At 37.7% G+C, this 144,179-nt stretch overlaps 5 protein-coding genes and 1 long non-coding RNA gene across 7 annotated transcripts in view; 4 read left to right on the forward strand and 2 right to left on the reverse strand.

Annotated features, from left to right (window-relative positions):
• The window catches only part of LOC104882569 (protein ENHANCED DISEASE RESISTANCE 2-like), a 2,397-nt gene extending 650 nt beyond the window's left edge, over window positions 1–1,747 (forward strand). The window contains exons 2-3 of the mRNA XM_010666486.2: window positions 1,415–1,510; window positions 1,613–1,747. Of these exons, the coding sequence (XP_010664788.1) occupies window positions 1,415–1,510; window positions 1,613–1,732 (216 nt within the window). The 3' untranslated portion in view covers window positions 1,733–1,747. The remainder of the gene's footprint in view (window positions 1–1,414; window positions 1,511–1,612) is intronic.
• A 3,036-nt stretch (window positions 1,748–4,783) lies between these two features.
• LOC104877451 (uncharacterized) lies at window positions 4,784–6,261 on the forward strand. Its single transcript, XM_010645694.1, has 3 exons — window positions 4,784–5,100; window positions 5,200–5,860; window positions 6,100–6,261. Exons 1-3 carry the CDS (start codon window positions 4,784–4,786, stop codon window positions 6,259–6,261), a joined length of 1,140 nt encoding a protein of 379 aa, XP_010643996.1.
• An 8,942-nt stretch (window positions 6,262–15,203) lies between these two features.
• On the reverse strand, window positions 15,204–17,337 carry LOC104882571 (uncharacterized). The gene is made up of 4 exons (XR_009464984.1): window positions 16,625–17,337; window positions 16,320–16,469; window positions 16,046–16,205; window positions 15,204–15,935 (listed from the first exon to the last, which is right to left on the reverse strand). It is a non-coding gene; the product is annotated as an uncharacterized LOC104882571 (long non-coding RNA).
• A 4,878-nt stretch (window positions 17,338–22,215) lies between these two features.
• On the forward strand, window positions 22,216–24,171 carry LOC100263727 (scopoletin glucosyltransferase). The gene has a single exon (XM_003631455.4). The coding sequence runs from the start codon at window positions 22,532–22,534 to the stop codon at window positions 24,059–24,061; it is 1,530 nt and encodes a 509-aa protein (XP_003631503.1). The 5' UTR covers window positions 22,216–22,531; the 3' UTR covers window positions 24,062–24,171.
• A 2,104-nt stretch (window positions 24,172–26,275) lies between these two features.
• LOC100243188 (probable DNA helicase MCM9) lies at window positions 26,276–113,347 on the reverse strand. 2 transcript variants are annotated; one of them, XM_002263702.4, is made up of 20 exons: window positions 113,070–113,347; window positions 112,859–112,961; window positions 112,642–112,738; window positions 111,562–111,700; window positions 105,349–105,415; window positions 104,793–104,958; window positions 75,245–75,344; window positions 58,143–58,240; window positions 57,883–57,948; window positions 57,581–57,673; window positions 55,732–55,848; window positions 47,354–47,426; window positions 46,540–46,606; window positions 32,684–32,765; window positions 31,773–31,894; window positions 31,564–31,634; window positions 27,155–27,264; window positions 27,004–27,051; window positions 26,774–26,926; window positions 26,276–26,645 (listed from the first exon to the last, which is right to left on the reverse strand). In XM_002263702.4, the coding sequence occupies exons 1-20, from the start codon at window positions 113,201–113,203 to the stop codon at window positions 26,554–26,556; spliced, it is 1,998 nt and encodes a 665-aa protein (XP_002263738.2). In that variant the 5' UTR covers window positions 113,204–113,347; the 3' UTR covers window positions 26,276–26,553. The 2 variants fall into 2 exon arrangements, with proteins under 2 accessions (XP_002263738.2, XP_019080634.1); XM_019225089.2 differs by lacking the exon at window positions 26,276–26,645 and having other exon boundaries at window positions 26,812–26,926; window positions 27,004–27,059.
• A 28,284-nt stretch (window positions 113,348–141,631) lies between these two features.
• The window catches only part of LOC100265501 (protein LPA3), an 8,529-nt gene continuing 5,981 nt past the window's right edge, over window positions 141,632–144,179 (forward strand). Inside the window, exons 1-2 of the mRNA XM_002263741.4 lie at window positions 141,632–141,763; window positions 142,133–142,312. Coding sequence (XP_002263777.1) covers window positions 141,695–141,763; window positions 142,133–142,312 — 249 coding nt within the window. The 5' untranslated portion in view covers window positions 141,632–141,694. The remainder of the gene's footprint in view (window positions 141,764–142,132; window positions 142,313–144,179) is intronic.

Genomic DNA, 144,179 nt, shown 5'->3' on the forward strand with positions numbered 1-144,179 from the left:
GATACATTGGATTCTCATTGAACTGCGCCAAGTGTCCTACATTACATCACCATATCCAAATTTTGTATTAGCATGTGACAATTTGCTTCATGTGCTAAGATGCAACGAGTGTTGATCCATTGGTTAGATGCTATTATTGATTACTTGAAATTGGTTCAAGGATCTTGATTTGGTTATAGAGTTGGACGCTCCTCGAGAGTAATGGACTATGCACGAATTATGCCCATTCCAACTGAATTGAGAGAGGGGAGCACCACGTCCAAGGGGTATGTCACCATTTATGTTTGATGCACTATATGTGAGGTTGACCTGTTTCTGTGACAAACCTAGTCATGGCCCTTGATTCAATATACCCAGGAGATTTTTGATTGGTTTAGCATGTTCTTGTGGTTAGCATGGGCCTCCCAAGTCAATAACTATCAAAGACCTCTCATTGGTTAAGTCTATGAATATGGGCTCTTAAATAAGGTGTAGACTACATGATATACATCATGTGCTCAAATCTTACAAGTTTAAATTTTTAGGATAATTAATTCACCAATATTCTATCAGAGTCTCATTTGGTGGGAGGTCATGTCTTTGAACCTCATGACATATTTATTTCCTTAATTTATTAAGCCTAAATGAGGCTATTTAATTCTTCAGTTTATTAAGCTCACACGTACGCCCGGAGTGTAAGCCTAATGGAGGCTACACTTAAAGGAGGGTGTTAAGAGTGCATGATATACACATACATTGTGGGCCTACTACAACCTTATGCTTTTAGGATAATTGGTTGTTCAACATAAAGGGTTGTAGATGGCTCATTGAAGAAGGATTTTTGTTTATCCAAAGAGTACTCTTCACCCATCTTGAGTCCTTGAGATTTCCTGTACGAGCTTAAGCCGTCCTTGGGGCACTATCATCTTTCTCCATCTGCTCTCTTTTTAGCCCTTTTTGATCTCCTCTCAAACGTTTTATAACTCACCATTTCCATCGTTACTTAGGACCTATCATAATGATGCAATATATTTATTTTAGTTAAACTAACTTTGCTTCCTCAAGCATTTCTTGGTTTTGCTTGGGTGGGTTAGTAAATATTTGAACCCAGCCCAAATTCACCATCCGGACCTTAAACATTCCCAAGTTTCAGTACAAACTATTACGTCATTGAACTGAACCTGTCCTATCTATGGATTTTCATGTTGACTCAACATAGTTCACAGCCTTAGGATGCATTAGTGGCTGGTATCCAATGGGTTTCTTGATGGCCCTTAAAAACATGCCATCTCATTTTCATGAAACCTTATATTGATGTGGGCAGTTTTTTCTCTTCATCCTCACTAGAATATTATTCCAATTCTGTTTTCTGCTTCTTTGTGCTCTTTGACATCTCTATCTTCTGGGCTTGTTCTTTCTATACTGTTTCATGCAGGCTCCATGGATGGTGCGCCGGATTGTTGGAAGCACCCCTCATTTCCTAGGAAAAGTAGTTGATTGCAATTATATCCGTGGTCCAAAGTACTTGGAGGTAAAGGCCCTTCTCAATTCTATAGTATATGATTTTACCTTCAGAAAAATTCTGAAATTCACTCAGGAATACTGTAGTTTAACATCACTCAATTTTCTGTAGATTGATGTTGATTTTGGTTCTTCAACTGTTGTTGATGGAGCTTTGGCCTTTGTAAATGGTGCAATTCCTAACTTGGTTGTTGACATGGCTTTCCTTGTACAGGTATGTTCTCTTTATTAATCCTGACCATCTTAACTGAGTGTTGATCAGGACTTCCTACATAAGTTGTTGATTATATTCAATGACATAAGCAAGGATTCACTTACAGGAGAGCTAATCATGTACTGACTGTCTAATTAGAGATGACAAAGTCTAAACCTGCCAAGTTGTTGCACAAGCCCTGGAACCTGCTTATATTATTTTAAACCAATAACTATATATATTTTATCTGATTCAAGAAACTTTTTAATTTGGATAACTTACAGGAATGTCAGTGTTTTTATAGTACTAAAATCATCACCATGTACCAACTTGGTGAGTTACAGAGAAACTTTTATGGGAAGGGATGGGGAGGCAAGAAAGACCCACTTGGTTAAATATGAGGTGGTCTGTTTGTTGAAAGTGGAGGGATGAGTAGAACATTGTTAGGAAATAGCTTTGAAGATTTGGGGGAAGAAAAGGTTAGTGAATGAAATTAGTGTTAAGGAAATTCGAGGGAAGGAGTTTTGGTGTTCACGAGAGGTAGGAGATTTGTTGGGATAGGGTTGTGGAAGGTGTGAGAAAGGGGTTTGTGTGGTTTTGCTCAGTTGTTGTTATGGCATGATCATGCATCAGGGAAGACACTGTTGAAGGAGTGATCTCCTAATCTGTTCAGAGTTACAGTTAAGTAGAGAAGTGGAAAAATACTGATTCTTAGGTTGGAGAGGAGTGGGAGAAACTGCAGTCCAAGCTTTATCAGGGTTCTTCCCAACTGGGAAATATTGAAGTGATCTGTAGTATGGTGGGGTGGAAAACTGGGGCTGAGGTGATGCAATTGAGTGGAATCTTACTGCAGATAAAAGTAGGATATCTGCTGAATCACTTTTATCAAAGCTAAGGATGAATTGGGGTACAGTTGATGCAATTGAGTGGAACCTGACTTCGAATAAAATAATTTTTTGGTAAATCACTTCTTGTGGCGATAGGGAATAGGAAATGTTGACTATCCAGGAGATTTGGGGTTTTTTGGCACATGCGACAGTGGCACTCTTCATGAGTACAGCAGTTTGGAAAATGATGTTTACCATGCCCGCTGGTGAGCAGGGGAAGAATCATTGCTAATCAGTGTTGTATGTTAAGAAGGATGGCGACTGTATTCATCTCTTTCTCTGGCACAGAGGCTTGAGACTTATGATTTGCAATCTTGATCCTTTTTGGAAGTTTCAGGTGCTCCCCACAACTTATGAGCAAGGAGCAGTCCAATCGGCATTATGAGTTTGTAGTGAGGATAGGAGGAAAGGTGGAAGACTTCACATTATAGTTGGTTTAGTGCTTATGGAAGGAGCATTGTGAAAGGACTTGTAAAGGCATTGAAACTCCAGTCTAGATTACATGTAGCTTGTGTAGGGGGACCCCTCCCCCTGAGGCCGCGTGACACACATTTCTTGGTGACACGTGGTACGTATTCTCATCCGGATTACCCAATCCGGATTTCCCCAAGAGTACACATGGCGCGCTTCTCCTATCCGGACTTCCTCAGAGAGAAGTACACGACACTCGCAAATATCACATCCGGACGACCGACATATCCTATCCGGATATGTTTGTCCGGATCATTGACTGAGTAAGCAAATCTTGCACGTTATTATAACAGCCTGCCATGGCCTACATTCCGCCACCTGCAGAGTGAAGGGATAGGAATGAAGTGACAACAAGTCACTTCCCATGATCTCTGACAGCCGCGGCGCCTCCCACGATCTCTGTCAGCCACCCTATGAGTGATGATGGCCCTGCCACCACCTAGGGGCATCATGACAAGCCAAAATATCTCCTTACCATTAAAGAGGGAAACAAAGCTTCTGGTACTTATATATATGAACCTTCACACAAAGAGGAAGGTAAGCCTACTATACCTAGTAAAAGGCCAACTAATTTATCTCTCCTATCATGGCTGACAAAACCATCGGAGGGTGCGTCCAGACGCCTTTTGCAAGTACGATTGAATCAAGAACCTATATTGGTTAAGATCGTGCGTCCATCCATTTGGCAGCTACGTGGATCGCCAGGGACGCGAGGCCTCAACATTGGCGCCGTCTGTGGGAAAATTCGTTGATTCAGTCACCGACGAAGATGGCCACACCTTCCCAAAGTCGTTCATCTGGTAAGGGAGAAGAAGATAATTATGAATGGCGCCAAGCCATCGAAAGAAGACAGTTGGCAAGCGAACGACAACTGAAAGCTCTCCTTCAGGAGACAGAAAGATTAAGAGAAGAAAACGCTGTACTACGCATCCAGGCTTCAACATCGGGGCCTCCTCATCGTCAGCATTCAAGAGGCCATGTAGCAAACTCAAGGCCAGAACCAGAGTCAATATATCCTGGGACAGCGGGAGCTATCCCAGGAACATACAACGTGAGGCCCCATGAGCCACACACGCCCATGCCTCAAGCTCCCCGTGAGGAAAGCTCGGACTCCACTCATTTTTCAACAAAAAGGCAACGCGATAGAAAATCCCAGTTGTAAAATTCAATGCGCGCGAGACTAGGCCCACAAGAGCCTGGGAGACCAAGGCTACCAACAGCCACAACCTGGGCAATGCGCCCTGACCCTATGGTCACCCCCATGGTACAGAACGTGCTCCTGCACCGTGACCCTATGGTCACCCCCATGGTGCGGAACGTTCACTCGCACCTAGCGGCACAACAAGATGGGAGAAACCTCCTAAATGGGCCACCTGTTGGCTCCATCAACAAAAGACTAGACGACATGCTCTCCACGCCTTTCTGCTATCATATCATTCATTACGAGCCCCCAAGGGGATTCCTCGTACCCAAATTCTCCACATACGATGGGTCCAGCGACCCCTTCGATCATATCATGCATTATCGACAGCTCATGACTCTCGATATGGGCAACGACGCGTTGCTATGCAAAATATTTCCCGCCAGCCTACAAGGGCAGGCCCTCTCATGGTTTCATCGCCTACCTCCCAACTCTGTTGACAATTTCAGGGAATTATCGAAGGCTTTCGTGGGACAATACTTATGCTCCGTTTGACATAAACAGAACATCAGCACTCTGCAAAACATAAAAATGCAAGATAACGAATCCTTAAGGGAGTTCGTGAAACAGTTTGGTCAAGTCGTACTTCAAGTAAAGGCTTATAGTATGGATGCTATCCTGCAGATCTTCAAGCGAGGCATCTGTCCAGGCACTCCATTTTTCGAATCACTCGCTAAAAAGCCTCCAACAACGATGGACGACTTGTTCAGACGTGCAAACAAATACTCAATGCTCGAAGATGACGTACGAGCAGCCACCCAGCAAGTCTTGGTTGCTGGACAGGCATCTAGAAGTGGCGCGGATAGAAATGCCAAACTTCCGAACAGGCCAAGGCCGTTCGATCAAAGGTAGGAAGGGCCAGGTCGCCCGGAAAGACCGCCCCTCACGCCTCTCTCCATATCATATGAGAAACTTCTCCCTATGATCCAAGGCATGTCCGACTTCAGGTGGCCTAGACCCCTCGAAACGGACCCATCCAAAAGAGATCATAGCAAAAAATGTGTCTTCCACAAGGAGCATGGTCACACAACTGAAGAATGCAGGTGCCTCCATTATTTGGTCGAAAGGCTCATAAGAGTAGGACACTTGAAGCAATACCTCCGCTCAGATGCTGGAGGTAAAAACGCTTCTCAAAACCACAACACTGGAGCCCCCAGGGCCCCAACCGCCCCCAAAGCCGTTATAAACTATATTAACGGAGGCCCATCTGACGAGGAGTATGACTCCAAACGAAAAAGACAAAAGTTGTTGCGGGCCGCATCGGTACATGAACGTATCAACTCCATCCGGCCTGGGATATCTGGAGGGGGCCCCCGCCCCATAGATGGGACAATCATTTTTCCACCAGTAGACTCCACTCGGATATTGCATCCGCACCGCGACGCCCTCATCCTGTCCCTAGAGATAGGAGACTTCGACGTGAGGCGCATCCTGGTCGACCCAGGCAGCTCAGCCGATCTTATACAAGCATCGGTCATTAGCCACATGGGACACAGTCTCACAGGCCTCGAAAACCCTGTGCGAATCCTATCCGGATTCAACGGGTCATCAACTACGTCATTGGGAGACATTGTACTGTTGGTCCAAGTTGGCCCAGTCACTCTCAACGTACGATTTTCGGTGGTACAAGATTTATCACCCTTCAATGTCATATTGGGGCGCACATGGCTACACTACATGAAAGGCATCCCCTCTACATATCACCAAATGGTAAGTTTCCTTACCAAAGATGGGCAAATTGATCTATATGGCAGCCAGTTAGCTGCTCGCCAATGCTACCAGATAGCACGAGAAGCAGGGACTAGCCAGGAGGATGCATCCCTTCCTCAGTCCAGCCTTGCACGTAGCCAATAGCAATTATTGGGTCCGGCGGACAAAGATCCCCCGGCAGCGGATCCCTTGCAAACAATCCAAATTTCAGAAGAAGGTACTCACCTTACGAATATCAGTTCCCTCCTGACATCGGAAGAAACCCAGAATATGCAGAACGCCCTCAGACAAAACCATGACGTCTTCGCATGGGCACATTCTGATATGAAAGGAATTCATCCCTCCATTACCTCTCATAGACTCAACGTCTTACCAACAGTCAAACCCATCCGGCAAAGGGTTAGGCGTTTTCACCCGGACAGGCAAAAAATTATCCGGAGTAAGATTGACAAGTTGCTAGAAGCCGGATTCATCAGAGAAGTGGATTACCCGGACTGATTAGCAAATGTAGTAGTGGTACCCAAAAAAGAAGGCAAATGGCGGGTGTGCGTTGATTACACCAACCTCAATAATGCATGTCCAAAAGACAATTTTCCTTTGCCACGGATAGATCAAATTGTCGATTCCACAACTGGGCAAGGGATGCTCTCTTTTTTGGACGCCTTCTCCGGATACCACCAAATCCCCATGTCCCCGGATGATGAAGAAAAAACAGCCTTCATAACACCACATGGTCTCTATTGCTATAAAGCCATGTCATTCGAACTCAAAAATGTTGGCGCCACTTATCAGAGACTGATGACAAAGATCTTCAAACCTCTGGTCGGCCGCACAGTAGAGGTATATATTGACGATATCGTGGTCAAAAGCAAAACCCGAGAGGAGCATGTCCTCCACTTGCAAGAAGTTTTCCACCTCTTAAGGAAGTATGGCATGAAGCTAAACCCTTCCAAATGCGCCTTTGGCGTAAGTGCTGGCCAATTCCTGGGATTTATGGTCAGCCAAAGGGGGATAGAGGTTAGCCCGAATCAAGTGAAAGCGGTCATGGACACACCACCCCCCAAGAACAAAAAGGAATTACAACGCCTCACAGGCAAGCTTGTCGCGCTTGGGCGTTTTATAACCCGATTCACTGATGAGTTGCGACCATTCTTCTTGGCAATACGAAAAGCTGGAGCCAATGGGTGGACAGACAGCTGTCAAAACGCTTTTCAAAAAATTAAACATTGCCTCATGCAACCGCCCATCCTGAGCAACCCCATCACTGGTGAAAAATTATACATGTACCTAGCTGTATCAGAGTGGGCGATCAGCGCTGTTCTATTCCGCTGCCCCTCACCCAAGGAGCAGAAACCTATCTACTATGTCAGTAGGGCATTGGCGGACGTAGAAACCAGGTATTCAAAGATGGAGCTAACGGCCTTAGCTCTTCGCAGTGCTGCCCAGAAACTCCGCCCCTACTTCCAAGCACACCCGGTGGTCGTGCTAACTGACCAGCCCCTTCGCAACATTCTGCACAAACCGGACCTAACCGGAAGAATGCTTCAATGGGCCATAGAGTTAAGCGAATATGGAATTGAGTTCCAACCCAAGCTATCCATGAAAGGCCAAGTCATGGCTGACTTCGTGCTGGAATACTCCCGAAAGCCTATCCAGCATAAGGAATCAAGTGAAAAAGAGTGGTGGACTTTGCGGGTCGATGGAGCCTCACGATCATCCGGATCCGGTGTAGGGCTCCTGCTGCAATCACCAACGGGGGAACATTTGGAGCAATCCATCCAACTAGGGTTCCCTGCCTCTAACAATGAAGCAGAATATGAGGTCATCCTATCCGGATTGGATCTCGCCCTGGCTCTATCCGTCTCCAAGCTCCGGGTTTATAGCGACTCTCAACTCGTGGTAAGACACGTTCAGAAGGAATACAAAGCTAAAGATGCGCACATGGCACGATATCTGACTAAAGTAAGGGACACTTTACAACGATTCCCCGAGTGGACAATCGAAAAAATCAGACGAACTGAAAATGGGCGCGCCGACGCCTTGGCCGGCATAGCTACCTCCCTCCCCATCAAGGAAGCAATATTGTTGCCTATATATGTGCAAGCCAGTCCTTCCGTAGCAGAAACCTCCACTTGCAACACCATCGAGGTAAACCAAGCAGATGGCCAAGAATGGACGAACGACATTATAAAATACCTTCAGACAGGCACTTTGCCCAAGGACCCAAACAGGCACACAAGATTCGGGTGCAAGCCTCCCGCTTTACCCTAATTGGGGGGCACCTGTACAAAAGGTCTTTTACAGGTCCCTACCTTCGATGCTTAAGTCATTTAGAGGCCTTGTATGTATTAGCAGAATTGCACGAGGGAGTATGTGGAAATCATTCTGGAGGATGATCTCTAGCACACAGGCCCCATTCTCAAGGATACTATTGGCCAACAATGAAGAAGGATACGGCAGCCTATGTCAAAAAATGTGACAAATGTCAAAGGCATGCCCCCATTTCGCATATGCCGTTAGAGACACTAAAACCAATTTCAGGCCCTTGGCCCTTCGCGTAGTGGGGCATGGACATAGTGGGACCCCTCCTAGTCGCACCCGCCCAGAAGAAATTCCTACTCATCGCCACGGATTACTTCAGTAAATGGGTGGAAGCTTAAGCATACGCTAGCATCAAAGACAAGGATGTCACTAAGTTCGTATGGAAAAACATCATCTGCCGCTTCGGAATCCCCCAAACCATTATAATCGACAATGGTCCACAGTTTGATAACATCGCCTTCCGAAATTTTTGTTCGGAACTGAACATCCGGAACTCATACTCCACACCGCGTTATCCTCAAAGTAATAGGCAAGCAGAAGCCACAAACAAAATGTTAATCATGGCTTTAAAGAAAAGGCTCGAGCAAGCAAAAGGAAAGTGGGTGGAGGAGCTACCCGGAGTCCTATGGGCTTACCGAACCACACCCGAACGCCCTACAGGAAACACTCCCTTTGCCCTCCCATACGGTATGGACGCAATCATTCCTACCGAAATAGGGTTACCCACTATCCGGACTGAGGCAGGAAAGCAGGATGATGCAAACGCAGAGTTAGGAAGAAGCTTGGACTAGGCAGATGAAGTAAGGGAAAACACATCCATCCGGATGGTAGACTATCAACAAAGGGCATCCGCTCATTACAATCACAAAGTAAGGCCTAGAAGCTTCAAAAATGGTACGCTGGTCCTTAGAAAAGTTTTTGAAAATACTACTAAGACAAGAGCAGGAAAATTTCAAGCCAACTGGGAAGGCCCCTATATAGTATCTAAGTCAAGTGAAAGTGGAGCTTATCATCTACAAAAGCTAGACGGAACACCATTACTCAGACCATGGAATGTGTCGAATTTAAAGCAGTATTACCAATAAATAAAAAAAAAGACAAGTGCAAATGTGAAAGAATATACGTTTTATTGATATTTGTAAAAGTTGTATACAAAGGGTCCTCCGGACTACAAAATACAGCGAGAAGATAGCAGTACAAAAATTATTACAAAAAGAAAAGCTCTCATTGAGCAGGCTTGCCGCGCAGCTTCTCCTCCTCACCCGGGGGAATTGAAGGGACATCCCGCTTGATGCCATGTTTCTTCATACAGTAGCGATAGCCGAAGAAGTACATGTCGTTTACTTGCTTCTGGTAGTCCGCTTCAAGTTCCTCCCTTTCTACAGCAAACTCAGCCTTCAGCTCTTCTTTTTGCGCTGATAAACGCAACTGAAAATCTTCTCTCTGCTTTTTCTCGATAGATACCTCCGTCCGGAGTTGCCTCACCTCACCCCTTAGAAGAGCCTTCTCATCCTCCGCCTCAAGCAGACGAGCATCCAAAGTTTCCTCCCGGCTCTTTGCCTCAACAAGCTCTACCCGGAGAGCCTCGTTATCCTCTCGAGCGGCGGATAAACTGGCTTCGACCTGCTCCAGTTTCAAGCGCATCTTCTCTTCATTATTTTTGCGCTGAGAGACGAAGGCCTTCGTATAATCAGCGGTCCGCAGTAGGTCAGAAAACAGATCGTGTTGTTGAACCATGCCGCGAAGACCGCTCACCAGTTGCAGAAAAACACACCAACAAGAAGTACATAGTTACAAACCATGCCACAAACACATTAGTATGGCAAGAAAAATCAAGAAGTAAAAACTATACCGTTTCCACCACTTCGAACATTTTTGCTAAAGGCATGACAACGTCTGAGTCGGGTGGAATCCGTTTCAGCTTTTCTTCTAACTCCGCGTAGCTAAAAGCGCTAGCAGAGATACAAACTGCATCATCAACTGGATTCCCCCCTGATGAAGCATTGGAGAGTGGCTCCTCCTCCAGTTCTGGGGCCCCATCAATCTCGACCGGCTGAGTCGCTCCGGGTGAATCCCCATCCGGGACCACCACCGGGGCAGGTGGGTTCTCTGCTGCCATCTCCGCCTCGCTCTCCTCCGGATGATCATCCTGGACGGACGAGCAACTGACTTCGATGGTTTCAAAGAACCGATCCTGAAGCCACCCGATGAGGCCAGACTTTAGGTCCCGAGTCGGACGCGACCTCCTTCTAGCTGGCCCCTTCACCGGTACAAGGGTAAGGGGGTTTGGCCCGCAAGGAGGTAAACTCTGACTCTCTGCCCCCATTTCCTTCATTGGGGATGTCGTAGGAGGCAATGCTGCAGCACAAGAAGCCTCGGCTGTGTCCCTATCCGGATGGGGAGAGCCGGGTTGATTTATTAAAGTAGCTTCTTCAGCCAGAAGAGCCAGACGGCCAGCCACTGACATTGAAGGCCCTGAGTGGTTCAGACCCGCGAGATTTCCGGGGCCGCTTGAAATAGAGGGTGGGACGGGATGTTCCGACTCTCTTATTGTTACTTCCTTCACATAAGTCGAAAGGGGAATTACCAACTCCTTCGGAGGAGTTGGAAGTTTTATTTCTTTACCCTTATTATGAAGAACCAGCTTCCTCTTATTCTTCTTTTTTGCTGGAGCTTCACCTGGAAGGGAGGCTGCGCAACATTTTTTGCCAGGAGCCTTCCGCAAAGTTCCCTCTTTCCTCCTTCCCTCCAGATCGTCAAGGAGTGCTCGGCGTTTCTAAGCGTCTGCCTTTTGCACCTCCTTGTAGAAAGTGAGGTCTTTCAAAATGTAATGCTCCCCAGGCACTACCTTCTTTGGCAGCTTCCTGGGGAGAATATTGACGATATACTCTTGGGACTCCCTGACAACGGCTAACAGGTTTCACGCAGTGAGCAGCGTCTCATGATGCCTCTAGGTGGCGGAGATCTCAAATAACTTGTTCAGCCGGGCGAACGACGCTTTTTCTACCCACTCAACTGCGCGACCCCTCTTGTCCGGACCTGCAGTATCAGCAAACAAAGATGTTAAGCCAGATGATAACCCTCCTAAGCAGTACAACAAGATGAAGGCCGGACAAAACCAGCAAACTGCCTTACTTGGAAGCACCAACGAATGATTTGGGGAAAATGGCCTATCCGGATGCCCCAAAAGACCAGCCCAGGCACCCCGGACCAACACATGTCCCTTGGCTCCTCCCTTTGTTGAATCTGGCAACTCAGTCACCAGTTGAAGGGAAGGCAGGTGGGCAGGTGGGCAGCCATGCTAAATATGTCATTCTTCCCCTTCTTCAGGGAGTAGACAAAAAGAACCTCCAGCAGGGAGAGGTCCAAGTTGAAAAGCAGACTGAGAACGCTGCATCCCATCAGCACCCGGACTATGTTGGGGTGGATGAAGGCTGGTAGGATCTGTGTGAAGTGAAGGAATTCCTTGAACAGAGACGGGAGAGGGAACCGGAGCCCAGTATTGAATTGTTCCTTTGTAAAAGTGATGGCATTGTCTTCAGCTTTCTTAGTAGACACGGCCTCTCCATCTAAAAATTCCAAGAGCACGCCATTGGGAATACAGAAACGTTCGCGGAACTCCTTCACACTCAATTTATCAATAGATTTCTCAGCACGGGCATCTTCGGACGAGCTAGATGAGGTAGCTTCCTTGTTCGCAAACATTTTTTAGCCTAGGGCTGCAATGGAGTCTACATGAAAGAAGGCCAACAGTCAATAACCCCCGAAAGAGCCCTAGAAACCGAATAACAAACTCCCAGTCGCAAAGCAACTAGCCCAACAAACCAACAACAAACCACAAAAGCAAACACAACGAAGCAAAGACAAAGATAAGCGAACGTACCGAGCGTAAACTGGAAAAATAGGGTGGAAAACCACACTGCAATCACCGTCACGACGCGAATGTTGCTAGCAGAAAACCCTAGAGCTCCCCTCAAGAGCGACGATATACAGAAGGTAGAAGATAAATGCACTAGCAGAAAAACGCATAAGGAAAAAATGCAAAAAGAAGGAACAATCTGCTATTTATAGCGAGACAAGCCTCTCGGTATTTTAAACATTCAGCTGTGCCATTATTCCAACCAACACGCTGCCTAGGAATACCCAGAGTCGACGGCTCATCATAAATGCTTTTTCTACCTCGTCGCCCCCGCTTGCCACGTGGCCCAATCAAGCAAAAAAGTCAACTTCAGTTTCCAAAAGAAATCATTTTTAACCCGCCCATTTTGCTCAGGCAAAAATCGGCAAGTTAAAAAGAGGGGCACTGTAGGGACCCCTCCTCCTGAGGCCGCGTGGCACACATTTCCTAGTGACACGTGGTACGTATTCTCATCTGGATTACCCAATCTGGATTTCCCCAAGGGTACACGTGGCGCGCTTCTCCTATCCGGACTTCCTCAGGGAGAAGTACACGACACTCGCAAATATCACATCTGGACGACCGACATATCCTATCCGGATATGTTTGTCCGAATCATTGACTGAGTAAGCAAGTCTTGCACGTTATCATAACAGCCTGCCATGGCCCACATTCCGCCACCTGCAGAGTGAAAGGACAGGAATGAAGTGACAACAAGTCACTTCCCATGATCTCTGACAGCCGCGGCACCTCCCACGATCTCTGTCAGCCGCCCTATGAGTGATGATGGCCCTGCCACCACCTAGGGGCATCATGACAAGCCAAAATATCTCCCTACCATTAAAGAGGGAAACAAAGCTTCTGATACTTATATATATGAACCTTCACACAAAGAGGAAGGTAAGTTTGTTATACCTAGTAAAAGGTCAACTGATTTATCTCTCCTACCATGGCTGACAAAACCATCGGAGGGTGCGTCCGGACACCCCATCCGGACGCCTTTTTCAGGTACAATTGAATCAAGAACCTATATTGGTTGAGATCATGCGTCCATCCATTTGGCAGCTACGTGGATCGCCAGGGACGCGAGGCCTCAACAGCTTGTGCTGCACATATATTTCTGGTTACCCAAAAATTTGGACACAATCTTGAAACCCACTCAACTTCTTTCCAGCACTACATCTAATAATCTCCTTTTAAAAACCTATAACCCTCTCAAGCTTTGTGATGCCCTGGAGCATTTGCTAATTGCTACCAACCATAGGGAAGACCCCAAGGAAAATACTCAAAAGTTTGGGCCACCGGGAGACTCTATTCTATCCCAAAAAAATTGCAGAAGAAGGCAAGCACAATGGTCCTCTCTTTGGTGGATTATGGATTCTTCCAATACTTTCAAACAACACTATGCATAAAACCGGCACCTAACCCTATGCCTTCTGATTTTTCAACCCATTCACTTTTCTTATGGATTCTTTGATAAGTAAAAGATTGGGCTTGGTTGGATATATTATTTGTTTTTTGTTTTTGAAATTAGAAACTTTTATATAAAAAAGGTAAAAACTCTTATACAAAAATAATATACTCACCATATGTCCTTAAATTTTTTTTAATCTTCTATTCTAAGAAACAAAAAACAAAAAGTGTATCCAAGCCAACACTTAGGCTATGTTTGGTTCCCGGAAAATGCTAAGGAAAGGAAAAAAATGTAGAGGAAAATGGTTTTCTTTAGTTTGGATGACATGGAAAATATGATGGAAAAAAAAATACAAAGGAAAGTATTAAAGAAAATATTGTAATATTTTCTCTATTATTTTCCTTAAAAAATAACGAGGAAAATAAGAGAAAAAGAGAAGGGAAAAGGGGGGGGGGGGGATTTTATCGGGCTCTTGTTCACCGAGGCTTCACCTCTCACTTCCTCTTCATCAATGGTCATGGCTTCTCACCGTCGTCGACCCTTTCAACGGCCACCACTATCACTCCGACCACCTTCCAGTGCTGAAAACCTACCCTTTTCAAGCACCCGAGTTCCCATGGATGAAGTGCGCTCTTCAAATCAAGTTCCCATGGATGAAATGAATTCTTCAAATCCAGTGAATGTATTCAGATCCATGTCTTCAGATCAGGTATGAATTGAACTCCAATCCACCTCATCCTGTGAAAACTCGGAACCCAAGGTAATCGTTCTCTCTTGGGTTCTCTATTTGGGTTTCTAGGTTGCTTTCGCCTTTCCCGTTTCTTAAATTTCACCAGAATTTTTCTAAACTTTCTTGGCTTGTTGCTTTCTGGATTTGATCTGATTTTTACCCTTGATGTTCTGCTATTGTTTACTGGCTTATGGTTTTTTCATAATTTGGTTGGGGGAATGGGTCTATAGTTGTGTATTGCATATATGTATCTTATTGCTGCCTCTGAGTGCTTGGTTATTGTTTTGTATCATTGTTGGTGGCATCAATTTTTGGAAGGTTTATTACATATATGCTGTAATTAGGCTTGTGTTTATTGCATATATGTTGTAATTGGGAATTTGACATAGTGTTCACACGGGAAATGCTTCATTTGATCCATATTACTTGGTTTTTTCAATGACATGTGAATGTATATTTGACAAGAGAAGACGGGTGGCTCTTCTGGCAATGGTAAGTTGATCGCTAACCAGCCACACCAGACCCTCTTTCATCATCATACTTAGTTTTTTGAATTACACTTCATTTGTTTCTCTTTAATAGCCAAATTGGTTGAATTGTCTAAAAATGAATCAAATTCCACATATGACTTGGCACAAAAATCACCTCAATTGATATCATTCCAGGGGATTCCCAAATGAGTCTCTGTATTTCTTGATTTGCTCACATTATGAGAGTAGTTATAGAACTTAAGTTGTACAGTAAGCATCAATTGTACAATAAGCATCAACTGGTAGGCTATGATCATTATGACTCTCTAGGTTGTGAAAATCTAAACAACAGCATGTAAAATATTGTCTTCGAAATCTATTTACAACCCAAATAAATAAATAAAAATTGCAAATCTTCATTGTTGTAAGTCTTATTATGAAAGAATATGAACATTACAAGGATGAAAAAACAAAGAGTTCACATACAGAGGCTATCAGAAAACAGAGTAAATGCAGGGAGCTATGTAAAATAAATTGAATTGTCTTGACTATATTGACAAACTGTAGATAACATATTGGTAAGGCAAACTGGATAATGAGGAATTCCTTACAAAATTTGTTGCTGAGACATTGCCTTCATGAATTAAAGGTTGTGCAATCCTTCCTAATCTCTCCTTGGTCACCAGTTTTGACGCAAACTCTCCCAAGCCTCCTCATTACGGTGATGAAAGCTCCATTGAACTCACCTGGGTTGTTGGCAAAATCAGTGACTATAGGCTGAGATGAAGGGTCACTGAAGAGCGCCTCATCTGAAGTGAACAAACCCTTTCCTGCCACCAAATTCTGGTAATACCTTGGTTAAAATCATTGAGAATTTAGTTGTATTGATTCTGATATACATACCTTCTCCCCTCTGGCTTGTTCCAATCACTCCATCCGCTAGGAGTTATCATATCAACAATCCTGTAATTTGAGTAAACTGCTGTTGAATATTCACCCCAAGCTCTTCTTAGGTAGATTTTTCCAGTTCCAATGATTGTGCAGTTTACAAAGGAGAATCTTGTGCCATCGTTAGGTGATTCCATACGATGAGATGCAATTGCTCCTGAAGTTGTCGTTATTGATTCGATGACACATCCCTAGTTCAACACAACTTCAAGTATCAAAATCATACAGAAATACCCAACATTTGGATTGAAGCAATAACAGTAATTTCTATTATCAAAATGATCAAGATCAACCCCTTTACCTGATAGATTGATCTTGCCCCATCAAAGATAAAGTCAATGCTTCCTTGGATGTAACACTGGTTAAAGTAGTGTGTTCCAGACAGATCCATGAGCCAAAAGGATTGTTTGACTCCTCACAAATTGTCGGGATGATAATGAAAAACAAGTTCCCCATATTTCCTGTGCATAACATACCAGCAAAATATATGATCGACAGTTGTTGGTTATATTGAAAATGGTGTACAAGATGGTGTCATGATCCAGAATGGTAAATTTGACATCTTGCCATCTTACTGGTTTGTCCAATGTTTGGTCAGGCATGGTATTAGTGATGCATATGACTTGAAAATAGTTACAATCACCTACCTGCTGAACAACAACCAAGTATAAGTGCATGTAGATGTTGGGGTGGTCTGGTGATTTTTATGAGTATCCAACCAAGTGCTAAGCCAATGATAAAAGTTAGAAGTATATTCACTAGCATGAGCCACCTATAATTTAACCAAAAATTATAGGTGAAACAGATAGAGAATAAAATGAACTTAAAGCAACAATTGATGAATGGGAAGTATTTTAAGAGTGAACAGAACTGAACTCACATTGTAGCCAAACTACTAGCTGTAACTGTATCACCCAGGTTGCTAGCTACCAGCGCAGGATAGAATATATAGAACACAAGCTACTCAGAACACATCAAATTTTGTTGTCATGGGTAGGGATGGAGAGAGTGGGACACAAGAATATATTCAAGAAGAAAAAAAAACATTTATGAGCAAGCAAGCATATACACCGCACAAAATTAAAAAATTAACCAAAAGAAAACTTCAAACATGGATCTCTTAGAGGTTTGAAGCTATAAAGCAGTGTAATGTCAACTAAATGGCTTACAAGAGTATGAAGATGCATACTGTTCATCTTCAAATTCTACTCAAATGGCAAGGGTAGTCCATGTGATGTCCAAGAATGCAATAACCTCCAACCAACACAATTTACAAAGCTAATATTCCTGTTTTGGGTGTTCCATTTCCATGATTTTCAGTTTAATTGCAGAGAATGCACCAGTACCCAAAGTCGAATGTGTGTATTACATCCTAGAATACATATAACTAGATTCTAGAATTGCAATGTATTCTGTTGCAGACCTAGAAGACCACAGTCTTCAAACTAGAAAAAGAACGGTTTTGTTGCTTCATTAAACTCCCCTCTTTAATTGTTTCGTCTATGTGAGTAAATTACATTGACCTCATCTGAGAATGGGCCTGATGAGAGGGACCTGAAATTCAAATTGAAATTTTCAAACAGAGATCTCCAAGCAATAACATTAATTATAAAAAAAAACTAATAATACTATCTTCTTAAGATTACTTTTTCTTTGACTCAAAGCAGGAATAATGCTTTCTCAAAACTTTTTCTATTATTTGTGCAGCCAAAGCAAGTTCATCCTGATAAAAATCCGAGTGACCCTTTGGCAGTTGAACGATTTCAAGTAAGTTCACTTCTTTGTCATTCATTCATCATCTTCTTCTTAATACTCTACTCTCCTTCATTCATCCCAAAACCAAGTGGAGGACCAAGTATTCTTAAGTAATCATACAAATTTCAAACTGAATATTGAACTTAGAAAGAGTTTCATTTTGTTATCATGCTTTAAACTAGACATTTCAACTCTAGTAAGGTTTGTTTTACTATTTCAAGAAGTGGTAACTTGTCATTAATTTAACTATCATAAATTATCATAATCAATCTTAAATTAAGTTAATTTAACTATCACATTTCAAGACTGAATAATGACTTTACTAACTCATTCCTCTTACTTTGCTATCACGTAGACTTATAATGAAGAGTGGCAAAGACTTAGAAGATGGGCTGCAACTTGTGTAGCTATGTATGCTACATATGCAGCAATTCTTGTTTCAATTTATCATCACTCAAACTATTTGGAGAGATCAATCTCTAATGAAGGAGATTATGAACGACATGCTTTGATGGAAAGACTTACACTAATGGATAATGAAGATTGTTATAATCAACTACGAATGGGAAAGGATGCATTCACAAGACTAGTAAACATTCTTCGGGGAATAGGTCGTCTTAGAAATAGTGCACATAGTAATGTAGAAGAACAAGTTGCCAAATTCCTTCACATTGTTGGTCATAATTTAAGGAATAGAACTATGAAATTTTATTTCAAGCGTTCTAGTGAAACTGTTAGTCGTCACTTTCATCAAGTTCTTAGAGCTATAATATCTTTAGATGATGTCTTCTTAAAGCAACCTGATGGATTAAAGTGTCCTCAAGAAATCAAGGACAATACCAAATTTTTGCCCTACTTTAAGGTAAACTTACTTATCTAATAAACATCATTAGAATATTATTTATATTTCAAAATAAACTAATAATTTTGTTTCTTTATAGGATTGCATAGGGGCGATTGATGGGTCATATTTTCGTGTAAAAGTGTCAAATGATGTTGTACAAAGGTATCGAGGGCGAAAGTACTATCCAACACAAAATGTTTTAGCAGCATGTTCCTTTGACTTGAAGTTCACATATGTTTTACTTGGTTGGGAAGGATCTGCATCAGACTCGAGAATCCTAGATAATGCATTAATGAGAGATTTTGATAAATTGATTGTTCCACAAGGTGATTATTGGTGATTAGATAATAATTTATTAGCTCAAGTGACTATTACTAGTAACAAAGATCCTTTGTCTATGCTTCTTAAGTAAATATTATTTGGCTAATGCGGGTTTTCAGCTAAAAATTAGATTTCTTACCCCATATAAAAGCACTCATTACCATTTAAAAGAGTATAGTGTTCATCAACCAAAAAATGCTTGAGAGGTTTTCAACCTTCGACACTCGTCCTTGAGAAATGCAATTGAAATAACATTTGGTATTTTGAAGGAAAGGTTTCCAATAATAGCTAGTGGGACGGAGCCACATTACCCTATTAACACACAATCTGATATTATACTAGCATGTCGTATCCTCCATATCTATCTCATGGGTGTTGATCCAAATGAAAGATTAATAGCAGAGGTCGATAGAGAGCTTTTTAGCGAAGAAGCGGAGTTTGAATCAATGGTCTTGAGTTTAGCTAAAAAATGCAAGGAATGAGAAATCTTAAGGGAGAAAATAGCCATGGATATGTGGAAAGATTACAATAGAAACCATTGATGAGTCCTTTTATTTTATGGTTCTTTTCTTATATAGTTTTTTGTGTTTCATATTAAGTACGATGATTGTATTTAGAACTATAACTCATCTAGTTAAAATCACACTTTGAATGAGTTACAATGAAGTTATTATTATATCTCCTCCTCTTGACTTTTCATTTTAAACATATATATATATATATATATATATATATATATATATATATATATATATATATATATATATATATGTATTATTATTTCAGATGGAACATAGTGAAGGCTTTGAAGTACACAAAAGTGTAAGTGAAAAAAGAAACTTGACTTGGATTGATGAAATGGATAACCTTTTGGTTAATCGATTAATGGAGCGAATGCATAAATGGCAAAAGATAGGAGGAGTCTTCACCAAGACAGCTTATGCAATGGTTGCGCAAGAAATTGGGGAAAATTTTGAATTGAGTTGTAACTTGGAGCACATAAAAAATTGAATGAAAACTTTAAAAAAAAAACTTTAATGTTGCTTAAGAAGTTTTACAAAATGGTAGTGGATTTGGTTTCAATGAATCAACTCAAATGATCGAAGCTACCACGGAAGTATAGACTACCTACACTAAGGTGAGTTAATTATTATTTTTGAGTTATTAGAAATAAAAATTTTGCATGTAATGTAGAGCTATAAATTTCTAATAGACATTATCACAATTGAACTCGAGTTTTGTTAATATTTGTTTTTTCTGATGTTAAAAGGCACACCCAGGAGCATCTCAGCTCAGATACAAACCTATTAGAAATTATGATAAGTTGTCCATTCTTCTTGGAAAAGATTGAGCAATAGGAAGTCTTGCTGCAGGTGCAAAAGAAAGACAACTTCGTTGGGCCTAGGAACAGAATTTGGATGGCACAATTCAATTAGGATCATCACAACATGGGATCAAAGATGAAACATTTGCTTATGTTGAAAATGAAGCAACAACTGAGACATCTTTCTCATCTACAAATGCATATGTTTCTGCACCAAAGTCAAACAAAGAAACAAAAAAGTGAAAAACAAAATATGCTGATATTGTAAGTGAAGAATTGAGGTCAATTAGAGTTGGAATGGATGCAGTTGTTGCGGCTCTTGATAGAAGCAACCTTCAAAATTGTACAGAAGAGCAATTGTTTGAAGAGATTGCTAAGATTGGAGGCATGAGTGATGTATCTCATAAGAAAGCATATCAAGCTCTTACCGGTGATGTGAGTGCAGCTCGAGCCTTCCTTGCTTGTCCAATTGATAGGCGTAAGCTTTGGCTGTCAGTTAAATTTGGACCTACTTTTTTTATGCCTAATTTGAGATGGAGATTATTTTTATTTTTAGTTTTACTTTTGTTTTGGGACTATACGTTAAGTTTTGATATTAAAACTCATGGATGATAGTTGACTATTAGAAATTGATCTATTATATTTTTAGACTTACGAAGACTTTTTTTATTCATCTATCTTTTCAACATGTTATTCAATTATTCCTTTGTTTGGTTAGCTAAAAAATGGAGGAAATTATGCTTTTTTCGGTTTAGACCAGCTTGTTGTTTCTTGAGTTTTCAATAATTTACAAATTGAATTTCAAATTCTGGACTTCTTTTTTCATTGAATTATCTTATTATCTATGTTTTTGCGGCTACCAAACAAAGCACAGAGTTCAGTTTGATTGTCTCAGGTGCTTAAGGTGATATGTTTTGTATAGATAATTGGGAAACTTTTGATCGTGTTTTGTTTGTTTATTTTGATGATCTGTTGCCTTGGAACACTAAGATGTCTTTTTGTAGTTTTTGTTTTTCTGTGGCAAACTTGATAATTTCTTTTCTAGTGATTTTTCTTTTAGTAATTAAAGGGTTTTTTGATATGCTGTAGCAGTTTAATCAGATCATAAATTAGTTTTGTGATTTTCTTTGGATTCTTGTTAATTCTGGAGGCCTAGGGCAGTGAGATTACGGTCTCTTTGATTCCAATTAATTTAATCAGTCTATGATTAAATTGAGCTTTGAACTTGTCTTTTTTTTAAAATAATTAAACAAGGTCTTTGTTCATTTAAATCGATTTACTTTGATTGAAAATCATGTCATGTTTTCCCTAATTTAGGCTGATGTAATTAAATCGAGATTTGAATGCTTTTTTTTTAATGGTTTACTATACATTTAAAGTAAATTAATAATGTAGGCAAAATTTTAAAACATGATAATTTCGTCGTTAAAAGTTTTAAAATATTATTATTCTTTTTTGATAAAAAAAAATTATATAATCTCAATATTTATTTTTAAAAATTGACGGATTTTTTATGAGAGGTAAAAGAAATTAAAAGAAGAAAAACATATTTTGTTTTAAACGGTAGCTTCAACATTCATGAAAAATGAAACTTGAGTGATTAGATTGGTTGGGTTGGTTTGGGCCTATATTTGGAGATTTTGAAGGAGCTCCTTAGTGAGTCTTGGCCGAATGTAAGATCGAAATATGTAAAAATAAAAAGTTACTATTTTTTATACATAAATCTTATCATTATTAATAAAAAAATAATAACAGAGACTTTTTATGAGCAATGTTTTATGTCGAAAAATTCACGTTTTTCAACAGTTTTTTTATTGAATTAATTGATTTTATTATTCAACAAATTAATAACCATTTAAAACAAATTGTTGATTTTATTTTCCTTCTATTTTTCCTTAACTTTTTTTTTTTCCCTTGAATTTTCCAAGGATAACCAAACAAGTGAAAAAAATTATATTCATTTTCTTACCTTTTTCTTTCCTTCCATTTTTCCTCTCAATTTTACTTCTCTCACATTTTTGGGGAACCAAACAGAGCCTTTGTGACTTAGTGAGCAAGTATAATGATCAGTTGATTTTTATGAGTGGATCAAGTCAGTTCTCTAAAGCATATTTCTTTCTTTTTTTTCAGGGTTGTTGTTTTATTGTCACATTCGTATCACATTTTCACTTATATGATAAAAATTAATATATATATATATATATATATATATATATATATATATACACCATATAATTAATCAAATGGCTATGTAACTTAGTGCTTCTCAACCTGTTGTGTTAACCAGCATATCTTAGTAGCGGACAAATGAGCATGGGAGGCCGGAACAGGCAAATGAGTTTAGAAAGAAGAATGGGGAGCAACAAGTTTTTGGAAAGGAGATGCTTCTTCCAAATGCCTCACCGCCTCTTTCTCACATCACACTTACCAGTCAAATTCCCTCCTACCAGTAAACCTCGCATGCTTCTCCCCTAAGTCATCCTCCTCCTTTCCCCCTGTAAAACACACTACCTCTCAATCTCATTCCAAAAATACCACCTATCATGTCTGTCCATATCATAGTGTTCCCATGTTTTGGCCAAGGCCATCTCCTCCCTTGCTTTGAGCTCTGCAAACACCTCGCCTCCCGCACCTTCAACACTACCCTCATCATCTCCTCCAATCTCTCCTCCTCCATCCCCTCCGATCTCCGCCGTATTCCTCTCATCCACATCTTTGAGATCTCATCCTCATTTCCTCCTCCTCCTCCGCCATCGTCGCCCTCCCCGGATTCCGATCCCATGAGCCACCATCATCGCCACCAGCATCAGATGGGTACGGCCATCGAATCCCTCCTCTCTTCCAGATCCACATCCCCAGACTACGTCCCACCCCTCTGTGCCATAATCGATGTGATGATGAGCTGGAGCAAAGGTATTTTTCATAAGTTTAACATCCCACTCGTTTCTTTCTTCACCTCCGGTGCCTGCTCCGCCGCCATGGAGTACGCCTCCTGGAAAGCCGGCGCCTTCAACATCAAGCCCGGCGAAGTCCTACCCCTTCCCGGCCTACCCGAAGACATGGCCTTGACTTACTCCGACCTTCAACGCGGCCCTCACGGTCCTCCTGGCGGCCCACCTGGACCCCCCGGTTCAGGTCGCCCACCTGGACCACCCGATGCAAGAGGTCCACCACGGTCGGGTCCCAAGTTCGGGGGGCCACCCAAACCAGGGCACCAGCCACCGTGGGTCGTCGAGGCAGCGGGCTCGATCGCGCTTATGATCAACACGTGTGACGACCTGGAGCGTCCGTTCATCGAGTACGTGGCCTACGAAACCGGAATCCCGGTCTGGGGTGTGGGCCCGCTTTTGCCAGATCAGTACTGGAACTCATCCGGTTCGCTCCTCCACGATCGAGACATCCGACCCAACAGGAAATCCAGCTGCACTGAGGAGGAGGTGATCCAGTGGCTAGACTCCAAGCCCCGTGGATCCGTCCTCTACGTGTCATTCGGAAGCGAGGTAGGTCCTACCATGGAGGGCTACGCCCAACTGGCGCTTGCATTAGAAGCCTCGAACCGGGCATTCATCTGGGTGATCCAACCCGGTTCAGGCCGGCCAGGTCCACCTCGACCACCGGGTTCAGACTCAAACGAAGACAGCGGATACTACCCACATGGATTGGAGGAGAAAGTAGGGAAAAGAGGTCTGATAATACGTGGGTGGGCACCACAACTGTTGATACTGAGTCACCCATCGACAGGTGGATTTCTCTCACACTGTGGATGGAACTCCACTGTGGAGGCAACAGGGCGTGGAGTGCCCTTTTTGGCTTGGCCAATCCGTGGAGACCAGTACTACGATGCGATGCTAGTGGTGAAACATCTCAAAATTGGGTACATGGTGTTTGCTAAAGATGCTTCTGAAACCATCGTAAAAGAGGCCATAGTTGACGGAATAGAGAAGGTGATGAGTGATAAAGACATGAAGAAAAGGGCGGAGATGATAAGTGGTAAGTTTGGGAATGAGTTTCCGGCGACTTCGGCTGCTGCTTTGGATGCTTTTAGGGATTTTATCAACCAAAGGGCTCCATAAGCACTTATAATTAATGTATCATCCATCCATACACTTTTTTTTTTTTTTTTAAATGTATTTACATATCATGTATCATGGAGGCCTAACGTATTAACAGTACGATTTTATAAGCTTTAGTCTCAATTTTTGCCCTTTGATGATATTACTAAAAGGAGGCCCGGTATAATAATAATAATGATAATTTATCTTTTAGTTTTTTATTTGGGTGTTCGATAAAACTTAATATTTATTATTTAATAATTTAAAGTCATTTCAATTTAAATTATATTTGAATTATTAAGTTAAAAATTATTATTTAATTTTTATTTTAAGTACTAAAATTATTTGATAAAATTAACTTAAAATTTATTTTAAATTATTAAATTGATATATTAATTTCTTATAAATTATAATTGAGGCAAATAGGATCAAAATAATAATAAAGGTCGTGGAATAATAAAAAAAATCATGAAAATAACAATGAATGTTTTAAATCCAACTCACGTACCACTTTAATAGACAAACATCCCAACCTTGGAACATGCTACAATCCCACGTGGCAAAGGACAAACATCCCAACCTTGAACATACTACAACCCCACGTGACAAAGAGCTAACATCAATATGTCAAACCTTCTCATTGATGCGAACTCTTGGAGAAAGATTAGTATGTTATTCTTAAAAAACTTTTATTTATTAAGCAATGACCCTTCCATTTGACATCATCAAAATGACTAAGGCTAACTTTTGTCCCTACTTGACAAGTGAGTCTCGCAATTAAGCTCCCTTCTACCTTTGTACTCGAGAGCCAATCTTCATTCGATTAAAGGAAACATTTGCACGCCTTTGTTATCTTTTATGAAGTATAGGGTAAAAACATAAAATAAAGATATGAATTTAAAAATAAATTAATTGTTTTCACTTATTATTTAAATTTATTTATTATCTTAAATTATATCATTAAATTATTTTATCATAAATACTTAATTTATTTAAGTTATTAAATTGATTTACGAGCAAAAGATAACTTAATGGTTAGCCCTCAAATAATTTATGACAATAGCATGCAACCGCGGATGAAACAAAGAGTCCATGCTTGAAGGGCCTAAATTCTATTTTTATTTCCAAGCAGATCCACTAAAATAAAAGTATATACGACATCTTATCATTAAGATAAATTATTAAAGATTAATTAAAATTCAACAAAAAGATTCAATACAACTTTATATTATATAATTCTGATGCTAAAAATGTGAAATGTTATAAAAAATAATCATCGAAAATTTTTAAATGTACTGTCAGTTGCAAATATTATTAAAAGTAACATGTAATTATCAAAATGGATATGACAAACTTTTAAATTTAAACAATTTCTTTATTCCACTATATCAACCAAGCTTTAATTAAACAAATTACTATTTTATTTAAAACCCAATTCATAGTAGTTTCCTTTCTATTTTTTTTAAATATAATATTTATATTTTTATACTTTAACTAAATTCAAGTAAACATGATAATAATAATTTTTTTGTAATTTATATTTTGACGATGAGCATATATATATAAAGGAAAATTATAAATACATTCACCTAAACTCTTTTCACATCTACCCTATTGGCGCGTTCACTTAAAAACTTAAAAACTTCTAAATACATCCACCCTACAATTTTAACAAACCCAAAATACCCTTTCCATTATTCTCTCTAAACCCATCTTCTTCTTCTTCCTTTATCCTTCAACTACAAACCCTGGTTACAAATCATGTTTAAAGTTTATTTAATATCATAAGCCTATTGTAACTATGGTCATAACTAACTTTTGATTAAAAAAAATAAAAAAATAAAAAACTTGTTAAAATGGTTGAAAAACAATTTAGAAGGATATATGTGTAATTTAAAAGTGAGAAATCATGAATGGCTAATGTAAATAAAGGATATCCGGTCTTAGAAGGTCTAACATAATTGAGACATTCAATCCTTTAATTCCAAACTATGTTTGGTCCTTGAGTGTTAGACATCGACTAGACATTATTGGCTTGGGGGATTTCATTAAGGGGCATTTATAAACCTCCCTAAAATAAAAGATAATGAAAAAAAAATATGTAAAAAAAATCGTAAAAAAAAAAAAGGATTACTATACAAAAAAAATAAAAATTCATGATAGACAAATAAATCATGATGACCTTTGAAAAATGGCCTTTCAACTGTTTCAAAATTGATTTCAAAATCCATTAGATTACTTGAAATCATTTTTCATTTACTTTTACTAAACAGTAGCCAAAAGTAAATTACAAACGAACCCTCCATATGGAGTGACATTTAACAAAGACACCAACACAAAGAAAAACAACTTGGGAGTTTGAACAAGCATTCTACGATGGAATTCTACAAAGCCAGACTAAGAAGCAGCTTATGATGTAATGTATTCAACTTGGATTTTACTGTGAGGTTGGTGAGGGCATAAAAATTAAACACCCACCTGCTCATGAGCCACAGCTTGTTCGACCTCCATTCTCATCCGGTTATTGATCCATGTATGCTGATTATGTCGGGAAATTCATCTATAGAACTCAGCTTCTCCAGGATCAACCTCTCTTGCTTGGCATCTATGTTATAATGTAGTTAAGATTTCACACGCTATCTCATTGAAATAAAATTAAAGTAGGCCATGTATATGAACATCATATCTCCATTAACAATCTAGCTTAACTATGGACACAGATTGTGAGGATACATTCCTGATCAGGATTCTCAGTGAAATTGGAGTGCAGGGCATTCCCGACACTGTCCACAATGGCCGAGGTGGTCATGGATGATTCAATGCAGAGAATGGCTGTGATGGCATCTAGTCTGGTGACCTCATTTCTGAACATCAGTCTTGCATGTGCTGCAACATTACCAGAGTTACCAGAGCATCATATAAGTAGGAAGGTTGTGTTGGAAAGTCCATGGAGGGAGAGATACCTTGGGCTAACCGTATCAAGCTTTCTAGCATGCGCACGGTTGTTCTTGCTGCATTACTTGAATTAGTAAAATGGATGATCTAAGCAGGTAAAAAAAAAAAAAAAACAATATGAAAACATTGAACTAATCATATGGGGTTGTTAGGTGAAACCTGCATTATGTGTTGCTGATCTTCTTTGGAGTTGATAATAACTTGAAATTACTTTCTCAGCTTCCTTTGTCAGAACCGGTTTGAAGTATCCTTTTACAAAGTGAATGTACCTGCAACACACCCTCAGAATTTAACAATCGTGGTTGAAATTCTTGCTTTGGATCTGGCATGCTCTAGAAGAAGATGAAGAATTTTGTCCATGGTACTAGCGTCAATTTCTTGGTTGCATCTGTAAGTTATAATTTACTATTTTAAGAGATTATTACTATTTAAATCAGAGAAAAACTACATAAGAAAATCTGCATTAGATAAACCCAAGGTGGGTTCAAGTAGACTAAAGGATTGATCAAAGGAAGAAACCCTTGAAACTGTCCTATAATTTAGGATTTTTCTCTTTTTAATCTCTTCTTGTACAGCTATAAATTAGTTAGGAATTTTTCTCCTTTCAGTATTCTTCTTGTAAAACTATAAATTAATTAGGTTTTTCTCCTTTTGTTCAGCAGTAAATTAGTTATTAGAAAATTTGAATTGATTTAAATTACTGTATATATCAGGAAGTCTCCTCTCCTGGGATAGGGGAGGCTAGATATATATTCTGGTGTATCTCTTGATTTTGGCTGAATACGAATAATTCAGAATTCCACATGGTATTAGAGCCAACACTAGGTTCTTGGTGTGCTAGGTGAAAACTTTGAGTGCTGCATGTCCTTATTTGATTATTTTTCTGTGGTGTTTTAATTCCTCAACCTTCATTGCCATGTTTGATTCCTCGACCTTCATTGTTGATTTCTTTCTTATTTGTTCTGTCTATGTTCATCACAGTTATGTCTTAAGTCAAACCATACTCCTACCACCAGTTCTACTGAGGTGACATTTAAAGTGTTGCTAAGCCAAACCATGGGGGAACTACAAAACCTGCTTGCCACCTTACTGAGAAGAATTATCTTCAACAGTTTCAATTGGTGTGAACCTTTCTAAAGGGCAGGGGAAAACTGTGTCATTTAATCAGCACAAGACCAAAGCCTGAAGATCCAAAATTTCAAAGTTGGGATGAAGAGGATTCCATGATCATGTCTTGGTTATGGAATTCAATGACCCCTGAAATAAGCAGAACATGTATATTTCTTACAACAGCTAAGGAGATTTGGGAAGCCATCCGACAAGCCTATTCAAAGGTATGAGATTCTACTCAAAATTTTGAAATCAAGGTGAAGATTTCCACCACAAAACAAAGAACCAAATCTGTGACCAAATATGCCAATATCATGAAGATTTTGTGGCTGGAAAGTGACAACTAACAGAACATTCAAATGAAATGTAGTGAAGATGTAATAATGCTCAAAAAACGTTGAAAGAAAACAAATTTTTGAATTTCTTACTGGGCTCAATGAGGAGTTAGGTCAAGTGCGAGTCCAAGTTCTAGGAAAAAAGAAACTTCCATCCATGAATGAAGTCATCTCCATCATTTGTGCTGAAAAAAGTTGGAAAGGTGTGATGCTCGAACAATCTTCTATTGATGGTTTTGCTATGGTTGCTGAAAGCCAAACAAATTCAACCCAAATCTTGTTGGAAAAACAGGGCATTCTAATGGTTAAAGAATCTCAACCGTAAAGAACTTTGGTGTGCCTATTGTAAGAAGCCCCAACACACCAAAGAGAAGTGGAAACTTCATGGAAAACCTTAGAACCTGAATCGGAATGGGGGAAATAAAGCATGACAGCAACACAGTAAAGCAAATATGGCAAATTGTGGAGGAGGCCCTCAAGAAAAAACTAGTTCCAACAGAGAAGAAAAATTTGGAGAACTAAACAAGGCTGAGAAAATTTTTGGGTACTCTTAGTAAACAGTTGGGTATGTGTTCTTTGCCACAGACAGGTAAGTCTTCCATTTCTCAGACTTCTAAGGGCCTCAAATTTGTCCTTCATTGACTGTTGGGTCATTGAATAAAGTTTTCTCTTCATATAGTCCTTACCTTAGAAACAAAAAGATTTCTATTGATGATGGTTCGTTTACCACGGTTGTTGGTCAAGGAAAAATTATTCTCATCCAGTCTATTGTTTTACAAGATGTGTTACATTCACCTAAACTTCTAGTTAACCTTGTGTCAATCAATAATTAACCAAAGATCTAAAATGTTGTATAACCTTTTTCCAAAATTATTGTGTTTCAGGACTGAGCTATTAAGTGCCTAAGATCAATCCTGGAATTGTCAATATAGATTTTAGGCTATTAAGTCCCTTGTGTTGATTCTAGAAACCTCGGGATCAATTTGAGGGCGCTAAAACTGGAAACTCCAACTTTCTTCCTTTGCTTTGGGTAGTTTTTTCATGCTCTTGTATCCCAAGTATGGGAGGGAGCTAGGGCTACTTATTTAGGGGATATTCTAATGCATAAAGAGATTTGGAAAAAGATACTAAGCGCATCATTAGGGCTTAGGGTTTTGAGAGTTGTAAGGTTGCAATCTCCTGACACAATAATGAAAGTTCCTTGCCCTGCTCATCCATTGTTGCAGGCTATAGCAGAACCACACAATCATTCTATGCTTATATGATTGTTGTTTGTCCTTTCTCATCAATCTTTATGCTGTTTTTGCCAGCCTCAGGTCCAAGAAGAATTTGCCCTTGTCACCGCCCAGTTCTTTGCAGCATTGTCCATACATAAAGTGATAAATGACTTATCAAGAAAGGTATCACCTATCTTTATCGAGAACATTTGTTGCTACCTCTGGTTTGACTAATATCTGGTGGTTTTCAGATCAAACCCATCTAATTTGTGGGTTGCATAATGGTAATGGATTCTTTACTTGTTTCTTGATTAGAAGGTTAAAGAAGTCTCCATCATTATAGTACTAAAGAGGACTCAGTGAACACCACATAATCAAAATTATACAAAACCAGACAAAATGGACAAAATTAACAGAAGTCTTCTGCACCAGGTCTCCCCACAGCGGAGGAACCCATCATGGCAGCCCCTTATCATATACAAAATCAAACTTCTTTGAAAACTTATTTGCTTTTGTGGCCATACAGTTTCTCTGTCAGCTCCTGCTTCCCCCCAGTATTTTATTACACTATATTCTGCCACACATGATGACAAAGTCTCAGTGATACATGTGTACCTATCGGTCCACCATTCGTATGCTATCAAGTGTCAAAACATATGTTGCCACTTGTCACAATATAAGAGTACCAATGTAATCCTTGTTTGAATGCTGCCATGCACCCCATGAATCAGTACTTATTAATCAGATACATGTCATCTGGAGTTTACTCCATTAATTAATACTAAGAACATTAAGCTACCAACTTTCTTAAAAGCTTAAAGCATTACAATATGGGCTCATAATGTGTACTAGATTAGCATGCTCCCTCACATACAACTAAGTACCCATACGGGGAGAAACAAATTAGTCGTTGCGGATTCCAAGCAAATAGATGGGGAAATAAACAAGAGGAGAGATTCCAATTGGAGACCTCTCATTAACCATAATTCCAATACCAAGGTAATCCAAAGCTAGAGGAGCATCAAATCAAGTATCCAAGCATTTGTCCATATAAACTACAGTGATAGATGTTAAGATAGCACCCAGTGTTCATCTCCTCCTAAAACTATGTTTATGGATGTCGATGCCACTATAGGTCTTTTATTGTTTGTTTGTTGTTCTTTCATAGTTATTCTCAGCGTGCAAATTGATTCTTTTGGTACTATGTCATTGTACTACACTGTCAAAGGATGTTAAGGTTTACAGAATAAGGAACACAAAGGGTGAAGATAAAACAGAAGTAAATGGAAACCTAGAATTTGCATTCTTCAATAATATCTTATACATAGATATAACATATAGCACATAACCATAACAACACTAATAGATGAAATGAGCTATCCACCTTACCCTAGTCAAGGAACATGGTAGAAATAAGCTCACTGTTGACAAATGCAGTGCCCTTAAAAATTCCAAAACTGAAAGCTAATCCATTGGTACATCAGGATGAGACAAGAGCACTGCTCACAAGTGAGACAGGAGAACAAAGCAAAGGCAAATTCCAAAAGGACTGGCATAAGGACCCATCAAGAGAATCATACATTAATAAAATGGATAGGTGATATATGATAGCACTATGGAAATATCTTCACCAAAGAAAACTGGTGATCATATCTTCCAAACCACAACAAAACATGCCACTATATTAAGTTAAACCATTAATAATGCACGCCTATATTTAGTCCGACATAGTATTGATATGAGCGCAAGTGGGCAAAGACATAATTCCAGATTATAGGGCAGTCCGTACAGATATGCTAGCAGGCCTCTCAAAGTGGTGTTAAGGAGATGTGTTTATACAAAGACCAAACATGCCAAACTAGCTTTTAGTTATGCTACAGTGCAAAACACTTACAAAAGATTTTACCTCCTAAGTAAGGGAAGCGGCCAGATATTGGCTAGATTTTCATCACGCTTGCCATTCTCTGATTCTTCAGGCTAATCAATTTCACAAAATAAATAAATCAATAAAAGTCAAAATTTAAAATTTAATTTTTTTTTTTTAAAAAAAAAACGATTTGTCAAATGCCTCATGAAGATTAGGGAGCTAATGTATTGATTTTAATGATATATTACCTCAGCAAGAATGTGAGAAGAAACAACTGCATCCCATTCTGGGTTCTTTGTATCCAAGAGGACAAGAACTATATCAAATCTGCTCAATAAGGGTCCAGACAGTGTTGTATTGACAGAGAGAGCTAAATTGGGTTAAGAAATATTTCAATATCACAAGGAAACAAAAATCATCGACTAGAAGGAGAGGCTACTTTTGGTAAAGATAGATTTAAGAACACCTAGCTAAAGTATATTTCATATTTACCTCTTTTGTTATGTTACATGGATTCAGGTGCTAGTGTGCTTGTAGGCACCCAATCCTTCAAATTCCAAAATTTTAGGATGTGGAGACTTTACTAAAAAGGATCCATTAGCAACTACTGATACATGGATACAATATAATAATGATTGAAATACTACTAATCACACTTCCCAATTAAGCCAAACTGTCTTATCCCAAAATAGTCTGGCATTCAAGCATATTTTATTTGACTTTCAATCTTCTCAGCTATAAGTTTACTGTACCAGTAATAAGTTTATATTAGCAGATTTTACTACTTTCTACATTACTATCAATTTTATGTTTAAAGTGAACTTTTTGTCCTCATATTTTATTTCCCTCTCTAATTTCCATGTTCCCAGAAAACAAGTCTCTTCAAAAGCAGCAGCAATCCTTTTAAGGCAAGGTTGCAATGATCTCTAGAGAACAAAAGAAAAAACTTCCTTGTAAGCAGGAGAGTAGTATCCAAGCTGGATTTCATGCCATGTCGACATGGGAACCTAGGTGAAGTAAAAGATGTTGAGTACCACAGTTTCTGTGAGACAAATGCAAGAACATACATTCAACAGGAAACCAAATAATATAAACAATCAAGTAACCATAATTTAAAGACGTAAATTAGAAAACTAGAAATTCTAAATCAAAATGATACATTGACCAGGATCATAATGTCCTTTAGGATTTGTTGCACCAAAGACAATTGTCCTGGTATTAAGAGTTGTCACAAGACCAGCCTGAAAAAGGAAAATTATTAGTAAGAGAATGTCATTCATGAATTATGCTTCACTACACATAAAAAGAACATGGGCACAAAATAAGTAATGGTGAACAAAGAAAAAAGCAGTTGAATTTCTATTTAAAAAGTTTAAACAAACGGAACAATAACAAAGTAAACATATGATAAAAATAACAATAGAAGGTTTTGATTAACTCACCAACTTATAAACCATTGAAGGGGAATTGGAACACTAAAGGAGATATATTGGATTTCATATAACTATAGTGTAGGTGAAACAAATCCATATACTCTCAATAGCAAACCCTTAATACATTCATTTGTGGATTCTTGCCTCTAACATACCTCCTCTCTCATCAAGAGTTCTCAACTCTACTTTCCTAGAACCTCTAAGGGCTTAAAGGTCATCCCTTAGAAGGTATTCTAAGGGATCCACATTCTGATATCTCTAAGGATGAAGCTTCTCTCTCACCAAAAATTCCTAAAAATGCCTTTATTCCGAACCTTCAACTTAGCTTCAACAAACTTCAGTTTGCCCATGAATTTATAGCCTTTCCACCAATTAACCTAAGTCTCTCTCAACTCCCTCAATCTTCAAACCTATGGTAGTGAAGCTGCATGCCTAGAAAATGTAAGGAAACCAAACTCCAAATAATTTGGTTAGAAGTCACCAGAATAGGGCAGTGCTTTGAAACAGGGCTTCCCATTGCTTCTTGTACACTGTGGGGAATTCTAAATTCCAAATGTAGGAAATAAAAATATCTTTCACAAATGGGGTTGCCCTCAGCAATGCAAGTTGGATGAAGTCAAAGACATCCTTAAGAGGGGAGGATCAACAAAACTACAGGCAATGGCAATGTTATCAAAGCCCATCATATGAAGTTAACTAAGAGGATCCAAGCTTCCCCAAAAGAGTAAGTTAAACCAAATAAGTCTTCCAATTTGATCTAGATGTTCGATCCTAGAGATAAGCTATTTGGATTATAAGGTGCTTGAACCAATAATCCTCTAAACAATCCAAGGAAAATATAACAGAAAATGAGTAAGAGCCTAACACCATCTCACATGTCTTTTGCAAGTAAAATATCTAAATAATCCAAGCCTCATAGGAGGGCAATTCACCCAATTCCTTACTTCAACCCTCTAATAGGATTCAAATAGTTTTCCTACCAATATGTTCCAGTTTGGTTTGTTAGAGAATAACAATATCCAAGACTCACTTTCGAAGGAAATCTCAAATCGCTTCCCTCTTACTCCTAGACCTCAACCCACAAATATTTTTTAATAGGCAAGAAAGAATTTATTAGAAAATTTTCCAAACAAAAGACCCACCACCTCATGCTAAATTACATACCAACTACATTGCTAGAATGCCATTGTGAAATCATCATGCCCAGGGACCATATCACTTCCCAAACCATTAAGAGCATAAAAGAACTCTTCTTCCCAAAAAGCCTCATCTCACTTCTCCACAACCAACCTTTCTAAAGCTCTAAAGAAGACCTTTTAATATTGGGCCTCCAATCCCCAAAATCTGAGAACTGATGGAAAAACTAGCAACCCATTCTTTCATTCATCCTTCTCAAATATCCAACCCTATTTATCGTTAATTTTCCAAAATCATTCCTTCTAAAGTGGTTTTGAGCCATCCTGTGGAAAATTTGAGTGTTTCTATCACCCCCCTTTAGCCATGACTCCTAAGACTTCTGTCTCCAAGAGGTCACCTTTAGGTCTGCCCAATAATAATAATACGCCATAGCACCCTTTCTAGCCTCCAAATCCTCATCTTCCAAAGGCCCAACTCTCTCCTTATTGTACTAGTAACCAGTGTTGTCAAAGGCAAAAGACAATGCCAAGGTGAGAAGACCCCTTTTAACTTGAGACAAAAGGCGAAAATTAAGGCGATTGCCTAACTATAATAAGGTGATAAATAGTATAAATATATTTACCATTTTACCTATTCTATACTCAACCAATGTAAGTATTCTTCAATAATCAATACTACTAAATTTTCATCCCCTATGATGCCTTATAAAATTAAGAAAATAGTAATAATCATTCAAAGTTTTTACCCCACATCATAAGAAAAGTCATACTATTTCGAGAAATTCATCATGTCCATATGAATATTCTACTGTTCCAAACATCCAAAAATAAAAATAAGAAACAAAATAAGATAATGAGCGTCCTAAAGAAGCTTTAAGCATCATCGTTGTAGTCATCATTGAAATTAAAATTGTCATCACTTCCATCAAGACTAGATTGGTATCCCTCCATCTCATTATCATCCTCTTCGATGTCCTCTAAATTGCTCTCTTTCTCTTCAAAATCAGGTTATGAAGTACCAGCCACTAAATCCCCCTTTAAACTTGTCTTTGATCTTGCTCAAAGTCTAGTGGAAATATTTGCATCTCCCACTCCTGCTGCACTTGTCACTGCACCCCATGTCAAGCTATCATCCCCAAAAACCAAGTCATCCTCCGAATGAATGGTGGTGTCTTCTTCACTTATTTTTCCAATCAACCACTCATTACTTTCGTCAATATCTACTAATGAGATGGGGTCAATGACATTGCATCTATCATATCGTGCTTTAAGAGCTTGGTTGTATTTAACAAACACCAAGTCATTTAGTCGTTTTTGCTCTAATTTGTTCCTCTTCTTGGTATGAATCTTTAAACATTTATTAGTAAATGTTACCACAAGCTATATTAGTTATAACAACTTAAGTTACTTAACTAATAAAATTTCTAATTTTATAAATTTATATATTATGTAATCAACAAAGTATTAAATACTTACATGCTCAAACACACTTCAATTACGTTCACAACCCGATGCACTACAAGTCAAGCTAAGAATCTTTATGGCTAGTTGTTGTAAATTTGGGGTTGTGTTGCCATATAGTTTCCACCATTCAGCTATAATGTTTCAAATGGAAACAAAAAATTAGTAGCCTAGCAAGTAATATTTGATCTAATAGCTCACAAAATAAGTAATTTAATATCTTATTTAGAAATATAAACTTTCTTTAAGCACTTTATAGTTTATACCTGGAGTTAGCGTCTTCCTTGATCTAATGGCTATTGGAATACCAAAGAGACCCTCCGCATTCTTATAAGTTGACAACTCATGAATGATCTTATCTTGCACATCAATATCAGAAACTAATCTATCTATACAAGAATATAATCTTGATGTCACTTCTTCATCAAACTCCATACAAGGGTTGTCGTAGAAAAATTCCAAGTTTAAGAAGCAACTTGTTGCCTGCAAGGGATGATGGAGTTGACATTCCCATCTCTTACCAATAATAGAGAAGATCTCCTTGTATTTATCCTCATTCTCATTAAATGACTTTTTGATAGTCTCTTTACATCTATCCATAGCTTCATATATGTACCCCATGGCTGGTTTTCTTTCATTGTCAACAAGTTGAAGAACTTTAACAAGAGGACCCATCACCTTAAGAATATAGACAACATGATTCCAAAATGAAGGCATCAAAACTACTTTTGAGACTTGTTTTCCCTTTGCTTCCTATGCCCATTTACTAGCTAACCACATGTCAGAAGTGAACATCAATCTCAAATTACGCTTTTGCATATGGATACTTTGTAGGGTAAGAAAACATGTTGCAAATCGAGTCATGCCTAACCTAACCAATTCTCTTTGCTTGGTGAACTCTCTCATCATATTTAGCACCCCCTCATGATTGTAGATGAACCCATTCAATGTGATGGCTCTAGTGAAAGTCCTCTTAATTGTAGGAAGTTTCCTAACATCCTCTAAAATGAGGTCTATGCAATGAGCTGCACAAGGTGTCCAATACAAATATGGTCATTTTGCCTCTAGGAACTTTCCTATATAAAGTTAAAATGATAAAAACCATAATAAATAAAAATGATGAATAATATCTTAAATTCATGATACAATGTTTCAATTTAAATGGCACAAATAAAACCTAAAGAACTTCATCAAATAAAATCTTGCCTACCAATACATAGTTAGATCCATTGTTAGTTATTACTTGAACAACATTCTTCTCCCCAATGCGCTCCACAAACTTGTCCAATAATTCAAATGTCTTCTCCCCAGTTTTCATGAATGAACTAGCATCAATGGACTCCATAAACATTGTTCCAATTGGGCAATTTACCAAAAAATTCATCAAGGTTTGATTTCTTCTATTTGTCCACGCATTAGACTAATAGAAACTCCATACTTCATCCATGCAACATTATGATCTTTCAATAAATTTTTTGTGTACTCCACTTCTTTCTGAAGGATTGGAACTCTTAATTCATAATAACTCGGAGGTTTCATATGTGGACCACATTGTCCAATAGCTTTAACCATCCATTTAAAACTATCTAAATTTGCACAATTAAATGATATTTTTGCTTGATAAAAGAATCGACCTATGTATTGACATACACTTTCTCTTTTCTTTTTATCAAACACATCATTTATAGAACTTTGTTTGATCTTTCCCTCTTTCCAAAGTTGAACTACTTTTTCTAGCTTTTGAGACACAAAAGCATCAATGGGACCTTTTGTTGTTGACTTCATCTTCTTATTACTTCCCATGCCACTTCTTCTATTATCAATCACATTTTTTCCATTCAAATTGACTTCTTCAAGTTCCTCTTCCTCATCAATATCAACAATGTTTTCTAAGCCATCAAATTCAAGAAAAGAACTATAGTTGTCTTTTTCATTCTTTTTATTAGTCATATACTGCTCAAGCTCTTCTCTTACTTCCTCTGGACATTTTAAACACCTTGCAACATTTCCCTTTTTTCCTATTTGATGTTGCTTTGGTATAAAAATTCCACCTTTGTCTCATTCCCACAAAATAAACATGCAACTGAATTTGTATTTTTTAATCTTTCAAAAAATTATATTTCCAAGCCGGATCTTTTTTGTTTGAACCTTTTGATGATGTGCCATTTTCTGATACCATTTCCAAAAGCTAAATTTGGTTAAAAAAAAAAAAAAGAACTAAAAATTTAAAATTTAAAATATAAGGAAAATAAGACAACAATGTAAAAAAGTTATAAAATACAAAAAACTTTTATAACAAATAATAAAATTCTCATGCAAGAAGCATGGTCCGTTGAATGATATATTTTCAATGATAAGAACTTATAAGTGGTGAAAGTGGTGGGACCCATTGAAATGATGAGTCTCGGGAAGGTGGAGTATGGCTTTCTGCAATGTGCAGTGGCAGTAGAAAATGGTTAAATCTTTACAGTGTGTGTACTATGTAGTGGCACTGTGATAGGCTTAGAAAAAATTGGTTTCAGGAAGGTATTGAGTTTCTACAATGTGCAATGGCAGTAGAAAATGGTCAAATCTCTCTATGTAGTGACACTATTACAGGCAGCTCTATAGTGTGCAGTATTGCAGTGACAACATAGAGTAAAAAATATGTATAAAAAAAAGGGCCCATGTGAGTCTTCACATCACAAGCAAAGACAAGTTTTTGCTTAGCAGAGAATAAAATAAAAAAACAAAAATCAATAGCTTTGAAGTGTGTAAAAGAAGGCAGTCTTCATTCTTCAAAACACAAGCAAAGATAATATTTTTCTTTGCAAAGAATAAAATAAAATAAAAACAAGTCAATTAAAAGGTGCAGTAGTCATAACATACTTTTTTTCTTTTAAAAAAAGTTGGCTTCATATTTCAAAACTTCAAATCGTGAAGAACAAAAAACAAAAGCCATAAGAAGAGTTATAGAGAAGAGAAAAAGGAGAAAACCTTGTCAAAGTGAACCACAAAGCTGTTGAAATCTTCTTCCTTCCACCTTGTCTTCTTCTTGCTAAAAGGTAACAAAAAACTTTCTTTTCTTCTTCCCTCTACCTCGTCTTTTTCTTAAGCCCTAAATCTTGTTATTCCTTTTTTTTTTTTGCCCTTTTATTAGGGCTTTGTTATCAACCTTTTAGCTTCTCCATACCTCAACTTTCCAAATTTTATTTTTAATATTTTATTTTTCAAGTTTTCAGCCTTATGAATAAAGGCAATCGCTATTACACCTTAAACTTTATCCTAAAGCAACGACCTAGGGGTTGCCTCGCTTAGGTCTTCAAGAGGCATTTTTTATTTTTCTCACTTTGCCTGGTGGCCTAGGCGAATCAAGTGATCGCCCTTGACAACACTGCCGATAACCAATCTGCTCCTAAGTAGCTACTATGCTAACTGCCATGTTACTGAAGACTCGTTTATGCCAAACTTTAATATCTTCTTTCAAAGCTTTCAGCTAGGTCAGATAAAGAAAACTCAATGATCCAGTCATATTGTAGCTTTTCCACCAGTTCTTCACGAAGCCCTTAAACCATCCACCTTTAGCCACATAATCTTAAAACTAAACACAGTCTTATCGATTGTAACCCCATCACTATCCAATGAAATCAATGTATCAGCATAGATTGGCCTTGGCAACACGCTCTAGACCAAACTGAAGAAATGACCCTCCCAATCTGTAATCACAAGAAAGATATCAAGAGAATGGGAATCCCTTCTTGCCCCTACACTCCATGCAAACTCTACTCCTGAAAAAGGCATATCTATTAAACTAAAATCCCTGAAAAACTTCATGAAGTGCCTCATCGCTGCTAAAATATGGATGCAATGTCCTTTTTCTTAAGGAAATCCCACTATATAAAAGTCTTTCCTAATACACCAAGGATCCTCCCACAACCCCATAATATCCCCTAGTTGTTTTTGAGAAATCCTCCTTGTCCCACTTCGAATCCAGGTGCCCCTAAAAACCCACACAGATTATCCTCAAAACTGGTAAAACGGTAGGAAAATAAAAATGCTCCATTGCTCCTACTCCCACCTCAACCATCTCAAAAGCTCTCTGATAAAAAAAAATTAAAAAAAATAAAATAACTGTTGGGGCACGAAATACATTATGGGTTAAAATCCTACTAACTTGAGCTTTTAGGAAAATTAGTTGTTCAACATGATACCAAAGCTGTAATTAATTGGAAGTCATGAGTTCGAATCCTCTCTCCATCTATTTATCTGTCTTATTATTTTATCTGAAATTTGTGATTTGTCTACATCTACTATTGTTTGTGACTCCCATAATGGGTATAGGCCACAAAGGAGGGGAGATGGTGGAGCATGACATACATTGTGGCTTAATCCTACTAACTTAAGTGTTTAGGAAAATTACTTCTTCAACAATTATACCCACTTTCCTCAAAGCTCCCCTTGCCCTTAAAGCTTCCCAAACTAAAAATCCCTGCACCCAAACATATCATCTATTTTGCTCTCTTGAAAGCATACCAAATCCAGCTTCTAAGACTGGATGATAATCTTGACCATTTTCATCTTCTACAGATTATTTAGACCCCCTATAGTCCATGACAACATCATTATTTTCATGGTGTTGAAGATCCATCTCTATCTCCTTCTGATCTACTTTCCATGTATTGCCCTTGTAATTCCCAAAACACTAATTTTTTCAATTCCCTCTGTTTCCACCTAAAGCCTCTTGCTTTTCACTTTCTAGCTTATATTAAGAATGACTTTCTGTGTTTTGCCCCTATTTTTCTAATCAAGGTCATAATTTCTTTCTCAAAACTATCAAAGGGTGTGCCCACAAATCTATTGAATCCCGCAAATTTACTATTAGACTATAGCAAGGAACCTTTTTAACCATTTCCAACCAAACTTCTAACAACTACTGCTCCTAGGAGAATCAAGGGGTAACTCAAACAAGAGAGAAATAAACGGTGATGAAAGGAGGAGAACGCTTCTCATTAGGGACCAGCTTCCTTGAATTACATGGCCCTGAACTAGATTCTCAAGAAAATCCATTGATCTGCCATCTTGCAAGATCATTCTCAAGGGACCTCATCCGCCATAGCAAGCTCTAGAGCTTATCTCCCTCACCTTCTAGAAATCCTTTTGCACTAACCCCATAGGAGAAGAAATCTGAGAAGAAAAGGTAGGAGTAGAAGACTCATCCTTGTTGAAATTCGGCATTCAAAGTTAGGGTTTTAATTTAGGAAAGTATTTTAGGAATAAAAAAGGAGAGATCATTTAGGATATTTCCTTAGGATTCAGTTTCCTATTTTTTAGGAGAGAATCAAGCTAGATAGATATTTTCTTATTCAGTCATTTGTGTATATATATGTGTATGGCGTGTACCGAATAAATCAATAAAGGAGTTCAGAAATTCTTCATGGTATCAGAGCCAGTTTTCTATAACCCTAATCCCTTCTGGCCGCCTCTTATTCAGGCCATCATTCATTCCAGCCAAACCTCTTTGGCCATCTCTCAATCCGACCATCTCTCTCTCTGGCCATCACTCATTCCGGCCAAGTCTCTCTGGTCATCTCTCATTCCGGCCATCAGTCCCTGTTCTCAGGCCTGTATCTCTAGTTTTCTTCTCTTCCCTATTTCCAGCAACCATATTCGACTGTCTTCCTCATCTCCATGACAAAATACGGAATGACATCATCACAAGTATCTAGCGTCACGGCACTAGAATCAGGGGGCAGTTCTGAAATTCCAAACCTTGGTGGCAGTGATTCCTCTCCTATTCTCATCACAGGACACAAATTAAATGGCCATAACTATTTACAGTGGTCACAATATGTGTTACTGTTTATTTGCGGTAAAGGAAAGGATGAGTACCTCACTAGAGAAGCAGTCATGCCAGAAACTACAGAACCGGGTTTCAGGAAGTGGAAGATTGAAAACAGCATGATCATGTCATGGCTTATCAATTCCATGAACAATGACATAGGTGAAAATTTCTTGTTGTTTGGGACTGCAAAGGATATATGGGATGCAGCCAAAGAAACTTACTCAAGTTCTGAAAATACTTCAGAACTTTTTCAGGTTGAATCAGCCCTACATGACTTCCGCCAAGGAGAGCAATCAGTTACTCAGTATTACAACACACTCACAAGGTATTGGCAGCAACTTGACTTATTCGAGACTCACTCATGGAAATGTTCGGATGATGCAACAACATACAGGCAGATTGTGGAACAAAAGAGACTGTTCAAGTTTTTCCTAGGACTAAACAGGGAATTGGATGATGTTAGCGGCCGAATCATGGGCATTAAACCCCTGCCAAGTCTCAGGGAGGCTTTTTCAGAGGTTAGGCGTGAAGAAAGTAGAAAGAAAGTGATGATGGGATCCAAAGAGCAACCTGCCCCAACATTGGATGCCTCTGCCCTTGCTGCTCGGTCATTTAATAGTAGTGGTGGAGATCGTCAGAAACGGGATAGGCCTTGGTGTGATTATTGTAAGAAACTAGGCTATTATAAGGAGGCTCGCTGGAAGCTTCATGGCAAACTGGCTGATTAGAAACCAAAGCCACGGTTTGACAGAGATGGTAGAGCACACGTGGCTGCCAACTCTGAGAGCACATCTGTTCCCGAGCCGAGTCCATTCAACAAAGAGCAGATGGAGATGCTATAGAAACTATTAAGCTAAGTTGGCAGTGGCAGTACTACCGGGACAGCCTTCACTGCTTATCGAGGAGGAATGAAGCCGTGGATAGTGGACACAAGTGCTTCTGATCACATGACAGGAGATGTTGCCATTCTTTAAAATTACAAGCCAAGTAATGGTCATTCATCCATCCATATTGCTGATGGTTCAAAGTCAAAAATTGTTGGGACAGGTTCCATAAAACTTACTAAAGAATTGTATCTTGACTCTGTCCTCCATGTTCCAAACTTGGATTGTAATCTTTTGTCCATTAGCAAATTGGCCCGTGATCCCGTGATCTCCAATGTGTTACTAAATTTTATCCAAACTCGTGTGTTTTTCAGGACTTGAAATCGGGGAAGATGATTGGCAGTGCTGAACTGTGTTCCGGGCTCTACCTCCTCCCATGTGGCTGATTCTCAAACCAAGTCTCTCAAGCAAGTTGCATACAGTCTCAAAGTCTGTTAGACTCTTTCAATTCTATGTCAAATTCTAAGGTCAATAAAGATAGTGAGATTATAATGTTACACTATCGCCTTGGTCATCCTAGCTTTGTTTACCTTGCAAAATTGTTTCCCAAATTATTTATCAATAAAAATCCAGCATCTTATCACTGTGAAATTTGTCAGTTTGCAAAGCATACTCAAACAGTATATCCTCAAATCTCATACAAACCTTCGACTGTTTTCTCTTTAGTACATAGTGATGTGTGGGGTCCCTCACGGATAAAAAATATTTATGGCACTCGATGGTTTGTGACATTCGTTGATGATCATACACGGGTAACATGGGTTTTCCTTATGAAAGAAAAGTCAGAGGTCGGGCACATTTTTCAAACCTTCAATCTTATGGTTCAAAATCAATTCAATTCCAAAATTCAGGTCCTCAAGTCAGATAATGCAAAGGAATACTTTACTAGTAGTCTTAGTACCTATCTTCAAAATCACGACATCATCCACATAAGTTCTTGCGTTGACACCCCACAACAAAATGGGGTGGCTGAACGCAAGAATAGACATCTCTTGGAGGTTGCCCGGTGCCTTATATTTTCCTCTAATGTTCCAAACTATTTATGGGGGGAAGCCATTCTCACAGCTACCTATTTGATTAACCGTATGCCATCTAGAGTGCTTACCTTTCAATCCCCATGTCAACTTCTCTTAAAAAAATTCCCTCATACCCGTGCAACCTCTTCTGATTTACCACTCAAAGTATTTGGTTGCACGGCATTCGTTCATGTGTATCCTCAAAATCGTAGCAAATTTGCTCCTCGAGCCAATAAGTGCATTTTCCTAGGGTATTCTCCAACCCAAAAAAGGTACAAATGCTATTCTCCAACCAACAAAAGATTTTACACCACCATGGACGTCTCTTTCTTTGAACATGTCTTCTTCTATCCCAAATCTCATGTTTAGGGGGAGAGCATGAATGAACATCAAGTTTGGAAGTCTCTTCTTGAGGCTGTACCTTTTTCTCACTCAGAGTCACCAAATCCTTCCCAATCCGCGCCCACTGAGTTGTCCACACCCATGTCGTCATTAGTCCAGCCAGCCTAGCCCACAAATGTTCCTTCTCCCGTGACCATCCAGTCTCCCACGCCTATTCAACCGATAGCCCCACAACTTGCTAATGAGAACTTACAAGTATACATCAGGAGGAGGAAAAGACATGAATTAGAGCACGGATCACAGCCAACATGTGGCCAATATATTGACTCCATTTCAAGTCTACCTGAAGAGAACATAGGTGAGGATAAGGCTGGAGAGGTGTCAATTCCCAGCATTGATGATTCTACTTTGCCGATTGCATTGAGGAAGGGTGTTAGGAGATGTACAGATCATCCAATTGGGAATTATGTTACGTATGAAGGGCTATCACCATCTTACAGAGCATTTGCTACTTCTCTTGATGATACTCAGGTTCCCAACACAATACAAGAGGCATTCAAAATTTCAGAATGGAAGAAGGCAGTACAAGATGAGATTGATGCACTTGAAAAGAATGGGACATGGACTATCACAGATTTGCCGGTTGGGAAGAGGCCCGTGGGGTGCAAGTGGATTTTCACCATAAAATACAAAGCAGATGGATCAGTCGAGAGATTCAAGGCTCGTTTGGTAGCTAGAGGGTTTACACAATCCTATGGGATAGACTATCAGGAGACTTTTGCTCCTGTTGCAAAACTGAACACTATCAGGATTCTTCTCTCATTGGCTGTCAATCAAGATTGGTGCTTGCAACAACTGGACATAAAAAATGTGTTTCTAAATGGTGACCTAGAAGAGGAAGTCTACATGGAAATACCACCTGGTTTCGAAGAAAGTAAGGCAAAGAATCAGGTTTGCAAACTCCAAAAATCCTTGTACGGCCTTAAACAATCTCCCCGAGCCTGGTTTGATAGATTCACAAAGGCAGTCTTGAAGTTGGGCTACAAACAAGGTCAGGCTGATCATACTCTATTTGTCAAGAAGTCTCATGCCGGGAAAATGGCCATATTGATAGTCTATGTCGATGATATTATTCTATCTGGGAATGATATGGAGGAATTACAGAATTTGAAGAAGTATTTGTCAGAAGAGTTTGAAGTTAAAGACCTTGGAAATTTGAAATATTTCTTTGGTATGGAAGTGGCTAGATCAAGGAAGGGAATTGTAGTCTCTCAAAGAAAATACATACTCGACCTTCTTAAGGAGACCGGTATGCTTGGATGCAAACCAATTGATACTCCTATGGATAGTCAGAAGAAACTTGGTATCGAGAAAGAGAGTACACCGGTAGACAGGGGGAGATATCAACGACTCGTCGGGCACTTGATTTATCTCTCACACACTCGGCCAGATATTGGCTTTGCAGTGAGTGCCGTAAGTCAATTCATGCACAGCCCCACTGAGGAACACATGGAAGCAGTCTACAGGATTCTTAGATATTTAAAAATGACACCAGGGAAAGGTCTATTCTTCAGAAAGACAGAGAATCGTGACACTGAAGTATACTCAGATGCGAATTGGGCAGGAAACATCATTGACAGGCGGTCCACTTCTGGATACTGTTCTTTTGTCTGGGGAAATCTTGTTACCTGGAGGAGTAAGAAGCAATCAATTGTAGCCAGAAGTAGTGCAGAAGCTGAGTACAGAGCTCTAGCACAGGGAATTTGTGAAGGGATTTGGATAAAAAGGATTCTTAGTGAACTGGGACAAACGAGTTCATCTCCGATTCTGATGATGTGTGATAATCAGGCAGCTATAAGCATAGCAAAGAATCCCGTGCATCATGACAGGACCAAGCACGTTGAGATTGACAGACACTTCATCACAGAGAAGGTGACTAATGAGATGGTTAAATTGAACTACGTTCCTACCAAGCACCAAACCGCAGACATCCTCACCAAAGCTTTACCTAGGCCTAACTTCGAAGACTTAACTTGCAAGCTGGGATTATATGATATATATTCTCCAGCTTGAAGGGGAGTGTTGAAATTCGGCATTCAAAGTTAGGGTTTTAAATTAGGAAAGTATTTTAGGAATAAAAAAGGAGAGATCATTTAGGATATTTCCTTAGGATTCAGTTTCCTATTTTTTAGGAGAGAATCAAGCTAGATAGATATTTTCTTATTCAGTCATTTGTGTATATATGTGTATGGCGTGTTCCGAATAAATCAATAAAGGAGTTCAGAAATTCTTCAATCCCCAAGCACCAAAACCTAGTAATAGACTAAGAACCTAGGGTTCAAGATACTAGTACCAAGAGAAGCTTAAAAGCATGGTGTTTTCTTAAGAAATCAATTATTTGATGTGCAAGATGTCCTCATCATTTAGCTACTAGAACCAAATAATTTTCTGTACTTCACATGCCTATTTATATGGATGTCAGTGAGATCACCTTCACCTAGGCCTTAGGGACATTTTTACAAAGAATATGAATTGCTGATGAATTTTCAGAAATTTGTGTCACCCATTTTCATTAATAATCTACCCAACTTAGAAGTTGAATCTGGAAAGGTGAAACAAATTCACCATTTCACACTCAGATGATGACTTAAATTAAGGGCAATTCAAACTATATAGCACAAGTAGTTGTAGTAAAGATATACCAAGCACAAAGTAGTAAAGATTCAAGTACAAATTTAACTTTCCTCTGTTGTTTTCAGCATCTTGTATTTCAAAATTATTTCTAATGTGCAAAAATGAAGAGGGTCCTGCTAGGTAGAAATCCAGCCTTAAAACCCTCAAAACCTTATGAACAAGTCAAATTCAAATCTAAATAGAATCTTTCAATAAATTTTCAAAATATAGTCAGAACAAGTAATTTACCTTGGCAATACTTATAGTCTGTTGCTCCATTGCTTCATGTATGGTTGCCCTATCATGTTCCCTCATACTGTCAAACAGAACATGATTTAGATTAAGAATTAAGAAAGGGGAAGACAAAATGGGAAGGTGGGGAATAACTTGAAAACAAGATGAGAGATGATAGGAGAAACAATGAAAAAAAAAATTATATAAAAGATAGAGGTTTTATATATATATATAACCTGACACCAGGTTGTTAAAATATAATATTAGGGATATTTATGCCTTATGTATGTTAGAAGTGTAATAAGTAGTTGCCTCACGTTTGTTTACTCTCATTGTTTCCTTCTATTCCTCTTTCTTTTTTTCTTTTTTTTCTCTTTTTCAAACCAGGCAATTCACCATAATACTAGCAACTATAATTAACCATCTCATTCAAATAACTAGCAACCTAATAATAGATCATTTTGGGGGAAGCAAGTCAAATTCATAGTGGATAACTATGACTTTATCACAAACCTCCATGCTAGAAAATTTCAATCGCCTAATTATGTCAACCACAGTTATTAGCAGAGTTATTTCTTTAAGGGGGTTAAAAAAAAAGGAAAAGAGAACAACACAACTACCAAAATGATAAGAATAACAAGACTCAAAGAAAGAACCATAGTCGGTTGATATATTTTTCCTTTTCCTTCTCAAAATAGGGTTCAGAAAACAAAATAGATTATGCATGTCGAGTTTGATACACGATTTGCAAAAGCAAAGAGAAAGGTTGCCCTATTTAAAGTTCATGATGGACAAAAATAGCTTTTTCATTCAATCAAAATAGCAATACCTATTGAATTCGTCTATACAACAAAGCCCACCATCTGCCAAAACAAGTGCCCCAGCTTCCAACATCCATTCCCCTAAAAATTCCTTAGAAGCGGTTAGTCTTTTTAGTTGAATTGAATTTCACATATGTGGTGATATTATGTTACAGAGAAAATTTCAAGGATGCCCAATGAAATTTTTAAAAATAAATGTTGTACATACTTATATGATGACCTACAAAGGGCTTAAAAAAACAATAGATAAAATTTCAAACTAAATCCATTTCATAAGCAGAATTTCAATCCACGATATTTTTTTGGGCTTATACTTTATTGGGTTAAATATTGATAAATTGAGTAAACATATATCCTTCAATGAGATAAATAAAGAAATAACTGATATTGGCATTCAACTTAAAGTAATACATCCAGAAATTATACTAAAAGATCTTTTATGGAAATGATTTAGCTGCATGAAACAATTATCCCATTCCATGAACCACCTAATTCATATTCCAATTACACTGATTTAGCCACCATAACATGTCTCCCTTTGTAAGAACATGTCTCCCATTTCATGAAATATTTTTTTTCTTTAAACATTGGATAGAAGATGTATGACTGAAAGCAGAAGGCAATAAAGAAAGTAACTGTTGAAACCGTAGGTTTGATTTTTAGGAGTTCGAATTTAAAAATAAAATCAGAAGATAAGGCTTGACTGAGTCCTATTATTTTGGACTGTTTAGTTTAGATAAGTCCTAGATTTTTAGGAGTTTGAATTTAAAATGAAACCAGAAGATAAGGCTTGATTGAATCCTATTATTCTAAATTGTTTAGTTTAGATAAGTCCTAATGTATTTAAATTTGTTTTTATCTCTAGTTTGAAAGAGAGAATATCGGATGATATTCTGCAAGATGGGATTGCTTCGTCTATTTAAGTTCTCGATGTAAACCAAATTTTTTTCAATAGAGTATCATTCAATTTCTCTTCCAAATTCAATATGGTATCAAATCCCAAGATCTGAACATAAACATGGTGAAAACTACAATGACTGGCGAATGTCTAGCAAGGTCTTCAAATGTCATCTCCAATTCTTCTCTTGTCAATTCTGATGGTAATGGTGGTTCTGAAAATTCCATTCACCACATTACTGTCCACAAATTAAATGGCAAGAATTATCTCCAATGGGCTTAATCGGTAATGATGTATATATGTGGGAGAGGCAAAGATGACTACATCACAGGCGCGAAAACAACCCCTATGAAGAATGATGCATCTTACAAAACCTAGTTTTCTGAGAACAATATGATTATGTCTTGGCTTACTAATTCCATGGAGACAGACGTAGGCTAGACGTTCCTATTCTACAAGACAACAAAAGAAATCTGGGATGCAACCAAGGAGACATTTTCAAACAACGGAAATGCAACAGAGGTGTTCGAAATCAAAAGTCAGCTTCTAGAATTACGGCAAGGGGACCTCAGTGGGACCCAATACTTCAGCATTCTCTCCCTATATTGGCAAAAATTGGACGTGTACAAAGAATTGGAATGGGATTGCACTAGTGACAACATCAAATATCAAAAAACTGTGGAAAAAGAAAGGATCTTCCCATTCTTGGCGGGACTCAACAAAAATCTTGATGAAGTCTGAGGAAGGATTCTTAGCACTAAGCAACTCCCATCACTGAGAGAGGTGTGTTCTGAGGTCCGACAAGAAGAGAGTTGAAAGAAGGTCATGATGAAGGATCACAACTCATCAGAGTCCTTTTCGAGCAATGACGGATCAGCCTTGGCCACCAAGGGACCGAATTCTCAACACTTTGATTCACAAAGGAGATCCAATGGGCCATGGTGTGATCATTGTAATCAAGTTGGTCACACTCGAGAAACCTGTTGGAAAATTCATAGGAAGCCGTCCAATTGGAAAAGTAACAGAACTCAGGAAAATGAACCTCAAGGTTATTGTGCCACCAATGATGAACCACCACAATCCAATAACTCAGCCAACAAAACGCCTTTAAGTTGAGAATAGATGGAGCTACTTCAGAAACTCCTCACACGTGATCCTTCGAGTACCTCCACTATAGGATCAAGTTCCATTGCCCAGAAAGGTATATGTTCCAAAGCCTTGAATGCTTTTTCAAAGTCAAACTCATGGATTATCGACTCTAGCACATCCGATCACATGACCGGTGATATAACTCTTTTTCACTCTTATCAACATTGTTCTAAGAGTTATAAAATTAAAATAGTTGATGGCTCTTACTCATGGGTGGTCAGTAAAGGGAGTGTCATTCTTCCGAATAGCTTTAGATTGCTCTCTGTTCTTCATGTTCCTAAGCTTACATGTAACCTGCTCTCTATAAGCAAAGTCACTAAAGATCTGAACTGTGTTACTAAATTCTTTCCTAATCATTGTGAATTTCAAGAAATGGAGACGGGGAAGATGATTGGTTGTGCCTGGGAGCATGAGGGTTTATATATCTTTGGAAATAAAGCTGCAAAAGGGCAAACTCAGAAGGCAAGCTGCAATGTTCTTTCATCTTTTACAAATTCCAATGACCATGAAATAATGTTTTGGCACTTTAGGCTAAGCCACCCAAGCTTTCCATATTTGAAAAAGTTGCTTCCATCGTTATTCAAAAATAAAAACTTAGAGTCATTTCATTGTGAGTTCTATCAATTGTCTAAACATTGTTGAAATTCTTATGTTTCACAACCTTATAAAAAATCTCATCCTTCTTCGCTCATACATAATGATTTATGGGGACCTTCCAATATTAGCAACGTAATAGGCTCTAAGTGGTTCATTTCATTTATTGACGATCATACACGAATATGCTGGGTGTATTTGTTAAAAGAAAATTTTGAAGCAAAAGACTGACAATGGTACTGAATACTTTAATTCAATTCTTGGACCCTATCTTCTTGAACATGGCATTATTCATCAAAGCTCATGCATGGCTACACCACAACAAAATAAAATTTCAGAAAGAAAAAATCATGATTTGTTGGAAGTTGCTTGATCCCTTATGTTCTCGACAAATGTTCCTAAATATTTTTGGGGGGAAGCCGTTCTTATTGCATCATACTTGATAAACAGAATGCCCACTAGAGTATTACAGTACCAAACTCCCATTGAAGTCCTAAAAAATTGCTACCCTAACATTCGGCTAGTGTCATCCCTTCCACCAAAAATTTTTGGTTACAGCGTTTTTATCAACACTCATGCTCAAAACAAAACGAAACTAGATCCAAGAGCCCCCAAATGTCTTTTCTTGGAATATTCTTCAACCCAAAAAGGTTATAAATGTTACTCTCCTATCACAAAAAGGTTCTATGTTCCATGGATGTAACATTCCTTGAGAATCAAGCCTATTTTCCCAAAACTCAGCTTCAGGGGGTGATTTTAAGGAATTCCAGCTCAGATCAATTTTGGGATATTGCTATTCTAGTTGATATTGCTCTTCCAGCCCAGCCCCAATTTTCGAATATGCCACCTCAACTACCCCTGTAACAGTAAGTAAGTCCAGCCCTGAAACCACTATTTTTTTTTTTGATAAGTAAGCAAGCAATAGATTAAGAAGTGGCAAAAAGCCACAAGGCATACAGGGAGTATACACAGTAGCCTAAGCCAAAAAACACAAAAAACAGACAACCTCACCAGCCCTTAAGTGGACGCTAGCCACTCCAAAAAGCCTAAGAGAGACAAGGACTCCTCACCAATGTACACCCGAGCGCAACTCTACAGATTACAAACAAAAGAATTTTTGAGCTTCTAAATAGCTAAAGAACCCCCCCCCCCCCTAAAAGCTAACATATTCCTCTCATTCCAAACCGTCCAAAAAATACACAACGGGATGGAATTCCAAATCTTTTTCCTTTTTTTCCCCACAAAAGGGTCCACTGTTTTTGGGAACACCCACGGAACCCCAAACAAGGCGAGAATGATCTCCCAGAGGACCCTGACCACTGTACAGTGTAAAAGAATATGATTTACAGTTTCTTCTTCACAACCACACAAAAAACAACGATTGGGGAGCTGCCATCCCCGTTTTTTAAGACTATCCAGGGTAAAAATCTTCCTCCAAGTGGCCTCCCAAGCAAAAAAAGCAGCTTTGGTTGGAGCCTTATCCACCCAAATGTTCTTCTTCGGGAAAGTGAAGTCATTGGGAGCGACCATCAGAATATAAGTGTCCTTAACCCCAAAGATACCACTTCCCCCACCTTTCCAAAACACCGAATCCTCTTCTGAAGATATCCTGCAATCCCTCAACAAAATCAGCAACTCCCCTATCAAATCCAACTCCCAATCATTAAAGTCTCTACAAAATCTGAGGTTCCAACCTCCTTGACCAAAGCTAGAGTCCCACACTTCATTAACTGTTGCATTCCTATGGACCGCTAAAGCAAATAACAGGGGGAAGATTTGGGACAGCGCTGCATTGCCACACCAATGATCAATCCAGAACTTAATTTTAGTCCCTTTACCCACTTTAAACTGGAAATTATCCCAACACCAGCAAGCCTCCTTCAGAATCTCCTTCCAAACCCTCACTCCATATGTCCCACAAACCTCATTAGTCCTCCACCCAAAACCCTCCTGGCCATACTTCACCAACAACACCTTCTTCCAAAGATTATCCTTTTCAGTGGCAAATCTCTAAACCCATTTTCCCAGCAAGGCCTTGTTCAGAAGGATAATCTTCCTTAAACCTAGACCACCCTTCTCCTTTTGAGCGCACACCACCTTCCAATTGATTAAGTGGACTTTCCTTTCCAAGCTTCCCCCTCCCCAAAGGAAGTCTCTTTGTAATTTTTCCATCCTTTTTGCAACAATCTTGGGCATTCGAAAAAGGGACAATTGGTAAATCGGCATGCTGGCCAGTATGCTCTTAATAAGGATGATTCTCCCGCCTTTAAAAATATATTGTCTTTTCCACAAGGTTAGTCTTCTCCTCATTCTCTCTTCCACCCCATCCCACATAGAAAGAGTCTTGTGATAGGCTCCTAAAGGCAGCCCCAAATAAACAGTGGGCAAAGACCCCACCCTACACCCTAGCTCCACTGCCATTTCCTCAATCTCTTCCACCTCTCTAACTGGAATTAATTCGTTTTTGGCCAGATTGATCCTTAAACCGGAAGCAGCCTCAAACCAAGCCAAAGTCCAACTCAAGAAAGTTAGATTCTCTTTCCTTGCTTCACAGAATATGATTGTATCATCAACAATGAGTAAATGGGACACATTTAACTCCATCCTTCCTCCCCCCCGAAGCTTACAGCCTTAAATGAACCCCCCATCCGCAGCCCTTCTTAAAAGTGCACTTAGCACTTCCATTCCCAACACAAAAAGGTAAGGAGAAAGAGGGTCTCCTTGACGCACCCCCTTGATGCTTGAAAAGAAGCCTGCAGGCACCCCATTGACGAGAACAGAGAACTTGGTAGTTGAGATGCATTGCCAAATCCACTCCATCCACCGAGACCCAAAGCCCATCTTATGCAAAACCTTCATTAAAAAACTCCAATTTATGTTGTCATATGCTTTTTCAATGTCCAATTTACAAATCAGCCCTTTCTCTTTTCGTTTTTGCCAAAAGTCAACCACCTCATTAGCTATAAGCGAGGCATCCAAAATCTGTCTACCCTTCACAAACTCGTTTTGATCCTCGGAAACCACCTTTCCTAAAACCTTCTTCAGCCTAATAGCCAGTACCTTAGCCAACAACTTGTACAGACCCCCTAGGAGGCTAATGGGCCGGAAATCCCCCAAATCCTCATCACCCCCTTTTTTTGGAATGAGGACCAGGAAAGTGGTGTTCAGGCTTTTGGCAAAGGATCTTTGATCATAAAACTCCTTGAACAACTCCAAGATTTCCTCCTTCATAAAATCCTAACATGCTTGCCAAAAGGCCACTGTGAAGCCATCTGGGCCAGGAGCTTTGTCACCATTCAGCTCCAACAGGGCAGAATGGATTTCTTCCTCAAAGAAGGGCACTTCCAAATTTTCACCTACGATGGAGATGCAGCCCCTCTATGTCCGCTCTCCAGCCTGGCTTATTCCAGCAAATTTGACCTCAGAGCTTTGGGTTTATTCCAGATGAAAAGTTGCCAAGGATATACAAACTCCCATGCCCTCAGCTGATGGCCGGTTAACTGAACCTAATCCGGATCCTCATGACCAGAATTCAAGTAACACAATAACTGATACTAATCTAGTTGTATTATATGATTTGGATGTTCCTATTGCATTTTGGAAAGGGGTTAGATCGTGTACTACACATCCCATTGCTGATTTTGTTTCCTATGAAAGATTATCTCCACAGTTTTGAGCATTTACTGCTAATCTCTCTAAAGTTGATATACCCAGGGACATTCATGAGGCATTACAACATCCAAATTGGAAAGCAGCTGTGCATGAGGAGATTAAAGCTCTTGAAAAAAATGGAACCTGGGAATTAACCAAATTGCCTTTAGGAAAATCTACTGTGGGATGCAAGTGGATTTTCAATGTGAAATATAAAGTTGATGGGAACATTGACATATATAAGGCAGGATTGGTGGCTAAGGGATTTATGCAAACGTATGGAGTGGATTATCAAGAAACTTTTGCTCCAGTTGCAAAACTTAACACTGTTCAAGTTCTACACTCCATTGCAGTCAACAATGATTGGCCTCTTTATCAGCTAGACGTAAAAAACGCATTCCTAAATGGTGGTCTCAATGAAGAAGTCTACATGGATATTCCACCAGGATTCAAAGACGCTGAAAAAAAGAACCGAGTGTGCAAGTTAAAGAAATCTTTGTATGGCTTAACGCAATCACTTAGGGCCTAATTTGACGGTTTCACTTCACCTATTAAGAAAGTTGGGTACAACCAAGGGCAATCAGATCATACAATGTTTTTCAAACATTCATCAGATGGGAAAATAGTTGTTCTTATCGTCTATGTAGACGACATAATTCTTACAGGTGATGATGAAGCAAAAATGATAAATCTGAAAAACACCCTCTCTCAAGAATTCGAAATCAAGGACTTGGGAGCTCTTAGGTACTTCCTTGGCATGGAGGTGGCTCGAACTTCAAGTGGAATATCAGTTTCTCAATGGAAATATGTCCTTGATCTTGAAAGGAAACCGGTATGCTTGGATGTAGACCAGCGGACACACCTATGGAGCAGAATGGCAAGCTTAGTGATGAAGAAGAAAGCCCTCCGGTTAACAAAGGTCAATACCAAAGACTTGTTGGGAAGTTGATCTTTTTATCCCATACTAGGCCAAACATAGCCTTTCCTGTTAGTGTGGTTAGTCAATTCATGCAAGCTCCCACTAAAGAACATCTTAGTGCAGTTCACAAAATTCTCCGATACTTGAAAATGACACCTGGAAAGGGGTTATTTTTTGGTAAAAGTACCAAACGAAGAATCGAAGTATATTCTGACGCAGATTGGGCAGGTTCCATGAAGGATAGAAGGTCCACTTCAAGCTATTGTACCTACGTATGGAGTAATTTGGTTACTTGGAGAAGTAAGAAGCAGTTTGTAATGGCTCGAAGTAGTGCGTAAGCTGAGTTTCGGGCTATTGCACTTGGTGTATGTGAAGGACTATGGCTAAAACATGTGATGGAGGAGTTGAAGATTTCAACTAAGTTTCCAATGAAAATGTTTTGTGATAATCAAGCAGCCATCAACATCTCCCATAATCTGGTTCATCATGACAGAACCAAACATGTGGAAATAGACCGATATTTCATCAAGGAGAAAGTTGAGAATGGGGAGTTTTTATTGCAGTACCCGCCTACCAAACTTCAAACTACAAACATTCTTACAAAAGCTCTACCAAGACAACATTTCGATTCTCTTATAAGCAAACTGGGAATGATCAATATCCATTCCTCAGTTTGAGGAGGAGTGTTGAAACCGTAGGTTTGATTTTTAGGAGTTTGAATTTAAAAATAAAATCAGAAGATAAGGCTTGACTGAGTCCTATTATTTTGGACTATTTAGTTTAGATAAGTCCTAGATTTTTTGGAGTTTGAATTTAAAATAAAACCAGAAGATAAGGCTTGATTGAATCCTCTTATTATGGATTGTTTAGTTTAGATGAGTCCTAGTGTGTTTAAATTTGCTTTTATCTCTAGTTTGAATTAGAAAGATTATTAGATGATATTTTGCAGGATGGGATTGCTTTGTCTATTTAAGTTCTCGATGTAAACCAAAATTTTTCAATAGAGTATCATTCAGTTTCTCTTCCAAATTCAATAGTAACCAACAAACAAATGTCCAAAAAAGTTTAAGACACAAGTAGATAAAGAAGAGAACAGAAGAGAAAAAAAACATGCCATACTGTAATGGTAGTTAAAGTTCAAACATATTAATTGAAGTACTAAGCATAATATTTACCTCCATCCCTGACTGCAGTAACAGTCAATCCAGCACTAGTGCTTCCAAACCCAGTAGTAATAACAGATCTGTTGCTCAACTTGGCAGCAAACTTCAAGAACTGAGATTTTCCAGTACCTATGTGACTTAGAAGTTATCATGCTGTTTTTGGCAGTTCAAAAAATTTATCTGCTCCCTGAAATCTCCTCTGTTAATCAAATTATGAGAAAAGAAACACAAAACAATCCTTAAGTTGATGCCTATTGAAGCCCAAAAATCAAAGTTAGGGGTGCACTCAATTTTAGGTAAGAAGTAAAAATCCCCGGCATATTGTAGGGTCATTTGAGATTAAAAGAAAACAAATTGTAAATTAATTTCTTTTTCTGGACAAGTAGTAGACAGCAAACAAAGTTGATTCAACTCAAGCTATAGACAATGTTTGAGTCCACTCAACTCAACTCTAGTTCATTATTCATGTGCTGGGGTCCAAAAGTGAAACAAACAGTACTACATTCTCTTAACTCACATGCATGCCTTGAAAATCTAATTCACCTGACAAGACATGCAAAATACATGTACTAATGCATTGCCATCATTTTCTATTTTACTATTGATAGGAATAAGAGTAAGATATCCAAGAGTTTGAGAGGCACATGTCTACTAGCATGTATCAAGAAATGGTTGTGAGCTTCTTTCATTGGAAAGAGAGTTATATATATAAAAGGACACAAAACAGGATGGGCTGTGGCAAGCACGCAGAAGGAATACAGGCAACACCCTCAAAACAAGATGGAAAAGAAAAAAAAATGGAGACTTCAAGCCCTTCCAACCTATCAATGAAATTCAAAAAACACACGCTCCCCAACAAGTCCACTGGCCAAACAAACAATAACTTGAGAATAATTTCTTTCACTTTCAACTCCGAAAGCCCACTTGGCTCAAAAACTTGGTGACTCCTCTTCCCCCGAAGACACCAGGCTTGGTACAATGAAGTTGTGATCTACATTTTCATTTTCTTCACAGATCAACAAAGCCAACTAGAAAGATATTCCTTTGACAGTCTAGACAAGATGCAAACCACCTCAAAAAGAATCAACCATAGACCAGAGGTTACAGAACTGTTGTATCAAGAGATGTTTGGTGGACTTCTCATCTCTCTTCGCATACAACACAATTCACCAGAGTTCTACCCAAACAGAGTTCCAAATTTTTATAATGCACCTATTGAAATAAAATGTTAAAAGTAGCTAAGCAGAATTTTATGACAAAAAAAAAAATGCATAACACTTTCCTTGCATCAAAGAATACACTGTCTAGATGTTCCTATATAATAGTATCCAAGTTCACTACCCTAAAGAGGCTCGATAGCAAGGGTTAGTAATTGCAATACAACATTCCTAGGAATTTTAGCATTTATGTGGTCTTACATAAAACAGAAGCCTGTCCTTATTTTAAAACACAGATCTGATCAACTCAGTTGCACAGATGCATTGCTGGAAGGGATCCAAAATTAAAGCTTAAAATCATGAGGATCTATTGGATTAGCATAGCTTAGACATGTAGTGTCATGTGAATCTTGGGAAATAGTAAGTCTTGCAAAGTGACTTAAAACCCAGAATTCTTGATGGATTGAGATTCTCTTAAATTTCTCAAGTCAGGATCTCAGTCTGAACTTCCACAATTCAACAGGAGGAAGTTTTCCAATCATATTCAAGCTTGAATCACAGTGTTTCTGATTCAAGCCTTAATGTATTTATCCATTAAAAATTATTTTAACAAAAATATACAACTTAACCTAAATTTGAAACGGCTAATGCTAAGACTAACAAAGCCTGATGGTGTCAGTAAGGAAAACCAGAGAAGAAATTACCAGGATCACCAACTAGAAGCAAATGAGACTCTCCTCGAACCTTAGTCCCAGAAGCATCAACATGTTGCACACCTCCGATAAGTGTTAATGCAACTAGATTAAAAGAAGAAAAGTTGGATGTGGTGAGTGAAGTATGAAGCAATAAAGATTATATAATTTTAAAGAAAGAAAAAAATATAATCTCAAATTTGGACCACATTAGCATGTCCTCTGTAAATAGGAGTTTAAAGGTGAAACAGTATAATGGAAATTTAATCTTCAAAATCTGTGACAATGGAACTTGACATTGGAAAGGAATATACCTGCAAGTTTCACAGTGAAGAGTCCAAAAACTTGTGGGCAAATACCCCTAAGAATGGCATTTCTCCCTGGTGCAATTGAACTGCTTGAAATTAAAAGTAGAAGATACCAAAATTCACAGAGGAACTCTATATAAAGGATGCTAAAAGAATAAAAATGAATAGCGAACACACTTTTTTAACAAGGAATTCCTTATATAGCCCAAATCTTCATATGCTGATATAGAAAAATTATGAAAATGATATGAATAACTAATTTTCACCTTTTAATGGGGTATCTTTGAAGTCTGACCAGAACTGCTTGAATTTCATAATGACCTCATCAGGGATATCCATGTCTGATCTAAGCTCATTAGTTCTCCTAAAAACAAAAAGCAAAGAAAATAATAAACAAGAGCAAGTTAAAAAATGCCATGCTCACTAATATATGATATGATAGCATTAGGTTCCAAAAGCATCAAGCATTGTTCAAGTTCTATAAGCCAAAAAAAAAAAAAAGAAAAAGAAATACACATCTGAAGGATTCTGTTTTCCCTTCTTTTTCACCTGGTTAAAAAATGATAAGATTCTGAATTTGTTGTCCCTTGCTGAATTTCAAACAGGCCAGAAAGGCAAGAAGACATAATTTAAAGTGAAAAAGGGTACCAAAATATACACCTACTAGGATACCAAGAGCCTATACAAGACCATACAATTAGGGATCGCAAAGGGGCAGGTTCAAGTTGGAGTGCACCCCCACCAAACCCCTTCCTATTGATATAAATCATCAACCCTGGTCCAAGCTCAAAACCAACACAAGGTAGGACCATGAATCCCATTCCAGGATCGGCCAGGTCGGTTTATATTGGTTGAAAAACAACTCTGATATTTGATTAAAGAATAGTACACATATAGTAGTGTCTAAGAGGCAAACACCCAATTAACAGCTGTTCTAATCACTAACTTACAGCTATCCTAATCAATAGTTGACTGTTACAATAATCCTAATTTGTACATTGATTGACTAATTCTACAAGCTAATATTAACAGCTAATATATTTAGGTCCTTTAGAGCTGATCAGGCCCTAAAATGAAGGGATTCTATTGATTTCCCACACTCCCCTCAAGCTGGTTTGAAGATATTCTTCATTCCTAGCTTGCATGTCACTGAGTTGAAGCTTGGATTAGACACTCCTTTAGTGAATATATCAGCCAAGTGCATTTTATATGAAACAAAAGAAGTGCAAATAAGACTATCATCAATTCTTTTCTTTGATGAAGTGTCTATCCACTTCAACATGTTTAGTGCAATCGTGTTAAACTGGGTTATGTGTGATGCTTATGGCTGCCTTATTGTCGCAATATAGCCTCATAGGTTCTTCAATGTCTACTTGTAATTCTTTTAGTAGAGTTTTGATCCACATGAGTTTACAAATACCTTGGGTCATAGCTTGGTATTCAGCCTCAACACTTGATCTAGCAGCTATTGGTTGTTTTTTACTCCTCCAAGTCACCATGTTGCCCCTTACAAAGGGGCAATACCCTGAAGTGATCTCCTGTCGATTATTTTTATTTTTATTTTTTTATTAGAAACAAAATATATGTATTAATAGAGAAAAGGGACATGAAAAGGATGAGAAATCCTCCCCATGAAGTACAAACCTAATCAAAAGAACTAGGTAAACCTCCACTAACCAAGGAAGGCTATACAAGAGGTACAAAAGGCCGTGTGATCGAAAGAACTAAGTAAACCTCTAACCCAAGGAGGGCTATACAAAAGGAACAAAATGCCTATACAAGTAAAAGAATCCTAACCCTCTAAACCCAAACCTACGGTGTACATAACGGGAGCCAACTAAGTTGGATTACACTCAAAGGATAGGGTTTAAAAATGTCTGTACAATAAGCCCAAAAAGTAACATAAAAATGAAGTTGATCCCACATCATCTCTGGTGTCTTCCAAATGTCCTTGAAAATCCTAGCATTTCTCTCTCTCCACACAATCCATAAGAGAGAGAGAGAGACGCAATTTTCCAAAGAGTCTTGCCTCTAATAGAATTCTCAAAACACTTGAAGGAGATTACCAACATATCACAAATACTGCTAGGCTGAACCCACTCCATCCCAGCCTATGAAAAAAATTTGTGCCACAATCCCAAAGTAATCGGATAATGTAAGAAGAGATGATCAATCTCCTGTTGGTTATAGATCCAACATAATTAGCATCAGTGTAAGCCTCTACTTACATGTGACCATTTTTAGAGAATAACAAACTCATGTCTGGAGTAGCCTTCAAATATCTTAATATCCTCATTACAACTTCCAACTGATCTTCTAAGGGAGCATGCATGAATTGACTCACAACAACAACAACATATGCAATGTCTGGCCTAGTATGAGAAAGGCATATCAAATTGCCAACAAGTCTTCAATATCTTCTTTTATCAACCAATACTCCGTCTAAGTTTATCCCCAACTTATGATTATGATCTATAGGTGTATCCAAAGGCTTACACCCGAACATTCCGATTTGTTCCAGAAGATCAAGAATTTACTTTCTCTGAGACATATATTCCTTCTTTTGATCATGCAATTTCAATGCCAAGGAAATATCTAAGACTTCCCAAGTCTTTAATTTCGAATTCCTTAGCTAATTTATCTTTCAAGTTCTGTATCTCCTCATGATCATCTCTAGTGACTATAATGTCATTCACATAGACAATAAAAATAGTTACCTCTTTCCTTGGTGAACATTTGACAAACAATGTGTAGTTTCCTTGGCTTTGCTAATATTTGAACCCCACAAGGGATTGAGCAAATCATTCAAATCAAGCCCTCGGGGACTATTTCAAGTCGAATAAAGACTTGTTCAACTTACACAACTTCTCATTCTTAAACTACCCCTCGAATCCATGAGGTACACCCATGAAGACTTCTTCTTCCAAGTTCCCATGAAGAAAAGCATTTTTTACATCAAATTATTGAAGTGACCAATCGCAATTTGTAGCAAGAGATAGTAGGATTCTGATTGAGTTCATCTTTGCAATAGGTGCAAAGGTCTCTTAGTAGTCAATCTCGTATGTTTGGGTGTACCCCTTAGAGACCAATCTTGCTTTATATCTCTCTACAAAGCCATTAGCTTTGTACTTGGTGGTAAACACCCACTTAGATCCAACCAGATGATTTCCTTTAGGCAGATCAACTATATCCCATGTATCATTCTTGTACAGAGCCTTCATTTCTTCATCTATTGCCTCCTTCCACTTACGGTCAACAAGTGCTTCTTGAATATTTTTTGGGACTAAATTTGAACTCAAGTTTGTAGCAAAGGTCTTATGGTTGTTGTTCATCTTGTGATATGACAAGAAATTCGACAAAGGATGTTCGGTACAATTCCTAACGCCTTTTTTGATGGCTATAGGAATGTCCAAATTAGTATCAACCACTTGGACAACATTGGGAGGATTTAAAATTGTAGAATCAGAAAGATTAGGAGAGATACCTTCTCCTAGGGTCAATGATCGATTGTGCTTTGGAGGATTTTGACCTTGTTCCAACCTAGTTTCTCGAGGTCTTCTTAAGTAAACAAACAACTCTAAATCCTGAGGCTTCCCTTGATTTTGTAGCTCTGATTTTTTAGGCTCCCCTTGAATTCCATTTCTCTCATCCTCCCAAGTAGGCATTGGCAAAGGTAGGGACCAATCGTGGGGCTGATCTTCCACTTCCAAGTTCTCCTCCAAAAGATTAGTCTTTTGATAATAAGGTTGGTCCTCAAAGAATTTAATATCCATTGTAACAAATTTCTTTCGAGAAGGAGGATGGTAGCATTTTTTAGTGGGAGAGTAGCCCAAGAAGATACATTTAGTAGCTCTAGGGTCAAGTTTAGATTTGCCCTTACTTGGGATATGAACAAAAATAGGGCATCCAAATCCTTTTGGAGAGAGTCCCAAACCATGATATATGGGAAAAATAATTTTTCAAGGTTTTAATGGGAATTTTGAAGTCAAGGGCTTTTGAAGGCATATGATTCATTAGGTTGCTATAAGGATAGCATCCCCCCAAAAAGTCATTGGAACATTCCTTAACGTAAGTGCTCGAGCTACTTCAAGGAGAGGTCTATTCTTTCGTTCAGCCACCCCATTTTGTTGAGGGGTATCCACACATGTAGATTGGTCAATAATACCATTTTGAGTGAAGAACGTACTTAGACTTTCATTGAAGTACTCAATTCCATTATCAGATCTAATCACTCATATTTGGACGCCAAATTGTGTTTGTATAATTTTGCAGAAGTTTTGCAAGATGAGCATAGTTTCATATTTCCCCTCTAATAGATGTGCCCAAGTAGTCCTGTTGCAATCGTCAATAAAACTAATAAACCACCTAGCCCCAGAAAGACAAGTTACCTGTGAAGGTCCCCACACATCTGTATGTATAATAGAGAAATTAACTTCACTTCTCTTATTACTTATAGGGTAGAGAACCCGATGGTGTTTTGCATTCACAAACTTCACACCTGAGCTTAGAGTTATTTAGGTTGATACAAAGTTTAGGATACAACTGTTGTAGGTAAGAGAAACTTGGATGTCCTAATCTCTCATGCATTAGCCAATAGCTTTCAAAAAGTCCTTCAGCAGCCCCCTGTATTTCAGAAAATCATTCAGCAGTCCTCTTTATTTGATAAGCCTGAACTTTTTCTCCTTCCTCAGTGTCTAGGTAGTATAGGCCATTTCTCTCCTTAGCACTGCCAATCATCTTCCCCAAAGTAAGGTCCTTGAAAACACAATAATTTGGGAAAAAAGTTCCTGAACAGTTGTCGGTTTTTGTAAGTTTGCTGATTGACAGAAGGTTACAAGACATTTTTGGAGCATGCAATACAGAAGTAAGGGTAATCTTTGGTGAAAAAGACACATTTCCTTTACCACTAAGTGGAGTAAAAGTTCCATCAGCAACCTGCACCTTATCCTGGCCAAAACAGGATATATATGACAAGAAAAAATTGGGTTCTTTGGTCATATGATCACTAACGCCTGAATCAATGATCCAAGAGTAGAATTAGATACAACAGTGGTTGTAAGAGCTTTATGGAGGAGTGTACCTGATTGTGCAAAAGCACAAGAATCGGAGGTGGGAATAACCTCTAACTTTCCCATGATCTTATACAAAAAAAGATCAAGTTGTTCCTTTGTAAAAGGCAGATTCTCATTAGCTAATACAGATTCATTAGTAGTAGTGGTGAGGTCTGATGCTGTTTCAACTTGGAAACTCTTACTAGGCTTGGAAAATTTTCAATTCTTGTTCCCTTATTGTGGCCTTCCATTCAGTCTCCAACATGTCTCTCTTGTGTGTTTAGGACTTTTGCAATAATCACACCATCTTGTATCTTTTTTCTCCTCCTTTGTTTGTGTTTGGATTGTTCTCCACAATCACATTGAGAGCAGAATTATCATGATATGGTGATTTCATCATAACACGAATTCTGGATTCTTCACTACGCACAAGGGAAACACACTTCATTCAATGAAGGAAGGGGAACTTTTCCAAGGATTCGACTCCTTACCTGATCTAGCTCCAGATTCAAGCCAGCAAGGAATTCAAAGATCCTTCGTCTTTCCAATAAGTCAGCAAGCTTTGCAACATTCTTTGGTGATTCCATTTCAATGTATTGGTAAATGTCAACATCATGCCATAATACCTTCAATGTATTATAGTATGTTGTGAATGTCAATTCTCCTTGTTTGATCATAGGAATCTTGTTCATCAATTCAAACACTTTAGCAGCATCTCCTTAGAGAGAAATAAGAAAGGCTTAGCTATTTCTGGTTGCATTGAATTCAGCAATCAGGACATTATTAAAGAGTTTCAGCTTCCCACAATTCAAAGTTACGATCTGAAGTTTCTGGCTTTGTTATTGTCCCACGTAGATACCCCATCTTCCCTCAACTTAATAGAAAGAGTTTGGCTGACTGAGACCACTCGAGGAAATTATGATCATTGAGTTTTTGGGTGGTGATTTGGAGAGTAGGATTATCAAGTTGATTGGAGACTTTAGGGCCTATGGAAGTCTGATTGGAGGTTTGTTCAGGCATGAGGAGAACTGAAAAATGGAGAAAAAAGTTTTAGAAAGGGCGAAAGAAGAAGCAAACACCAAAATTGAGAGAAGGAAGGACAGAGACAACAAGAAAAAATAAGGAAGAAAGGTAAGGCTAAGTCGCCAGAAAAAAATTGAGCCTAAGGAACTAAAGTGGCTCTGATATCATATTGGTTGAAAACCAACTCTGATACTTGATTAAAGAAAAGTACACATATATAGTAGTGTCTAAGAGGCAAACACCCAATTTACAATTGTTCTAATCACTAATTTACAGTTATCCTAGTCAATAGTTGACTGTTACAATTATCCTAACTTGTACATTGATCAACTAATTCTACTAGCTAATATTAACAACTAATATATACAATATATAGGTCCTTTAGAGTTGATCAGGCCCTAAAATCAGGGGATTCTATTGATTTCCCATGGCTTAGGAAGTTGGGTAAATAGAAAAATAATAATTAATACCAACCTTATTTGTTTTTGGATAAAAATAAAAAATAAAAAATCAATCCATTCAATGCTAATTCAAAAAAAAAAAAAAAAAAAAAAAGAGATCTATTTGTTTCATTTTTACAACCATGAAACAAGATAAAAGAAAAAAAAATTAATGAAAAATCTCTTCAACTTGTGTAAACCCAAAACCTTAGTCTCAAACAAGTAAAAAAAAAATGAAAAGAAAGAATAAAAAAAGTATCCAACCTAGTCTCCAATTACAAATGTGAGACAATGCAAAGGATGTGAACAAGCACCAAAGAGGTCTCTATAATTGGTGCTAATATTTTCTTTTCCCATGTTTTCCATCAACAAAAAGGAGAGATTTGTGAAAAAGTATAAATATTCTATTTGAGAAATGTCAAATAGAAAAGAGATGGCTTTCACTTTTTGAAGCATAAGGTGGACTATGGAGATGGCATCACATTTGTGAAGCAAGAGATAGAGATTAAAAAAAATGCCAGTAAGGGAGGACAATGAAGAGAGAATGAAGAAGGATTACAGTTGTAATGTTTGGGGGAACTTCTTATGAAGGCACATTAGTAATTTAAATAAAGTATATAGTAAATTTACTATTTCTATGGACTGGGTTGGGGGCCAGGACAGCAAAATATTGCGGTCAAAGCTGGTTCTTTAAAAATACCCAAACTTGCCCCTTTCTCCCTTACCTCTTTTAAAACTCATCCTAATAATTGCAGGTTAGGGTAAGTCCCACAAGAAACTTGCCTCATTGTCTTTCCTATTGCTCAACAAATGTAATAAAAATAAAAATAAAAATAAATAAATAAAAATGGATAGTAAGCTAGCTTGCACCCCTTACATTTCTAGATAAAACCATAGACAATATATTGACTAAAGGAATTGCATCCCATTCATCTCAAGAGATCATAAGCAAGTTGGGAATAAAGAACACTTATTTACCAACTTGATGGAGAGTGTTGAAATGTACGCACAACTTGTATAAGGATTTTCCAGCTAATAGTTGTAAATTGATTTTTTTCCATCTTAGTTTATTTAACTATTTTTTTTTTCTTTTGTTTTTGAAGAGTTTTTCTAGGCTAAAAAAAGGCATAGTTGTTAAAAACCTACAATACACTATTTATATCCCTAATTATTAAGTAATCTCAAAAGAGGCTGATTGTGGTTGTTTGTCTATGGCTTATGTGTCTCTCCATGTGTGGGTATTGGGCTACCCATGAGGGAAAGTGTTAAAAGTGTATGATATATATTGTGGGCCAAAATCCTACAAACTTAAACTTTTAGGAAAATTGGTTGTTCAATAAATTATAAAAGAGAGAAAAAAAAATCCTATATGAAAAGTTACATTCTAGTTGTCAAAGGTCATGTTGGAACTTATGTAAATTTATTCTTACAATGAATATGGGAGAATTTCCATTTGAATGATTTGAATTTTGATATTAAAAACAATAGTAATTGATGAATAAAGACTTTACTTAATATATTATTCTTGCAAATATAAAAAGTTGGAGCCTTGTAGATGACATATAAAGACATATATCAACAACACATATAAAGTACATATGCCTAATAAAATTTAAGACTAAAAATTTAAGTTTAGTTTTATGAATTTGGTGATGAACTTATAAATTAAACTCATGTTTTGTTCAGTTAGAATTTCAAAACTCTAATATTCAATGTTCTCATGTGGTATGATGTAGTTTAAAATTTTTAAATCCATCTTTCATGAAATTGGTTATATATAATTCTATATTTTATGCTTCCAATATGAATGTACATGTATGCATATTTTTTCTATTTAATTTTTCACATATAAAAAACTTATAATGCATGATGTTAGCATATTAGGTTATTTAGAATAAGTTGGCAATTTTGTTCCATTTATCCTAGTTTATAATTTTGTGTACTTTCCTATGATTTACACTCCTTTGAAGATTCAAGGTTGGTGCAAAATCAAGTCTAGATGAAACAGGTAAGTATGTATGAGTTATTTTATAAATAATGACATAAAAGATATAGAGTGGACATATGAAAATTAGAAATAAAATTAATTTGGAATGAATTTTAACTTAAGTATTAAAAAAAAGAAAAAAAAATCTTTCCAAATAATAAAATTAATTTGAAGAATGAATTTTAAATTGAGAATTTTAAAAAGAGAATCTTTCCAAATCTTTTAAGGAATTTGGAAAGGAGATTTAGAAAACAATTTAAATTAAGAATTTTAAAAGGAAATCTTTCCAAATATTTTTAAATTTAAAATATAAAATATTTCCAAATCTTCTTAAAATTCTTAAGTTTCTAAATTATTATTTTGGTAAAATATGATTTCTAAATTGATTCCAAGTCTACTAGGTTTTCTTTTATATATGCCTATTGGGAGAGTTCTCTCTAGAGAAAATGCACCTAAACTTTTAAGTCATTATTTTTTACACTTAACCCAAAACTCTAAAATATGTTTGGTTTTCCATTTGTTGGGTTGGGAAGGAGATCTACATCCTCTCAAGCGCTGAGGCAAGATACATTAGAGTACACGAGGTGCTGCATTGCAGACATTGGTTGTAGCATAAGTTTTGGAGAGCAAGTCTAAGGGTAGCATCTGCCAAGTAATTTTGCGTAGCATTTGCCAAGTAATTTTGCATACTACTTTCTCATATAGTGGATTGTTGATTCGAGGTCTCTGACCTCGTCATTTCTACACCCACATGTTGTGTGGGTAGTTTTCCACATAAAAAATCCTCTTTGTCTTGTGTTGAATGGTGTTAGGCTTTCCTAGATTGAAAAGTGGTTATTACAGGATTAAAAAGTAATTAATTTTTTGTGCCAAAAGTTCTAAACACCTATTCATCCCCGCTAGGTATTCCATAAGCAAGATTTACAAACTTTCACATGATATGATACATGATAAAACAGAGAAAAATGATACATGATATGTTATACAAGTTAACAACTATGGAAATAGGCTCTCCCCTTTTTTTGCTTTTTCGTTTCTGGTTTCCTATATAGATTGTGTATATTCCATGTAATCTTAAATAACTAATATTTAGAATAACAGTTGTATATTATTTTCCACAATTGTAAATTTGGAGAAGTGTCAATCTAATAGTTTTATATTGAATTGTTTTTTAAGATATATATTGCTTTGCTCTTCTGGAAATTGAATAAAAAATCATTAGTGTGGTTCTCCATATACTTTAACGATCAATTATTTGTAAGATAAATGCTTGCCTTAGGTTCATGCCATGCTAGAAGGACCCTCAAGTGGGGATAGATCTAGGAAACCAAAAATTACCTTGAATTTAAAGAGTACCATGGAAATTATTGGTGCAAAAGTAGTAATTACAACATCAAAATGAAGAAAAATAATAATTAACAAAATCATAGATTTATTTTATGTAGATCAATGTGCAGATCTTTATTTTCTTTTTCTTCATCAACTAAAGTTTATTTGTAATCTAGTGTTAATCTTTTGGGGGATCTCCTTGCTATTTTATCCAAGTAATAGAGAAGATATGGCAATATTTTGGTATTGATGCAACATTTAGAAAGCTGGTGACAGAAAGCTACAACAAATTTTTACTAGCCTTCTTTAATCAAAAGTATGGTTCGACTTATGTTTAAATTGATAACATTAGATCTGGTTCCAATGCTAGACTAAACGTGCTATGTTGGAAACTCAAGTTTGACATTTAACATTTTAAAAATGAACTTGGGTAAAACTTCTATCAAGGCCAAGTGGACACCACTAGAATCCTTCTAGGAGGCTTTACTACTTTACTTTGTTAGGGGGTTAAGTTCTATAGAGTTCTTATTCTTGGTTTGATTATATTGGATTGCAAAGAGGTATTTGGTGGTAGAGTTAGTAGCTGGACTTAGGTTAAGGTTGGTGCAGTTGGAAAACCCAATCTATAGGATATTAAATTAAATTTTGTTAGATATTTATTGTGGAATATAGGCCAAATGGGGATTGGGGATCGTCCGAAAGTGTTCACTAGGGAGGCTTTAATAGGCCAACTAGATCCAAATCCTAGCCTCATTCAAATGGGTGGAGTGATCATAGACCTTAGTAGTACAATTTTAAGAGTCTTTTCCAAGCCTACTGGAGAGGGTTTGGCTATTAAGGTCGGGATCCAATCTCTTAGTGAAGGGTGACTAGAAATTTGTTATTTGTTGGCCTCTTATACATTGTTGATTCATTAATTAATAGCTTAAATATTTAGGTTTAATTGTTAGCTCCATTTTACTATAAGACTTGATTTCAAACTTTTACATCTGCTTATTCTTTCAGCTGCTTATCTGTGATCCATAATCTGTGGTTTGCCTTTCCATGTGCAGATTAGGTCACATGTGAGGGAGGCTATTAGCCTCATGTACATCCTTAGCTCAACTTATAACTTAAGCTTTTAAATCAAATAGGTAATTTAACATTATTGTTAGAAGAAAGAACTGATTTTCATTGTTTATATTGAAACTTGTACACAAGTAACACAACTATATATATAGGGTTCTCTTAATTCAAAAAAAGAAGATAAAAGAGTCTCGTAAAAAATAAAATATTCCCTTAACCCAAAAGGAAATACAAACATAAAACCTTGAGAACAAAGGAGAATCACCAAAAAAAAAAAAATGCCTTGTACAATAAATAATAAAGATAAATAGGAAAAACTAATTTGTGGCAAAGCCTTTAGATCTATTCACTAATTTAAATAAATTTATAAAGTTTCACCCAACCCACGATGTTCAATGCTCCTTAAGCACTTACTCTTTTTTTCACTCGTATCCTTTTTTACATCCTTTACATAATCATCCTCACTCACTTTTTAGGAAGATCGACTTCAAGCCTCCTTCATGCAACCTACTAGCTCCCTCGAACCCTTGAAGGACTTACCTTTTTCATGAAAGGTGGGCATAATAAATTCATGAAAGATTGGGTGTTAAGAAAGGCAAGATGCAATCCTTAAAACTTGATTCCAAAAACAAAGAGAAAAAGAGTTATCACACTGAAAAATCTCTGTCACTTTGTGCGAAGGAAATCAACCATTGTGATCACAATTTTCAAGTCTTTATAGAGTTAATAAAGTGAAAAATCTCACCATATTAGATGTCATTGGTAACTTTTCTTCAATTTTTTGAAAGCTTGACTTTTGTCACAACCCCACTGATTTGAAAATTGAGAACCTTACAAGACTTATGTCCTCACTCACTCTTGTACAATTGTCTCCATCCACCAGAAATACAAGAGCTTGGCCTTTATCCTTTTCAAATTTATTCTCAATAAAATCACTCTTTTGGCATTGTATAATTAATCAGATCCAGTTTCTTTCATTCCAACTAAATTGTTATGAAAATAAAAAGGCTCATCTAAGGTCAAGGTCTTTGCTTTATTAGGGGTACACAAGAAGGTAAACATTAATGACAGACCACAGTTGAGAAGATCTTACAAATTCCTTAATCCTGATTGGTGCATCTTCTACACAAGGAGCGAAGAATCAATCAACCATATCTTTCTACATTGCCCATTAACGTTAGGGCTTTCACACAAGCTATTCAATCTAGCCAGGATGAATTAAGTTTCGCCCAAGAATATCTGTGACATGATGACCATTTCATATAAAGATTTAAGGAGTTCCATCAAAGGCAAGACCCTTTAGCAATTGCTTACATTACTATGTCTTAGATTGTGTGGCAAGAGAGAATGCTAGAATCTTTAAGGAAAAGTCCAAAACAGAATAGATGTTGTGAGATCTACCTCACTTCTATTCCTCCTTTGGGGCCTCTTGTTCCAACGTCTTTAAAGGCATTCCACTCCATGTTATTTAATTTAGTTGGCATTCGGTTTGTAAATAAAAAAGGTTGGATAACAATGAGAGGAGCTAAGTCCAAAATTGAGGAGATGTCACCTATGTATATCCTTAAGTGGACTAAACCGTGCATATAGTTCTTCTTGTATAGTGGAGGAGTTTTTTTTTGATAAGCGAGAGCAGAAAATATATTAAAGAAGGCCGAAAGGCCGCATCGCATACAGGAGGTATACAAAGCAGCCACAAGGCCAAAAAAACAGAAACAGGAACACCTCACCAGCCCTTAGGGGACCGCTAACCATTCCAAGAAGCCTAGAAGTGAAGAGGACTCCTCTCCCCTATACAACTTAGCCCAACTCCACAGACTACATACAAAAGAATTCTTAAGAGTCTGAATAGCCAAAAGACCCCCTCTAAAAGCTAACCTATTTCTTTCTTTCCACACTGTCCAAAAAATACATAACGGAATGGTCTTCCATATCTTCTTCCTTTTTTTACCCACAAAAGGGCCCCACCAACAGAACAACGCCTCTTTGACCTTCTCTGGAAACACCCACTGAACCCCAAATAAGGCAAAGGTGATATCCCAAAGGGTCCTAACCACTGTACAGTCTAAAAGAATGTGATTTACATTTTCCTCTTCACAACCACACAAAAAACAACAATTTGGAAGCTGCCACCCACGCATTTGCAGCCTATCCAACGTGAGGATTTTTTCCCAAGTAGCCTCCCACGCAAAAAAAGCCACTTTGGTTAGGACCTTATCCACCCAAATATTATAGTGGAGGAGTTTAGACATACTTTGATCAATTTCTTATATTTTGTGTGGAGGACCTCTCATCCTTCTCATGTACTATTTTCATAATTAACGCATCTTTTGTTTCTAAGAACAAAACAAACAAACAAAGAGCAAAAGATCTCTTTCTCTAAGAATGGCTCTCTCTCTCTCTCTCTCTCTCTCTCTCTCTCTCTATCCCTTTCTCTTTCTCTCATTGAGGTTTTTCTAATTGAGAATTTATATTAAAAGAAACAACAAAATCCTATTTGAGTCAAATTCTCCAAACAATTTCAATCTTGGACCAATAGAAAAAACCACTCTTAAATTAAAAGCTTGATGGCTAATCAATCAAGCCAAGGATCAGTTGATTGTCCTAAGCTAGGTGAAAGGACACTGCCAACTAATCGATTGATTATCCTTTAGGACCAATAAATCAATCAAACGTGAAATGATATATCATTTGTTCAATCGCCCATACTCCAACTACAAATTGTTTTTCAAGCCAAAATACTCTGATACTTCAATTTCAACCAAAATGCTCATGTTGACAAAATATGACATGGGTGCAAGCATGAGATCCATGTTTGACACATTTAGATTACATTGGATATAGGTTTATCTTTTTCTTTTTTAAAATGTCTTTAATTTTTTTTAAATTTCTTTAATTTTTTTTAAATAATGCCAACATAAGTTATTTGACTCTTATCTCTTTCCTAATTTCTTTTTAAATTATAATAAATCATAAGAATTATCAATTTTATTTTTAAATAATATATTAAATTCAAACTAATTTTATCCACTTAAAAAATATATTTACATAGAAATTATAGTTAAGTTGAATTATATCAATATTAAAATAATAAAAATGAATTAATATAAAATTTGAAAATAAATTAGCTTTAGTTTAAATAATTAAAAATATAAAATTTGAAAATAAATTAGCTTTAGTTTAAATAATTAAAAATATAAATTTTGAAAGTTCTCAACTAATAGAGGTTCACTCAAAATCAATTATATATAATAATAAATATCCCTATTTAATTTCCTAAAACTTCTCTTAACATCCTATTAAAATAATTTCACACTTACAATTAAAGAAAATTTTTAATAATTTTAGCATTCAATTAAAACAAAAAATATGATAATTAATAACAAATCAAAAATAAATATCAAAATTAATATATTAAAAATTTAGAGATAAATAGAAAATTTTCAAGAATGTTTAAACATTAAATTAAAATAAAAATATATGATAATGAGTGTTGTATCAGGTACCCACACCCATGATTGAGATCTTTTTCAGTCGAACCCCCATGTCTTAAGATTTTGGGATGCAAAGGATTCGACAACTAAACACGTACTCGCACCTAACACTCATACCCAAACCCATGTAACATAGCCAAAATATATACATTTGAGAAGACACTCAACCTCACACCACTTACCTTCCCAAGAGAACCTCTTCATCATCATAGTTTTGCAAGTCATATTAGTTCCTCAACATAGTAAGTGTCAGAAAGAAAGTAGGAGCTTAGACTTTGAGTTTGGATTCAAATTGCCTACATACTATCACACGACAGAAAATTAGCCAATTCTTCCTTGCTCTTGAGTTCTACAAAGCAACAACATATCTCTAGGAAGTTCAAATCTATTTGATAGAGAAGGAAGACTACTAATTATTGCAGGCAAATCTACTTAAAGAGTTGACACTTTTGCAGAAGCTAAGAGTTCGAGCAATATAAAACACCAAGAAACTACAAGATCATAGAAGGAGAATTCTCCCATAATTCCACTGTAGCTTAGGTTAGATTCACAATAAGACCTCAAAAGTTTTACCTTTTATTCAACATGGAACTAAGTGTCTTCTTGTCTTCTTGAGGCAACAAGATGACAAGGAGAAGGCAAACAAAGACGATTGAATTTTTCAAAACTACATTACAACCCCAACATTGTGCAATATTCAATCCTTTTTACATCACAAATGCATAGACAAAATAAGATGGGGTTCCAACACAAGACAGGCACAGAGTTAGACCAGTCTATAATTTTTTTTTTTTTTTGATAAGGAAAGTATTGTATTACGAAGAGGCGCTAAAATAGGGACCTAAGATGTACAGGAAAGAAAAGGAAACACTCACCCCCTAATAATTATAACAAAAGACTGTCCAAAAGGATACACAAAAAACAACCCCTCCCTCAATGGGATCCCACCCAATCAATGAAATCAATTAAGGTCGAAGGACATTCTTTTATAAACATTTTAGTCTCCGACCATAGTAAGTAAATAAAAGAAGCTTTCAGCCCTTGGATGGACAGCACATCATCTTCAAAGGCAATTTTATTTCTTGCCTTCCAAACTGTTCAAAAATGCATAAAGGGTCCGCTCTCCAAACTATCTTGCACTTTTTACCCACAATGAACCCATTCCAACCCAAGAGGGTTTCCTTAACTAAAGAAGGAAACACCCGAGACACTCCAAAAAGAGTGAAGAACATCTCCCACATAGCCCTTGTCTTTTCACAATGGAGAAGTAGACGGTTTATGGGTTCCTCATCTGCTTGACAAAAATTATATCTATTTGCCAAAGCCCATCCCCTCTTCTGAATTTAGTCCAAAGTTAAAGTTTTGCCCCACATTGCCACCCATGCAAAGAAACTTACTTTTGGTTGCACAAAAGAGTTCCAAAGGATCTTCATTGGGAAAAAAGGTGATAAGTCCAACTCTAAGGCTTTGTAAAGAGACTTTACCGAAAAATTTCCATTCTTTGTTTCCATCCACCATACCCTATCCTCCTCCTCCAAGATCACTCTCTTCCCACACAAGCGTAAAAGAAGGCCCTCCACCTCATCCATCTCCCAATCATTAAAAGGCCTCGTGAAGCGAGGACTCCAACTCCCCCCACCTTCTAAACCAAATCTAACATCCTTCACCTAAGCCTCTTTGGGATCAACTAAGGCAAATAAAGAGGGGAAAGAAACACACAAAAGTGTTGACCCACACCACTTATCCTTCCAAAAACTTACCCTCAACCATTACCCACCACAAAGGAAAATCTACTACTAATGATGTGCCAAAGCTGCTTTCCACAACCCTACACCATACCCCTCTCTTACATCCCGAGAACACCAACCACCCCATTCCTCCCCATACTTCCCCCTTATTACTTGATTCCATAAGGCCTCTCTCTCATTCGCAAAGCGCCAGCTCCATTTGCAAAGGAGAGCCTTTTTAAGCGTAGAAAGGTTGTTAACCCCCAAACCCCCCTTTCTTTTATCAAGACAAATTGCTAATCATCTTACTAAATGAGGTCTCCACTCTAGAGCCCCACCTCCTCACAGAAAATCCCTTTGAATCTGCTCTAACCTCAATCTAACCACCCTTGGTCAATGGAGAATAAACATAAAGTAAATGGGCAAGTTAGACAATGTGCTTCGAATCAAGGTGATTCTCCCACCCTTAAAGATGTATCGACGCTTCCAAATAGCCAATCTCTTATGAAATCTCTCCTCAACTCCATCCCAAGTTACCACAAACTTGAAAGGAGCACCCAACAGCATCCCTAAGTAAGTGGAAGGTAAGCTTCCCACCTTACAACCAAGCTCAGAAGCCAAATCCTCCACATTCTCCACACTTCCCACCAGGATCAACTCACTTTTATCCATGTTAACTTTCAAACTTGAGATAGCCTCAAACCACATAAGTAACCAACATAAAAAAGTCACTTGGTCCTCGTTGGCCTCACAAAAAATAGTGTATCATCAGTGAATAGCAAGTGGGAGATCTTAACCCCTTCATCCCCCTCTACCCTGCACCTGGCAGGCTGACAAAAGGCCTCCACTTACAACTCTCTTTAAGAGACAGCTAAGTGTTTCCATTGCTATCACAAACAGATAAGGCGAAAGAGGGTCCCCCTGCCTTAGACCCCTAGAGCTTTGAAAAAAGCCCAAGGGGATGCCATTGACCAAAACTGAAAAACTGGCAGTAGACACGCACCACTCTATCCACCTTATCCACTTCGCCCCAAAAGCCATCTTTTCCAGTCATCAATTACAAGAGAAGTTTGATTTCAATTCCTTGCAATATAAAATAACATCCACTTTAAGGCAACATCTCACCATCAATTCTTTTGAAGGTTATTAAATTTCTTCAATTAAAATTCCTGAGAAAATGCCTACTGGACCACAGTTTAGAATACTAAAATACTGGATGGTTGACCCAAGTAAGAGGACTCACTCTATTTACCTCACATGATTAGCAATTAATACTGGATCAAGGTCACAGCGCACATCTTTCAAATCTGAAGACCATTTTGCAGTCAAAATCCCAGTAACAATTATGTCATCTGCACCAGACAAGTAAGAGCAAATCTAACATAAGAATAAGAAATGTGCATTCAATGCATGAATTCTAGGTTTAATATTCAGAAAAAAAAAAAAAAAAAAAAAATAAGAAGAAGAAAAAGAAGAAGAAGAAACATTTTCCATGATGTATTGAGCACGGGAGGAAGTAAAAGGGCAGGACCAAAGATAAATGTTAAAATGGCAGATTTGCATTATTTGCACAAAACAGTATAAAGCCTTCTCAATAGCTTAAATCAACAACCGTCAATTCAATAGAAAGCATCAGACAGAAGCTTCTGTATATATCCTTGTGGCATAAGTTAATCAATTAAAATATTCACAAAATCTATAGAAGAAATTGGACTATAAGGATAACTGGTATGCCAGGTTTGAATAGTTCTGTTAAGAAGCATTGCACATATCCTAAGTGTGACCTTCAAGCATGGTTTCACTACTCTTATCTTTCAATCCCTGTAACTTTGGAATGTCATTGTCCAGGGACTTGAGTTCTTTAGATAAGGGGGTGGACATTCTGTAACTATTTTCTCAGAAGTCAAAACTTTAGTTGCTTGCCATAAAAGAGTGATTTTCTTGAACCATCCAGTATCAGTTAGTATACAGCAACTTGTCTGCTGATTTCCATGTTATGTGTATATGTATGGACCTAAAAGGGAAGAATATGGTTTATGGAAAGTAATATAGAAATCTACTTTCTTGTTTGATGCTCTCATGTCGAAACTTTACTAGTGTTTTAACAAACCAGAACAAGTTTTGAAATCACAGTTTGCCATGCTAAGAGTTTCCCAGTAGATGATAGATCAACAAGCCTCTAAATATATTAGTTAACTTCCTATAAACCTGTTTAGCCTTTTGGTAGCCTCTTATAATCTCTACACACAACTCTCAGTTTGTGATCTTCTTACCTCCAAATCTGTTCAACTAACAGACTATCAAGAAATAACAATAACAAGAAGTTCACAAACATCATATTGTTAATTTAGGGATGTACTTTCTTGTTTGATACTCTCATGTCCAAACTTTACTGGTGTTTTAACAAACCAGAACAAGTTTTGAAATCACAGTTTGCCATGCTAAGAGTTTGCCAGTAGCCGATAGATCAACAAGTCTCTAAATATATTAGTTAACTTCCTATAACCCTGTTTAGCCTTTTGGTAGCCTCTTATAATCTCTACACTCAACTTTCAGTTTGCGATCTTCTTAACCTCCAAGTCTGTTCAACTAACATACTATCAACCAATAACAATAACAAGAAGTCCACAAACATCTTTTTGTTGTTATATATCTATATATCTATATATAAATATATACATACATACATACATACATATATGTATATATATATATATATACACAATACACGCGCACACATATATAAATCAGATGAACCTGACTTGGGTAGTTAAATCATCTGTTGTAGAGAGCAACTAGCTTATCCTCTATAGATTGAAATGTCTCCTCTCTGGATATATTCTCCAAATAAAATTTTAGTAAACTGTAGTTTTGCCTTTTTTTCATTGGTGGACTGTAATTCAAAAAAGGTATTTTGGAGAAAATTACTATCAGTTTATTAGAGGAATAATACACATATATATACAATTGAGAGTCCTAAATTAGGAAGGTATTATCCCTAAGAATCAACCTACAAGAAAGGAAACAACTTAACAATGGTAAGTCCAGACCCCCTCAAGCTGGAGCATAGATGTTGATCATGCCCAGCTTGTTACAAAAGTACTCAACTCGAGTTCCATCCAGAGCTTTTGTAAAAATATCCCCAAGTTGCTTTCCGATCTTCACATAGCCAGTAGAGACTAGATTTTCCTCAATCTTTTCACGAATGAAGTGACAATCGACCTCAATATGTTTGGTTCTTTCATAATAGACTGGGTTCGCAGCAATATGAAGAGCGGCTTGATTGTCACACCAAAGCTTTGCTGGCATTGTGCACTTCATTCCCACTTCACATAAGAGTTGATGTATCCATATGATTTCACAAGTAGCCTGTGCCATGGCCCTATACTCAGATTCTGCACTCGAACGGGATACAACACTCTGCTTCTTACTTTTCTAAGTCACTAGATTCCCACCAAAGAACACATAATAACCTGTAGTGGATCTTCTATCAAACCTAGAACCTGCCCAATCCGCATTAGAAAAACACTCAATGCGAGTGTGTCCTCGACTACTGTATAGTATGCCTAGACCAGGAGCCTTCTTCAGATAGCACAAAATCTGCTCTAAACCTGCCCAATGCTTTACTGTAGGCACAGATGTGAACTGACTAACAACACTTACTGCATATGCAATATATGGTCGTGTCACGGTGAGATAATTCAGCTTCCTAACCACCCTCCGATACCTCTCAGGGTTGTAGAAGGGATCTCCATCATCTGGCATAAGTTGTACATTAGGAACCATCGGGGTAGTACATGGCTTTGCTTCTATCTTACCAGTCTCTTCAAGCAGATCAAGCACATACTTCCTCTGTGATAAGAACATCCCTTTCTTGCTCCTTGATACTTCTATTCCCAGGAAATACTTCAATTCACCCAAGTCCTTTGTATGAAACTTGGAATGCATGAATGCCTTAAGATCAAAGATTCCTGCATGATCATTTCCTGTAATAACTATATCATCGACATAAACCACAAGAAGTATGATACCAACAGCTGATTTCTTGTAGAAAACGGAATGATCTTTCTTGCTCTTGTTCATGTCAAATGCTTGAATCTCCTTACTAAATTTTCCAAACCAAGCACGGGGACTCTGCTTCAATCCATAGAGAGCTTTTTTCAGACAACAAACCTTCCCATACTCCCCCTGAGCAACAAACCCAGGAGGTTGCTCCATGTAGACTTCTTCTTCTAGATCACCATGAAGAAAAGCATTCCTGATGTCTAACTAATGTATCATCCATTGTTGGGAAGCAGCAATAGAAATAAATAGTCGAATTGAATTTTGTTTGGCAACTAGAGAGAAAGTATCAAAATAGTCTACTCCATATGTCTGAGCATATCCTCTAGCTACAAGCCTGGCTTTTAGTCTTGCCACAGAGCCATCAGGATTAACTTTTACCGCAAAGACCCACTTGCAGTCAACAACTTTCTTTCCTTGAGGCAAATCAACAAGTTTCCATGTATGATTTGTCAAAATATTGTGTGAATGACCGAATACCTTGGCCTTGAGTTTTGTATATTATATATAGACTTTACAAGGATGCTTTACATGGAAAGCAAATAAAAGCAAATAAATTCCAGCATGATTCTAGCCCTATACATGTAAACTATAATCTGTCAAATAATATATGCTAACTGTACAAAATAATAAATGAAAAAATAAGGAAACAATTGTGGGCTAAATTAAGGAAGGAAGTGTGGACAGCAAGTGTGGGCTAAAATAAGGAAGGAAGTGTGACAGCAAAGCTGTCCTTTGATAGCTGTCCTTTGACCAGCAAAGCTGTCCTAGTATGGACAGCAAAGCTGTCCTTTAACAAAAGCTGTCCTTTGACAGCCCCCCTCAAATTGATGCAGGTTGATCAACAAGCATCAATTTGCTACTTAGCAAGCAATGTCGATGACGAGGGAGAGCCTTGGTGAAGATATCAGCAATTTGTAAGTCGGTGGAAATATGTGGAAGAGTGATAACACGAGCTTCAAAGGCTTCACGGATAGAGTGACAGTCCACTTCAATATGCTTTGTGCGCTCATGATAGACAGGATTGGCCTTGATCTGAATAGCGCTTGTATTATCGGCATGGAGAGGTGTAGGATCGGTCTCAGAAAAATCTAACTCCGCAAGCATACCTCGAAGCCAAATGATTTCAGAACAAGCAAGAGACATCGCCCGGTACTCAGATTCCGTAGATGACTTAGAGACTCTGTCTTGCTTCTTACTTTTCCAAGATATCAATGCATCTCCTAAGAACACACACCAACCAGTGATGGAGCGACTGGTATCCGCACAACCTGCCCAATCAGCATCACTATAAGCAGCAAGGCGAGTAGAATTGCCTGCAGGGAAGAACAAGCCAAGAGTAGAAGTGCCTTGAACATAGCGTATGATCCTACGAACAGCAGCCAAATGAAGATGACAAGGAGTCTGAAGGAACTGGCTGACTTGCTGTACAGCAAAAGAAATGTCCGATCTAGTAATGGTGAGATAAACAAGGCTACCCACCAACTTCCTGTATAAACTGGGATCAGCAAGTAAGTCGCCCTCCTCTTTGCGAAGCTTGACATTTAATTCCATGGGAGTTGTTGAATATAATGTATTTATAGTATATTATCTTTCCTTGTTAATATAGGTCACATGTATGGTAGTTAGGACTCCTAGCCTTGTATATATATATCTCTCAATTGTAAGTAGACATTACATGAATGAGAATTAAGGTTTTTCTTCTTTCTCTCTCTCTCTCAACATGGTATCAGAGCTAGAGAAGAAAACCTAATTCTTTCCTGTTTCCCGTGTCATCAACTCCGGGAAACCTTCCGGTGACCGTGTTTCATTCCGGTCACCTTCCCCATCTCCCAATACTTTCCGGTCAGTCGGAACGTCGTTAGAAACCACTCACCGCCGGCGAAATTTTCCGGCGAACTTTTCCGGCGACCTATTTTTCCGACACCGACCATACCAGAAGGAGCGCCTGGAGGAGATCTCCAACTTTTGTGAAGGCACCGGCACCAAAAGAGGATCCACGCGCCGGCCACGCGCCATTTTCCGGCCGGCGACTGAATCTCACGCGCCGGCGCGTGAGGGCGCGTGAGGCCTTTTCCGGCGACGCGCCTCCTCCTCCAGCCTCGCCTGCCGCCGACCAGCATCCCTACCTACCTGGTTCTCCCATCCGAGCCCTGCACGTACCTCTTTTGGGGATTTTTGTCTCCGTCAGCCCTCCAAACAGCCTTTCCGGCGAAGTTCCGGCTACTTTCTCTCCACCCCAATCCCTGCACGTGCCTTGGGAAGTGTTCTTCTACCTTTCTGGTGGTACCACGTCGCGATCTGAGGCCGTCTCCCTTTTTCGGTGGTGCCACGCCGCAATCTGAAGCCGTATTAGGGCTCTCTTCGATCCAAATACGTGAATATGACCACCAAAAATCAGATCTTTACCTCTGTTATCTCTGGATCTCCTATGATTACCTCAGAGAAATTGGTTGGCAGTGAAAATTATCTTTCCTGGTCTGCCTCTGTTGAACTTTGGTTTATGGGTCAAGGATATGAGGATCACTTGGTTACCCAGGAGGCAGATATCCCTGAGGTTGACCGCGTACAGTGGAGGAAGATAGATGCACAGTTATGTAGTGTATTATGGCAATCGGTTGATCCCCGGATTCTTCTTCATCTTCAGGCCTATAAAACTTGTTTTAAATTTTGGACTCAGGCCAAAGGATTATACACGAATGATATCCAGCGTCTTTATAAGGTGGCTTCTGCTATTGTCCATCTCAGCCAACAGGACTTGGATCTATCTACTTATATTGGTCAGATTGCCTCTCTTAAGGAGCAGTTCTTGACTGTGATGCCTCTTACTCCTGATGTTGGGGCTCAACAAACACAGCTTGACAAGTTCTTCATGGTCCTTACTCTTATTGGCCTCCGTCCGGATCTTGAGCCTATTCGTGATCAGATTCTTGGTAGTTCATCAGTTCCGTCCTTGGATGATGTGTTTGCTCGCCTCCTCCGTATTTCGTCCACTCAGACTTTGCCATCTGATAGCGCTTCAGATTCTCCTGTGTTAGTTTCTCAAACTACCTCTCGAGGAGGACGCAGTGGTACCCGAGGTAGAGGCCAACGTCCTCATTGCACCTATTGCAATAAACTTGGCCACACTCGCGATCGTTGCTATCAGTTACATGGAAGACCTCCTCGCACTGCCCATATGGCCCAGTCCTCTGATTCTCCGCTGCCTCAGCCTCCGAGCTCCTCCGCATCTCAGACATCTCAGGCTTCTATTGCCTCTGTTGCCCAGCCTGGTAATGCCTCTGCCTGCCTTACCCACACATCTTCTCTTGGACCCTGGATTCTAGATTCTGGAGCATCTGATCACCTATCTGGTAATAAGGATCTTTTCTCCTCTATTACTACTACCTCTGATTTACCTACTGTTACCTTAGCTAATGGTTCTCAAACTGTGGCTAAAGGTATTGGTTTGGCCCTTCCTCTGCCTTCTCTACCTCTCACTTCTGTCCTTTATACTCCTGAATGTCCTTTTAATCTTATTTCCATCAGCAAAATCACTCGTACTCTTAATTGTTCTATTACCTTTTCTGATAAATTTGTGACCTTGCAGGACCGGAGTACGGGGAAGACGATTGGCATAGGACGTGAGTCTCAAGGCCTCTATCACCTCACCTCAGATTCATCTCCTGCAGTTTGCATTTCCACTGATGCTCCTCTCCTCATTCACAATCGTCTGGGCCACCCTAGTCTCTCCAAGTTCCAGAAGATGGTTCCTCGTTTTTCCACTTTGTCGTCGCTTCCGTGTGAGTCATGTTAGCTTGGGAAACATACTCGTGTCTCGTTCCCAAAGCGTTTGAATAATCGGGCAAAGTCTCCTTTTGAGCTTGTCCACACTGATGTTTGGGGTCCTTGTCGGACTGCGTCTACTTTAGGATTTCAGTATTTTGTCACTTTCATTGATGACTATTCTCGATGTACTTGGTTATTTTTAATGAAAAATCGAGCTGAGTTATTCTCTATTTTCCAGAAATTTTATACTGAAATCCAAACTCAGTTCAATATTTCTATTCGTGTGTTACGCAGTGACAATGCCAGGGAATATTTTTCAGCCCAATTTACTTCGTTTATGTCTCATCATGGGATTCTTCATCAGTCTTCTTGTGCTCATACTCCTCAACAAAATGGGGTAGCTGAACGCAAGAATCGACATCTTGTTGAGACAGCTCGTACTCTCCTCCTCCATAGTCACGTTCCTTTTCGTTTTTGGGGGGACGCTGTTCTTACCGCTTGTTATTTGATTAATCGTATGCCCTCCTCTGTCTTACACGATCAGATTCCTCACTCCCTTCTTTTCCCTGACCAACCACTTTATTTCCTTCCTCCTCGTGTCTTTGGTTGTACTTGCTTTGTTCATATTCTCACTCCTGGACAGGACAAGCTTTCCGCCAAAGCCATGAAGTGCCTCTTCTTGGGATATTCCAGACTTCAGAAGGGTTATCGTTGTTATTCCTTTGAGACTCATCGATACTTTATCTCCGCTGATGTCACCTTCTTTGAGGACTCACCATTCTTTTCCACCACTTCTGAGTCTCTTCCTGTTTCTGAAGTCTTGCCCATTCCCATTGTCTCCCCACCTGATGCTATGCCCCCTCGACCACTTCAGGTTTATCATCGTCGCCCTCGTGTCGTTGCTCCTCTCCCTTTTCCTGAGGCACCTGCTGACTCACTTCCTATCCCCTCGGCTTCACCTGCCCCGGCTCTGCCTTCTCCTAATGACTTACCCATTGCTGTTCGGAAAGGTACTCGCTCTACTCGTAATCCTCATCCTATTTACAATTTTTTGAGTTATCATCGATTATCTTCACCCTATTCTGCTTTTGTTTCTGCTATATCCTCTGTTTCTCTTCCAAAGAGCACCCATGAAGCTCTTTCCCATCCAGGCTGGCGACAGGCAATGGTGGATGAAATGGCTGCTCTGCACTCTAATGGCACTTGGGATCTTGTTGTTTTACCCTCTGGTAAATCTACAGTTGGTTGTCGTTGGGTCTATGCAGTTAAGGTTGGTCCTGATGGTCAGGTTGATCGCCTTAAGGCCCGCTTAGTTGCTAAAGGCTATACTCAAGTTTATGGTTCTGATTATGGTGACACATTCTCACCTGTTGCCAAGATTGCTTCTGTCCGCTTGCTTCTCTCCATGGCTGCTATGTGTTCTTGGCCTCTTTATCAGTTGGATATTAAAAATGCCTTCCTTCATGGTGATCTTGCCGAGGAAGTTTATATGGAGCAACCTCCTGGTTTTGTTGCTCAGGGGGAGTCTGGTTTAGTGTGCAGGTTACGCCGTTCTCTATATGGCTTGAAACAATCTCCTCGAGCATGGTTTAGCCGTTTTAGTTCTGTTGTTCAAGAGTTTGGCATGCTTCGCAGTACAGCAGACCATTCAGTTTTTTATCATCATAACTCCTTGGGGCAGTGTATTTATCTGGTTGTTTATGTGGACGACATCGTCATTACAGGCAGTGATCAGGATGGTATTCAGAAACTAAAGCAACATCTTTTTACCCACTTTCAGACCAAAGACTTGGGGAAACTCAAGTATTTCTTGGGAATTGAGATAGCTCAATCCAGTTCTGGTGTGGTCCTTTCCCAAAGGAAGTATGCTTTAGACATCCTGGAAGAAACCGGTATGTTAGACTGTAAACTTGTACCAGGACAGGGGGAGCCTTTAGGAGACCCCGGGAGATATCGACGGCTCGTAGGTAAATTGAACTATCTCACCATTACTCGTCCAGACATTTCTTTTCCTGTGAGTGTTGTTAGTCAATTCCTACAGTCACCATGTGATAGCCATTGGGATGCCGTAATCCGTATTCTTCGATATATCAAAAGTACACCAGGCCAAGGTGTATTGTACAAGAACAGAGGTCATACTCAAGTTGTTGGTTACACAGATGCAGATTGGGCTGGCTCACCCACAGATAGACGTTCCACTTCAGGGTACTGTGTTTTTATTGGAGGTAATCTAATATCTTGGAAGAGTAAGAAACAAGATGTAGTGGCCAGATCTAGCGCTGAAGCCGAGTATCGAGCTATGGCTTTGGCAACATGTGAACTCATATGGTTGAGACATCTTCTTCAGGAGTTGAGATTTGGAAAGGATGAACAGATGAAACTCATCTGTGATAACCAGGCCGCATTACATATTGCATCCAATCCAGTCTTTCATGAAAGGACCAAGCATATTGAAGTTGACTGTCATTTTATTAGAGAGAAGATCGCATCAGGATGTGTTGCTACAAGTTTTGTCAATTCAAATGATCAACTAGCAGACATCTTCACTAAATCTCTCAGAGGTCCTAGGATTAAATATATTTGTAACAAGCTTGGTGCATATGACGTATATGCTCCAGCTTGAGGGGGAGTGTTGAATATAATGTATTTATAGTATATTATCTTTCCTTGTTAATATAGGTCACATGTATGGTAGTTAGGACTCCTAGCCTTGTATATATATATCTCTCAATTGTAAGTAGACATTACATGAATGAGAATTAAGGTTTTTCTTCTTTCTCTCTCTCTCTCAACAGGAGTATCAACAGAAGTAGCCCCTTGTAGACCAGCTGTAGCCACCAAGTCACTCGCATACTTATGTTGATTGAGGGAAATACCAGAGGGACTATGATGCACCTCAAGACCAAGAAAATATGTGAGAGGTCCAAGATCTTTTATATGAAAGGACTCGGAGAGATGAGTTTTGAGCTGACCAAGTAAAGCAGAATCGGAACCAGTGATCACAATATCATCAACATAAACCAAAAGAACAACAATACCCATGTCTGATTTCCGAAGAAACAAGGAAGTGTCATACTTGCTCTGCCTGAATGAAAATTGTAATAAAGTGGTGCGGAATTTCTCAAACCAGGCCCTCGGAGCCTGTTTGAGACCATAAAGAGAGCGACGAAGCTTACACACATGTGAAGTCGGAGAGGGAAACAATCCCGGGGGTGGCTTCATATAAATACACTCTTTAAGATCCCCATGAAGAAAAGCATTTTTTACATCCATCTGATGTAATGGCCAATCACTGGAAGCAGCAAGAGCTAGAATCATACGAACAGTAGTCATTTTAGCCACAGGAGCAAAGGTCTCTTCATAATTGACACCATATTCCTGATTATTCCCAAGTGCAACAAGCCGAGCTTTGTAACGATCCAAACTTCCATCAGATCGGACCTTGACTGAGTAAACCCATTTGCAACCCAGAGGAACAATAGTGGGAGGACAGGGCTCAATGTCCCAAGTGTGATTGGCCTCTAGAGCTGCAATTTCTTCCTGCATAGCTTGTCGCCAACAATCATGCTTAGCAGCATGTGAGTAGCATGTGGGAATATCAAATTTGGACAATGCAGCAGTAAGGGCTGAAATAGAATTGCCAGAACTGGAAGAGAGAAATCCATACCTATTCGGAGGTACAGACACTCGAGAAGAGCGACGTACTGAAGGTGCTGCAACTGACTGCATCTGGAGCGTGGTAGGATCAGATATCGGGTGAGCCACCGAAAGAGACTGTGGGCGGGAGCGTCTCGTATACACAATACCTAGTTGAAAGCGAGAACTGACTGGATGAAGATCTGAGAACTGTTGCTCAAAGGAGGGAAGGACCACAATAGAAGAGGATGACACAGTAGAAGAGGATACAGGAAAGAAATGTTGATTTTCAAAGAAAATAACATTCCTAGAAATACGTGTACGATGTAATGTAGGATCATAGCAAACAAATCCCTTTTGACACATATTATATCCCAAGAAAGCACATCGAACAGATTGAGCAGATAATTTATGTCGCTCATGAGGAGGTAAATGAACAAAGCATACACAACCAAAAATACGAAGGTGATCATAACTAGGTTGCTTAGCAAATAAGCGGAAATAGGGAGACTCCATATGTAGGACTTGAGAAGGTAAACGATTAATCAAGTGAGTAGCAGTTTTTAGAGCCTCTACCCAAAACATGGATGGAACAGAAGATTCTAACAAGAGAGTACGTACCACATCTAAAAGATGACGATTTTTGCGTTCAGCAACTCCATTTTGTTGAGGAGTAGAGGGACATGAACATTGATGAATAATACCCTTAGAAGCCAAGAATGCTTGAAACTCAGTAGACAAATACTCACCACCAGAATCTGTGTGTAATGTCTTAATAGAAGTAGAAAATTGATTGTCAACATACGCTAAAAACTCAGTGAAAGTACGAAAGACCTCAGATTTAGAGCGAAGAAAGTAGACCCAAGTAAATCTGCTATGATCATCAATGAAAGTCACATAATATTTAAATTTCTCATGTGAACTAACCGGGGAAGGTCCCCAAACATCACTATGGATAAGATCAAAGCAGTGAGATGCTCTACTTGCATGCAAAGGGAAGGGAAGAGTTTTACTTTTACCAAGTTTGCAAGAATCACACTCAAGAGATAAAGAATAACGATCCTTATTACCAGGTAAATCAGAGTTCAATACATGAGATAAGATCTGAGTATTGGGATGGCCTAAACGACGATGTCACACCATACTAAGATCTGAAACATTATTACAAGCAAAAGACTTAATAGAAGAACGTGGAGAAAAATCTGGAATAGGTAAAAATAGTGGAAACAAGCGCCCCACTTTAGGTCCCTTCGCGATCGGCTTCCCCGTTACCTGGTCCTGCACAACACAACCATTACCAGAAAAATTAACAGCACAATTGTTATCAACTAATTGGCCAACAGAAATAAGATTTGTGGAAAGCTGAGGGGCAAGAAACACATCAGTGAACTTAGAAGAGGCATCGCCGATAGCAGCTATGGGCAAAGAGCTGCCATTGGCAGTCTGAATGGAAGATTGACCAGCGTAGGGCCGAACATGACACAAAGCGGTGGGATTATTAGTCATGTGATTAGAGGCCCCCGAGTCCACGTACCAGAGTTTAGTAGAATTGTTACCTTGAAACCCCATTGCTGATAATGCTGAAATTAATATCCGTTGCACCATTTCTGGGGTGCAGTAATCTGGTGCAGGAGGTGCAGGAACAGAGCATGCAGCTGAAGGAGAGTCGTGTGTTGCTACAGGAGGGACAATAACCGAAGTCTGAAATGCTTGGGCCTGACGATTCTGGGGGCGAATACGACATTCTTTGATAATGTGACCTTTCTTCTTGCAATAAGAACAAAACTTCTTAGGGCAAGTGGCAGCAATATGCCCATATTCCTTACAGCAAAAACACTGCAAGTTTTTAGAATGCATAGGTGGTCCGCGTCCTTGGGCAGCATAAGCTACAGTTGTCGTCCCGGAACTGCCATGAGATTGCTCCAAAATAGCTTGAGTACTAAGGCGTTGCTCTTCGCGAAGTAACTCACCAAAACAAATATCAAGAGAGGGAACAGGAGATCTATTCAGTAAAGAGGAGCGAACAGATTCATATTCCGGACGTAGTTTCATAAGAAACTGATCACGCCGGGTAGTCGCGTGAATAGCCTGAATAGTTGAGAGAGCGGCAATAGGAACATCCGCTGTAACCAAATCAGCATATTCATGCCAAAGAGTCAGAAATGCCGAGTAGTAGTCCTGGATGGAAAGACTACCATGTTGAAACATGGCAATCGCATGTTCTAATTGAAAGCGACGAGCATCGTTATCCTGATGATAAACTTTCTTCAAATAAGCCCACATAGATTGAGCGGAGCGATGGGGCCGCAAGTGGGTGACAATATGAGGCTCCACTGAACCAAGAAGCCAAGACATGCATCAAGCACAGCCCATGAAGGAGAAAACCCAACATCCTGAGATTTTTCAAAAGTGGATGGTTTTTCAACATCCGTGCCATCAATATGACCCCAAAGGTCTTTTCCCTTGAGAAAAAATTCAAACTGAAATGCCCAGGTAGAATAATTTGTGCCTGTAAACTTAACACACAGAGGTGCGGAATCCATAGAAAATAAATAGAACCCGAGACAAAAGGATTGACAAAAAAAAATCCCAGAAGAAAACTGACCCACGAAGTGATCAACACAGACTTGACCGAAAGACACGAGAGGCACTTCCGAAACCGAAAAGACAGAAAAGAATTTGAGGGAAGAAAAATTAGCAACCTTGCTCTGATACCATGTCAAAATATTGTGTGAATGACCGAATACCTTGGCCTTGAGTTTTGTATATTATATATAGACTTTACAAGGATGCTTTACATGGAAAGCAAATAAAAGCAAATAAATTCCAGCATGATTCTAGCCCTATACATGTAAACTATAATCTGTCAAATAATATATGCTAACTGTACAAAATAATAAATGAAGAAATAAGGAAATAATTGTGGGCTAAAATAAGGAAAGAAGGGTGGGCTAAATTAAGGAAGGAAGTGTGGACAGCAAGTGTGGGCTAAAATAAGGAAGAAAGTGTGACAGCAAAGCTGTCCTTTGATAGCTGTCCTTTGACCAGCAAAGTTGTCCTAGTGTGGACAGCAAAGCTGTCCTTTAACAAAAGCTGTCCTTTGACATGATTGTCCTCCAATGCACGGATTTCTTCAAGCATTGCATTCTTCCAACTAGGATGATTCAAGGCCTTTGTAACAGTTTTAGGTGCTGAAATAGAATCTATAGAGGCTACAAAAACACTCGAGGAAGATGACAAGTGATCATAATACACGAAGTTAGCAATGGAATAGGTAGATTTGCATTGTCGTTTACCTTTTCGAAGGCTAATGGGAAGGTCGAGATCACTAGAAGGATCAGATGACGAAGGAGCTGGTGCAGGACATGTATCTGTTGTCACTGGGCGCCGAGAGTACACCTGTACAATTGGTGGTTTGACTGGAGCAGGAGGAACATCAACAATAGTACCCAAATGAGCAAGAGACACATCAGAATCAACCATACTTGATTGCCCAACAGTTGGTCTTGAATTAACTACTTGATACACAAGCCATTCTTCTTCCTCCTCCTCACTTGCAGAACTTGTGGGTGAGGAGAAAAAGGATGTGTCTTCTGAAAACACAACATCCATTGATAATAGATACTTATTGAGATCAGTCGAGAAACATCTATAGCCCTTTTGCAGTCTTGAGTACCCCAAGAAAACACACTTTAACGCCTTAGGATCAAGTTTAGTAACAAAAGGCCTCGTATCTCTAACATAGCATGTACATCCAAAAATTCTTGGTTCAATTGATAAGAGTGATTTCTGTGGATGTATTACTTTGTACGGAATATCACCTTTAAGCACTACAGTGGGCATACGGTTGATCAGAAAACAAGTTGTGGAAACTGCATCAGCCCAAAATTGTTTCGGAACCTTCATCTGAAACATGAGTGCACAAGCCGTCTCAAGTAAATGCCTGTTTTTTCTTTCAGCAACCCCATTTTAAGAAGGAGTATCAACACAAGAGGTTTGATGAAGAAATCCATTGTGACTCATGTAGTTCTGAAATGAGTTAAGACACATATTCTTTTCCATTATCACTTCTTAATATTTTCACAGACACATCATATTAGGTTTTAATCTCAGCAGAGAATGCACAAAAATGTGAAAATACTTTTGACTGATTCTTCATAAAATAAATCCAAGCCATTCGAGAAAAATCATCTACAAAGGTAACAAAATATCGAAACCCAGTTTTAGAAGTAACAGGACAAGGACCCCAAACATCATAATGTACTAACTCAAACAAAGACTCAGCCCATTTATTAATCCTTGGGCCTAAAGAACTACGATGATGCTTCGCATGACACGACTCACAATCTAATGAAGGTAAATTATCAAACTGAGGACATAATTTCTTCAACACCGGTAGAGAAGGATGTCCTAACCGACAATGAGCTTCAACAGGAGAGGCAGTACTGACACACGCAACTGGTCGAGGTACCCACTCATCAAGAATATAGAGCCCATCAGATACATGTTCTTTACCAAATATCCGTTTCGTCATAAGATCCTGAAACACACAATGATCAGGGAAAAATGAGACACTACAATTCAGATTTTTGGTAAGTTTACTGACAGAGATTAAGTTAAAGGCCAAATTTGGTTAGTTTAACACAGAAAATAAAGTAATAGAAGATGTTGGTTTCACAGTCCCAGACCCTTTAATCTCATAGGTAGAACCATCAGCAACAATAACAGGAGGAGTAGAATGGGTTCTAAAGGTAGAGAAAGTTTTATGATTACCTATCATATGATCTGTGGCACCTGAATCAATTATCCATTTGTTCGAGGAGGAGACAAGACATGTTTTACCTGACTCTGCCAGAGCACTAACAGGAGTAGATGCTTTCAGTGCTTCCTAATACTGTGAATATTTAGCAAACTCTTCTACTGTCATTGTGACGATCTTGTCTGAGGAGTCTGAAGATGTAGCAGTATCAGATGTAGCAACATTGGCAATTTGATTTCTCTGATTCCGATTCTGCAATTTCTTGCAGTTCTTCTTGGTATGGCCAGCCTCATGGCAGTAAAAACACACAATGGCACTTGAATCATTGCCACGATTTACAAATGCCCTGTTTCCGCCCCTGTTATTCACCCTCCTTGCATTCTCTGCATTTCCTCCTTTTGCAGCAAGAACATTGTTGTGCTAAGAAGACGGGACATTCTCAGTTCGTAGAACTCTACTGAACACTTCTTGAAGGGAACCAACGTCAGAACCAGAAAGAATCTGAGATTTTGCAGTCTCAAACTCAGATGGGAGACCGAATAAGAAACTCATAACAGTCATTTGTTCCCTCTGAGTCTGTTGTACTCTAACATCCGGACTGAAAGGCATAAGTGCATTCAATTCCTCATATACCTTCTTGATGTCCATAAAGTATGCAGTGAGGGATTTAGCTCCCTTCTCAGGACAATGGAAGGCATTCCATACATCATACATCCGAGATACATTTCCTTTTCCAGAGTAAAGAAAATCTAGATAATTCATTAGCTCTTTAACAAATTCACAATGACTCAGCAGACCAACAATATCACTATTAATAGAGTTTTTAACATGCAGAAGTAACCGTGCATCATCTTGCATCCAAAGTTTTCTAGTGTTATCATTAGGAAGTTCCTCAGTCAAGTGGTCATCTTTAGCAACACTTCTCAGATAAAATTTGATCGTCTTGCTCCATTCAATATAATTAGACCCATTTAATTTGTGTTCAGTTATTTTTGACACAACAGGCACTATATCAACAACAGAATTCTTATTCTCTTCCATGGCAATAAAATTCAATCTCCAAAGTAATTTTACACCCAAATAAGAGCAGTCCAGACCAGAAATTGCAATTTGCCACAGCAAGAAGAAAGAAAGAGACAAATACCTCTTGTAGACCAAACAGAAATAGTAACAGAAACACCTAAAATCCCAAGAACAGAATATGGGAAGGTTGCTGAGAGGATGGTGGAGGGAAGCCAAGGAGAGCGCGTTAGGCTTTATGTCTGAGGCTGCAGTTGCCGTCGGTGCTGGAGGTGTTCAGGCCGTTCGGACTACACTTCAAGTACGGGCTAGGGGGAGAAGGCCCACGTAAGGTGAAGTTAGTGAAGGCGCTGTGTGGGTATGCACACAACCTGGCTAAGGAACGTGGGTGCGAGGTGGTGGCCACGGAGATGTCCAGCCGCAAACCTCTCAAATTAGGAATCCCACACTGGAAGAGGTTATCCTGTGCCAAGGACCTATTCTTGGATACAAGAGGTCGAAGTCGAACCAGTATCCCAACACCTCTTTGATCCAGATCGAAGGCGTGGTAATGCGGCAAGAGAATGGCTTTTCGAAGGCCAAGGTGAAGAAGAACGAGATCACCGCACCACACACTGGCCGGAAAACGGGACTACGACGCCAATGGAACTGGTCGGAGGTCAAAAGAAGTTGCCACGCTCTTCCACGCGCCAGTGCGTGAGTTGACGCGTCCTGCTTATCAGAGCGCATGAGCTTCACGCGTTTAGCTTTCAGTCGCTGGACTTCGAGTACCGGCCGATCCTGACACCGCGCTTTCCCCTCCAAAGGCAATGACACTACCAGGTCACTTTTATTCCGTGACCTAAGAAGAACAAACCCAAAATTTGAGCCAAAGGCTCTGATACCATGTAATTTAACAAAGGTATTTTGGAGAAAATTACTATCAGTTTATTAGAGGAATAATACACATATACATACAATTGAGAGTCCTAAATTAGGAAGGTATTATCCCTAAGAATCAACCTATAAGAAAAGAAACAACTTAACAATGGTAAGTCCAGATATATACAGCTAACATGGACTAAGGTCCACCTTCCTACCTCAGGCTTGGATTGCTTATAATATGATGACAAAATAAAGGAAAATCCTCAAACACTCCACAAACCTATGGCCAAGCACTCCAAAGCCAAATCCTCAAATATCCAACAGGCAACCCTAAATGAAATTCCCAAATCCGAACCCTAAGGCTATGTTTTGTTCTCGGAAAGTTCAAAGGAAAAAAAAAATGATAAGAAAAATTATTTTCTCATATTCAGTTTTGTGAAAAGAGAGAAAAGGGAGAATCCCTAATTTTTGTTATTGAAAAACTGTTAATAATACACATTGGACTTGGGTATATATATACATGTTAATGGGACCCACGATACAATAAGGAAAGAAAAGGAAAAAGAAATGTAAATAACCTAAATAACTGTACACTATCTAACACTCCCCCTCAAGCTAGAGCATATATATTATATGCACCAAACTTGTTACAAATGTATTTAATTCTATGACCTCTGAGAGATTTAGTAAAAATATCTGCTAGTTGATCATTTGAATTGACAAAACTAGTCGCCACACATCCTGATGCGATCTTTTCTCTAATGAAGTGACAGTTAACTTCAATGTGTTTGGTCCTTTCATGGAAGACTGGATTGGATGCAATATACAAAGCGGTTTGGTTGTCACAGATGAGCTTCATCTGTTCATCCTTTCCAAATCTCAACTCCCGAAGAAGATGTTTCAGTCATATGAGTTCACATGTTGCCAGAGTCATAGCTCGATACTCGGCTTCAGCACTAGATCTGGTCACTACATCTTGTTTCTTACTCTTCCAGGATATTAGGTTACCTCCAATAAAAACACAATACCCGGAAGTGGAACGTCTATCTGTGGGTGAGTCAGCCCAATTTGTATCTGTGTAACCAACAACCTGGGTATGACCTCTGTTCTCGTACAACACACCTTGGCCTGGTGTGCTTTTGATATATCGAAGAATGCGGATTACAGCATCCCAATGGCTATCACACGATGACTGTAGGAATTGACTAACAACACTTACAGGAAAAGAAATGTCTGGACGAGTAATGGTGAGATAGTTCAGTTTACCTACAAGTCGCCGATATCTCCCAGGATCTCCTAAAGGCTCCCCCTGTCTTAGTATAAGTTTGACATTTGGATCCATAGGAGTGTCTACCGATTTACAGTCTAACATACCGGTTTCTTCCAAGATGTCTAAAGCATACTTTCTTTGGGAAAGAACCACACCAGAACTGGATTGAGCTATCTCAATCCCTAAGAAATACTTGAGTTTCCCCAAGTCTTTAGTCTGAAAGTGGGTGAAAAAGTGTTGCTTTAGTTTTTGAATACCATTCTGATCACTGTCTGTAATGACGATATCGTCCACATAAACTACCAGATAAATACACTGCCCCGAAGAGTTATGATGATAGAAAACAGAATGGTCTGTGGTACTGAGGAACATGCCAAACTCCTGAACAACAGAACTAAAACGGCTAAACCATACTCGAGGAGATTGTTTCACCATATAGAGAACGGCGTAACCTGCACACTAAACCAGACTCCCCCTGAGCAACAAAACCAGGTGGTTGCTCCATATAAACTTCCTCAACAAGATCCCCATGAAGGAAAGCATTTTTAATATCTAACTGATAAAGAGGCCAAGAACGCATAGCAGTCATGGAGAGCAATAGACGAATAGAAGCTATCTTGGCAACAGGAGAAAAAGTGTCACCATGATCAGAACCATAAACCTGAGTATAGCCTTTAGCAACTAAGCGGGTCTTAAGGCGACCAACCTGACCATCAGGGCCAACCTTAACTGTGTAGACCCAACGACAACCAACTGTAAATTTACCAGAGGGTAAAACAACAAGATCCCAAGTGCCATTAGAGTGTAAAGCAATCATTTCATCTACCATTGCCTGTCGCCAGCCTAGATGGGAAAGAGCCTCAGGGGTGCTCTTAGGAAGAGAAACAGAAGATATAGCAAAAACAAATGCAGAATAGGGTGAAGATAATCGATGGTAACTCAAAAAATTGTAAATGGGATGAGGATTACTAGTAGATCGATTACCTTTCCGAAGAGTAATGGGTAAGTCAATAGAAGGAGGCAGAGCCGGGGCAGGAGAAGCGGAAGGAATAGGAAGTGAGTCAACAGGTACCTCGGCCAAAGAAGGAGGAACAGCGACACGATGACTGCGATGATAAACCTGAAGTGGGTGAGAAGGCACGGCATCAGGTGGGAAGATAATGGAAAGGGGTAAGACTTCAGAAACAGGAAGAGACTCAGAGGTAGAGAAGAACGGTGAGTCCTCAAAGAAAGTGACATCAGCAGAGAGAAAGTAGCGATGAGTCTCAGAGGAATAACAACGATAACCCTTTTGAAGTCTAGAATATCCCAAGAAAATGCATTTTGTGGCTTTGGCAGAAAGTTTGTCCTATCCAGGAGTGAGAATATGAACAAAGCAAGTACAACCAAAAACACGAGGAGGAAGGAAATAAAGTGGTTGGTCAGGGAAAAGAAGAGAATGAGGAATCTGATCGTGTAATACAGATGAGGGCAAACGATTAATCAAATAACATGCTGTAAGAACAGCGTTCCCCCAAAAACGAAAATGAACATTACTATGGAGAAGGAGAGTACGAGCTGTCTCAACAAGATGTCGATTCTTACGTTCAACTACCCCATTTTGTTGAGGAGTATGAGCACAAGAAGACTGATGAAGGATCCCATGTTGGGACATAAATGAAGTAAATGGCGCAGAAAAATATTCCCTAGCATTGTCACTGCGCAACACACGAATAGAAATATTGAACTGGGTTTGGATTTCAGCATAAAATTTCTGGAAAATAGAGAATAACTCAACTCGATTTTTCATTAAAAATAACCAAGTACATCGAGAATAGTCATCAATGAAAGTGACAAAATACCGAAATCCTAAAGTAGACGCGGTCCGGTAAGGACCCCAAACATCAGTGTGGACAAGTTCAAAAGGAGACTTTGCTCAATTATTCAAATGCTTTGGGAACGAGACACGAGTATGTTTCCCAAGCTGACAGGACTCACACACAAACAACGACAAAGATGAAAAACGAGGGACCATTTTTTGGAACTTGGATAGACTAGGGTGGCCCAAGCGACTGTGGATGAGGAGGGGAGCATCAGTGGAAATGCAAACTGCAGGAGTTGAAGGCGAGGTGAGGTGATAGAGGCCTTGAGACTCACGTCCTATGCCAATCGTCTTCCCCGTACTCCGGTCCTGCAAGGTCACAAATTTATCAGAGAAAGTGATAGAACAGTTAAGAGTGCGAGTTATTTTGCTGATGGAAATAAGATTAAAAGGACACTCAGGGGCATAAAGGACAGAATGGAGAGGTAGGGAAGGGAGAGGATGAGCTAAACCAAAACCTTTAGCCATAGTTTGGGAACCATTAGCTAAAGTAACAGTAGGTAAGGCAGAGGTAGTAGTAATAGAAGAGAAAGATCCTTATTACCATATATATAATCAAAAGCATCAGAATCTAGAATCCAAGGTCCAAGAGAAGATGTGTGGGTAAGACAAGCATAAGCATTCCCAGTCTGGGCAACAAAAGCAACAGAAGCTGACTTGGAGGCCTGATAGTGAAGATAGTCATCATACTCACTGTCAGTGAGGGAAATACCCTGAGATGTGGAGGAACTAGGAGGCTGACGCGGCTAAGGATCAAATGACTGGGCCACGTGGGCAGTGCGGGGAGGCTGCCCATGTAACTGATAACACCGATCACGAGTGTGGCCAAGCTTATTGCAATAGGTGCAATGAGGACGTTGGCCTCTACCTCGGTTACCACTGCGTCCTCCTCGAGAGTTAGTTTGAGAAACTAACACGAAAGAATCTGAAGTGTTATCAGATGGCAAAGTCTGAGTGGAGGAGATACGGAGGAGGCGAGCAAACACATCATCCAAGGATGGAACGGAGGAAGTGCCAAGAATCTGATCGCGAACGATCTCAAGATCTGGACGAAGGCCAATAAGCGTAAGAACCATGAAGAACTTGTCAATTGTGGGCATGGTGTCATTCTTCGTTTGTTCTTTCTTGCATCATTGCCTGTTTCTTTTTGTCTCCATTTTGCATCTTCACACCGTCTACCTGTTAGTCCAGTTTCTATCATCTCTATTCACTTCACTTCTGTTTTCCCTTGTGTGATGATGATGCGCTCTCGTCCCAGAGCTACCAGTCAGGTTTGTCACACCCTTCGTTCCGCCTGTAGGCTTTGATCCAAGATTCTTAGGTTGAAGGGGTCGGTCAAGATTGGAGGTTTGGGGTTCTTTTTGTTGGATTGTGATAGTATGGAATTCGGCCACAAAAAAAAAAAAAAAAAAAAAAAAAGGAAAAAGGAAAAAATAAAATAAAATAAAATAAAAATGAAAAAAAGGAAAAATTGTGCTTGTTTGGTATTCGTTGATATACTTGGGATCATCAGAGGTGGTTTTGGGTTTGAGAGATTTCTTTTTCCTTTAAGAGTCGGATGAGAGCATTGTACGATCCTTCTCACCATGGATCTGGGCGACACATTGGGAGTGAGGTTTGGGTTTCCTTGGCATTAGGCCCTTGGATCATTGTCTACATCACAATTCCCATCATATAGTGACTTGCTTTGATTTGGCGTTCTTAGGATGAGTTGTTCGTCGTTGTCACATATTGCTATATTTGTATCCCAGTTGGTTTCTCCATTTTCTTCTACACCCATTCATCATTCATCTTATCCCTTTTCGTCTGCTTCTATCCTCGTCGATCGTCGTTTCACTTCATGAACGATGAGTTCTTTGGTGCGTATCACCTATTGTTTATTTTTTATTTGGATGCAGGGTTGAGTCACTTTGCTCACATGGTTCTGCGATATTTGACATTGCGCACACAGGGGTTTGGCATTATCTATTGGGAGATTTGGGCCTTTGTTTCCCATCGTTTCATTCACCTTTTACCCCTGGCCTACATTACGGTCTGAGTCGTAAGACCACCCTAAGGCCATGAGATCTCGTGTTTGCTTCGATGCGGTTCATTCGGACGGCTTCGTCTACTGATTGAGTATGGGATGTTGACAGGTCTCCATTACTTCGGGGGATATCGAGGGTCACATATTGTCTTTCCATTCAGTTTACTTGCCTCAGGTCCGTGATCAGAGATAGATGATACAGAGACTTGGGACCGTTGAGGGCACCTTTGCCTGATGTTTTGACACGTTTATACTAGAGCATGCCCCCATCCTTGCATGCTGGCTTTGGGTCTTTATACAAGTACGCAGGCATTCCGTTTCGCCTAGCAATGTTATGGACATCAAAGTTTGAGTAAGCCCCGCATTCAGCTCAGTTTCTTCATATAGCAGAGTGCTTCTGGGGTATGACCCGAGATCAGATTCACGGTATTCATCGACCCAGCAGGGGTGCATACCCCATTCATTGTCTTGTTCGTTAGTTCAAATGAGTGGGTCTTCAGTGATGTATTCCAGAGTTTTCATTAAGATATATGAGTTTCAGATGTACACACTGGGGCATATCCCCTATCAGTTTTTATGGATATTGGATGTTGTGGATTAGAGTGGAGGGTTTTTTCCTTAGAAATGGATGATTGTGATATTTTCAGCTCTCTGACTTTAACCATATGTGCGGTTATGGGATTCTAACATGATATTGATATCTTAGACTGGGGCATAACTCCTTCCTTTCACCCTTGGTCACATTTGTGAGTTTGTCCTATAGGGGCATACCCCCTTCTTTCCATTTGTTAGTGGTGATTGTGATTTCTTGCTTGTCATTTATCGGCATTTTCTGGTGTTACACCAGGGCATACCCCTTTCCTTTGTCATGATGAAGGTGTTTGATTTCTGGCTTCTTCGAGTCATTTGTTGGCAGTCCCTGGACGTCATACTGGGGCATATCCCTTTGTTATCAAGGTTAGTATATCAACGGTTGCATCTTGAGTCCCCCTATTTTGCTCTGAGTTTTGTTTTAAGGCATCCCCTGTCTGTCTAGGTGTTTTGAGCCTTAGTAATGGCATCCCTACCCCCTTTTAGTTCAGTGGTTCCTCGGCATCGTGCCCGAGTTCGATCCCCTATTCCACCATTTTTCGGTACTCGCCCGGACCCTTTTCCGATACTCGCCCGGATTTCACACTTTTTTCGGTACTCACCCGGATTTCACACTTTTCCGGTACTCGCCCGGATTCCACCCTTTTCCGGTACTCGCCCGGACCCTTCTCCGGTACTCGCCCGGACTTCACCATTTTCCGGTACTCGCCTGGACCCTTCTCCGGTACTCGCCCGGATTCCACCATTTTCCGGTACTCGCCCTGATTTCACACTTTTTCTGTACTCGCCCGGATTCCACCCTTTTCCGGTACTCGCCCGGATTCCACCCTTTTCCGGTACTCGCCTGGACCCTTCTCCGGTACTCGCCCGGACCCTTCTCCGGTACTCGCCCGGACCCTTCTCTGGTACTCGCCCGGACCCTTCTCCGGTACTCGCCCGGATTTCACCATTTTCCGGTACTCTCCCGGACCCTTCTCCGGTACTCGCCCGGATTCCACCATTTTCCGGTACTCTCCCGGACCCTTCTCCGGTACTCGCCCGAACCCTTCTCCGGTACTCGCCCGGATTTCACACTTTTCCGGTACTCACCCGAACCCTTCTCCGGTACTTGCCCGGATTCCACCCTTTTCCAGTACTCGCCCAAACCCTTCTCCGGTACTCGCCCGGATTCCACCATTTTCCAGTACTCTCCCAGACCCTTCTCTGGTACTCGCCCGGACCCTTCTCCGGTACTCGCCCGGATTTCACACTTTTCCGGTACTCGCCCGGACCCTTCTCCGGTACTTGCCCGGATTCCACCCTTTTCCGGTACTCGCCCGGATTCCACCATTTTCCGGTACTCTCCCGGACCCTTCTCCGGTACTCGCCCGGATTTCACACTTTTCCGGTGCTTGCCAGGATTCCACCATTTTTCAGTACCCGTCCGGACCCTTTTCCGGTACTCGCCCGGATTTCACACTTTCCCGGTACTTGCTCGGATTCCACCATTTTCCGGTATTCACCCGAACCCTTCTCCGGTACTTGCCCGGATCAAATCCCTAATCTTTCCTGGCATCGTGATCAGGTCTCCTTTTAACTTTCTCTGGCATCGTGCCTAGATCCCATAGTCCATTCGATCAACATGACTTATTTCCCTTAGCCTTCTTTATTGTTGGGTGGGGACAAAATTGTTGGTCATTTGGGTTCTTCACTAGAGTTCATTTCACTGTTGCATTACATGCACTTCGCACTCACAATTCACTCGTTCATTCACTCTACTGAAGAGGGGCATATTTGTAGACCCTCAATTTTGTCCCTCGACACTGGCATTTATCCTTCGGGTGTCACATCCACCCATCGTTCGCATATGACACCACTAGGGCCCCTTTTGAGCTTAGTTGGTGTCCGAGCCTCGTGTGGGTTTGTCTGTGGTCCATTGTGGTGCATATGTGGTTCATTTTGGTGGGTCACCATGGCCATTTTCCTAGTCGTTCACATCACACTATAGGAAGGAAGTGGGGTCATCCCGATGTTTTAGCTTGTTGGAGTTTATAGGGGCATGTTGAGGTTCGGAGCACTCGGGCTTGTTTTGATCGTATCTCCCTCATCCAAACTCGGAATCAAGAACCGTTTCTTTTTATGGATTCCTTATTCTTTCAGGAACATTCTGTAAAATTTTCAAAATTTTTTGCAACCGGTCGGCTGGTTGGCAGCCGGTTCAGCCGGTTCATCGAGTCAGCCGGTGTAGAACACTGATTTTTGGTAATTGTTTTGATCATATCTCCCTCTTCCAAACTTGGAATCACACACCGTTTATTTTTATGGATTCCTTACTCTACTAGGAACATTCTGTCAAATTTTCAGAATTTTTTTCCATTGGTTCGACCAGTTGGCATCCGGTTCGGCCGGTTCAGCCGGTTCATTGAGTCAACTGAGGTAAAACACTAATTCTAGTAATTTTGAGGCCCAAATCCTACATGGCTCAGGCCCGTAAGCTCCAGATCGGTTTTGGGCAATGTTGTGGGTCCATTTTGGGCCTTGGTTTGGGTTCCTTGCAGCCCACCACGAATCCATATGGATTCTTGGTGGTGAAGCAAGCTGAAAACTGAAGGAGTGAGCTGGCCTCGTAAGTTTAAGAGAAGGAATGAGGGGTGTGGTTCCCATGCTGATGAAGGGGATTTCGGTGCTGAAGGGGAAGGAATCCAGGAGGCTCAAATGCTAAGAGGGGTATGAGTATAAAAGGTGAGAGGATAGGAGAGCAAAGGGAGGAGGGGACATTTTGGAGAGGGGAAATTTTGCTGGTGAGAAAAACAAAAGGTCAGTAGCATCTTCTGAGTTGAGAGCGTGGGGGAAAGCTTCAGCACTGTGGTTTTTTTTTTGAAGAGGAGAGTGACAGCATCTCAGTTTTGGAAGTCATCATCTGCATACACAGATCATATTTGGTGGAAATTCTGAGGTAAGCATGCTGAATTTTCTTTACTTACAGTTTATCTTCCTCGTCTTCATATGCTTTTTCTCCTTCCTCATCATCTTTTCTTCCCTTTGATATGAAGATTGTATTGTTTGGGTGTGGATAATAAAGGCCACACATGATTTTTGTTGATTGGTTATTAATCATTTAGGAACTTTCTGACCGAATTTGGGATTTTTTATCAACCGGCTGAACCGGTTGGGAACCGGTTCAGCACCATAGCTGGCAGCCTCTGTCAGCCATGAGGAACACCTGCCTTTCTTTGTCTGGTTCTCACTCATCCGGGCTCGGAATTGAGAACCGTTTCTTTTATTTGCTTCCTTAATCACTTAGGAACTTTCTGACCGAATTTGGGATTTTTTATCAACCGGCTGAACCGGTTGGGAACCAGTTCAACTGGGTCAGCACCATAGCTGACAGCTTCTGTCAGCCATGAGGAACACCTGTCTTTCTTTGTCTGGTTCTCACTCATCCGGGCTCGGAATTGAGAACCGTTTCTTTTGTTTGCTTCCTTAATCACTTAGGAACTTTCTGACCGAATTTGGGATTTTTTACCAACCGGCTGAACCGGTTCAGCACCATAGCTGGCAGCCTCTGTCAGCCATGAGGAACACCTGCCTTTCTTTGTCTGGTTCTCACTCATCCGAGCTCGGAATTGAGAACCGTTTCTTTTGTTTGCTTCCTTAATCACTTAGGAACTTTCTGACCGAATTTGGGATTTTTTATCAACTGGCTAAACCGGTTGGGAACAGGTTCAACCGGTTCAGCACCATAGCTGGCAGCTTCTGTCAGCCATGAGGAACACTTGCCTTTCTTTGTCTAGTTCTCACTCATCCGGGCTCGGAATTGAGAACTGTTTCTTTTGTTTGCTTCCTTAATCACTTAGGAACTTTCTGACTGAATTTGGGATTTTTTATCAACCGGCTGAACTGGTTGGGAACCGGTTCAACCGATTCAGCACCATAGCTGGCTGCCTCTGTCAGCCATGAGGAACACCTGCCTTTCTTTGTCTAGTTCTCACTCATCCGGGCTCGGGATTGAGTGTCGTTTCTTTTGTTTGAATCCTCACTCATTTAGGAGTTTTCTAGAAAAATTTGGGAATTCTTCTCAATAGGTTGTACCAGTTGAGAACTAGTTCAACCTGTTCTGCTGGAGGACTTTAGGTAGCCCTCGATTTTGGCATTTTTCGAACCCTTATCCATGGGGGCTCAAACCCATTTGCTATAAGGCACTTGTGAGCCATCTTGAAGGTTTAAGTCAGTGTTTGATTTCAGTTAGTATGGGCAATTTGGAAGTTATGGGTGGTGTAGTCTAGATGAGTCTAGTTCGATTTGTATGACATTTGGGGAGTCCCTTACCTCATTTCAACCAGCTATCTTCCTTTTTGGCACAAGCTTTGATGCTTGATTTTGAATACATGTTGCGTGACTGACTCACCCTCTGCTGCAACGCTTGGCTAGGGACCACAGGTACACATCGTTGGCTTTGGTTGTTGAATTCATATGCATGCATGGTGCTTAATCTTGAATGTTTGTTATGTGTTTATCTGTGTTTGGCTGACCTTTTATGCAGCGCTTGGCTAGGGACCACAGGTACGCACCCATTGTTTTGTTTGGTTGAATTCATATGCATGCCAAATACCAATTAGGATTGTGAGATTCATGACATCTATTTAGCCTAGGGTTTCATTTGACCTTTGACTCATGCTCTCACATACCCAATTCATTAGTAGAGACCGAGTTTCGAGCCTAGAGGGGTGCTACCTCGCATGAGGTACCTTCCCAACGGGTAACCTGATCCCCGGACCCAGAATCTAGTTTTCGTAGACCGCTTTTTCCATACTGGGGTCATTAGGGGTTTTTGTTCTTACTTAATTTTCCCCATTTTAAAAACAAAAATAAAAAGTAAGTGGCGACTCCAAACAACACCGTTCCTCAACGGGGGCGGGTTTTTCAAAACTGGAAAACACCAACTTTTTCATTTCTTTCTTTTCTTTTAAAAGCGAGTCGCGTCGGTCTGGTGGATCGGGTGAGGGTCCACAGGAACGAAATATGTTTGGATCGAAGAGAGCCCTAATACGGCTTCAGATCACGGCTAAAAGAAGAAAAACCGAGGATCCGCGGCTGTGAGAGACCAAATAGTAAAGAAAAACAAATGTGGCACCACTGGAAGGGTAGAAGAACACTTCCTAAGACACGTGCAGGGCTCGGGGTGGAGAGGAAGTCACTAGAGGTCGCCGGAAAGGCTGTTTTGAGGGCTGGCGAGACAAAAAAAAACCCCAAAAAATGCACTTGCAAGGCTCAGATGGCATAAGCACAAACGGAGGGTGGCTAGACGGCGTCAGGCGAGGCTGGAGGTGGAAGTGCGTGGCCGGAAAATGCTCCACGCGCCCTCACGCACCGGCGCGTGAGGTTTAGGCCGCCAGAGAAGAAACACGCGTGGGCGGCGCATGGCTGAGAATCTCCCTCCGGTCCTGTGAGAAAACTTGAAGATCTCTTCCTTGTGCACCTGATGGTATGGTCGATGTCGGAAAAGGACTTCGCCGGAAAAAGGTCGCCAAAAAAGTCGCCGGCGGTGAGGGTTTTCTGACAGCGATACGGTTGATCGAAAAGCTTTAGGAGATGGGAAAGGTGGTCACTGAAAGATTTCCCAGAATGGATTCACGGATAAATCGGAAATAATTAGGATTTTTTTTTTTTTTCTTCCTAGACTCTAATACCATGTGAAAAGAGAGAAAAGAGAGAATCCCTAATTTTTGTTATTGAAAAACTATTAATAATACACATTGGACTTGGGTATATATATATATGTTAGTGGGACCCACAATACAATAAGGAAAGAAAATGAAAAGGAAAAGTAAATAACCTAAATAACTGTACACTATCTAACAAGTTTTATAATGGAAAATACAAAAGAAAGTCAAATATAATTAAAATTAGGAAGAAACTTACATATTTTTAAATTATCTAATCTTTATATAGAAGACTTAAATAAGTAAAATCAGTTTAAAGTAGGATATAAAAATAATTTATTGATATTAAATTTATTTTTTATTTTCCTTCACTTTTTCATTTTTTTTTTTTACTTTTCCTTTCTATTTTCTTTCCCTTGTATTTTCCCTAAAACTTTCCCATAACCAAACATGCCCTAAATGAAAATCAAAAAATAGCAATCATATATATTCTCAGCTGATGCTATGTTTAACTTCTAATTCCAATGAATCTATGATGACATGTTGTATATGGATAGGCACATACCGTACCATCCTTTTTACCAAATTTGCATCCCCTTACATTTTATTCTCCTGAACTTTGTCCTAATGCTTCTACTGAATCACCCATGGTTGCCAATTGTGTCACTCCCAAAATCCCCACTCTCTACGCTCCTTCTCAATAATGTCTCTTGTATGAGAAATGCCCAAAAATATCCTGTGATACTAAACAGCTCTGTTAACAACGGTGGCAATGGTGCTGACAGGCACCAATTGTTCAGACAAAACCACCTTTTTGTTAACTTGATATACGAACTCCCTCATCTCGCTTCAAGTTTCATTTGATCTTCTCTTGTGAATATTCTTCTTTTTTCTCTAACCGCTCTTTTTCTATCTTTCTACTATTCATGGGTTAGGTTGTTTGGCAGCAACACTTCAAAAGTTCATGTGAAGGTTAAAAGGAACATTTGAAAGTTGGCTGTAGTATTCAATGCAAGAGCTCAGAGAAACTGGCTGTAGGATTTGAAAATAAATGGGAAATCTCTATAATAAGGCAAAACCACAAGGGAGGGAAGCACAAGTTTCCCCAAAGCACATAAAATCAAAGATATCATACATGTCTATGATCTAAACATTTATCATTTATGTTTTGCTTTAGTAAGACCACGTGAGATTCCAACTTCCAAGTTGATTTGGTATTTCTGTTAGAGAACATAATCTAATATGAATGTACCCAAAAATCTCTTTGAAAAAGAAGAAAATAGGATCTCAAACTGTCATACCTCCTGCTTTAACAATGTCAACAAGATCATCCTGCAGAATGACAGGAATTGAACGAGGAATAGCCCCAACACCCAAAACCTGCACGCTTTCTTGGATCTTAATTTCCTGATAATCATGGCGTATTATACTGTCCTCTACAAGCTGAAAGTTTGTTCCAGCACACTTCTGTTATCACAGATGACAGAGAAGTTATCAAACTCCAATACACAAATATGCAAAAGAAGCTGAAATACGATCAAAAGAGCCCCTAGCTTAGATGTGAACGATATCAAGGTAAAAGATGCAGATAAATATTACGACTTCTCCAGGAAAAGTATTGAATCACCAAACTCTTATATTCCTCAACATAACCTACCTAGGATAACGATGTTAGCTACAGATTACATGAATACTCAAACAGTTCAATGTAAAAACAAAAAACAATGAGTGCATATAACCACATAAGAGTGTTTGGGTAACTACTATCCGATTTGTCTATGTTAGCTTAAAACTTTTGAAAACATATAAGAGAGAAATAAAAACAGTGATATAAAATGATGAGAGTAAAGAACAAACCTGGGAGGGGCAAGATGATGGGAGTAGTATGGCATTTCTAGTTTCCAGCTCAGGATAAACTTTGAAGCTATAAACAAATATTATCAACACAATTGATGATCAGGTGAAAATCTTATGCAGTAAACAACTTGAATGGAACATTACATCTCCTAGAAACTATATAACAAGAACTTTTTTATCATATTCACATAGAATGAATTCAAAACAAAAGAATGTTAAGCCTAATGAAATTTTGAAAAGAAGAATGTTAAGCCCAATGAAATTTTGAAAATTTTACAAGAAAAATTTAGGATTGAATTTGAATGCATAAGTAGAGATTACAATACCATGGCTTGTGAAAGTAGCAAAGTTGGAATTTTTTGAGATACAAAAAAATGATTCAAGTTGGAATTAAATTACTTGAAATCTGGACTCTAAGTTGATGCTAATTTCAAGGTTTAATCCTACAAACAATCCAGGATGCTGAATGTCCAATTCTACTAGTGTTAAGCAACCAGCTTCTATCTCTAAGGAATCAAGCTTTATTAGGGAAGTGATTTTGAAAGGTATCCTAAGGAAAGTTTTGTCCTTTTGCATCAGATTATTTTGAATATATATGGAACGTCAATAATATAGTTAGATGGTCATAGTGTTGCCCCTAGAAGGCCATTGCACTTATTCTCTAGGTTTTTTCTACACACACTCACTTTGTGGTGGATGATGGGACCAAAATTCGTTTTTGGGAAGATTTGGAATGGGGAGATCAACCTTTGTGTTCACAATTTCCAAGACTTTCTAGAGTCACCATAACTAGAAACCTATCCATTTCGGTCATCTTGGGTAATGGCATCTCTTTGTCTTGGAAACTTATTTTCTATCAAAACCTAACTGATTTGAAGATTGAGAATCCTGAAAGACTAATGACTTCACTCTTCCATGTACATTTGTCTCCATTTGTTCCAAATGCGAAAGCTTTGGTACCTTCTTCTTCAGGAGTATTCTCAGTAAAATCTTTTTTATTAGCCTTGTTCAATTTATGAAATTCAGTTCCTTTCCACCCAGCAAAATTTTTGTGGAAATCAAGAGTCTCTTCTAAGATCATGGCCTTTGCTTGGTTAGTGGCACATAAAAAGGTACATACCAATGACATGCTACAATTAAGAAGGTCATTCAAAGCCCTTAGTCTTGATTGGTGCATCATATGTAAGGGGAGTGCAGAGATGATAATCATCTCTATGTGGACTTGTTTCAAATCTATTTTTCCTTTTAGGCCTACTGTACTGACGTGTTTAAACCACTTCCATACAATGTCATTCAACTTAGTTGGCTCTTGATATGTACACCTTAGATTAGGCCTACAGGGTACGGATCCTAGATGAGCTTCTGGAGATGTTATACTTGTATAGTCTTTTTTTGTTCCTTTTGTATAGTTCTCCTTGTAAAGCGGAGGTTTTATTGGGTCTTTTGATCAGGTTTGTATCTCATGGGGAGGATTTCTCATCCTTCTCATGTTTTCTTCACATTAATTAATACATCTATTGTTTTTTATTAAAAAAAAACGTAACCAATTTCTATCTTTCACAACATGAGTCAAGATAAGCATAAATGTTTACATCAGTGGCAATTTTTGAACAAGTGGAACTGATGTTAATTTAGTACTAAGGTGAGACCATTGTGACATTGCTAATGTTGATAGAGTCGAATTTCATGTGGCAAAAACTCCCAGATATTTTCATCCTTAGGGTTTCCCATCTTCTACCTTTATTGCCCTCAAGGATAACCATTGTTGTGGTTCCTCAATTTGTAGCAAACTTTGACACCTTCATGACCCTTCCTCTATTGTTAAAGCAAATCTTCAGAAGATGTGCCCTTGTTTTTTCCTTATACTTTTAAATGAAATCCAAAGACCTCCCCAACTCTGACGCCCTTTTCAGTTGCTCCAGTAACCAAGCAATCTCATCTCTTTCAAAGGCCAACAAGAAAGCAACACCTCAAGACCCTTCAGTGACTGAAATCTAATTTTACCCTTAGGATCCTTCAAACTTAACCTAAAAGATGTTTTCCACCTCAAAAATCTTCATTGAAACAACCATCTTCTTCAAAGTAGTCTTCAAATATAGAGTAGGAAATCTGAATTTCTCAATAGAGACTGCCATTAGAAACACTTATTGAATTGGAATTTGAGTCCAGCACATTCCGACCAACAGAAACTACCATTAGTACTAGTACTAGAGCTACCATTGAATTGGAGGGACAAGTCTAGATTTGGTTTTGGAATAGCATGAAACCAAAGGTATTTAATGGTGTCTCCCACCTCTATTCTACTACAAATATTTGGAATACATTGAATAAGATGTATTCTTTTGCTAAAAATATCTTTCATATTTATTAACTCTATCAAAATCTCATCCCTAGCCAACATGGTGATAATTCAGCTCAACAATAACACTCAAAATTAAATGATGTGTTGGAAAAATTTGATGTCTATTAGCCCTTGACTTTAGATTTAGAGATTCAAAAGTACTGTCGAGAGGAATTTCACATGGCCATATTCATCTCTAGCCTTCAAGTAGAGCTTGAACTTTTGTGCTCAAAGATACTTTCCAATGAAAAAGAACCCACTATTGGAGAAGCCTTTGCTAGTGTTTGGTGAGTCATCTAAATCCACTTACACTTGACAAATCTAATACATCAACCCTTATAGATCATGTTGGTCATTCAACTCCTCCACATGAAGGTCATGGTAGATGTGGAAGTCATGGGAGCTGTGGAGGTCATACAACCCATTATGGCCAAAGAGGTTATGGCACCAAGTAACATACTCATTGTGGTCAAAACAATGATACCATGGACTTTTGTTAGGAGCTTCATAGTACTCCAACATGGGTTGATCATGCTACCATTAAAAGAAGATACCTACCACCACTGTTGAGGGGCAAGTTACACTTTCAAAATCAGAATATGATTTTTTGTCAAGCATTCTACTCTATCATCTATCAAAATTAGTTGTGGCTCCTTCTAATCCAAAGGCAAAGGATTAGGCAATTGCAAATGCAATGAGTTGACTTGGCTGCATAGCTTTAAAAGGTGCAAGGCACAAAACAAGGCGTGTGCCTGAGTGTAGTGATACACTACTTATGATGCATATCAATTTTATAAAATATCATATAAAATTCAATCTAATCAACAAAGAATTTAACATTCCAAATATTTAAAAGAAGCAATTAACAAAAAAGTAATGAAATTATTTAAATTTCAATATACAGTTAAAATTTCAAGAATTAGAGTGTTTTAAAAATGAAAAGTAAAGTAGACTAGACTAGGTGTGCCTCTTCAACAAGGCGCATGCCTCAAGACTAGTTGTGCCTTGAGCCTAGGGGCGCTTTAAGCATGCCTTTCACAACTGTGCTTAGTTGAAAAGCTTTTTACAAGAATTGGCATACCTATATTAGATCCAACTCCTCATCATTGCAACTATCAAGCAACTATCCATATTGCTAGCAACCTCATTTTTCATGAAAAGATAAAGCACATAGAAGTATATTTTATTCCATTTACTCCAAAGTAGAGTCAAATGACATTGTCGCTCCATTTGTATCAGGAAAGAACCAAATGTCTAACATCTTCACCAAAGCCTTTCCAAAAGAAGTCCTTCACTCTATATGTAACAAGTGGGAAATTGCTAAAATACACTCTCCAACTTGAGGAGAGTGTCAAGATTCATTCAAATGGGATAGAAAATATGAGATGAATTCTCTTCTTTTCAAAACTAACATATATAAAATAGAAAACTTGCAACCAAGTCAAACTAAATGACCCACTAGAACATTAATTTGTATTATGATTTTTCTAGTGTATTTAAATATCCCAAAACTTGATGAAATGCAACAAAAAATTCCTAAATTTGTTAAGATCCCATGCCAATGAAGAACTGCAATAGATTTTTACTCAATCAAGCTTTATGTCAGAAAAACTTTAAAAGAAGTTAAGATTAATGTTTTAAAAGCACATTGAAAATAAGAATTAGTCTAGATAAAAACTGTTTCAGAATTGCTAAGTATTCTCTAAAATATTTCAACTAAAACTTCAAAATGCTTCAACATTTCAAAAATATCAACCAAATTATTCCCCACTCATGACATAAAAATTTCAGGTTATCTTGCTGAAATATGGCATCATAGTTTTAGTATTTTCTTAGAGATAAGAGTCACCACACAAGGACTGCATACTTGCATAGGGGGATCTAAAAACGGTGGCTGTCCAATTCGTTTGTTACATACAATAACTTCTAGAAACTTAGAAATGCTCATGATTTGAACCCAGCCTCAAATACTAATGTTTGTAATCAATTTATTCAACCGATATAGATGATCTACTGTGATTAGATTTCATATTGTTCAAAAGTGGTTGTCATATCATGTGAAATACTTGTCAGGATTTGTTATTTTTTACTTTTTTTGAATAGTTGAATAGGTTGACTGATCCCTAATTTGTACGAGGTAAAATAAGAGATAATTTATGTATTTTATTTACAGGTTGTGATAGAGAAGTTTCCAATTTTTTATCAGCACTAAACCTATGCTAAAAGTATAAATAAACCGAATAAAATAATTGCCAATTTCTCCAAAATCGCTAGAAGAAAGTTTAAACTGTCATGTGCTTGTATGGTCTAAGACTTCACCCATAAATCTTCTTCTATATCCTCAACCATGTTAGATCCACAAGCAAGTGAATCCCCGAACTCTATGCAACAAAAAGCAAAACAACATAAAACTAAATCACAAAAAACAATTGCATAACCTTGAGATCTTGACCCAAAAATTTTAAGCTTGATTATGGTCATAGCGCACCAAAAACGGTAATTCAAGTTCAACAACATATATTTCCAACCATCAAGGACAAAGCCTTAGGAGAAAAATATGGAAATATAAAATTTAAAAGAGCATTCAATGTAGCTAATGTTGTGTCATAATTAGACGTATCAAACAATGCAGAGTTGTATTAAAAAATATGAAAAAATACATCAAAATATTGGCCGAGAGCCATCCATTCATATCCCAAAATACAATATTAACTCTATGTAGTGGTATTTGTTAATATTTAAAACCATGTCCAATATCATGGGTCCAAGTCCGAATCAATTATTTTTCAAATGCTTTTAAATTTTATCCATGTTATATATAAAAGGTTCCCAAATGAAGATGAGTCCATATTGGGTCCAGGTCAATGTCATATACATGCAAGATAAATATGTACCATAAAGTTTATTTTGAAAAATTTAGGATACAATGCTGAATGCTATTTTTTAGCATTGACAATAATTTCTATAACAGAGAAATGCTAATGCTAAAATAACAAAGTTTTAGAGCATAAACTCTATAACAGACTTTTAGAGCATCTCTAATGCTCAATGCCAAAATAGCAATGTCAAAGCTATTTTTTAGCATTGGCAATTACTCTCTAATGAAAATGCTAAAATAAAAGTGCCAAATATTAGCACATCACTCCAATGCATAATGCTAAATGTGATTATACTGTCATTTTGGCATATTAAATGGCAATGCCAAAAGCAATTTCAAAATTGGCACCAAAAATGGCATAGCCATTTTAGCACATAATATAGCATTGCCCATTAGAGCAAGGATAATAAAGGCAAATGCTATATTTCAAGAAGAGTATGCCCTTTTAGCATCCTATTGAAGATGCTCTTAAACAACCTTAAAAACTAAGGCTTTCATTAAATTTCTCCAATAGCAAAGATGCTTCTCCAATGCACACTCAAACAACGTTTTGACACTCCTTAGCCATTACCAGCATTTTATCAATTCACAAAATTTCATTTAAAGTGATTGCATTGGATAAGTTCATGACATCTAGTGTTACTATTACGATACTACACTTGACTCACTGTTCCTTGCTTAATTCAACCAATCATAATGTTGCTGAATATTGACTTGATGAGAAATTGAAACAAATGTTATCTAGAGTTTAGACTGTGACTCGATTGTCAACAACACAAGCCAAAGCTATTCATGGACATCTCAAATCATTTACAGCATACCTTTGCAAGGTGCACAAGACTCTAATCTAACAAAGCAGTCCATACTACCAACTCATAATTATGCCACTCTAGCAGGAAAATTAGATGCTAAAATATTCAATAGGAGAAATAAACACACTGTAGCAATACTATTGATAACAACCAACTTGGCAATACTCTAGACAACAACTTACATGTGCTTGCATTTCCGGCACTCATATTTCCTCTCCCCTTCAATCATCTTGATCCCTCCAGATCGAATTACTGTCCCCTTCAGGGTAAGAAGAATTCCATGATGCTTCACTCTCACTCTTCCAATGCTGGGAAAAGTCTCTATACACATTGAAATAGAAACACAAGCAATTGTCTTCAATACAAGAGAGGTGAATAAAATTAAGCTATGCTTGGATCTAATTAAGTACCAGAAAAAGGAGAGAAACAAGAAGGAATCCCAAATTCACTTATTTAGTTTGCTCTACAAATTTGAAGAAAAGTGAACTATGTAAAAAATTATATCTGTGTAAAAAGAGGAATATTTTGAGACTAATAGAAGAAAAATTTTATTGAGCTCAAAATTTTTTTTTTTTTTTCACTTCTTCTTTATACATCCCCAACTAAAACTTATTTTTATTTCTTTTCACTTTTTCTTTATACATCTTCCGATTATTCATAATCTATTTAAAATGGGAATACAATTTGAAAGCATTGGAAGAAAATTTTATTAAGCTCAAACTTATTTTTATTTTTATTTGCTTTTTTACTTTTTCTTGATATATCTTCAAACTTTTCACCATCTATGTAAAAGGAGAATAAAATTTAAGAATGTCAAAAGAAAAAAATTTATTGAAATCAACTTTTATCCCACTTTTCTTCTTAAATCTTCAAATTCTTCATTATCAATGTAGAAGGGAATAAAATTTGAGAATTGTACAAGAAAACTTTACTGAATTTATTTTTATTTTTCTCCCACTTTTTTTATTCATCTTCAAATTCCTCATTATCTAGGCAAAAGAGAATGAAAATTAATATTTTATAGAACTCAAATTATTTTCATTTTTTTCTACTTTTTCTTTATACAATTTCAAATGCCTTATTGTATGGAATGTAATTTGAGAAGGATTATTCAGTTGATTTTTTTCCCTTCACTTTTCTTCCCTTCTTCATTCTCCACATTCATGCCTTCAATTTACATTGAAACGGTGCCTTAAAAATACAAAAATAAAATTTAAAAGGATCAAAGTGAAATAGCAATGGAAGGATGAAGAGGTGCAAACCAGGGAATTCAAGGGGAGAACCGGAGATATTAATCCGAACATGCACAGATTCCTTTACACTAGCATTCACCCAACCAAATTCTTCCAATATGGCTCTCTATATGCATATACACATGAAAGATTGATCAATTGAAGACGTTTACACTGAGAATGAGGACTATATAAAGAGAGAGGGAGAGAGGGAGAGAGGAGAGAGGAGAGAGGAGAGAGGATTCACCTGAGCCAGGAATGCTGCGGAGTCGAATAGTCGGAGGTATTGTAGAGGTTGGGAGAAGAGAAGGTGAGCGCGTGGAGGATCATCATTCATAAGTTCTGCAAATCTGAATGAGAATAGAGAAGTAATGAGAAATGAGAAATGAGAAATGAGAGAGAGAGGAGAGATTTTGTGTGTGTTTGTGAGAGTGTTAATTAAATGGGAATATGGATACTGGATATGGAGAGGGTAATGAAGGAGAGAATCGCGGGCGAGGATAATGGAGCGGAGGTCACTGGAGTGGTGGCGAAGCAGAAAGACTGCCAAGGCTTTCAACGACTCGGGGTCGTCTACTTCTGTTGAGGCCATCGCTCATCTTTTTGGGGCCGTGGGCGGGAACAACGCGCTTTATACCCAGACAGGGAACTGCCGAGCTTTAATTCCTTTTTGAAGTCCTTTGGCTCTTTCTTTTTCAATTCGAGCCCTTGTCCATCTAGAAACTGGTGAAAATTTTTAGTACTAGAGACGGGTTTTGTACCTTCTTTTATACGTAGACGCCAACACTCCGATCCTTTGTGAAGCCTTGTTAGTCGCAAGTCAAAGAGGGGGAGGAATTTCGGAGCAATATTTTCAAAGTCAGGCTCCATTTGAAAGGAAAAGTTCTCAATGATAGGATGCTTAAATCATAATTGAAACTAGGATGACAATGAGACAAGTTTTTTTAAGTATATATCTCACCTTTAATAAGACAAATTTGAAATTTAAGTAAACAAATTTGATCGCGATTTTAGATTTTTTTAGATTTTTTTTCTTAAATTCAAGATAGGTTCAAGTCAAGTTTAGGTATTGTCTTGCCTCACCTTACCCCATCCACCCTAATTATATAAAAAAATTATTTTAATTTAATTTTTATTTTCTTGTTTTTAATATATATGATAATAATAATAATAATAAAATACTATTCAATAAAATAAGTTGTAAAAAATTGTAATATTTTAATTATTTATAAAATATATTCATGTTAATATAAATTTAAAAAATTAATAATTTTTTTTAAAATTAAAATTTTTCAAAAATAAAAGTTAAGCAGAACAGGATGGGACAAGACGAGACGATGTTGGTGCACTGTCCAAAAGGAGATGCCCGTCTAAATCCCAAGAGCTAGATGGATCAATTCCCATGTCCTTTCGTTTAGACCACTCAAGACGTAGATGAATAAGTCTCCTGCACAAAAGAATGTTCATACTCCCTCGAAGCTTAAGCCAGAGAGTTACAAGTAAAGAGCTTTCTTAAGAAAGAAAGCAGCATACCTTTCTTGGATTGTGCATGGCTATTTATCCCCGCTCATGTGTAACGTTTTTTCAGACGTCTTAATAACTCTTTAATTGCACTTAATTGTGTGTTATTATGGCATTAATTGTCGATAAGTCACACATATTGGAATTTATCCTTGCAGCAATCATGGCTAGTTAGAGGTGTCCAATGGGTCAGGTTGGGCTGGCACAACTCGATGTTTACCAGGCCATTACGAGCCAACATGTTGGGCTAGCATGGCCCACTTAAAATTTGTGTCGTGACTGGCCAGCCCATGCAAGCCAAATAGGTGACTCAACACGACCCATAAGCTCGAGGGCTAATCATGTTGTTCTGTGTCGGAGGTCGTGTCGTGTGGCCCATGGACCACTCACTTTGTTAAAATTTTTAATTTCATTTTTTTAAGTCATTTGGTCTTAAGTTTTTTTTCATTATTAAATTTTTTTTTTTGTTACTTTAAACACCTCTAATAATTATACTTTTTTTTTATATTTATATTTATCGAGTTTGTAATTGTAAAATTTATAAAAATATTAGTTTTTTGCTTTTAAAAATAGTAAAAAATATATATATTTGAATTTTTTTTATCAAAATAACAATAAATTTAAAATAATGGAATATAAAAGGAAATGAAATATAAAAAAATAATTCTTTTATTCAATATTTCAACAAATTACATGAAAAAATAAGGAGAAAAAAAAATGTCAGAATTGCATCACTATAGTTTAAGTACATCCCAACTAGGTTAGCACCCACCCAATTATCAATCATATGCATTACTCAACCTTTAAAAATTAGCTACATTTAATAGATTTAAAAGAAACGAACAACATATAATTATTCAATTATCTTATTCACTTTTGTCTTTTCATTCGATCTTTATTCTTCTTTTTTTCATCATCAATCTCTTGAACATCATTGATTGAATTGAGATCCAATTTCTCCAAGGCCTTTTTAAGTTCATCTTCTAAAGTTTGAAGTCCTATACATCCATCTTGCCAATCCTTCAAACATGTCAAAGCTTCTAGCATCTCTATTGTAAGAGTTGTCCTCTTGTCTCCAATTATATTTGTAGCTATAGAAAAAGCAGATTTTGATGCTATTGTAGACACCGGTGGGGTTAGTAGATCACGTGTCATTTTTTATAGCATAGGAAAAGTGAATTCATGGGATATCCACCACTTCATAATATCAAATTTTTGTACTTCATTAGGGGATAAGTATGAACAATAATTAGTATCTAAATAACTTGAAAGATCACACCTACTTGAAGGACAAACTTGTTGCTTTCCCTTAGCTAACTGTATGAAGAATGGATCATTTCCAGATGTAGATGAAGTTATAGTATTTGAAGAGACACTACAATATCTATTCTCATAATATTTATATAAGTTATTTAATTGTTTGTATATCTTACCCTCTATTTTAGATGGTCGGTTCATACAAATAGTTATGAAATTTAAAATGTTTTCTACACCTTCAACCTTACCCCTTGAATCCAAACAAGTATCTAAACAATAAAGTGGTGGAATAGTCTTCCAATATTTTAATTTTTTTTTTCCATTTCTACACATACTTCACTAAAAATGGGATGTTCCCTATACCGTTGAAACAATTCACTCATGTTGCAAAAACATCTAAGTGTTATACAAGATGTAGGAGTATATACAACAAAACACATGTTAGTAGTATCATAAAAAACCTTTAAGAATTTTAAAAAAGAAAAACATTTCTCCCAATCATCCAAAGTTATTATAATTTCACTTGTCTTACTATTGGCATAATCTAATAGTATGTTATGATACCCTACACAAGATTTTAACATTAGGTAGGTAGAATTCCAATGATGACCGATACCATGACAAAATTTTCTCTTCTTCAAACCTACTGATTGACATAAAGTATAAAATTCTTGTAATTTGTTAGATGAATCAAGAAATAGTATAGTAGACCAGATAGTCTGTAATAATTTTAAACCATCTTGTACTATTAAATTAATTATATAACAAACACATCTCACATGAAATATTTCACTTAGTGGACTTTCTCTTATTGTTCTTACAAATAAATTTATGACACTTTTATTATTTAAAGCATTACCAAAGGTAATACTAAAAAAAATTGCTTTGTATGTCATATTCTCTAAAAGCACTTGTCAAAGAATCATATATGGCAGACCGATCATGAGGATGTAATATTTTACAAAACCCTAATATTTTCTTTTGTAATTTCATATTTGAATCTATATAATGTGATGTCACACCTGTAAAAGGTTCATTACTTTGATTAGTCCATATATTTGAGGTCACAAATACAATACCACTATGATTTTTAAATTCTTCAATTATTAATTATTTTTTATTTTTGTAACATTTAATTACATCATTACGAGAAATAGTCCTAGGAATTTTATGATAGGCTGGTTGTGCATAATTATGCATGAAATGTACAAATCTAAGATCTTCTCCAAATGTCAATGGAAGTCCCATATTAGCTACCATTCCAGCTAACCCTTCTCTTACGAATTGTTGATGGTATATAGAAAGCGACATTAAAGATGTACTCGATCCTATTTCGTTTTGACTTATTTTGGATTGTCTAGGGTTTAATGCACTATGTTTTTTGGTTCATTGTTCAACATGTTTTTAAAGGTGACATGTGTCACCACTAGCTTTGCAACTATATGTTTTTTTTTTTTTACAATATTTACATTATGCTAGATTTTCTACCTCTCCTCTTGTATTTTGTCTATTTATTATAGTGAAGTGATTCCATAATGTAAATGTGTGTCTAATAGCCTTAAGTCTTTGGCCTATGGGATTGGGTTGGGGAAGGTTAGAGGAAGAGACACTAGAGAAGGTGGCGGTCTCATCATCTTCAAAATGATTAAATTCATTATATGCATTAATACCAAAGTCAAGATTTTCAACATTTAGGTGATGAAGATCCATTTTTAATTTTAGAGGAAAAAAATAAGGTAAAAGTAAGAGAACAATTAAATGAAATATATAGAATTAAAATAAATAAATTAAATAACTAAATAGAAATACCTCAACCTTGTGATGATGACCACTTGTAGAGTTAGTAGATATCTTTAGCACTTGTAGGGAATTTCAACTTAGAGAATTGTGGAAAGATAAATTAGAGAGAATTGTAAACAATATAAAGATAGAGAATAGATAATTTTGTGAGAAATAATTAAAATGAAAGGTATTTATAGAGAATTATTGGTGAGTCATTTACTTATTTACCCCTAAAACTAGTTGTTATATAATTGTTGGGAGAGGTAATATACACATTTGACATAAAAAAAATAAAAATAGATATTGATTTACTTTTTTACCCCTCAAACTAGCTGTTATATAGTTGTTGAGAGAGGTATTACAAACATTTGACATGTAATCAAAAGGAAAAAGTAAAAAGAAAAAAGTGAAATTTAAAAGGGCCAAGTGGATTGGGACAGTGGGCTGACGAGTTGTTTCCTTAGGCCCAACACAACTCGCTCCTTTAGGTCGTGCCGGGTCAGGTCACTACATTATTGGGTCATGCCGACCTGGCCTGTTCTTTTGGCATGCTAGGCCACGGGCTAAAATGGGTGGGCCGACCCATTAGACACCTCTATGGCTAGTGTCTAGTGCACAATCAACGCTTGAAGGTGATTTAAAGCTTGTAGATTAGTCAGGTGCCACTCTCACTGTTTCCATTTAGGATCGTCTGTTTTCATTTTGGATAGAGACAAACTATCCACTCAGCCTTAGGTCTTCCTCCCAAGCGGCCGCAAGTGTGGACAGATGAGGGAATAACCTTGTAGTGAGGAGTCTACAAGGCGGGTATAGGAAATTCGCATACCCATCCTATCCTGTTTAGTTTTTTTTTTTTAATGGGATGAGGATGAAAATTATTTTGAATAAACAAAACAAGGTTAGGATGGGGGCAACCCATCCCATTATCTTCCCTAAGTCGAACAAATGACATAGTAAATATATAATTTATATATTATTAAAATTAAAAATAATTATACGAAAATATAAAATATATTAAAAAATAAAAAAATTTAAACATATCTCATCATTTTATCATTATTAATATTGATAACTTAAATTATAATAAGGATAACTCCAAGATTTATTAAATTAATAATAATTTTAATTTCATTAAATATGTAACTTTTAATTATTACAATAAAATAAGATTTTATTATTTAAATTTGTTTGGATTTCAATAGCTATATATTTTACGATCTTCAAAATTATTAGTTTATTTATTTATTTATTTTATTTTGATATTTATTATAGTTAAATCATAAATATTTATTTTCATTTTAAATTTTTCAATAATATATATACAGTGTTTAAATGTTTTTCTTTGCAAATACATATGCATAGTGTGGTGGCTCATCTCTTCATTTTGCATACCAAAGACCTAGTTCAAATCCCATGGACTGAATGGCATTTTGCCTTGGGAAAAAAAAACAAAAAAACAAAAAAAACAAAAGCCACTCACCTACATAGGAAATAAAGGAAGCAAAGTACCCTACAAATTAGTCAAAGTGCCCTATAAATTAATCATCTACTATAAATTAGTAGTGAATATGATCTTGGTTAAAGAGCTTGGACTATTTGACTTGGATGAATAGCCAAGTTTGGGATCAAATGTGGGGAAAAAAAAATACTTTGGCCTATTTGAAAAAAAATGACAGCTCATCAATCAATTGAGTCGACTTAATGATTAGTAATTAAATCATTGGGTATACCAGTTTAGTGCCAATTCAACTTATTTCCACCCTAATGTAGTAAATTGAATCAAGTTCCATACGATGGTTGAATAGATTGATGTGGTCCAATTTAAAAAATATTGCTTGAGATAAAATAATGAAAATGAAAGAAAAATTATATAGGTATCTAACATGCCAAAAAATATCGACATTTGAGAGGGATATCATGGGTATTTCTAAAATCAAGGTGGTATATTACACCTATTATAGTAATTTAAAAAAAAAGACAAACAAAATTAGATTTTTTTATCCACCTAGTGACTCCACATATCCACCCTATTTGCACTTGCAATTTAAAGTATTAATCCTATTAACACATTCACATAAAATTTTTCGATATGCCTAAAATAACTTTTGTTAAAAATTGAAATGAAAGGAAGCAATGAAGCATTGGAAAGGAGATGAATTTTTCTATGTATTTTTATTAACAAGTAAGCATTCATTTATATACACAATCAAAGGATATAGATACAAGAAGGTTAAATAATTAGGACCAAATAAATGGAGTTATTTACAAAATGAAATTAAAAGTTTTACAATCAAAGAATTTGGTTCATGATTGTAGGCATGGTGTGTGTTAAGAATTATTGATTGATATTATCCTTTGTATGCCCTTACAAGATGGTACTCCCATTGGAGATAGACTGTAGTAAGTAAAATCGTTGCTTAAGCAAAGGTTTTGTGACAAGGTCTGCTAGTTGGTCATGGGTTGAAGCATGAGAGACTTTGAGATCACTAGTTGCACCCTTATCCCTTACAAAGTGGAAGTCGATAACAACATGCTTCATATGAGAGTGGAAAATAGGAGTGGCATGCATATAGATAAGTGGAGCTCATGGTGTCACAATATATGGTTGGAAATAAGTGGTGGACACCAAGTTCACAGATGAAGGAGGAGATTCAAGCTAATTAAGCTATAGTGGAAGCAACAACCCTATATTCTGCTTCAATAGAAGAGCAAACCATAATTTTCTACTTGTGAGGAGTCCAAGAGATGGGATTGCCAACAAGATAGACAAGATATGCAGTAGTGGACATACGATCATAGTGATTACTGTTGGGATTGAGCCATATAAAGCATGACATAATATAGCTTATAGATATTCATTTATAAATTTATTTACTTATGTTTCTTGATTTCCCTTTATCACTCATTTGCATTAATTGGTTATTTGACCATACATGCCCCAAATCACTTGCATTATACATGACTTGGGTGCATTAGGAGTTGCATAAAAGATCCAAGTCATGGGTGCCTTGCAAATTAATGAGTAGTTTACAATTGGTTCATAGATTTTGACAATCCATCTAAAAGTGTAGTTAAATGCCTTTTAATTAGAGGGATGACTTATCTTAGCCATCGGGATGGTTTTCCCCTAGTGAGTGCACTAGTGTATGTGATGCAGAACCTAGGGTGGATCATGACGTAAGGTTGTCAATTGTCATGACTTACAAAGCTACTATACTACATGGACTCTCAACTTTGAGAGGATATTGAGCTTATGTCAAAGTCAACAAGAGGCTTTGACTTATGGGTGAGATCTTAAGGTACTCGTCATATATCCCTATGAATTAGCTCACTATTGATAGAGGTTGGTGGCAATAGGTATTCTCAATAGAGGCACCATGATATCTCATGGGATTGAGATCGAGTGTTTCCTTAGGTGATTCAAAAGACATGTGATTTAGAAGACTATGATCATAAGATTTCCTTTAGTGGGAATTTCACATATGGTCCTTAGATTCAAGATATCAATTGATTATATAATAAGTGGGATTTATAACTTAAGGATTGGAGACATAATTTTAATAAGTGATAACATTATCTTGTTATGTTATGAACACCAATTCATGTGAAGTTTGCATGCAATAGATAGCAGGTCATGGACCCCAACTTCGTCTCATTGTTATTTACATAGGGTACTAGAGTGCAATTGATTCTTTTTAATGGAATGTTGAATCATTTTCAGAATTGGATTATGAGGGAGCTAGCACTCCTAAGAACCCCAGTGCTCCCCGCTTTAAGCTCATTTACTACAATGACACGACTTATGAGGATTGAATTAACTCTATGTTCACTCTTGTGCATAAGAGCATTTTAGTAATTATACAAGGTTTCATAAGGGATAGTGAACAAGTTCTCTGGATTGGGCTAATTGATTAATTACATGACCTTAAGTGGTTAATTAATCATTGAATTTAAGGTGAGACTGGATAACTTATTGGGTATACATACCAAGTCACTTCGATTAGATCGAGGTGATATATCTAGTAAGTTTGATTCTTTACATTGGAGTAGTAAATTATTTCTCAGTTATGTGCATCGGGGTCTCTATTGCAAAATGGAGAGGTGGAAAGAAATTATCAAACTTGGATAGACATAGTGAGATCGTGGATAGGTTTATCATATTTTCCCTAATTTTTTTGGGGATATGTCTTATAGACTATGTAATACCTTTTTTTTCTTAAAAGGTATATCAATTTATAGGATATATAAGAGGATTTTTGGGTTATTACCTTTATAGTCAGGATCATTAGAAGATATTTGTTAACATAAATGTCAATTTTTTTATGAAGACTATATAATAAGGAATAAGGTAAAAAGTGATATAGATTGGAAGATATATTAGAATATAGTCTTACATTGCATATGATACTCTGGATCTAGGGGGTTAAAGACATACCATTCCTATGATTTCTAGTACACTAATGTCTCATCATAATGGGAGGTTTATATCCCACAGATTATGAGGAAGTGGTGAGTGGTGTTTGTACTCACTGAAGGCAAGGAGCTATGTAGAAGTAGTTAAAATCTTTGTATTCTAATATAATTTGGGTTCTTGTAGAAACAACTATAGGGATAAAACCCATAGGTGTAAGTTGGTCTACAAGAGGAATACAGAAGTAGATGGGAAAACTTGAGTTTTATGTGGCTAAGACTATAACTAAAGGTTATAGTTTGAAACTTTGTTTCAACTATGGAAAACCTTTTCAACAATGATCATACTCAAATCCATCAAATTAATCCTATCTATTATAGTGTATCTCATTTATGAGATCAAGTAACCAAACATTTTCATAGCAAAGCTCCTTATGTGTACATGAAGACATAAGGAAGTGTGGTGATGCTCTAAGATCTTGTAGGTAGATGACAAACTCCTTATTCGATATGATGTGGGGATATTGTCATCAGTTAAGATCTGGTAGTCTGCTTAATTCCATATGAAAATCTAGAGGAAGGCGTAATATATTCTTGAAGTTAAGGCCCTTTAAGATTGCAAAAATAGGAAAATTATGTCATGTCACCTACATTGATGAGCATTTTTCAAGTACATGATGCAAAAATCCAAGAAGAGTTTGTTAACCTTTGGGTTTAGGGTTATCTTTCTTAGGATCAATGTCCTTAGACATCTGTGGAAAGAAATTGCATTAAGGTAATATCATATGCCTCTACAATGGATAGTCTTAATTGCATTAACCTTTGTGATGATATGTGCTAGACCAAATATTTGCTTTGTTGTAGGAATAATGAGTAGATATAAGTCTATTTATTGATTACAGCTTTGGGCAGATGTCAAACATATACTCAAGTATCCTTGGAGAACGAGGGATTATATGTTTGTGAGTCCTTGTGATGAGTTAGTACTTCTTTCATACTAAGAAATAGGACTTTCAGTTTGATGAAGACTCTTATAGGTCTACCTCTAGGTATGTGTACACTCTAAGTGGTTTTTATCGCTTTTATAGCAAAAAAAGAAACCTGCTAGATTATGGGTAGTTCCCTTGGCTATATTGATTAAGATATTATTATGTGATAACAATGAGATGGTGGCATGGTCTAAAGAACAAAAGTATCACTAGAAGAGGAAACACATAAAAAGGAAGTATTACCTTATTGTGAAATAGTATAGGGAGGTGATATGACTATGGAGTAGAATTTTTTTTTACAATGTCTAATTTGCTTTTGGGGCTAGTGGGAGTTTGTTGAGATCCAAGCCCTAAAAGCAAGAAATGTTGTAACAAAGTTAGACTTAACTATCATTTTTCTATTCTTTTGGTGTATTGACATTAATTTGAGCATTCAACCCATGTCTCTTACATTGTACATGATTCAAGTGTATTAAGGGTTGCATAAAAAATACAAGTCACGGGTTTCTTGTAAATAGATAAGTTGTTCATTGTTGGTTCATGGATTTGGGCAATCCAATAAAGATTGTAGTGTATCACCTCCTAATTGGAGGGATGACTTGTCTTGGTCGTCGGAATGAGTTTCCCATGGTGAGTGCACTAGTATATGTGATGCACATTGGACAAGACCTATGGTGAATCATGACGTAAGACTATCAATTGTCATGATTCACCAAGCTACTATATTGCATGAATTCTCAACCTTGAGTGGATATTAAGTCTGTGTCAAAATCAATTGGAGGATTTGACCTATGGGTGAAACCTTAAAGTAGTCATATATCCCTATGGATTGGGTCATTGTTAATGAAGGCTGATGACAACATGTATTTTCAATGGAGGCACCATTCTCAATAGAGGCACCATGATATCTCATGGGATTGAGATAAGGTGTCCCCTTGTATCATCAAAGGACATGTGATCATGAAATTTGTGACTATAGTAATTCCTTTAATGGAATTTGACATATGCTCCTTGTAGTTAGAGTATGTCAGTTGATCACATAATAAGTTGGATTTTTAACTCAAGAATTAGAAAAATAATCTTGATAGGTGATAACACTACCTTGTTAGATTATGAACACTAGTTTATGGGTAGTCTACATGCAATGGATAGTAGGTCATGGATCCAAGCTTCGTCTTGTTGTTATTTACATAGGGTACTAGAGTGCAATTGATTCTCTTTAGTGGAAAGTTGAATCAACTTCAGAATTGGATTATGAGAAAACCAATAATTCTATGGGTCCTAATGGTCTTCGCTCTAAGCTTATATACCATGATGACATAGTTTATGAGGGTTGAATTGGCTAGGTTCATTCTTGTGCATAAGGACATTTTGGTAATTTCATAAAATTGCATAGAGGATAATGAACAAGTTCCCTAGTTTGGGCTAATTGATTAGTTAGATGGCTATATGTGGTTAATTAATCAATTATGACCCGTTTTGAGCTAGATTAAGTTATCCAAGCCTTGATGGGCTTAAGTCACTTAAGCCTAACGAGTAACCCTATATATATATCCTTTTATGGGTTAGGGTTTCCTAGTAACTTTTAGTGAGAGTTGTCTTCCACCTCCAGGGAGAGAGTCATAGTCTCTTCCTTTGCATTGCCCACACTTTGGAGTGCCAAGATCATGGTTTGAGTCATCGATCGAAAGATCTTAGGTATATGAGACCTCTAAACTCTTCAGATTTCTTAATTAGATGGATTTTGATATGGGAACATTCATATCACAAGTATGAACATTTTTTTTTTCTAGATTTTTATCTTAATATGGTTTTTGAAGCCATTATTTTCCGTTGCGTCAAATTTAGAGATCCCTATGGATAAATGCATGCGCTTTATGAGATCTAGGACATGGGAATTGAGTAATCCAAGGTTCCTAACACTTGTAAGCAAGACCAAGGCCACAAGTAGCATAAACAAGAAGGTCAACATCACTTGGAGGATCACCAAGAGTAGTAGGTTCATTTACAATCTGCTTGATAGAGACAATCAAATCAGTAACAGAAAGAGAACCATGAGTAATCATTGTAAGTTTATCCTTGAGATAAATCATGTGAGTAGTAGATTTCTTGGCATAGAGAGGAGAGAGGCAAGTCCAAGATTCCTAACTAGATGTTGTAGAAGGCACCAACGGAATGACAACTTCACTTAAAGATGCAATAATTGTATGAAGAATTAGTTGATCTTGTTGACGCCATGGAAGATAATTCAAATTGGGAATGGTTTGCCCATTTTGAATCACTATTAGAGGAAGACACAAAAATGTGCCATCGAGATACCCAAGAAGATCTAGACCAAAGAAAATAGTATTAAGCTATGTTTTCTATGAGAAGTAACTGACAAATGTGAGCTTTAGAGGCAATTGAGTAGCAACGTTGATAGTATTAAATTTTGGGCAAGGTTTGAAGGAGCAGCAACAAACATGGATGGATTACTTGTAATAGTGTCAAAGGCCACGTTAAAAAAGCAAAAATATGAAGGTATGAGAGAAAAAAAAATCTAGCTCATTAGAGAAGGAGCTCTTATACAATAGCAAGGTTGTATGATTTGAATAATAACTTCATTAATTTAATTTTTTGGACAAGATCAATTTATATATACAAGAGCTATGCAATTTTGGTAGACATAAAAATGCTTGTATATAAGGAAATGATAAAACAAACTTTTGAATTACAAACAACAAACTTATGAATTACAAACTACTGTTATAAAAATATTAAAGGAAAGTTATGGAGATAAAATAGGAATTGAATTTAATTGTTGAAGCTACTAAAACTGAACTGTTTGAATTTGCTTAAAGAAAAACGGAGACTAAAGCTTGAGGAGGGCTTGCTGAAGTGGCAACATCTGAAAAGAAATCTCTATTAGTGAGGCATGAGAAAGGTAGGGATGAAGAGTTACAAGTGGGAGAATGATAGCTCACGTGGTGGTGATACTATGTGTGGGTTGAGGTGTGATAGGCGGTGGAGTTGTTGGTCTGTTGTGGTGATGGTAAGATGCAGTGATGACCCTTGGAGGTAGAGAGAGGAGTAAATCTAGGTAATTGTTAGTGATGGTAGCAAAAAGGGACGTTGGCTATGGGAGAGGTAAAGATGGAGGTTGAGAAAGAAGTGCATATGAGGATAAATAAAGAGTGTAAAAGGTGGAGGAAGGAGTTACAGTTGGTAAAAGGGATAGGAGAGAGAGAGAGAATGATGAATGAGGAAGAGAAAGTGAGGTGGTTGTGAGTACTCCCATAAATTAGGGTAATGGGCCCATCTAAGACTAGCCTCTGAGTTGGGTTAGCTTGGGCTTGGATTAAAGCCTAACTTGCTTGAATGGACCAACAAGAAAAGTGGCAAAGTAGAACGTGCAAGAGCTATCCACGAGGAGTAGTGGAGACGGTTAGCTCTTGGGGTTGTAACAGCTTGAAATGACAAAAAAAGTGCCCCCGCAATCTCCACGCCTATTAGTAGGTGAAGGATATATGCATGCAACTAGTTAGGCCATAGGGGGTAAGAAACATCAGTACAAAAAAAAAAAAAAACTTTTTTTTTTAGAAAAACCCCAATTGACTTAACCATCGGAGGAAGTTATCCTATGGTAACACCGGGTGAACCTTGTGTGGTAGGTAAAAGAGAACACGTGGTGAGAAAAAGACGATTGCTCTAGAAATTTTCAACTCTAACAAGTGGTGCCATCTGTGAGAAGGTTCTACATCAAAGCATCATTTTCACTTTGAACTAAATGTAGACCTTTTTTTTTTTTGAAGTTGGAAGCTTTGCAATGAAAGATAGTCAACTGCGGGATTCAATTAGTACAACAGCTCCCCAGAGGGCCACTACCTCGGAAACTCTATGTGAGGATTTTGAAAGGCAACAAGCAGAGTAGAAAAGAAGAATGGAATCCATTCTTGCTCAGACTGAGTTGCTAAGATAAGAAAATGCCTTGTTGTGGACACAACTTGAAGATCGACATGCTCGCATTCAAATGTTGCATCAATCTGCAAGCAATCTTGATCATTTACGCTAGCAAGACAATGACAACGTGGTGGAGCATTTAGATCATGAAGTTCCTTTTGGTCAAGCTCCCCACACCATTTTAAACTTGCACGTGGGATGCCACCCATTTGACCCCAAATTCCTTAGAATGTTGGTCACTTAAGGCATCGACAAGGCTGACAACATTTCTCGGTGGGGACCCCAATCCCCAATATATTCAAACCTTGGCAACTGAAAATAGATGAGATTGCCTCACGTTGAGGTCACAGGAGAGACGACTCGACTCCTGTCCTCAGTGGTTTGGCTCCCTCATGAGCGTCCAAATGAGTTATCCCTAGGAGCCACAATTCGTCGCTTGAATGATATGATGACAATGCCATTCGCTCAACATATTTTGATGTATGAACCCCCAAAAGGGTACACCATTCCTAAGTTCGTCTTGTATGATGGTGCGTATGATCCATTCGATTATTTGATGCATTATCAGCAAATGATGATGTTTCGTATCGGCAATGATGAGCTCCTTTGTAGGTCTTCCCGGCAAGTCTCCTAGGCACCACCCTAGCTTGGTTTCATTGATGTCTCCCTAATTATATTCATTTCTTTAGGGAGATGTTAGAAGTCTTTGTAGCTCACTATTTGTGCTCAACAAGGCAAAAGTTCAATATAAGTAGCCTTCAGAATTTGAAGAAGACAGAGAGTGAGACTTTATGCCAGTTCATGCACAAGTTTGCCCAACCAATGCTCTAGGTAGAAACATGCAGTGTGGACGCTCTGCTACAAGCCTTTTAAAATAGCATTAGGTTGGGGACCCCTTTCTTCAAATCTCTTTCCAAAAAGACATCGGAGACAATTGATGATTTGTTTATGAGGACTAATAAGTATGCTATGTTGGAAGAAGATTTACAAGTTGTAGCTAGCCCCATCTTAGTATCAATACAGGCAACACAAACCAAAAAATATGTAGGGAATAAATGTCAGGGCCCAGGGAACTCCTCATACGGTAAGAAGTCACTTAGGAATAAAGAGGGCTAAAGACCACCTCGATTATGGACCCCGCTCAATTTGACTTATGGATAATTACTTTTAATTATGATCAGCCTGCCCAGTTTCAGATGACCTTTCACTCTTAGGAGGGACTTGGCATAATGAGATCAAACTTGAGATTGTGAATATCACAAAGAACATGGACATACCACCAACGAGTGTGGACACTTTCGTTATTTGGTGAAAGACATGGTAAAAGCCTGCTTACTCTCCCAGTATATCATGAAAAGTGAATGGTCGACTATTGGGAGTAGTGAGCAGGCTGCAACTGACATCATTCAATTAAGAGGAGCCCTACCAGTCATTCACGTCATTCAAAGAAGACCTTTTGATCAACGTTGGGAGTCAAAGCGCAGTTGGCGAGCAATGATTCAAGAAGCAAATGATGTAAAGAAGATTAACACGAAGTAGTAGTCCTTTATTCTAAGCACAATGAAGCCTATAGATGGAGTTGTCTTATTTAGCTCCCAGGATCTCGCTTGAATAATAGTCCCATAAAAGATGTCTTTGTTTTGTCACTCAAAATTGTTGAGGTTCAAGTCTGTCGAGTATTAGTTGACCTAGGCAGTTAAGCTAATTTGCTTCATATCTTGGCTTATAGTAGATGGGTATCCTAATTTCTACTTTGGGAAGCCTGGGTCGGGTACCAATATTTTTGCCAATAACTCAACAACGCAGTCTTTAGGAGAAATAGTTTTGTCAGTAGAAGTCGGTCCTATAGTCTTGAACGTTCATTTCTCAATCGTATCAGATCTTTCACCTTATAATACCATACTAGGACAAGCATGGATTCACAAAATGAAAGTTATGCCGTCAACTTATCACCAAAAAGCCAATTTCCTTACTAAAATAGGCCAAGTTGACTTATTTGGGAGCCAACTAGCTGCCAGGCAGTGTTATCAAGTAAATGTTAGGCCTACAGGAGAGGAAGTTGAAAATACCTGCATTGACAATGAGTCCCAATAGAAATAGCAATTAATGAAAGAGGGGGATGAGCGAGAGTCCCTAATCGTTGACCCACTTGTTTGTGTAGAAATAAAAAAAGGGGAGAAATTTACCTATGTCAACTTTATGCTGATAGAGCAAGAAAGATAGCTATTAGTAAACCAGTTAGATATGAATGTCAGAATCTTTACTTATGAGCTTTTTGACATGCCAGGAATATCCCCTGAAGTGATTAGTCATAAACTCAAGATTCGCTCGGGATCGAAGCCTGTCTTAAAAAAGTAAGAACACTCAATTCAGATAGACAACAAATAGTTCAACTTGAAATATCTCGATTACTCGATGCGGGATTCATTCGAGAGGTCTACTACCCGGACTGGCTAACTAATGTGGTAGTTGTGACAAAAAAGGGAGGCAAATAAAGGGTTTGATTGACTTTACTAACTTGAACGAGGCATGCCCAAAAGATATTTTCCCTTTACCACGCATTGATCAAATTGTTGATGCCACTTCGAGGCATAAAATATTGTCATTTATGGATGCTTTTTCTAATTATAATCAGATTCCCATGTACCATCTTGATTAAGAAAAGACAACATTCATAACTCCTTTTGGGACTTTTTGTTATCATGTTGTGACTTTTGGCCTTAAAAATGTAGGAGTCACTTATCAGCGACTCATGACAAAAATATTATATCCAATGCTAGGCAAAACAATGGAAGTTTATATAGATGATATGCTTGTAAAAAGCAAGAGACGAGAGGATCACTGTGTAGATTTACAACAAACTTTTGACCAATTGCAACACTTTAGGATGAAATTAAATCTTGCTAAGGGTGCCTTCGACGTATTTGCTGGTAAGTTTTTGGGTTTCCTGGTCACAAAACGAGGAATTGAAATAGATCCTACTCAAATAAAGACAGTGCAAGAGTTACATTCTCCTCGTAATAAAAAGGAATTACAATGTTTAACAGGAAAAACGGTTGCCATAGCCCATTTTATTTCTCAATACACCGACCGCCTAAAGCCTTTCTTTAATGTAATAAAGAAAGCCAAGATCTTTGAGTGGAAAACTGAGTGCAAAGAAGTGTTCTTAGTTATCAAAAGCTATCTGATTTCATCTCTAATCTTAAAAAGTCCTCAATTAGGATATTCACTGTATATGTACATAGTAGCATCAAAGTTAGTAGTTAGTACAGTTTTGCTTAAGTTGGGTGCTGATGGAAGTCAATTACTAGTCTATTATGTCAGTGAGGCAATGTTGCCAGTCGAGCAAAACTACATTTTGCCAGAAAAAGGTAGCGTTGGCACTATGAGTGGCCTCAAAGAAGTTGTGTCCCTACTTTCAGGAACACCAAGTCAATGTCTTAACCAATGTTCCTCTTGGGCTATATTACATAAGCCTGAGTTATCCGGACAACTAGTAAAATGGGTTGTGGAGTTAAGTGAATTTGGTTTACGGTATTTACCTCGTCTATCACTCAAAGGGCAAGTCCTGATTCTAAAGATCACTAAGACCAAAAGATAATGGAATGGTGGATTCTCTATGTTGATGGAGCGTCATGTGACGCAGGATTGGGAATAGGACTTGTCTTGCAATCCCCCATAAGAGAACACTTGGAGCAAGCAGTCTGGCTAGGCTTCCATGCTTTAAACAATGAGGCCAAGTATGAAGTCCTGCTTGTTGGTATAAGCTTGGCACTATCAATCTAGGCTAGCCATCTCGATATATGGAGTGACTCACAACTAGTGGTAAACCAAGTGCAAGGTGAGTATAAAGCAAAGGATGTAAGAATGGTAAGGTACTTCCAGAAAGTGAAAAATCAACTTCAAAAATTCAATGAGTGGAAGATGATTCAAATCACTAGAGAGGAGAATGTCCGAGCTAATGCATTAGCTGGGGTAGCAGCTTCCCTAGCTATTACGCAAATAATAACTTTGAATATTTATTATCAAGACAACTCATCCATTTTTGAAAAGAAATAAGTGAGTCAAGTGTATGATGTTCATGGAAGTTGGATGGAACCGATCATTAAGTACCTGGAAATAGGGGAACTCCTAGAGGATGAGCTTTAAGCACATCGAATCAGGATTAAGTCTACAATGTATAACATGATCAAAAATTAATTATATAGAAGATCTTATAGTGGGCCATACTTAAGGTGTTTGGACCCAAAGGAAGCAAAATATGTCCTCTTAAAATTACACGAAGGAGTGTGCGGGAACCACCTGAGCGGTCGAACACTTGCTCATCACGCCTACTCACAAGGGTACTACTAGCCCACAACACATAAGGACGTCCAGGAGTTAGTGTGAATGTGTGACAATTATCAGCGTTATGCACACATTCCCCTGCTACATTCAGAGTCTCTTACTCTCTTGGTCAGTGATTGAACTTCTCTATTATACCAAAATACTTAGCCTTTTTTACATAGCAAATTTAGTTAAGAAAAACTAGAAAATGAGTCACTACGACTTTAGTAGTACTCCGGGTGTCGTCCTCAAGGACCGACTTATAGAAATTGTCAATACTAGAATAAATGAATTGCTTTTGTTTAAATCCTTAAGTGAAAAACAATATGTGAATAATGTGAAACTAAATAAAAGAAATTAAATTAACAAAAAAATGAATATTAATTTTAAATTCGATTGATTCAAGTTTGGGGTTTTCCACAATCCAACCTAGGGTATAGAAATTAGAGAAAACAAGGGTTTTTTTTTTTTAAGTAATATGATCTTAGGGTTTTGCGATCCTTGGCCGCTCATGATCAAGTTGAGTTCTATAACTCAAAATTGCATTTGAAACCTAATTTTCCCTTTTTAAAACAGGTTCCTAAAACCATCAAATGAATGAGATTGATTACTAGTTTAAGATTTGGCTTTTTAACCCTTCCTACTCCTTATAGCTTTGTTTTGGGGCAAATAACAATAGAAAATATGAAAATAACTAATGATTGAGAATTACTAAGAATCACTAGTATCTGGTTATAACCTATCATATCATTTCCTAAACTAACTCATAAGAATAGGATAAAAAAATGATAAATTGTCACCCAACCAATAATTAATCTCATTGTTATAATAATTTACTCATTGTCCCTATAGGCTTCCTAGCCCTTAGGTTTCCATGCTTCAAGCCTCAAGTTGGCTCTTAGCTTCTCATGGGGGTGATGTCACATTCAAAATCCATAATAAGGTAAAAACCCATAATTTGAATAAAAAAAAAAACCTAAAATAATATATTTAATAATAAATAAAAAAAACCAAAGTTCTCGTTTTCTTCCACTTTCAATGTCAAACTCTCTGGAAAAAAATCCAAGATCCCTAAAACCTAGAACTAAGATAGTTTATATAATATCATCAATTATCTAACATGTGACACACTCTCATTGGCCACTTATTACAAAATAATTACCTAAAAATGATTTAAAAATAAATAAAATGGTGATTTCTAGTCGTGTGGGGTCCACTTAGGGCGAATGGAGTGCCCTAGATGCAATTCCTAAGGTAGAGGAGGTGAAACATAAAAGTGGTAGTGGGTGAATTCGAAATTGGTGTCATTTCGAAGTGGATTTTGAATTCATAAGTTGAATTTCGAAATCATTTTGAAATGACCCTTCAACTTTGTGCAGTTGTTTTCAAGTGGCCAAAACTTCTTCATTTCAACTCTAATTTGCACACCATTTGAAGCATTGGAATCCTAACTTCCCAAGCTTCAAAACTATATATATTATGTATAAAAATGGACTTCGAGAAGTGCTCCAAATTTGTCCACAAAGTTAGAGTATATATTACCATTAGATTTTTTAGTTCTAAATTTCTATGCAGCTAAATCTTGCTTCATGCCTTATTTCCCATGTTTCCTTGCCTTCTTTCTTACTCCATAATGGTCATTTTTCATATTCCAAACTCATGATATCCTCATCTTACTTTTTGTCATGGTCCATGAGTCTTGACTCACTTGTTTCCTCATTTAACACTTTTTTGATATTTCAAAATCTAAAGTGATTCAACTTGCACCCTTTTCTTCCCTTGAACCTAAGATAAGTCTCCAAAGTACAAATTAAACAATTGGCTAGGGCCTTAACATTGATTTAGGTCAAGCTGTGTGATTTGAATGTCCTTTGGTGCACAAATCATATCGAATATGTGCCATTAGAGTACATATTTTGGATCTAATAAGTCAGTCCTTGGCCCTTTGCCTAATGGGGAATAGATATAATGGGGCCTTTTCCAATAGCTCTTGTCCAAAATAAATTCTTGCTAGTAGTAATTGATTATTTTATAAAATGGGTCGAGGCAAAGGCTTTTACGACGATAAAAGATAAAAACGTAACAAGATTCTTATAAAAGAGCATCATTTTTCATTTTGTGATACCATGGATAATAATCTCTAATAATGAGCCACAATTTGATAGCTCAAATTACAGAAAATTTTGTGCTAAGTTGGGAATTAGGAATCTATTCTCATCACCTTGTTACCCATAGGCTAATAGGTAAGTAGAAGCAACAAATAAGTCCCTACTTGATGCGCTCAAGAAAAGGCTTCAAGGAGCCTAATAATGTTGGGTGGAAGAGTCACCCGAAGTATTGTGGGCACATCGAACCACGCGATGGCGTCCAATTGGGAAGACTTTTTTTTTTCTCTAGCTTACAACATGGAGGCTTTCATTCCAACAGAAGTAAGAATGCATTACGAACAACCCAGGAACCAATAGGCAATCAAGAGATCGAAGCTAATCTAGATTGGGTAGATGAGTCAAGGGAAACAACTCTGATTCGAATGGAAGCTTATCGCCATCAAGCTATGGCATATAATAATAAGCGGTCAAAATTACGACAATTACAAATCGGAGTCTTAGTCTTGAGGAAAATGTTTGAAAATATGGCAGACCTTGGACCTATAAAATTACAAGCCAACTGGGAAATACCCCATAGTGTAATAAAAGTAGGCCATGGGAAAGCCTACCATTTAGAAAAACTGACAGGGGGACATTTACCTCATCCTTAGAATATTTCAAACCTGAAAAGGCATTTTCCATGAATAAAAATCCTCTGATTAAGTAAAGGATGTAAACGCACTAGCAAAATGCATTAAAGGATAGGCAATATCATAAAAACCCCAAACAATGTAAGGGTAAAAGTAATTGTTGAAAGCAAAGAGTTCCAAAGAAATCCTCGAACAAAGTAGGGGTGAAAGAAGTAGGACTCAAAGGCCTATTGTCAAGGAAAGATCCTACAAACACTTAAACAAATACAAAAAATAGGCGATAAAACTCGCCTAGGTCAAGAACTAATGTAACCATTAAGTTTTTTACAAAAAAGAGAAAAAAAACTATGACTTCAATCATTTTCCTAGATCGTCAATATATGCAATGGGGTCTAAGTTGGCTAAGAAAATCTCTAGTTCTTCAGCTCTCCCTAAGGTGTTCTTAGGATTGTCCTAATCACTTGTCAGTACAACAAGAAAATGTGCATCGCCAGCATGAAATAAAGGAGAAACCTCATCGGAATAGGGGGTAATTTCTTCTTGCAAAGAAACGTTTGAGAGAGTTGACACACTAGTAGTATTGACTTCGTCTCTGTCTGTATCAACCGTCCTCACTCTCTTGTCAACCTTACCAGTGCTTAGAGATGAAGTTTCAAGGACAATACCTTCGTCTTCAATGACAAAGTCTTCATTAGTATCGAAGTTTTCAATGACAGCACGCTTCTATTTTTAGTGCTTGTATGCATACCAATACATCTTTTCCACCTATTGGGTATACTCGACAGTTAACTTTGCATGTTGAGTTTTTAGCACGGACTAGGACTAGTTAATTTGAAAATGGAGTCATTCTATCTCCTTCACCTTCCTTTTCTAATCCTTCTTCAAGTCCCCGCACTTAGTCTGAAGAGTTTGGATTGAAGCTTGGAGAACTTTATTGGAATTCTCAAGTTCAGCCATGCGCAACTTAGTTGAAGCCAGCTTAACCTCAAGGTTTCCCTACTTGCCCACAGATTCAACAACGTACTGCCTAAGCTAATTGGCAGCCTCCAACTTTTTATTAGCATATTAAAGCCGACACTTCAAATCTCTAACGACAACAATCCTCTAACACATAAATATGGTAGTGTTTAATGCATTGGAAAACTTTAAAGGAGAGTATTAAAAGTGTGCTCGATTTGCCATAGTACCATTTCGGTGATTTGATTTTCATCCAAACCTCATATGACAATAATCGTCTCAACAACCTGGGTAAGAAACTTGATTGGAACATTGGCAATAAAGTTTAGATCTGGCAAACTAGGAACCTCCACAATGATTTGCTCAATAGGAGTTAAAAGAACACCCATATCTGATAAAGGAGGATCGACATTGGTAAATGAGGGATATTGGTTTAGGATTTCCCATACTTCCTCAGTTGAAATGGAGCGAGCCTTATAAGGTTACAAATTCCTCCTTGGACAAAGGCTTAGAACTGTTATCTTGCTTTGAGAAGTCACTTATGGATTAGTAGTCGGCAAAGCGCTTTGTGTAGCCGGCGCCTCTTAAGGTGTGCTAGAAGGTGGTTGGGTGGTCTTAGACGGGCTGATTTCAAGTTGCTTCATCTTTTTTCTTTCTTTAACCCAACTAAAGATGCTAGTGACCTCACCTTCTATGTCATCCATTTCTTCTACAATTAAAGGCGCTAGCTCGATTTGTTCAACATAATCACTATCTGATATCAATAGTGGAAAACCTATTGGAGTGCTAGAAGTTGAACCCCAAGTATAAGGAGTGCGGTTGGGCGAAGAGTGGGGGATTGTGGCAAAAGGACCAAGCCAGTAGTCTGTCGAGTAATTGTTTATGAGACAAATTGATTACTCTCATCCACAGTTTTCGTGCTAGTGTCAATTAAGTAAGAAGGTTTGTCTATTGTAAAGTCCTTCAGAACAAAATGCACCCCATGGATTAAATCACTAGGAGCAATCCTTGAAATATTTGAAGGATGAAAGGGTCTGGATTCGAGAGCACACTTTGAAGATTGTTCTCGATAAGCAAAAGAGAAAAAAATTCTTTGCTTGAAGTCAATATTGAACAATTTAGTGAGCCACTCCCGAGAAGGTTTTTCCACCAACTCTACTAGGCGTTCTCAACAATTTTCACATGTCCGGAAGTAAGACTAGTCGGATATATATATAAAAGAGGAAGTCAAGGCCATGTTTTGAATAAATTATATTGAAGCACTTATTGGGGAGTTTTAATGTATGATTTAGAGGGTAAGGACTGTGGGGATCTAGAGTTGAAAATTCCTATTCCCCTTAAACAATCACATATCTAACTGCCCAGCCTTTTTCCAAAACCCAACAAGTTTGTGACCAGTTGTAACTATTGTCTACAAGCAACAATGAGGAATTTCCCCTACTTGTTTAGCTTAATAGTGTAAATGAATAGAATCTCAAGCAAAAATAACTCAAGGTTGAACAACTGGTTTAAAATAGAGCAACCCATGAGAATGTGAATTAAGTTCGGATGGAAAAAGGAGGACGAAATTTGAGTATAATACAATAATTGTCTCACTAACAAAGGCAAAGGTAAATGTAATCCAACATGAAACTGCTTCCTAGTAAAACACAAGGCATGTTTTTTTTTTATGTATTAATTGGTAAAGGTGTTGTGTTCTGCAGTACTTGGATATCAATATTGGCAAGGATATTGAAATCCCTTTTGAATTCATCAATGGCAAAATCATCCCCAATATGAACTGAAGTGCGAGTTGTGGTATCTAAAAAGGAGCCCTTCTAGGGTATTTTCCTTTTTGTAGAACCTTCAGATTGCTTCAACATTTTATAAGGACTTGTAGAGCTAGCAAGAAAAGAAAGGGAGAAGGGAACCCTAGAGAAGGGTTTCTGAGTGCACTTTCATGTAAAAATTGGGGGCCAAGCAAAGAATGAAATCCTTTATCCAGTGAAATGAGAATGTGAACGAGAAGAGTAGAACGAAAACCAAAACTTGCATATAAGGATGATAAAAAAAAATGGGTTTTCCTCACCAGAACGTTGATAATGTGGGATTAGCAGCTTGATGCAAATGGAAGAAGAAAGAACAAATGGAAAAAGAAAAAACAAAAATATTGTAGTATAGTAACGGTGTTGTTGAGACACCAAATGGAAGTATATCTTAACTTTTGGAATTTGAAAAAGTATAGTATGCGTGTCACCACAAGGGGGTAAGAGAAACCCCTAAAGGTGGCTAATAGGTGTATCGATATATGCATCCAATGCAAAAAATTGGAAAGTCCAAAAGATAAGGGAAAATGTGTTCTTTTAATTTAACATACTCTTAGTAGTATAGGTAAATAAAGTAAAAAAGATTTAAGATTAAAAGTAAGTTAACCATTTTAATTTAATACCTAAAGTTAAAAGTAATTTGAAGTTGTAATATTAAGTTATTTTACAAAAATGTTTAGTCTACTCAATGATTTAAATTAAATTATTAAGTTATTAAATTGATTTACCAAACATCTTATGAGTAAAATTCAATGTATTTGGAGCTCATTAGGATGCCTCATACATTCCTTACTAGATAATATGAACCTCAAATTCATCCTCACCTTGCAACTTATTGGCTTTTTGTGGGGAGTTATTTGAGATCTTGCCAAGTCCCTATATGATTTAGGATTTTATTTCTTATTTTGTTTTTTTAAAAAATAAACATAAAAATTCTTAGTGGAAAGAAAAAATAAAAGTTAATTTTCAAAAATAAATAATTATTATTTTTAAATAAAGGAAATAATTTTTTACCAAAATAAATTAGTGTAACCAACGCCATAATGTGATATGGTCCACAATTACCCTTGTGCAACTCATTGCTTTAAAGTAATTTTTAATGCACCGTTAAATAGATCACATATACAATACCTATCAAGATCAATAACTTAGGGTTCTTTGAATCGTTTTTGATTTTTTTTTTCTCAAAAACAAATTTTAAATTATTCTTAAAATTTAAGCAAATTCAATGTTAGACCTTGGGTTTCATACTTAACAATTGATACTAAAATACAACATGAGTGCTTTAAAAAATTTAGGGATACAAAAATTTAAATGTTGAGTTCTTACTTGATTTTGTGCAAAAAGAGAATATGGAAACCTGTTATAAAGAGGTATACATCCTGTATTAAACTTTGTAACTATTAGTTAACAAAATATGATCTGTTTAACAAAAAGAACTTGTACTACGTTACTTTACATATACCAAAACCCCATGGTTCACTACAGGTAGCCCATACTAATAGTGTACATGAAAAATATACATTACATCATTCCTTCAAAAAGATTTAGTCTTTGTATGATACAAAGGTAAAGCTTCAAAACACTTTAAATGTGAGCAAACATCATCCAATCGACAGAAAAGCAATGCTCAAGCATTATTTCTAGCATAGGTCTTTTGACCTACATCTAAAGGTGGAAGGGATAGGGTAAGTTCACAACTCAGTAGGAAAGTTTATAACTATCCTAAGCATACCCTTAAAAATCTTGAATTAAACGTATAATAACATACATGATAAACATTTCATAACCAATATGCAATAATGTCAAAGATGTATGCATGTGTTTGCTGGGTTTCATCTCTATTTTTCCTCATCCATTCTTTCACATCTGATAAATTGGTAACCCCTACCAATGTACACATCAAATATCAATGCTCCACAAGATACTAGGTTAATATAATAATGACTATTTTGGGACTATCACCTAAATAGTCATACCCTGTGTCTTCTAGGACTCATATCCAAAGGCAGGACCAACCCCATATCTTTAGGGATTAAAACCTAGGGGCGGGACCAACCCCATACACCCACATCGGAGTGTCTTCCTTGAGGGATTTAGGGACTTTCACCCAATGACCCATTGTCCCACATAAACAATTTATCAAAGGATAGTGCCTGTAGCTTTAGATAAACACTTCACACATATCAATCAATTATTTGGATATCATTTGTCATTATTTTGTATCCTTTTAGCAATGCAACCACACCATGAACCATTTCCACAACACTGAACCATGAATCTTCATACCAATATATGTTCCAATATCGTTGTAACATTTCAACACAATAAACTGAGATGCAATGACACATTAAAACATTTCATAAAACCATAGAAATGACATGAAATTTCAATAAATGTTTCAAGGAAAGAAACCAAGATACACCATGGAATGACATAAAATTCCCTACCTTACACCGACTTCCCCTTTGTGATTCTTCTATGTAGGCGATCTTTACCTATTACAAGGAACTGAAATGAAATAACGTAATTTAAGTTTCCTAACCATGAAAATTTATACAATCAAAACTTATGATATTTTCCTTTCTTACTAATTTTTAACAACTTACTATTGTTAATTTTTTTTAATTCTCATATTCTCTAATCTACATGCCCATAAGTTTTCAAATTAAATTTGAATTGAATTAAACAATCTTTACAATGCATATTAATATTTTCCAATTAATTACCAAACACTAATTGTTTTGATTTTCTTAAAGCCTAACCCATTAACAAGTCCCAAGTGTCCAAATAAGCTAATTAATCACATGCTTTACTAATCTATTTTTCAATCAAAACAAATTAAACAAAGATGTATGCTAATCTTTCTATCAATAAAATGCTTAAGTTAAAACACTTTAAACTTTAATTAATTATGATTTACAACTAAAACATGTTTATAATTAATTACACTCAACTTTTACACAAACTTTACCATTAATTTGTTTCAAAATTATTATTAGGAACCCAAATATACCAAAATTACTAAATTAATTTACTTCCTTACCTCAAATCTTCACTTTCTCTCTCTAAATTCTCTCTCTAACCCAAGCTGTTGCAGAGACAATGCTCCAAAACAAGGCTGCAAGCCCTTATAAAGGGTCCCCAAGCAGCCAAGCAATTGGTGGCAGGCCATAAGGCTACCACCAATCTCAACTTTCCAAAATTGTTGTTTAGTCCTTCAAGTTATCTAATATTAAACCTATAAATGTCTATTAGTCCTTTAGATTTTCATAACTCTAATCAGCTCCTAAGAATTTAATAAACATCTTTAAGTCATTAATTAATCTCACTTAACCTTAATCAAGGTTTAATTCATAATTAAACAATATTAACACTAAACTAGTTTTAACATCTAATTAAATACGTTTAAAGTTAAGTACTAAGATAATCATTATTGCCTATTTTATTTATTAGTACTAAATATTACATTCTAGAATAAAAATTTGTTTAATTAGGAATTTAAAATATTTTCAACTTATTTTCTATGTTTTTCAAATATTTTTTTAAAAATAAATTTTATATATAATCCTTTATTTTCAATCATTGTTTATATTTATCATTCGATATTTTTTAAAACAACCTTTAAATAAGTGAAAGAAGTAAAAACAAATAAAAATTCTTACAAAATACTTTAATTTTTGTTTTTACCAAATAACCAACTATACTGGATTTTCAAATTATTTTTTATCTTTTTCAAATATTTTCTAAAAATAAAAATTTTATATGTCATCCTTTATTTTCAATTATTTTTTATATTTGTCATTCATTAATTTTTAAAATAGCCTTTTAAAAAAATTAAGTAAAAACAACTAAAAATAATTAAAAAAATTAAAAACAAAACGGCTTATTTCCTATTTTGTGATCATCAACTAACCAAGTATTAGATTTTATCCAAGTAATATATGAATATATCATAATGGTGTGTGTATTTTCCCTGCATGTGACCAAACCTAAGAAACAATATTATATCTTTAGTTTAATACTTGGATCTCACATCATTTTTTACAATAAAAATGCTTCAGAATCCTTGTTTCGAATCCTAACAAAAAAATCCTTTTTCTTTTCTCTCTTGGCTACATGTTTCACTGAATCTCGCTTTGTTTGCGGCTTCAACAGGGGACACAATTGAATCTAGGGCTTCAATTCAGTAATCCCAACGAAAACAAAGAGAAAAAAAAAAAAAAAAAAGGCGCTTTCAAAAGATTTTTTTTTTTCCGTATTTTTTTTATCATATTTTTTTGGATTGAGAGAAAGAGTTGGGAATGTCATTTGAAGTTTTAGGGTTGGACATTTTATGATTCTCCGGACACTATTAAGGATGTCTGATCATATACCTTTAGACACTCTTAAGGGTGTTCGATTATATACTTCTATACACTTTTAAGTGTATTTGATAATATACTTTTGGACACTGTTAAAATTAGGCATAGTGGAAATATCTAGTACTAGAAGATTGAACCACATTTCTTAAAACAAATTTCAGAATCATATCTATATTTTTCCTAATTATTTTTTTCAATTTTAAACTTTAAGTAAGATGATTTATAGTTAGGGTTTGAGGTTAGAAAGAAATACGTTAGAGAGAAAACGAACGAAGAAATGAGTTTTGGGAGAAAATAATGAGAAGAGGTTTTTGAGAATTTTTTCAATTATAAGGTGGATACATTAAGTCCTGTTTGATAATTATTTTTGAAAACTATTCTTTGATGTCTCAAATGTTTTTAATATACTTTTAATATTTTAAAAATAATATTTATATTTAGAATTTTGTTTTTAATCATTATACATATTTATATAATTATTTTTTTTAAAAATAACTCTTAAAAATTAAGTGAAAACAAATAAAAGATGTTTTCTGAAAACAACTAAAAAATTGTTTTCTAAAAATGTTTTATTTTTATTTTTAATAACACAAAATAGAAAACAGTTTTCTAGTTATTAAATATGTTTTTTTAATTTTTTAATTTTAAAAAAATATTTTTTAAAACACTTGTCAAACAAATCCTAATAAATTTTTGTATTTTAGGTGATGGGTAAATAAGGTGGATGTAAAAAGACTCGAACGGTTAATATAATTTCCCTTTCATGGTTTTTTGGTGAGTTTTTTCAACATAATAAGGAACGAGTACCAACAAGGGAGATCCATGTAATTCCATAATTTGTCAAAACCTCAGAGGGTATATAGGTAATTTTCCTTTCTTTTTTAAATTAAAAAAAAAAAAAAAGGAAAAATGAAAAAAAAAAAAAAAGAGCATAAACATCCTTGTTGCTAACAGCAAAAACGGAAAAGCTTACTGGGAAAGAAGGGTGGTTGTAAAATGACGTTATCCACCATTCCAATAGCTTCCAGGATTTCCATTCCCATTCCTTCTCTTCAAAATCCGAAGGTAACATCAAAAGTTCTTTTTTACTACATTAATTTTCAAAATAATATCTTGCATTTGTTTTATTCATTGATGTTTCTATTCTATTTTTGCTTTAATTTCCAAATGAGTCCGTTTGGATGCTGAGAAAACACTGAAAGAGGAAACGGATGTAGATTTTGGAGATGAGAATTTTAATTTTTGAAAAAAGCAGAAACCTTTTCCAAACTTTCTTCCCAATTTTCTCAAATTTCTGGGCGACCAAACTAGTGTTTTTTTGTTGAATTAGCTTAAATTACAGAACAAAATGTTGTGGCTTAGTTAATGTTGGATTATGTATTTTTCTAAAAGAATTCTGACTAATTTGCGTTGTTCAATTTATCTGAATTGTAGGTCCTTAGCTGCAGAAGTTTCCAGGTTAAAAAAGATGGGAGTTTCTGTGGTCCAAAAATTGCCGCTTTCAAGATGTCTAGAAATCTTGAATTCAAGGCCAATTCGGTTTCAGGGGATAGCAGTGCCTCCGTTGGGTTTAATGTGCCCTTTCCTAGTGATTATTCTGAGATTCTTGAACAAGTAAGCAAGCTTTTACTTCATTTCTGACATGTATTTTGTATTGTTTTTTCTCTTTTTGTTGGTGAGATTGCAAATGGACTGTGTATTTAGTGTCTGCTTGATTCAGTTATAAGTCAAAATATAAGACCTAGCTATTTTTTGAGTGAAATTCTGTTCAAAATAGACCTTACTTTTAAAGAGTTCTATGAATTGTTTTTAGTGAATGACTTTATGTGATAATTTCCTAGGAGTAGTTTCGCATATATGAGCTAATGAGTAGTTTGCATATTTGTTAATTTCTTCCTGATGAAGTTGCAGCGTGTTTGGGGAGGATATTTTCTCTTTGAACATGAATCATATTTGCAACTTAGCACCTTGGTGAGGTACACTTCTTTAACTCAGTTTCACTTGGAAAAGAAAATAATGCCATACAAATAGGTTTGGGTCCACAACATGGGTTTAAGTACATGAGGTGTTTTTTAGTTGCCAATGAGGCTATATTTATTGGTATCATAAGAAAAGAAATCAGTTAGAAACAGTAATGCAATTGGGTTCATATTTCAAAGAAGAATTTGGGGTTTGATCCACGATCGTATGATCCTTTCTTATCTGTATAAGGCTATAAGCAATGACTAGTTACACAGCGGGAGACTGTCTACTGGATTACTAGGTGGTTTCTTTCTTTCCATGTTATGACACTATCTCTCCGACTTATGTAGCTGGATGAGGAATCTTTATTCATGGATTGGGATACTCCATTTTCATTGGTAAATCCTGCCCCTTTCAAATGGGGAGAACAGGCTCTTCACCATTTTAGTTGCCTCTTTTTGGGTTTTCCTTCGCCATAATTACCTTCCAACTAAAGTATTAAGGCCATTGTTGGTAGAAATCCTAGAGAATCTAATTTCTGATGAACAATGTTTGAATTGTTTCCCCATAGAGCATCATAAATTGATTAAAGGAGATTACCAAGTAAGAAATGTTTTTCTCATCAATGTAAGTCAACTCAACATACTTTTGTATCTCTATGGCCTATTGATTCAATAACAGATGACAGTTTTAAGACCTAATTAATGGTTTTGCTTAGTAGAATTAATGGATGTCATGTAATGGACACAAGATCTTCTTGTATATAGTTGAAGACCAGAGGCATGCTTCTGTGCAATATGAACCAACATTGTATTCTTCTTTTGGCTTCTATTTAGCAGAATTATCTAGCTCCTTTGACATTTTTCTGTATAAATATCTTGTGGTAATAGTTTTACGGATCCTATGTGGACAGTTTTAAGAAAATTGCACAAACAAGGAATATTTTGAATTTTTCTACGCTAAAAGTTCAAGAAGCTTTTGGCACATTCACTCTAGACCATGGAATTGATGTACTTCAGTTTAAAATCATAGAGTCAACTTCAATAACACATGGTTTTAAACTTCATTTTGGATTAAACTTTGGTTGTTCCAAAATTAAACTGTAAAAGTTTAGTACCATGTGAAAAGCTTCAATTTATTCTGACTTGTACTAGAATTTTGGCCTGTTGAGGGAGCGATAATTTTAGGCCTAATAGACACCTAATACCTTATTGAAATGGTCGTTGTCTTTCCATTAGGACAATGAAGGACTGGAGTGAGCCTAGTTTTCTAGCCTGTCTAATTTTGCTTAACTGGGCTTGAACTAGGATTGAGGCCTTGCCTTGGTCTGGGCTGACCCTTCAAACCTAGTTTTCTAGTCTAGGTCATTGAGCTAAATGATTTCTTTTGAATTTCAGAACTGTCACCTTGAATGTTTTCTTTCCGATTTTCTAAATGACAAAAATCTGATTAAGTTTGGGTTTGGGCCTGGCAAAACACTATCAAAGCCACCTCTCCTTATACATTATTGGACACAGAG

Source organism: Vitis vinifera, chromosome 2 (genome assembly GCF_030704535.1).
Source record: "Vitis vinifera cultivar Pinot Noir 40024 chromosome 2, ASM3070453v1".
Taxonomy (NCBI): domain Eukaryota; kingdom Viridiplantae; phylum Streptophyta; class Magnoliopsida; order Vitales; family Vitaceae; genus Vitis; species Vitis vinifera.

Excerpts from the sequence above, each read along its gene's own strand:
- LOC100243188 (XM_002263702.4), bottom strand. The coding sequence starts at position 113,203 with ATGGCCTCAACAGAAGTAGACGACCCCGAGTCGTTGAAAGCCTTGGCA. Across the intron at positions 46,607-47,353 it reads TGTATAGACGAATTCAATAG|TATGAGGGAACATGATAGGG; the intron begins GTATTGCTATTT and ends TCTGTTTGACAG. Across the intron at positions 26,927-27,003 it reads CTTGATACGGTTAGCCCAAG|CACATGCAAGACTGATGTTC; the intron begins GTATCTCTCCCT and ends GTAATGTTGCAG.
- LOC104877451 (XM_010645694.1), top strand. The coding sequence starts at position 4,784 with ATGCAAGATAACGAATCCTTAAGGGAGTTCGTGAAACAGTTTGGTCAA. Across the intron at positions 5,101-5,199 it reads CCAAGGCCGTTCGATCAAAG|GTGGCCTAGACCCCTCGAAA; the intron begins GTAGGAAGGGCC and ends GTCCGACTTCAG. Across the intron at positions 5,861-6,099 it reads TTGGCCCAGTCACTCTCAAC|CCAATAGCAATTATTGGGTC; the intron begins GTACGATTTTCG and ends CCTTGCACGTAG.
- LOC100263727 (XM_003631455.4), top strand. The coding sequence starts at position 22,532 with ATGTCTGTCCATATCATAGTGTTCCCATGTTTTGGCCAAGGCCATCTC.